Source organism: Podarcis erhardii (assembly GCF_964252035.2).
Source record: "Podarcis erhardii genome assembly, chromosome: 2".
In the NCBI taxonomy this organism is placed as follows: Eukaryota; Metazoa; Chordata; class Lepidosauria; order Squamata; family Lacertidae; genus Podarcis; species Podarcis erhardii.
This window is the reverse complement of record NC_138498.1, coordinates 37,712,018-37,856,196: the sequence shown is the minus strand read 5'-3', so window position 1 is coordinate 37,856,196 and position 144,179 is coordinate 37,712,018. Positions and strand designations below refer to the sequence as shown.

Below are 144,179 nucleotides of genomic sequence, written 5' to 3'. Positions count from 1 at the left end.
CATAGGCCTCTACAAGGAGCCGGCAGAAAAACTTGTATTAGTAGGAGTTTATTTAGGACTCCACAGATATTTCATGTTTGATTGGCATGGAACAATATTTCACCTTTTTAGGAACATGGGCTATTCCCTGACACTTAATAATCTTCTGAGTGAGTGGGTGGGAAGATGATGCAAATTAGCTGTAAAATTACTGCTTTTAGCAAGTTAACAAAAGAGCATGCATACACTCGTGAAGCTATAATTATTTGCAAAGTACACAGCAAAATTGAGATTTTTTTCCACATGACTTCAGGCTTTTACTTGTAGAATATTTGCCTGCAGAAGGGGATATTTAAGCATCAGAGAATAATCTGGCTCCACAAGGGGCAGAACCTTTGCTCAGCACCCTGCTGCAGTCTGTGATACTAAACCAGTGGGGGCGGGAAAGACATGCTTTTGTTTACTATCGTTCTTCCAGACAGGCACAGCGTAGCAGTAGAAGCCCCTGTTCTTACTTCTATATTAATTGCTCCACAGCACAGACACTGCACATTGATAAATGTAGGCCAGTTCAGATGTAATGCCAGTAGCTTAGCATTGAGGTGGATAACCCTTTATAAGTGAAGAGCTGCATTTATTGTGAGAAAAAGTGGCTGAAGACCATGTGAGGGCAATAGGCAGGGCCGAAGCCCAAAGTGTGCAGACACACCTCTGTTTTTCTCCCTCTCACCCCAACAAAAATCCATTCCTTCTCTTTTCACACATGGAAATCCCCAGCCATCTATTTACACACGTGCAGAAGCATGCACCATACTCATACATTCACTTTCTCTTCCACAGTTCTCTCACACACAGATTAAATTTGCAGTCCCCTTTTCCCACACTACCTTCTTTTCTTGTGGCTCCTGCTGTTCAGTTTCAAAAGTAAGTCTACACACACATACACACACACACACACACACACACACACACACACACACACCCCCTCTTACTGTTGTCTCATTCCCCTCACCAAGGACTCACTTTGTCCTTCTTGTCCAGGCATAGGCAAACTCGGCCCTCCAGATGTTTTGGGACTACAATTCCCATCATCCCTGACCACTGGTCCTGTTAGCTAGGGATGATGGGGAGTTGTGGTTCCAAAACATCTGGAGGGCCGAATCTGCCTATGCCTGTTCTTATCACTTACTTTCATTCCTTTCTCATTGATCTTCAGTGCCTCCCAACATAACCTGCTCCTTCCCTTCCTAATCATTCTCTTTGTCTAGCTGTGTTGAGGAGAATGAGATTGAGACAGGCAGGCATGCATGTGAGCTGAGGGTCTCGGAACATATATCCCACTGGCTAGAGCCTCTTATTTAAAGAAACTTGTAACTGCTACACTCTGTACTTGGGCCTCTGAGCTCATGTGTGGGGCTGATTGCCAACTTCATGGATTGCTGCAGTTCAGGTTTTTATATATATATATAGAAAAACCTCTAAGCAGTGAACATAATATGATAATTATCAATAAAACACAGATAAAATTAAAACAAATATACCCAAATAAATTATACATCTAGGTAGGCTTGTGGAAATAAATAAGTTTTCAGAAGACATCTGTATTATTATACAGTGAGGATGTCAGTAGGATGGGGGAAGCCATGAGGAAGGGGAGGAACCAATAGCCCCAGGAACCACGTACAGTGTTTATTTATTTACATAATTAATATACCACTTAACATTTTAAGGGAAATGTTATGCACTCTACCTTTTCTCCTCTTGCATACAAGAAAAGGTGATTGAAAACTTTCTCTTTTGATGTTAAATTAACCATTATGTTATGTTCAGACTCTAAGAACTCTGGTTAATTCAGACAAACCCAGGGTATAATTGTCATTTATGATACCAGCTTGCTCACTAACTAGCATTTGCACAGTGTTTTCTCGAGTATGACATAACAAGGGATTGTGATTAGCAGATGTTTCTGAACTGGCACTTGATGAATGTTGGAAGTATCCTGGCTCATGAATTTGTAACACTATATCACGGTTTAGCTTATGTCCACACTGGCCCACTGTGTTTATCCTGCATTAAACCCCAAAGACACTAGCTATACACAGAAAAAAACATTTTTTGGGGGAAGAGCAGAATACCCCTAGAATAGGTCAGTGGAACATGGCCTCCTAGATAGACTTAGACAGATGAGATTACTTCCCAAGCCTCCTCCACCTAAAGCTTCAGCTGTAAGGTTTTCTTCTTGATATTTTGGATTGTTTCACATATAATGTGTCCAATCTTCCAAACCATGGTTTGGATTATTGGGAATAAGCTTTGTGCAAGCCTCTTCCTCATTAGTATGGCATTTCTTCCTTCCCATCTTTTAGGCAAATTGTTGTTTGCCATTTCATCCAAATCGGCAAACTATGGTTTGTGGCTGACCTTGAAACAAGAACCAGGAACCAACTTTAAGTTGTGATTTCCAGTAATAGTTTGGAGAATATGCACAAACCAGCTTGACAGCACTTAGGTGATGACTTGCCTGGTTCAAAACTTAATTGACTCTGAGCATGCAAGGGAGGGAGGAGATAATCTTATTTCTTGAGGGATTAGAAGTGTTACATATGAACTCACCAATTTATGGGATGTTCTTGCTCCCAATTCTTTGAAGAATTTTTTAACTGGAAATTGGTTGGGTTGGGTGGGTCACAATTTGGTTTTTGTTTATGCTATGACAAAGCTGAAGAATTAGACACAAAATTCAGCCCACTTATTCAAGTCCTACTCATGCCAGTGAAACCTATATGCATATAAACTGGAATATGCTTGGGGCTGCAGTTGACAATACAGAATTCTTTGAAAATTCCGATTCGCTCGAAAACATGGCATTCAGACTAGGACACTGTCAACATAGCAGCCCCCTTGTCATCTTCCTCATCCCTCAAATTGGTAACTGATTTAAAAATAAATTGTTATACACCTGCATTCAATAGCAGATGTTTGTTTACATACTGATTACTATGCTAATGTTTAAAAATAGTTTAATGTCTGTCATGTACCAAACTGTAGATGACACAGAAGATTAATGGAACAAGTTTTCTCAACAGCTGATTTGCAATTTAGAACACTACCTAAAATTGGAATTGTTGATTATGTATATTACCAAAGTATCAGTGAAGAAAGCATTCTGAAACTCCTGTAATTTTTAACTTTCTTCATAAGTCTGTTTCCACTTTGGCTTATGGCAGTGTTCCAAAAATGCAATCAGGGTTTTCAGAAAAATTGAATGTCCTTTTGTCCTCCAACCCCTCCCCTTTTGTTTTATTTTGTAATTGAGAGAAAAGAGAGGAAATGAAGTGGGCATGGAAGTAATGATCAGACAGAAGTCTGCCTTGTGCGGGTGTTCTTGCCATTCCTCTTGAGGCAAGTGATCGGTTGCCCTGTAACATTCCTATTTTTAAAATGTTACAACAAGCATTCCTTTTTGTGCCTGCCATTTTTCATACTACAGAATACTGTTCAGTTATAGATTTACAAAATGCAAAGCGAAAAGTAAAGACAAACAGTATCTAAATTCTGTTTCTCTTTTTCTTCTCCCTTCCACCCCATACTTTTCATTATATATTCCTCATGCCTTTTTAAACAATATTTTGAACTTTTATTCATCCATGTTCCACTTATATTTCCATGGGAAACTGTTCTGTGCACTGTCTGTACCTGGACACTGCACACAGCTCACCCTTTCTTTTTTCAATCAGGATGGCGGCCTAGTGGAAGAGCCCACTACTTCACCATTTTTGCCTTCACCAAGCCTGAAGCTCCCCCTTTCAAACAGTGCACTCCCTAATCAGACCCTGGGTGGGATTGCCTCAGGGCTGGGCATGCAAAACTTGAATTCTTCTAGACAGGTAAGGTATCTTTTGAGTGACAGTTATTTGAATGTCGGCACGCTTGCGCTTGCTAGTCAGCAAGATATTTGTTTGGCTTTGCTTTTCATTTTAAGGCTCCTTTTTCTCAAAAGTAAAGTAGTGAATGAAAAGTCAAAAATCAGCTTGTCATCGAAGCGTATTTCAAATGACAGTTGTTACTGCACGCCAAGATTCCCACAGGTCCGTAGCTATAGAACTTGCCCTTACTTCCCTGCAGTTCCTCCTGTCTTTGTTGTTGGGTCCTTTTCTCCTCTGGTGCATCTCGCAGCGTCCCTGCACACTGGCACTCCTTCCCATCCTCACACAGGCCATACTTCTTGCCACTCATAGCTCTTGCCGCTCTTGCTTACTTCCTCTTCGCCTTCTCAGCTCATACACGTTGAAAGGTTTCCCTACACTGGGGCCTTTATATCACTCTTCTCCCCCACCCTCAAGCTTTCTTGGTTGCAGTATGTGCTTGTTAGGTGGAACAGGACCAGTATTCATTTTTAACTGTCCAATCCACACATTTGGTGCTGCTTCCAAGTCTAGATGATAGAGCACTTGACTAGAGAAACCAAATATTTGCCCTTTTGCCATTGCTTACACTGTAATGTCAACGCTGTGCTCTAAAACCTATGGACCAAATTATTTATACAGTGGTACCTCTGGTTACGAACTTAATTCATTCCGGAGGTCCGTTCTTAAGCTGAAACCATTCTTATCCTGAGGCGCGCTTTCACTAATGGGACCTCCCGCTGTGTGCGCACCTCCGGCACACAAATTCCCTTCACATCCTGGAGCAGAATTTGCAACCAGGAGCAGCTACTACTGGGTTAGCAGAGTTCGTAACCAGAAGCGTTTGTAACCAGAGGTATCACTGTATTTGAGCTGGCTAGGCATTGTTAAATGCCAGAATCCTTTTCCTACAGTGGCCAAGTCCACAAGCAAAACAGAAGTTCCTTAGCACTCTCCTACTTGTGCTCCTCTGTAACTGGTATTCAGAGGCATATTGGAGATTGGAGATAATGTACAGTATAGCTATTGATAGTCTTATGCTCCATGAATTTGTCTATTCACCCTCTAAGCTATCCAGGGTGGATAGCTTACTGTGTAAAGAAGTTTGTCTGTCTTGAATCTCCTACCATTCAGCTTCAATGGATTATCCCAGGTTCTAATACTGTGAGACTATCCAGTTTCATGACACCATACGTACCGTATTTTTCGCTCTATAAGACGCACCAGACTACAAGACGCACCTAGTTTTCGGAGGCGGAAAACAAGAAAAAAAATATTCTGAATCTCAGAAACCAGAACAGCAAGAGGGATCGCTGTGCAGTGAAAGCAGCAATCCCTCTTGCTGTTCTGGCATAGCTGCGCAGCCTGCATTCGCTCCATAAGACGCACACACATTTTCCCTTACTTTTTAGGAGGAGAAAAGTGAGTCTTATGGAGCAAAAAATACGGTAATTTGTTTCACATGCCCCAGTTGCCTTTTGCATGAGCTAAAAAGCCCCAAACATTGTAACTATGTGTCATAGTTGATAATCAGGAAACTACATGGTACAAGTGGTTTTTGTTTCTATTTTTAAAGCGAAGGTTATAAAAGGATAAGCTGGAATGTTGACCCAAACTTATCAGAATAATAGTAATTCATTTTTACTTTGGCCACTTTTGGACATCACACTTAACTATAGTTTAGCGTAATATGAAGATGCTGCCTCCCTTCTGCTCAGGCATGACCATTAGGAAGAGCAAACAATGGTCAAGCAGGATGCCCAAATGCATTCCAGTACCCAAATCTATATTTTTATGACATACATTCCACATGTGCAACGTATTTTTAATTTTTTTTTTACTGAAACTAGAGGGGAAAGCTTTATACTATATGTCCAAGGAAAAAAAGTCATTTCCTAGATAAAGGTAATTTACATACGTGTAGATTATGATTGACTCATTTTGAAAGCGAAATTTAAGCCTGCTTTAGACATGCAACTATCTTTAAGGGTGGCTATTTGTATCTGCATCCAGTTGCTTGCATTGCATTTGATAAGCAATTTCTGTAACAGATCCCCATGGTGTTGCAGCACTTTCAGTGGCATCATTGCCAGCCTTCTTCTAGAGGCATTTGCCATGGTTTGACTGAATTAGGTGCAGTTTTGTACGCACCATCATCTTTCCAAAGGAAGCTGCTTCCACAAAGTGAACATGATTGGCTGCGTGAGTAATTTAGGTCAACTGATGTATTTGTACCAAACTCTTACTGATGGTACATGCCTACTGATGTTTCAGTTTGCTATACTTCAAACCAGTGATGGCCATACTTGGCCCTCCAGCTGTTTTGGGACTACAACTCCCATCACCACTAGCTAGCAGGACTAGTGGTCAGGGATGATGGGAATTGTAGTCCCAAAACAGCTGGAGGGCCAGGTTTGGCCATCACTGCTTTAAACCCTTCACCTGCTGCTAATCTGCATGAGAGCTCCTTTGTTTGCTAATGTCTTGAGCTAGTCTACAGTGACTGTCACAAGCTATAAAATTGTGAAACCTAAATCTTCTAACCTTGTCATCCCACAGATACCGAGTGGCAATCTGGGTATGTTTGGCAATAGCGGAGCAGCACAAGCCAGGACCATGCAACAGCCGCAGCAACCGCCAGTGCAACCTCTTAACTCATCCCAGCCTAGTCTTCGTGCTCAAGTGCCTCAGTTTCTCTCCCCTCAGGTTAGATTGAGCTCTGTAGCATTAGTGATAGCCAGGGATGCAAACCCAGGTGTCATTAACCACTGGCAGTTGGAAAACAAGGGCCTAGCGGTTAGCACTTGGGTTGTCGGTGAGGTCAGGAGGCAGGTTTCTCCTCACCGGCTCCTCAGTTTTCCAAAAATGGTTGTATCCCTGGCGATGGCCATTTCTGTGCCATAACTAATGCATATTGAGTGGAACACTTAAATGGAAGAAATAATAATATATTCTTAAAGTTATCTGCACCTAGAGATGGCTGATAGTGCCAATTGGAATAATGCAAACATAAAATATTGACACAACCACACTTACACAACATACTTCTATGAAAGGCACCATGTGTAGAGAAATGCCACAGAGTTTTTAAGTTGCCATGCCAGTTTATTTGAATTACAAAAAATAGCATGTTGTGGGAAAGTTATTAGTGACTCAGGTTGTACCCTACTAAATCATTGCATGTGTGGAATGACTTTTGTGAACAGGGTGGAACTTCCTCTTCCTTTCCTGCCCCTGCACACACCCCAAATCTGCCTTGCGGGTTCCCTCAACCCTCTGGAGCAGTTCTGGGGGGAGAAGAGGGAGAGCAATTTGTGTGACACTTGCAGAAGTTGTTAGACACATACAATGAGTTGGTTGGATACAACTCTCAAGTATTTATATTTTATGTGTCAGATTTAGAAAGGATGAGCAGTTCTGGAATGAAGGTTTATTTTGCTGTGATATGTTGTGTTTGCTTTCAACTTCTACACATAACTTTCTATTAAACAAAAATCACAGCAAGTAACCTAAAAACCACTTTTTTTGGAATTGTCTTGTTTCAACTCTGCAAGGAGTTCAGACCTGTAACTAACACAGCTGTAGTAATGAATATTCACCTTTTACATTCTTTTTCTCCAGGTTCAAGCACAGCTTTTGCAGTTTGCAGCAAAAAACATTGGTCTCAATCCTGCACTATTAACCTCGCCAATTAATCCTCAGCATATGACGATGCTGAACCAGCTCTATCAGCTGCAGCTGGTGAGTTAAAAGCCACAGTGAGAAAGCTATAAATCCAGAAAGAAAATTTTGCATTTAAAGTCACATGAATGGGCATGTTCACTTCAGAAATGATGATTAGACTTGGTTCTGAAAATGAATTTATATACCTACTTGAATCTTAAAAGTTGCTTGATACTTCCAGTATGATAAAGACTAAATTCTTTGCTCATTACCATTGGATTGTTCTAAATTTAACTTTTGAAACACATGTATAGGACTGTAACCTCAAAAACAACCTCTGGTACCACTAGTATTACTCAGAATTCTACAATATTTCTGATAGATTCCTGTGTTGTTGTTTTTGCATTGTATGCTAATCTAATAAAATGGATGTTCTGCAATACTTCTTCACCAGTAGATGGAATGGAGCATTATTTCCATTCATTTGTGCAATCAGTCATGCCCTTAATATGCATGTATTTTATTGCAAACCTTTCAAAGTTATTGCAAACCAAATCTTTCTAGGACCCAGTCTTCCAGATACCAGTGTAGAATTCAGTGTACCCAATGGCAACAACTAATCTTAGGTTTTGAGAAAATTGCCCCATGTTATAAATATAGAACTTCTTTTTATTTCAGTTTTGTGAGCATACAGAAGTATGTACAGACATAACAACAGTGGTATAAATACCTTAAATAAGCTTAAGCGCTAGCCAGAGACCAGGTGTGAATGTATGGTTTGAACCATAGTACAGTGGTACCTCTGGTTGCGAACGGGATCCATTCCGGAGGCCCGTTTGCAACATGAAAAGTGTGCAACCCACAGTGGCGCGTCTGCGCACGTGCGGGTTGCAATTCGCCACTTCTGCGCATGCGCGTGACATCATTTTGCACTTCTGCACATGCACGAGCGGTGAAACCCGGAAGTAACCCTTTCCGGTACTTCCGGGTTGCTGCAGGATGTAACCTGAAAGAATGTAACTTGAAGCAGACATAATATGAGGTATGACTGTATAGAGGGTTTCAGATAGGCAACAGATGAATTCCACTGGTATCATCTCAATGTATGTGTGCTCCAGGGCTTAGTTTGACAAGCTAAAGGTTCTCTAATCTTTTTGGGCAAGTAGACACACTTGGAATTTTGAGAAAGTGCTAGGGATGTCAGTCACAAAATGGCTGCCAGGAGGACAGGCCCGAACACAAAATGGCTGCTGTGGAGATGTAGCATAATACCAAATAACTGCGGGAGTGGGGGCATGACGTACCTTGCTACCAAGGAAAAAGAGACAATACAGATTGGTGTGGCATGCCCCTCTCCCAGTAGCCACCCCATCAAAGGGGGGAAAGTACATACATCAGCCACCGCTACACTTGCTCACAGAGAGCAACTTGGCACTCAGTGAGATGTGGGCATGTTTAAGGGGGCATGCTCAGAGTAGGAGAGGTGGAGTCGTGCAGACAGAATTGAACAAGAAAGGCAAAAAGTCCGAGGGGTTTTTAAAGGGGATATTTATTAAGACCTTTCACAAGCACCTTGTGGGCAACCTCTGCACCACAGTGTTCCTGTTAACTTGAGTTCTAAACCAGGATTAAGAGAGCAGAATTAGCACGAACCCTGATTAAATGTTTTGTCTACCCCGGGCCTTGGTGATTAGTTCTCTCACATGCTACCAACACTCTGTTTGCATCTCCGTGTTTACATTTTCTTGAACAATCATTCAGTTGATGATGCCTTTTCCTCATCACGTTTTAAATAGCTTTAATTGGCCATGTATTGTTTGCACTCTTGGTCTGAGCTGACTTCTGTCTCTGGGTCTGTTACTTCCTGCAAGGACGTCTTTGGGAGCATGTATTTGTTTCATACGTTATTTAATGCAGTTGCAGTGAGACCATTGGGCTTCTTCACACTGTGACCGTAGACTTCTTTTTTCCCTCAACTTGCAGGCTTACCAACGTTTACAAATCCAGCAGCAGATGTTACAGGCTCAGCGTAATGTTTCCGGACCCATCAGACAACAGGAGCAGCAAGTAGGTGCAACTTGTTGACCCATTTCCAAATGTAAAGCCTCTAAAGAATCTAGCATGTTACAAGAAAAAGCTTATTTGTGAAGGAAATCTACTGTGCTGCATGCTTTTATGCAGACATAAATCACAAATGGGGCTGACAGACTTTAGTTTCTCTTACATGTCTGGGATGCATCTAATTATTAATCTATTGAATTCATTGTCTGCTGAGTGGTTCTAGATAAAGTGCCACAAACCTTTGTTCCATCTAGCATTTGCTTACTTTGTTTTCTTTTTTCCTTGCCACCAGGTTGCACGTACAATCAATAACATGCAGCAGCAGATCCAGCAGCACCAGCGCCAGCTGGCCCAGGCCCTGCTTATGAAGCAGCAGCCACCCCCTCCACATCTATCTTTGCACCCCCCTGCAGGCAAATCAGCCATGGATAACTTTTCACCCCATCCCCAGGCTCCTGGCCTATCTGACCTGCAGACCAAAGAGCAACAGTCTTCACCGAACACCTTTGCTCCTTACCCCCTTGGTATGTGCAGTTATTTAAGGACCTGTTCAGAAGGATGTAAATTACATAATTATGTATACATACAGTGATTTCACTTGCTTCAGTCTGGAATCTTTTCTCCTGCATACCTCTGCTTCTTAACTAATTTGGCAACTGTGTCCAAATTACTTACTATCTTTATTAATATACTACCCAAAAACAAAGTTCTCTGGCAGCTAATAATAATAATAATACCATTAAAACTGAACCATAACAACATCAAAAAATGGCACAGTGTTAAAAACTTCAGAAGCAGAGAATAAAATCAGTATAACAAAACTCAGGCAGCACTTATACTCTTTTTATCTTGTATAATATTAGAATCCAGGATCCCTGAATGAGTCTGAATGGTAGAAGGTTTAGGACTGGCAGAACAAAATAACTTAAGTCTTAAATTAACTTTCAGAAAATGTAGTGGTAGGTACCAGTTTAGGTGGTTGTAAGATACTTGGTGCTTGTAATATACTGTCCCTCCCAATTTACTTCTTGGGCCCTTGCTGCTTTAACCCATGTTTGCATTACTTGTAGACGTAAAAAGATTAGCTTGTGACTTCAGCTTAAAGTAAAGTGTGATTAAATGCCAAGAATCGGGGATTAAGTGTTTCTTAATAGCCTGCCTACTTCCTCTTAGCTGGACTGAACCCAAACATGAATGTAAACAGCATGGACATTCCTGGTGGTTTGTCAGTGAAGGACACTTCTCAGTCCCAATCTCGCCTTCCTCAGTGGACACATCCCAACTCAATGGATAATCTCTCCAGTGCTGCTTCTCCACTTGACCAGAATCCTAGCAAGCACGGTATGTGTCGTCATTCTAAATACATCAAGTCCAATTGCAAGATTCTACGTTTTGCTGATACAGTGGTACCTCGGGTTAAGTACTTAATTCGTTCTGGAGGTCCGTTCTTAACCTGAAACTGTTCTTAACCTGAAGCACCACTTTAGCTAATGGAGCCTCCTGCTTCCGCCGCACCGTCGGAGCACGATTTCTGTTCTCATCCTGAAGCAAAGTTCTTAACCCGAGGTACTATTTCTGGGTTACATATGCTTAAGCATATGTAACCCGAGGTACCACTGTATTCTCTCCCCCCACCCCAGGTTAGCAATGGGCATTGCAAAGTACTTAACAGAATATAAATTTATCAGTGGAACATTTGTATGTGCAAATATCTTATTCTTGTAATTCCCACCACACCCCCACACACATATTACTGCTCATACTGATTTCATTGCTCATATTATTGGTCATAATAAATGTTAATGGCCTAAAAAACAAGAAGGGAAAATCAGTTTGAAAAGTCCAGAACATCAAGCATCTCGACTTTTGAGTGGCTTAGGCTAGTCTTATATCCATTTACTGGGAAGTATGCCCCACTGAACTCCATCATATTTAATCTCCAAACAGGTAAGCATAGAATGCACAGTTAGAAAATTAAATTACACATGTGTTATATTTTTCTCATGAATCCTTAAATCTTAAACTTTACGAGATGTTAAGAGAAGTTGGCAGGGGCGGAGTTTCACTTAGGTGAGCAGTTTCGAAAAAACACACCCCAAAGAGAGTGCAAAATACCTACCAACTGTGTTTGGAATTCATCACATTAATGTAAATTGAATGCAGACTACAACTGTAGGCAGAGCAGAAGTGAAAATTCAGTATTGCCCTTAGTGTCATTATACATTTTAATCCAATACTGAGAGAAACCTATTTTAGCTCCCTGCTCTTGTTTCAAACTCCCATTTTTTAAACTCACAGCTAATACTGTTCTCTTTAAAAACATTTACATGTTGTGAGTATATTGGTAAGATTTTTAAGGATCTTAATGATCCATATAGCAAAGTGCTTTTGCTGACACTCAGCAAAATACCATGTTGTGTATCTTACATTTTTCATTAGAGTCCTTTTGTTTTAACTTTACTTGACAGTTTTATCAGTAGCAAATCAGTCCCATGCAGGTTTGTTCGAAACAGGTCCCACTGTGTGTTCAGTGATATTTACACCCAGTAGCAGCTTTAATCTCACGAATCTTTGATAGATAACTTTTGAACTGTGTTAGCTACCTTTCAGCCCCAGTTTAACCTGCTATCTTTCACTTAACTGGCCAGTGTTAAGATGTGTTGTGTGAGTGATACTTTGCTTTGCTAATTATAGTGACTACCAATAAGAGAAGGAGCCAAATGTTAACCATGCTCTTAATAATCTTGTGCTGTCATCCCACCTTCTTTATTCTAGGTGCTATCCCTGGAGGTCTGAGTATTGGTCCTCCAGGAAAGTCCTCCATTGATGACTCTTATGGCCGGTATGATCTGATTCAAAACAACGAGTCACCAGCTAGTCCTCCTGTAGCCGTTCCTCACAGCTGGTCACGTGCCAAATCTGATAATGATAAAATCTCCAATGGCTCCAGTATCAACTGGCCACCAGGTAACAAAAAAAATATGTATTCTAGCTTTTAGAGCTTGAAGGTATCTGAAATGTGATACAAACCCCTATACTGAGGCAATGCTTTCAGTATCCAAATGTTAACATACTAGTTCAGCTCATTCCAGCTGCAGTCTTCCGTAAGATGAAAGTATGAGGAACATTTTGCCACGCTATTGTTGGGCGAGGCATGCAGGCACATAAAATGTTTTATCCTGGTGTGAACTGGGATAAAACTTCCTACCTGCCTGATGCTAGCACTGAATTTGGACAACAAAATCCATCCATCCAAACCTCCCTTATAAAATGTTTTTCTTAAACTTTTTATCAAAATGCCCACTCCATCACCAGAGAGTTGTGTACCTGGTTTCATCTTCTGCGCAACGGTACCTTTTCCCATGCATGTGGATCTTGGTAAGAAATGTGATGTCATCTTATTTTCTCCCAAACAGAATTTCATCCTGGGGTACCATGGAAAGGTTTGCAGAACATTGACCCTGAGAATGATCCTGACGTTACACCTGGAAGTGTTCCAACAGGGCCAACTATTAACACCACCATACAAGATGTTAATCGCTATCTACTCAAGAGTGGAGGTAGAGTAATATCCATGTGTCATGTTGCCTTTATTGTTTCCCTTCCTTTCTATTCAACTTCTGTGTTTTTATAGTATACCCAAGTCTGAAAGCCATCTGTACTCATGACCAGAATTGACATAATTTGCAATTGTATTTGTTCCCTAAGCATTTAGTTTTTAAGCTATTTTTGGGTGGCTACAAGTTTAACCAGCAGAATAGCAGGGAACAGCCCTATGTAAACCTTCTCTGCTGGCTGCTTTCCCACCCAAAAAATCACTCCCTTCCAGCTGTTCTTTCAACTTGTGGGAAAGGCTGAGCCAAACAGGGGAATGACTAAGTCGCCCCTTCCTCTCTGCTTTCAAGTCACAACCTCCTAGTGCTGAACTTTATCTTATTTTTAAGACAAATAGGGAAAGATGCATATCACTAAATGTCATGTCTAGTTTTGGTCCTTACACTCATGCAACTCAAAACTGTACCTGAATATCTACTGTATTTCATAATAGCTGTTTCTGCTCGAACATCTGCCTTGAGTTTTGATTTATTTTGACTTTGACCTGTAAGGGTATCATTTGAAGACTTCATCATCATCTTTGAAATTTCAAGCCTGTGCAAGTTTTAGTTTAGTGGACAAGTCTTCCATGTTCATCAGAAGTTGCTATGTCACTCTTGAGCTTCAGTAAAGATTTCCTTTTTCCTGTACATTACAGCTGTGAAGTCATAACCCAGTTACAAGCAGCTGTCCTGTTAACAAGAAAGTGAATATCATAAATCTCATATGGGGTGTCATTTGTGATGAGAAAATGGGCTGACCCATCACTAAACCCAGAAGCAGGCAATATATATATAAATAAAAATAGAGGCCCTATATATTGAATGTTCTTTGTCACATCTTTATCTGAGCTTCCTCAAACACCAGGCTATTGACTGTACTAACTGGATTCTAAAGTAGCAGAAACAAGCGCTGCACCTGAAGATACCTAGCTTATATTGAAGTGACTTGCACTGCCCGGTGGAAGTCCAGTAGCAACAATACTAACTGGAGTATAGTTGTGTTGGTAATTTACATTTAACAGGCCTCCCAGTTATAGATCGAGCTGCTTCACTCCCTATCTTCAAGGATGACTATGAATCAGTTTTGTCCTTAGAAGTTCTGTACGTTTGGGTGTATTTTTCAGCTATGTTCTTGGATTTGTCAGCTGGAAAAAATAATTGTTTGTTTCTGTTACACCATCTATGTACATTTTACATAGAAGTTAGACACATAAGAATAAGAGATTATGGTCAGTAGTAGACATTTGCATGTATGTACAAAGCTCTCTGCCTTTTGTTTCCTACATGTACTGTAATACTGTTCTTCTCAACCCAGGCTGTAAATCATAAGGCTAGTGAACTTAGTGTATCTCCTTTTCCTGCCTGGTGGCATCCCTTTGGAATTTGGGGGAATTCAAAATAGCCATTATTTGTGGTCCTTTGCCTCATATTTGTGGGAGCCTTGAAAACCCATCAAAGATGGGGGGGGGGAGTTTGAAACTACATTTGCCTTGGCCCTTTTCTCCCTAGATTCCAAGATGGAACTAGTGCCAGATTTTTGCAGCTTATTCACCCACCCAGCTGCACTGAATGACCCTTTTGCATTCTGTGAGTGCAGCTAGACACGATCTATGATTAGCTCTCCAGCTCCTTTTTAACAGTTTAATGGCAACTGTGGAGTGTGCAGTGGAAATAACTGAGCTACCGAGGTGCTGGTGTGGGGTTTCTATCATTTCCTGGCAGAAAGGAAAGGGGGTTTCCTTTTCCTTCCACCATTTTCACAATTATAACTCATTTCCAAGTTTCTGTTTCTATCATCATGAATACATACAGGTACTATATGGCTGCAAATAGCAGCTTCAGTGGATGAGTGAGGGGCAATTTTCATTAGGTGTTAGTTCCTTGTTTTCCCCCAGTACCAGCATCCTAATTGGATTCATGACAGATAAACACACTGGACCCGCTCTTAAACTGTTAAAAAACAACAACACAACAACAACAACAACCCAGAAACATCTAATTTGATTCTGAGATTATTTCACTGCTGAGCATAACTTTGGTTGAGGGATCAAACTCCACAAGGCAGAGCGGAGAATGAGGGGGGAGAGATGGTAATGAGAGTGTAGACTTGTGGAGTGGGGGAGAGGAATCATAAGTTGTAGAGAAAAAAATGGAAATTTGGATACTAAGAGATCTGTACAGGGGGAAGAAGAGTACTATAGGAAGCACAGAAAAAAATAGGGGAGTGATGGCAGAAACACCTATGGATAGAGAAGCAGAAAAATACAGGATTCGAAGAAAGAATAAAGTATGCTGTTTCCCAGTGTAGAAAGAAAAGTGGTTAACAGAGAATGGGTTAAAGAAAATGCAGCATTAAAATTTTCAAGAAAAATGGGTTTCAGTTATTAACCATATGATGTAGTACTCTTGCATTAGTAAAAATATACAAGTAGCCTTCAGTTTGACTGAACTCCAAACTATGATTAGAAGTTGTACAGCCCTGTTCTAGTGCATACCTTAATGCAGAAACTATTCATCCCATAGGCAAAGCTGTTTTCATACTGTTAAGTAGAAATTGATGTTGTAAAATATTATGGAAACCAGAAAAACTTACGGAAAATATTTATTTTGTATAATTCTGTGAACATTTATACATGTGGACTCCTCAATAATGAAGTGGCCAGGTTCATGGTTCAGAAATCACATTCCAATCCTTCACCACCCCACCCCAAAAGAGTTATGATTCCCTTTTCTGTTTTATAGCTTCCTCTAACCACAGTTTGCCATCAAAATTAGGCAAATTAGTTCTAACCTCCAGACATCATTTGACCCATAGTTTAAAGTGGATTTACAAACTGAATTGTCTCCGACCAATCTTTTGAAAGGAAAAGTGTGGGTAATAGAAGGACAGTAGATTGTTCTGGATGGGGAAACCAAGGTGATGAAAAGAGCAGGATATATTTATACTGCACAGACTGTGAACAGTGAAGCCTTTTGTAGATGACAAGATTTTTCTAACATTTGAAGCATTCCCAAGACTCTCAGGGCTCAGCATCAGAATACACATATAGAATCATGGAAACTTGTTTTGTTTATGTGTTGCTTCTTGGTTATTATATTGCACAATGAAAAATTATCTGCATTTTTTTAATGCAAATTTAATTTTAGTATGGTTGACATAATTCCTGTGACTGCAACTAGCTGAGGCACCCTGATGCCTATTTATCAGCACATCTTCGTATGCATACTTACTACCATAATTTTATCTATCTTATACATGCTGCCTGGATGTTCAGGTTCTCTGTTAGTAATACAAAAATACCCCGTACATTCAATATTGAGTGTTGTTCTTTCAGCAGCTGGCATGAGCACAGCTGTGAATGCATTGCCAGAGATGTCTTCTTACAGTCATTAATGACTGTGCCTTCTGCTAGAGGTTGTGGACAAATCTTCATCCACAGCTGTTTCTGTATTACAGCTATTTGCCCTCAATGCAGATTGAATGTTCTGTCATGCCTTTTTGTCATGATCATTGACAGTTCCACTTTACCTGCATCAAATCTAGGTCACCGTTCTTAGATTCACACCTTTTCCAGTTCATTTTCTCTCATTGTATATGAGGATAGAGGGCATCATACCTGCAATCTTCACACCAAAATAGATTGTCTGTGTTTGGACATAATGTTAAACCACAGTAAAATGTTATGAGAATGTGCCTCAATTCCCCTTGGGCTTGGGCTCACCCTCTTCCCCCTGTGATGCAAGCACAAGGAGATCATTTGAAAACTAGACTGTGGTTAGACTTAACTATGGTTAGTTAAGGCCAACTTCATAAATTATGGTTCAAAGTTGGCTTATTGTCACTAACCATAGTTAAGATGCACTGGTTTGGACATGGTAATTCCTCCTCACAGCCATGTTGGAAGAGAAGTGGATAGAATGCAAGCCCACAGAAAGATTGGGCTTGTTCTCATATTGCTAAATTATGCTTTAGTTACTCTGAACCTACACAGTGTCTTCAGTGCAAGATCTCTCTTTTTAGGCTTTTACTCTTTCACTGGTATATTTTTACCACAGTGTCTGCATTGCTGCAACTTTGACTTACTTCAGCTGTAATGCCAAACCATGCTTTTTCATTAAATGAATGAGCCTCAGGCTGACTTATTATTTCCTTTCCTCAGATGTTTCAGTTCTTGCCCACACTTCCTGGTTCTTAGCAAACACAGAACTAGAAACCATCATTTGATCTTGGTTTCTAGTTCTGGTTTGGAGGCAAACCATGCTGAAATGGCAAACTATGCTTTGCTGAGAACTAGGAAGTATGGGAAGAAATCAGAATATATGAGGGAATGAATGAATGAATACACAAGCGTGTGAGGTTCATTCATGTGAGCTGAGCCATAGGGTTGTGTTCAGCTAAGTTTACTCATGGCAGACCCACTGAAATCAATGAACATGACTAAGTTAGGTCTAAGTTAAATGGGTCTACTCTGAGTAAAATTTCGGTGTATACCACTTATAATCTTCTTACATTTATTGCCTCAATGTCTGTAAGCATTCTGCTTCCAAGACTTTTAAAGTAATTTTAGTAATATTTTGCTTTCATAATTTTCCATAGATCCAACTCCCCTCCCCCTTATGTGCTAAGGCAGGATCACCATCATATATGGAGAACATATAATCAAGTTGATTTGCTGATTTCCTGGAAGCATGGGAGCCATTCAAGTATATATATGCTCATGGGAACTAAAGCACTGGTTTCATGCAACACTCACTGACTGCTCAACTGACTTCCTCATAGTCTGGGATGATGCAGTCCACATGAGTGTGGGATACTCAAAACATTATGTAGCATCATGCAGTTTCTTTGTGGGTTTTATACTGTTGGTTTTTCACTGGAGCATTGATCCTGGAGCAGAAGTTATCACACATCTTTGTGTTACAATTGGTTTTAGTATGTATAGTTATGTTGTTATGAAATACTTGTACAAGATAACGGCCAGCTTTTTTCGAGACTCAGAAAATAGCATCAACTTTCCATTTTCTGAATTTATATACATTGGACATTATCTTCTTGTACGGGTAGCAAATGTAGGCAAAAAGCTCAACTAGGCTCGGAAGAGATCTGCTTCCCCTCTGCCCCCCACCAAGCCTCACAGACATGCATGCAGGTGGTGTGATAGGATGTTAGACAGAAAGGAGCATCTCTGTACATCTCATGCATGCCAGTCCAGTCTGTCCTCTGCCCAATACAAGATACTTACACTATGACCACAAGTAACTTGCAAGGCATGAAGAGAAGGGGCTGGATATGTGAGGCATGCACAGATGTCCCATCACAGTGCCTGCATATTTTTCAGTGTTTGAGCAGGCAGAGAAATAAAAACCAGGGAGCCCTATTAGAGTCCTCTGAATGTGGGTGCTGCAGCCGCACAGCATATGGATCGGCCCTGTGTTATTACTGAAAATGCTGGGTGCAAGAGCAAGACATACTGCAGCAAACCAGTCACTGAAGAGTGATTCTCTTATTTAAAAAAACCATTAACATATGCATCTAGTCTTCACAACAATATAGCAAGGTACGTCAAGCAGAGGATATATTCACACAACACAATCTACCATAGACGAGTTCAACGTGGGATCCTTAAGCCTTTAAGATGAATGGCTGATGTTTGCTCCACCACATCTGAAAACTTGGATAGTCCCTTAATTTATTAGAATAGTTGTTGTCCACTTGTATAGTAATGCTAATGTTAGATTGGATTCGATTATTTGGGCTTTCCCCTTTGAGATTCTTCCTTCATATATGTTACCCATACCAACAAGATGCCATGTGTTTAAGTCATGTTTAGCCTTTCTGACTATATAAATAACTTCTAAAGTAATTTGTGTGCCTCTGTCTAAGAAGCATTACAACAGAATTTATAATTCCAGGTGGCTTCTAGCAACTTGACCACCCTATTGGTTTTCAACAGCCTGAATGTGGCAGTTGCACAGTGGCTGCAGAGCACTAGACCTGACACTCAGCTCCCAGGGCAGATCTGTGGAGGCATTTGGTCCTGCAGCTCTGGCCTTGGCCTGTGATGTGACTTATTTTGCTGAGGCTTGTGGGAACATCCCATGCCACAAAGCTGGAGGGGGTGGGATTGGCTGGCGACAGTTGCGGGGATTCTCGAAGGCAAGTGAGGCTGAGATGAGCACATCTGTTTGACCTGCCTTGCACAGAACGATGCTTTTAACTTTCTGACACATGGGTCACCACAACTGATATAGCTGCATTTTAATAAACATTTTTCACCTACGATTCATGTATCCTGGATACGGTGGCAATGATGGTCACCTTCTTGGAAATAACAGTTTAAGGAGAGTTAGAATGTATCCTTCTGCATGGGCACAACTACCCTTGTCACTGTGCCACCCTTTTTTGTACTTAGTTCTGCTGCATCGGATCATGCTTCCTATAACATTTCATTCCTAGACCTCAAAGGCAAGGCTGGGTTAGCATCTTACCTTGCATGGTTTCTGTTTGCACATGACGGTGTTAGAATTGCATATGCTACAGTAGACACCATTCTGCCCATCTTTCTTAGTTGCTTCTTTGCTGGTTCTGCAGGGTCATCCCCAACATCATCTCAGAATGCCACGCTGCCTTCATCGAGTGCCTGGCCACTTAGTGCCTCCGGCTACAGTAGCTCTTTCAGCAGCATTGCATCCGCACCTAGCATTGCAGGTACGACCAATGGTCTTTCTACTTAGAGTCCCTCTTTATCCACAAAGAGAGGAGGTTCTTGAAAGGCTTCTGCTCAATGTGGTAATGATGGTCCTATAGGTGTGCCGCATGTCTTTTGCATACTGTGCTCCTTCAGTCCAGTAACTGTCCTGAGAGTTTGGCAGTGATGAATATGTAATGGGGATGTTTGGCACTGAAAATACTTCAAAATGAGAAACATAAATTAGATAGAGTGCCAACGCCTTGGTGCATATTGGACTAAATTCTGTTCATGAAAACAGGAAAGCTTTTGACCGTCATTCAAACTAGCTTATACTGTTTCATCAACAGAAGTTGTGGAATAAAGAGCATAGCTTGTCTGATGTTGTGTTTCTCATTTCCTGGAAATAAGTTGATCAATACAACAAAAGTCTTTCACTTCTCCTTGTTCTCCCTTCCCTTCCCAACTTTGCCTACCCATCTCAGCAAATGTCTTGATGAAGCAGAAAGTGGGCAGTGTGGTCACTGTCAACATATATGTGGCTGAAATTCCATTGCATTATTTCTAACACATACCCAGCAATTTTCAAGATGCTGTCAGCAATCTTGCTTTGTTCAGCCACCCTGGGGCCAATAGGTGCAAGTGGACTCAATTGGGAAAACGGGGGTCAGCAACAAATTGTGTCCTTATTGCCCATCTCTAAATTCCCAAGTGGCCTTCTTGATCATGCCCTTTTCATATGATGCATCTTATTACAAAATGAACACCTGTGCTTGTATTGTAAAGGTAAGATTTGTTTCCAAACAATAAATAGCTTGCCTTATTCAGGGCCAGCCTAAACTTTTGCCAACTTGAAGCAAAAAGCCCTACTGTCTTGGTCCTGTGACTTCCTCTTTGACATGGGGAAGGGGTGAACAAAACAGGCCATAAAAGGTTTTTTGGCAATGCTTAGCCTGGTTTTCTTCCCAGTGCCATAGATAGGAAAAGGTGATGAGCTTGATCCCTTCATGTTGTAGGAGTTCATGGGAAGGCCCAGCTTCTCCTCTTCCTCCTCTCCTCTCTTTTCTCTTCATTTCAAAAGGAATAGGGTCGTTTCTGTGCACATGTTTTGTTCCTACCTGGAGACAGGGGCTAGGTCAGCAAAGTGGAGGGTAACTTGTGCCTTATCTCACATTGCCCATGAACCAGGAAGGAAGCAGCCAGTGCGGCTTTTAATCACTCTGGAAGAAATTGTGCCATGCACCCCCACATTGCATATCACACACTAGAAGGGGTGGGGCACAATGCTTTTACTGCGAGAACAGGTGCTTGCTGCTTGCTTTTTTCCTGAGAAGTGCTGAGGAGTTTGTATATGCAAACTTTCTCAAGTTACCCTTGCCACTGCCACCTAATTTTCTCCCAGAGACGTGGGGCTTCAACCTGCAGATACTGCCAGGCCTACCTTAACTAGAATCAAAATGCCAGCAATGTTGCAGTTATAAATTTATGCATTTTAATTGATTGGCCAAAATAAGACACTTAACATCTAGCAGATAGGTAATTTTTGAGAGCCATGATCAAAATGTTAATATGTTGACGTGATACTGTTTTATTTTGGTCTCCAGACTGAAGACTGTGAGGGTATTGGGTTTCCCACTGCTGAAAATGGAAAGGAATGCTGAACTCCTTTTCAGCCAGCAACTGGACAGCCCATGGATCTGATGTTTTTTTTTACTGTAGCCCACAACCTCAAAAATATTTTGAACATTTATTTTTCCTGCTTTTGAGTTACATGGTCTTCTTACAGTACTTTGGCCCCCTTGATGTAAACAATATGTAACCTACCACCAAAGCAGGATGCAGGCCTAGATAGTCCAAATGATAATTCTAGTAACTGTGAATTTCTTAATGGGCAGTTTAAGCTGAAATCTGTAAGTAATAGGGAAAGCTCAGCTGTTTTTCTTTACTAAGCCCACACTGCCTGAAGTCTTGAGAAACTGGTGTACAGCTGGAATCTTATACTCTATTTCAGATCTCCCCTTTCCACGGGCTTGCTTTGGGAACCATATGGGGCAAACAACACAGAATAGACACCAAAAACGGCTACATGAGCACAGGTCTGCATAAATGTAAATGATCTTGGTGGGTTGTGGAAACTTTTTCTACAGCTCACCAATGTCATTTACATTCATGCAGACCTGTGCTCAGGTAGCCATGCTTTTGGTTTCTTATATTTATGTACCCTTTAAGGCTTGTATCCAACCAAGTTCTTCTTTCAGCTCAAGGGCTTTTGTCTGTGCAGTAGAATATCTTCTTCTCATGTGCCGCTCTCCCCAAATCTGTTCTGGGGGTTCCCCCAACCCTCCTGAGCAGATGACAGGCATGGGGACAAGAGAGGGAGAGGAAATCCCATTGCACAGGCAGAAGTCCTGCATTAAAAGGACAGCCTCAGTGGATACAATCTTAAATCAGCTCTTTAGTTAAGCAGTAAAGTGTGTATTTTTAAAAGATTACCTGTTAACAATTCTTTAAAAGGAAATAAAACAAGTTTACTTGCCCTTAATTTTAATTTTTATGCACTGCTCCTTCATGTAGCTTTTCTCCTTCTACTATTCTTACTTATCATTTATCTACTTCAACCATTTATATACTGCTTAACAACATAAGTCTCTGGTGAATTGTGCACTGACCATGTGAGAACCAGTGACATAATGGTAAAACTGTTTTGAAAATGTTTTCTTTTTAAAAAAATGAAGATTCAACATTGAATATTACTTTTAAATCAGACTCATATGGTTTGTAAGACTATTTTTGCAGCATTTAACATTTCTATCCTTTGAGTTCATCTTGTTAAAAAAATTGTATCTAGAAGGAGAACCAACTTGACTGCAGGTGAATTCACACACATCACAGCTGTACAGTTTGCACACAACATAAGGACTAGGTCCTGGTTCTCCCCCCCCCCCCTTTTTTTTTTTTTAAGGAAGGCCACACAAGTTTGAGGTTCACATTGGGACAAGGCTGTGTGTTTAAGTTACACTCTCACAGCACAGGGCATACTCCGTGGTAAATGTGTTTAGTACTGCATGTGTGAATCAGCTTCCTCTCTTTATATACATGTGAAAATATTTTAAGGCTGGGAAGTTATCTTGCATTTTTCTTACTGACCTCTAAGTACATCATTTATATGATTGATGCTTAATAATCTGCATTTCTTTGCTTTTGTTGAACACATACCATTCATTTCTGGAAGTGATGATTAAAAGGAATCAGAAAGGGATGTGTGATTGCAGGAATAAATGTTGTGCCATGAGGGGTCCTTGTGGAAACATTTCAGATTAATATAGGAGTTAACAAGATGAGGAACTCCCTTGTCTCTTTCACTCCCTCCTCAGAAAGAAGGAGAGAAAGGTGCTTCTCTCATTTCTGGGATGGCAGTTGAGAGGTCAACTCTCTCCCCTCTGAGAGCCAAAGTAACAGCTGCCAAGGTACAAGAATGCCAATGATAGTGTAGATTCAGTAATACGCTATGACTAAAGGATGCAGAAGGAGCAAGATCTCCCTGTCTCTTGCATCCTTCACTCCCATCATCCTTTCCCCACAGATAACAGGAGAGGAAACAGTTAACATATTGTTAAGCAAGAAACAGCCTGATGTGGTCTCTTACTGCTTTCAGGCTATCTAGAAACAGTTGGAGAGCACCCAGGGTAATTGCTGGGCAAATAACTTAAGATGTCAGCAATTCTCTTCCTCCTGTGGATAGAGAAGGAGGAGGAGGAAGAGGAGAAGGCATGAAATATGGTGATGGGGCAATGGGGCTTGTCAGCAGATCACTTTTGGAACTAGCAGGGGACTTGATCCACCATAACCTCTAGCATACCCAGAAACCAACATGACAGTTCCTCCAGTTCAAGAAGACGAAAAAAAGACTAATGTTATGTGCTTAGTGATTTAAAACCTGTAAGTAACTTGTTTTATTCAGAAGTCAGATTATTTTCAGATCTAACAGTTTGGACTCTGGAAGCATTCGCTAATGGGACTTTTGTCCAAACCAGGAGGAACAAATCTGGGATCTTTAAAGGCTGCGGATTAATTATACAGATATATTAGCAAGAGAAGCTCTGCCAGTTATGATCAGTGTTTGCTATAGTGCTTATTATGCTGGCGTAAAGAGGAGAATAGAACCCTGGGGATCACTCAGTGTCCCTATACTACATTCTAACAAATACATGAATTGCATTTCTCTGTTGCAGGTAAACTGTCAGACATCAAATCAACGTGGTCCTCTGGCCCAATTTCTCACACACAAGCCTCTCTGTCCCATGAACTGTGGAAGGTGCCCAGAAACACTACTGCTCCTACAAGACCACCTCCAGGCTTAACAAACACCAAGCCATCGTCTACTTGGGGTGCCAGCCCACTGGGTTGGACCAGCTCTTACTCCTCTGGTACTCCTGACTCCTGTCTTTTTTCCTTTCCTTGTTTTTTTTTGGGGGGGGGGGCAACGCAACAACTTTTTTGTTCTTATCCGCTCTCTGTGTTCAGGTTTTTTAATGTAGCAAATCTGTAGGCCTCAAAGGGTGAGTGGAATGCACTCATTTGCTGGATTATTCCTGAGATGGAAAATTCGTGCAACCAGTCAGACGTGACAGTTCTCCCCAGAAAGTACTTTTCTCAGTAATTTCCTCTGTGGCAGGTGCATTTCTATGTGCTATTAGCAGTTGTGCTTTCAGTAATTCAGGATAAAAGCCATTGAAGACTTACTGGGGAATAAGCTCAGCTGAGGTTCCCCCAAGCCTGCAAACCCCTCTCTCTTCCGCATGAATGATAAGATCCACACTCAGAGAATGAGTTTGCTGTTGGTGTCCATGATTATATCATTTGGTATATAAGTTCATACCTATTTACCAAATCACTGCAAGTTACTGAAAGTGGTATTGATCCAGCTTTCTCTCTCCACTCCCCCATATTTTTGTGGAGAAAATAATGCACAATTGTACTGCATATGCTAAGCAGAATTTTGTAAAACGAGGCATGTTACCCCATAAGGCAAAAACAGGCTACAAGAGAGTCTTGTTGAAACCTCAGACTGTAATGTAAGCAAGGGCTATGCAGTTAAAAGCAAGAAGGACTTAGATTGTTTGTGCTGCAAATGGGACATAACTATCTTAAGCTTCTGGAATTCATGGAAAAGCAGAAATGAGATCAACATTTTGAAGAATGATTGCACCTATTTTGCCACTGTTTTCCTACTGGTTGTTCTGCACAGTCCTAATGGGAACTATGTTGATCTCCATGATAACTGATGCTAGTGCAAAATTGGTTGGAGGATCAGCACAAGTGGCACAGCTTGCTATAGCACAAAACAGCTATATTCAGAGATTTCAAAGATTCAGGCAAGCCATGACTGGGATGAGCAATCAGCTAGGAAGGAAGTTGAGTGGAAAGGTGACAGAAGTCCTAGATACTTGCTGAGTGGAGAGGGATCTTACGCTCAAGTCCTGCCTGCCAATTTCCACAGGCATCTGCTTGGGCACTGTGAGAACAGGATGCTGGACTAGATGGGCCCTTGGCCTGATCCAGCAGTCTTTTCTTATGATGGCTTTACTAGATTTGCTTTTTTAAAAAACTGCTAATGAAAATTCTTCAGCTGATACCATCACACCCAAATGTTCCTGCTAAGTGTGGGCCCTTAGTGCAGCACCAGGCAATTAAGCACCAGGCTGGAAAGCAATGGCAATTAATTGCAAAACTGTGCAAGTTAATTCTGAATGAAGGGAAGATGTGTAACTAAGGCATACATAGTTCCCCATAAGATGCAAAATCCATAAAAAGGTTTCTCCCTGTCCTGACTTTATGATCCATTTATTTGGCTACTTCTGTTTCACACACCATACACTGTTTCAGATGGATTTCTTCACGTGTCACAATATTTATTGTTTTACCAGTGAGTGTGGAAATGAAATGCTCCCATCAACCCTTTGAAAAACACACATTATTAGCTTTTTATGAGCTCCACCTGGTGGCCAAATAACAAGGATTCAGATTTCAGCTTCAGTGCAGTAACCCACCTGACTTTGGAAGTCATGTGCCTTTTTAAAATGCTGCCATTTAAATGTTGAAGCAGTGCAGGTTCAGCAATTAACACTGCCTTAGTATAGAGGAAATAATGAACTGGAAATCTAGAGTTGATTTGCTTGCTTTAGTGTACATCTAATGGGTGCTAGATGTCTGGATCACAGCTGGAAGATATGTTCTTAATCTGTTTCATTCATCCCGTGCCTTACATGGCATTCTGCTCTATGCAATTACCCTGTCACATCACCTATTCAAATATGATAAGCTGGACTCCTGGGGCCTTAACTTGGCATATCTGAAAATCAGGAGGTGTGGAAGCAGCAATATCCTTTTGAAATTGCCTTCTGAGCATTTGAAACTATTGTCTTTAAACACAATCTTTAAAATCATGATCTGGCCATTTTGTAAAACAAAACTTGACAGATAACAGTGCCAAAGGATAACAACAGAAAAGGCCACAGGTTGCTTATCATTCCATTAATCTCACCTCATAGCTACTGAATCATAGCATCACTGACTTTAGAGAGACATCTGTTTTGCAGTTTCCAGAGGGGTAACCTGCAGCAAAAAAACAGCAAAGATTCTTGTGGCACCTCAAAGGCTATTATTGCATTAGCTTTTATGGACTAGAGTCCGCATTATCTGATGCATGATGGTGGTATAGGTATTTACAGTACTGTCTCAGGGCCACTACCAAGAAAAAAAAGGTTGGTGGGCATTTGATAAGTCACCTTATTAGGAATCCCTATAGCAGTTGTATTCCTCATGTTTGTGTCCTGCATGTTGTATAGCCTTCATTTAGTAAGTTGGGTTGGGCTCTCCATAATCTTTCCTTTCTTTGTGGTATAGGCTCAGCGTGGAGTACTGACAGCTCAGGAAGAACAAGTAGCTGGCTGGTCCTCCGTAACCTCACACCCCAGGTAAGCAAAGTTCCCTGATTAATTCAGAACATAGCTATGGGCTATCTGAGAAAGGGAGATAAAATTTGGAATCCTGCTTCTAAATCCTCGTGCTATATAACTGTCAGTGTTTATGACACTGCATTAGCACAGCCATTGGTGCATCCTGTCCTAAGCACTCATTACGGGTGCTGTTCGTTGTAGGATTGGCTCATTTAACCCTTTGCAAACACACCTAGAACCAAATGCAAATCCTCATTCATGAGAGCCCACTGTGTTTTTATTTAGTGCTGCAAAGTTTGCTAAATTTGAAATAGAATCTCCTTACCCAGAAGTGAGCAAACTTCCAAGTTTGTGGGATCTGAGCCCAGATACTTGTTAAGATATTTCCGTTCCACCTTAAGAAGGGAGCAGGTTGTTGTGTCACAGCCTGCGTATTTCCTGTTCACAGGATGTTTCTGTTTGTGTATATAACTTTTGTTTCCTCTCTCCGTGCCTGGACATCGAAGCAGGCAGTCATGTCTTTTCTTTGTTCTGACCAACGCTGAATAAAGTTGTAAATAATGCTCTCCTGAGTGCATCTTTCACTGTGCGAACTCTGCTGAGAGAGCGTGCACAAGCTCTGGAATGTGGCAAGCTATATCTGAGGCTTGTGTCGCTAATTGACTGATATTGTATCTACGGGAGATCGATGGATCGTTCGGAATCGACGTGGAGGCATGATGGCCTTTGTCTCCCTGGCAGTATCCCAACAACACTTGTTTTCAATAGTAGCACACAGTGCTTTCTCACCAAAAGCCAATCCTAGTTTCTTCCCAAATTTTCGTCATTTCAGCAGCCCAATCTGAAAGGAAAGGTGGTTGCTATGGCTCAACCAAAGGGAGTCAGAATTCCTTAGTGATTACTGCAGATCACTCAGATCCTTTTGCCCACCCTATCCTAACCTATTCATTTCTTGGTTGAATCCTTGCAAAGTATACCACATGAAGTAGACATGAGCATTGAACACAAGCTGCCTTGAAAATACAGAGTTCTTCCTCCTGCTTTTGCAGGTTTCATTGTCAAATGTAAAATGGGGCCATCAGCTAATGCAGAAATGCGATCTTAAAAATAGTGGGACATCAAATGTTTCGATACCCAGAAATATACAGGGTTGCCTTTCAGTAGCATGGCTATTTGTATACATTACAGAAAGTGTACTATTTCCCCTGATGGCTTTAGGTGGTCTATGGAAGCAGTAAGAGCAACTATCTGACCTCCTAGTGGTGCAGCTATAAAACATTTGCAAAGTTAAACAAGGTCTGGTATGGTTTCTGATTGGATGGGGGACTGTGTGTTGAGATTCCCGTACTGCAGGGGATGATCTTTGGGATCCCTTCCAACTCTACAATTCTGTGACTCTGTATGAGAAACTCACACATCCACTTTTCCATGTAATTGCTGAAGAAAGTCACCAATCAGTCCCATATGGAAATGCATGGCCACCAGAAATGGGGTTCAGCTCAGCCACCTGCCCATGCAGGAGATACACAACTTTCCTCTTCAGTTGCAGGAGAAACTGTAGTCTTAGTATAGTGAGTCTGTATATATATATATATAGTGAGTCTGGAAAAAAATCTTAGCCATCTTTAGATGTGGAGGGGCCGTGTCACCCTCCCAACACCAGCATCACTGCTCCTTACCTGGACAGTGCAGAGTAGGACAGAGCTGTGCAGGTGTCTCAGTGGAGCCATTCCAATGTTCCCACTGGTGTGCCTGTGCAGCCCAGACCTGGCCACTGCCCCCCCCATCTTGGTAAGTGGCAGCAGTCCTGGTGTCAGAAGGACGGCACCACCGACCACTCTGGGAAATAATTCACTCTGGGAAATAATCTTAAACCAGTTCCCTGACTCAGAAGATGCATAGCATTAGCAACCAGATCAAATGCTTTACGTTAAGACAAGTCTGATTAAAGTCTTATTTCTCTTTGGGTTAATGGGGTAATTAAGCAATCCTACCAATTAAAGCTTTCAGACTTAATGAACATGACCTCAAAATACTTGGCACAGAGGCTTACAGAAACAGCTTGAGTGTAGCTATGCTGATATCGGGGAGCAGGCAGAAAGAGAAAGAAGTGGGTGTGAGTTCTCTTGTTGTACTGGATCTCCAGAGAGAATGTAAGTGAGTGCAGTTAAGTTTTGGAGAAAGGCTGGATAAAACCAATGTGATGCAGTTGTTCATGACGCCTCTAAATCAATCTCATTTGTGCTCCTTTTCCATTTAGATTGATGGCTCTACACTGCGTACTCTATGCTTGCAGCACGGTCCTCTTATTACATTCCATCTGAACCTGACTCAAGGGAATGCTGTGGTTCGATACAGTTCCAAGGAAGAAGCAGCGAAGGCCCAGAAATCTCTGCATATGTATGCAATCTATTCAGTATTTGCTGTGGTTCATATGTGACCTCTGTGTCTTAGTTTGGTGTGTCTGTAAGAGCAGAAGCAGAAGAACTGAATAATGAAAATTAAGCTGTGAGATTTACATGAGCAGGGCATTAAGTGAAAAGTCATGATACAGGATATGCCTATAAAAACTAGCAAATTCCAAAAGAGGTAGATTTGCTCCTACTTAGGACTCTCAATTCCATTCACCAGCAGTCCCAAAGCTTCTGCAGCTTTTATCCTGCATTGAATTAAAAACCAATAAAAATAAGTTTAACATTTTAATGTTTGCAGTAACCCACACTGCATTCCTAAATGTGGTTTGGTGAGGAGGAAACCTAGAGACATGGTAGATCAGTCTCAGCTTTGGATATGTAGTACTTTTGCAGCATTTCATTATGTAAGGCCAGAAGTAGTGATTAGAGTTAATTAAGAAGAAGAATGGTAGTCTCCACCCCTTGGCTTACTGTGTGGTGTGTTCATTGCTAGACATGCAGGAGGGTGTGAAGATAGGGATTGGAGAAATGATTTCTGAGGCCACAGAGGCATGCAATTGAAAGCAGTGCTCTTGCCCAGTACATTTCCTAAGGGAAAATATTTCCAGGTGAAATATTTGTTTCCCAAACCCAGCCTAATATCTTTCCCTCTCAGCTTTTGCATGGTACCTCTTGTCAACCACACTACCAAAGCGGCTCAGGAGGAGAAAAGTGGATGGACACACACTTGCATACATGTGGAATATAATTATGCAGATCTAGAATAAACCCATGATTTTGGTATTTGAACAAGCAACCACAAGCCTTAACCAAAGGCCATGGGTTGAAAAATAATAGCCACTTCTGTCTTTGAGGAGACAGCCAAAGAAGAATTGACTGTTATTTTTAATATACCCCCTGCTATCGAGCATCACCTTCCAGATGTTTTGGACCACAGTACCTGTCAGCCCCAGCCTGCATGGCTGCTCTGCCTAGGGCTTATACAAGTTGTCATCCAAAGCATCTGGAATTCTGGTCCAAAAAAATGGGTTGTGGAAAGGTTGTCTATAATCTGAAATATATATTCTGAACTCTACAGAAGTCTATATATTCAAAACAAAATAAAGTATGCAAAAGAAATGTGTGTGCACTTTGTACGCTACATGCATCCATAGATTCGCTTGGTGCAGTGAGCTTCAAGCCTTGCTTTTTCATACGTACATCTAGCATTCCGTCCACTGAGTGATGATTGCAGTATATAGATAATCATACATTAAAACAGAAATAATCATACATTAAAACAGAAATAATAAGGATTGATTTGTTAGATTTTCATAGCATTGGGTTTCATAACAGAACATGAAAATAGCCTGAGACAAATCCCCCTCTCTGAGCTCAGGTAAGAGTGTGGTTTACCTTTGAGCATCTCTGTGTCTTTCTCTGTTTTCAGGTGCGTTTTGGGGAACACTACCATCTTGGCCGAGTTCGCTGGAGAAGAGGAAGTGAACCGTTTCTTAGCACAAGGCCAGCCACTGCCCCCCACCTCCAGTTGGCAGTCCAACACTGGAACCACTCAGACCCGTTTGGGCTCCACAAGCAGCTCACACGGCATGGTGCGCAACGATGCAGGCCACTGGAATACCCCCTGCCTAGGTGGCAAAGGGAGCAGTGATCTGCTCTGGGGCGGGGTCCCTCAGTACTCAAGCAGCCTTTGGGGTCCACCCAGTACCGATGACGGCAGGGTTATCGGAAGCCCAACGCCTTTGAATACTCTGCTCCCAGGTGACCTTCTCAGCGGGGAGTCCATCTAGGACACCAGAGAAACAAAATGGAAGTAACAATCATCAGCACTAAAGGAAAATAATGGTAACCCTTTCCAGTCCAGGGCATCGCGAAGAATCCAGCTTTAATAGATCAGACTGGCAGCCCTTTTTTTTAGTACCTCTGTCCAATATCGACTATGAAACTCTGCCGAAGTCCTTGTGAACTGTTAGTGCAACAGTATGGGCTCCCTTTGGTCAGTGTCACGTGCTAATGATAGGTTTTATGTGGGTTTTTTTCCAATGGCTTTTTAATTTTGTTTTTATGTTTGTATGGTGTTTTTAAAGACGTATAAAAGCTGCTTAGACTAGTTCTATCATGAAGGGCACTTTTCAGAATTTGGGCTGGAAAGGGTTATTTTATCAACTGTGGGAGTCGGGGAGGGATGAAGGGGGGAGGGTTGTGAGAAAGCCTATTTAAAATGAGCCTGTGATAATTATGCACATTACCAGAGGCGGATCCAGTAATCAGTAGGGGATGGCATCCGACCAGCCCGTCAGCAGTCAGCAGCATAGGGGGGAACAAATCCTATGCCCCTCAGCTGTACGACTTGGATTGAGAGGTGGGGTGGAATATCCATGTCCACTCCTCCCACGGGTCTTGCCTATGCACATTACACTTGTTTCATTACTTTTTTGTGTCATTGTTTTTTTTTTAAAACTCCCCCCAAAAAATAGTAAAAAAGAAGACGAAGGTTTTTTTAAAAAAACATATCAAACATGCAACTATACTTGAATCCAGCAGGCCAATAACAAAATGTGAACACTTTCTATTATTACACTTCCAGGTCGGCACCAGAAATCAAAAGAACAGGCTCTAGGAATATTTTTGTTAAGTTCTTTCTTATACGTATGCATTGGGGAAAAAGATGGATAGATGTGTGAGCGTATGGACGTGTGTGCGCGCCAGTTGTACAACTGAACAAATTGTGTGACTTTTTTCCTTTCTTTCCCCTTCCCCACTTCTCAGTATATGCTTTTGATTTGCTATTTGGTCAAACGTTTAATTGTTATTAGCTTCTAACTTTGCACTGAGTGTCCACAGCCCTTCTTGTAGCTAATCCTACTTGTTTTTAAAAAAGAAAATTGAAAAAAAAAACTGATAGGAGGGGCTGGCGACAATTCACGTGTAAATGTTTACTCAAGGACTCTTACTGCATTTTAAAAAACTTACAGTGTGTATCTCTGGAGAATAATATGTATATCTACCTTTAGCAGCTTTTTATTGTGGACTAATGCAAGGAAATAAATACCGGAGTATTGCACCATTTTTTCCCCCATTCGGAATATAAAGTTTTAAAAAAGGAAAAAAAAAAACTCTTGTTGAACTGTGGCCATAAATACTTGTAAAGAGTGGATGGTTCCCTGCAAGCCGGAACGGAAACAAGCACTTGGACATAGGTTTTGACTGCTTTTGGAGGAGCCTACGGTTTCGGCTCCCACCTGTTTACAGACCTTTTTTTTTCCTCCTTCAAACTTTAAAATAAAAAAGGAATTGAAAAAAAAGAAAAAAAATAGACTTCCATCATAAAGAAACCTATTTTCAGAATGAAGATATGCTACTTCAGAGCTCTGGGATTGAACAGTGTTTGTTGTTGTTATTGTTGTTGTTGTTGTTTATCCTTTTCTTTGGCCATTGCTGTGTACTCCTTTGTTGTTTTTTCCTCCTCTTCGTCAAGAGTGGCGAAAAATATTGTGATCACTATCTTGCACATGGTGGAAGATGTCTCAGGAAAGCCGGGTTTCCCGAGGAGCAACTCCACACCATTTCATGTATTTTTTAAACCCAACTCCTAGCACTGAAGATATTATTAAAAAACAAAATGAAAAAAATAAAAATAAAAAGACAGTAAGAGAAGAAGAAAAATACCTAATCTAATGTGTAGCAGTTACATATTTACCAAATAATGGACTCAAAAGAAATAGATGTTTGAAGAGTGCTTTATATATTAAAAATTGCTTTATGTTTAAAAATGATCAATGTTTTTGATTGTTTTGAAAGGAAGAAAGACAATGGAATAACATACCCTTTGAGTATGTTTTTAAAAATTATATGAACATTGTGCTCCCTGCCTGCTTGGATCAGGAAACTTGTGCATTACATTTTTTGTTTTGTTAAAGATTAGCTTTTTAATGGTTTTGTCCAATTAAAAAGGGTCCTGCAAGATTGCAAATCAACAAAAGCTGGTTTTCTAGAGGATCATGAACTATGCACAGATTGGGTTCCAGACTTGTGTTTTCTCAAGTTTTCGTAGTGTATTTAGCTGAATACCCTTTTCTCAGAGTGCTTGCATCTCATTGTCATTACACGCACTCTACATATGTATTGTGTATATATATCTCTCTCCCTTAATACACACACAGACACACACACACATTATATTTATATATATATAATACATATGTGCCTATGTGCGGATTGAAATAGTCAATACAATTTTCCATGCTGAAGTTTAGTAATGAGTTGTAGAAAAAGAACTCCTGATCATTTAAAATTGGGGATGGGCATAAGAAAAAAAGCAAATACATCCTGTTGAACTTTTTTTTTTTTTTTTGCCTTCTTTCATTTTGAATTCAAGATGTCTGTAACTCTGAGATGAAAAGATAAAAAAAAAGTTTGTGGCTTTTAATGTTATTTCTCCTCATAGAATGTGATTGTTAAAAACATGCACCAGAAGTTGCTTTCAAGAGTACGAAGATTCTTTGAAACTTAATAAACTGCAGTTTTTCTTGGCTGTTAAGATGACCGTGTATTTTTCTTGTGTACAAAGATGACTGTTAATTCTAGCTTTGATCACAGGGGTTTTTGTTGTTGTTGTTGAGGGCATTTTTAAGGCTTTCCACATTCATACATGTGCAACCTGCAAATATCTGAAGTGATTAAAATTTCACCCTCCATATGTGTATACTTTAATTTACATGCTATATTCCAGTTACAAATTGTGGACTTGTGGCTTGCAATTGCCTACTCTTGCCATTTGTATCTGATAGCTGTCCTCTTAATCTTTCTGACATAATATAGGAATGCATTTTATATGAAACAGTTATTGTATTTTTGTTAAAATGCTACATGCCTGTTTTTGTCTTTTACAATACCGTGGAACAAATTCTAGAACTTTGCTGCAGTTGTGATGAAATAAGAGGCAGAATTCAGAGTACAGTGATACCTCGGTTTAAGAACAGTCCTGTTTACGAACGATTCAGTTTACGAACTCTGCAAAACCAGTAGTAGTGTCCCAGTTTGCAAACTTTACCTCAGTTTACGACTTCTGGAATGGATTAAGTTCGTAAACCAAGGTACCACTGTATACCCTCTGCAAACAAACCCAATTTTGTCGTGCTTCTGAGCCACCCTTCCGTTTGCCTCAGCATTATTGGACCTCTTGAGAACAAAGACATCCACATGTAGAATTGAAAAGTAGTGAGCAGAGAGACTATAATCACAGTCACAAGACAGCGTTTATGAGCATTCATTTATGGTAAACTAATACCACCTTTATTTTTCTTCTCTTAATATTACAATTCTTTTAAGAGCCTTATTCCCCTAATCCCTATTTTAATCATAATCAAATTTGCCTGCCTCTAATGGTTTCAAATAGTAACTTTCTGAAAGAGGGAATAGCCTTGATTGTGATGCACTGAGACCACAATCCTTTACATAGTTAAGTTCCACTGAATTTAGTGGGGATTACTTTTGAGTAGAAGGGATGCGGGTGGTGCTGTGGGTTAAACCACAGAGCCTAGGACTTGCCGATCAGAAGGACAGCGGTTCAAATCCCTGCGACGGAGTGAGCTCCTGTTGCTTGGTCCCTGCTCCTGCCAACCTAGCAGTTCGAAAGCACGTCAAAGTGCAAGTAGATAAATAGGCACCGCTCCGGCGGGAAGGTAAACGGCGTTTCCGTGCACTGCTCTGGTTCGCCAGAAGCGGCTTAGTCATGCTGGCCACATGACCCGAAAGTGGTACACCGGCTCCCTCGGCCAATAAAGCAAGATGAGCACCGCAACCCCAGAGTCAGTCACGACTGGACCTAATAATCAGGGGTCCCTTTACCTTTACCTTACTTTTGAGTAGACATGTACAAGATTGCATTTTAAGGCAGTTTACACTTTGAGAGGCATAGATCTATTTGGACAAGAGTGGGCTTTCTAATTACTGGGGGGGCAAATAATTATTAAGCAAGACTTTTCTTACAGCCTCTGCAAGTCAGCGAACAATGCATCACAGAGCAAGTAAGCGATAGCGTTTTGCACAAATGAATCTTCTATTGCAGCCACCCTTTAGTTCCTTGAAGGAAAGGTAGGATATAAGTGAATCAATAAATGTAGATAATATCTGACAATGGAAGAAAAAATGCATTGTTTTCAGAAAATCAGTACATTTATAGGCAGATGTTCCCACTCACCCTCATAGACCAGAGAAAAATGCAGATCTCCAGTGTTTCAAATGGAGTTTCAGGGCTTCTGCTGATGGGGTTTGTTAGGTGAATCCTGCCAAAAGTATATAAAGTATATGCATATTTAAATAAGTATATGTAATTTATGGGAATCTGTGTTTGCATGTAAATGCTGCTAAGATCGGAGCTTCAGAACCCTTTAAATGTGACTGATCTGCACAGAATCCTGTACAGGTATTTCACACATTCTGAACATCTCATTTAAGTGGGATCTGAAGGTGCTTTCCAGTGACTGCTAAAGGGCTAGAGTTTGGTGAGCTTTCCCCCCCAACATGCAGAAGTGGTCTGTGGTCTCTGATTATCTGTGGAGTCTAGTGCAGCAAGGAGAAACAGGAAGCAGTGCAGTCTTAGGTTTCACCACATGAGTGGAAGCTACAGAGCACTAAAGTATTTTTTTAAGTAGCTAATGTGTGGTTACTAGGTTTTATGAAGTGGGCTAATAGTAAGAGAAGTTGTTTACTGAAAAGAAAAACAACATGCCCCTTCAGAATTTCAACATCCATTAAATTAATGGTGAAAAAAATAAAAGAAAACTAAGGTAGAATGCTTATTGCAACACATAGTGGCCAATTCACCGCCACAGGATGGTGTGAATCGCTAGCATAAATTGGTGTCTAATGTATTTGAGAAGTATATGATGGTGCCTATTGCCTGACAGTCTAAAAGTGCCAGCAGTTAGAAATGGGCTTTTTCTTAGCTGGTGATAGATACTGCTTGCTATCAAACCCCACTTGTGAACTTCCCTCTATACTATTAAGGCAGTATTTGTCTCAAATAGGAATGATGAGCTGTGTTAGCATCATCCAGGATGGCTTCTAGTGTTCCTATGAAAAGTTGTCAACTTTAGGGGCAGTTTGGAAGTGTTTAATGTATCTGGAGTACACTTCCTGTCCCCCTCTGAAGGAGAGGTGTGCAAAAGCGCCCCCTTTTGGATCAGAGTGCCAGTAGGGTTTAACAAATTATGGCATCTAAGGTTTAACAAATTATCAAGGCATAAGGGCTTGTGGACTACAGTCAACCTTGGATGAATGAAGTGTTATCCTGAGTTGCAGGTATGTATATACATATGTTTGGGTGGAGGATTGTAAAAAGTGTGGTCAAGGGGAAATGAACTGAGGAAAAGTATAGACAGTGGTAATTAGGGATTTGTGAATTACCACTGTTAACTACACTAGTCCATGAAAGCTTGTTCCATAATAAATTGGTTAGTTTTTAAGGCACCACAAGTCTCTTTGTTGGTTTTTTTCTGCTAAAGGATAACACATCTAAATCTCTGGAAATCTTGAACTACTTGGGTACCAAGCCACCTGTAGAAGCAGGTCCACTTGCAGCCTTCTGGGGGCGGAGGGAAAGAGATGCGTCCCATATTCAGTGTTCCTTGGACTAGCCATCAAACAAGTTTCATAATGCTAATTCACTGCTAATTCACAGTGGGGTCCAAATGCCTTTTATATTAGAATCATAACAGTAAATTGGCCTCTTCCCACCACCCGAGCAAAGCCTGAAGAGGCAACAGAGTGTCCACACTATATAGCAGCTTGTCCCACATGTGGCTCAGCATAATCTTTTAGCTAAACTAGCTTCATGTTCCAGGTTTTGACTGTTAGGTGCAAAAACTTCCCATTGTCAGGCTTTCTAGCTCTGACTCTGTCTTTAGCTATGTGTGCAGCAAATTTCAACGTTCTGGGTGATCTGAAAAGACATTGCACTTCATATCCCATTTTTTGAAATCTGTTTTTAACAGATCCATTTTTTAAAAAATGTATTTTTGGTAGGAAAAAATATGTAAAACATTTCAGCCTGCAACATCATGATATACCCTAAGTAATCCCATAAATGAGGCCTGAATGTCTGTATTATTCTCACCCACATTTCACCATAAGGTCTTAGTACGGGTTGCAGCAATTTAAAAATACAGTACAATATTAAAAACATAACAAGCACGCACCGAAAATAACCTGGCTGCTTAGTTCACATTAATAAAGAATATGGTTCTTTTCCACAAACTTCCTAAACCTACACTTCCCCCAGCTTCCTTTTTCTCTGTCCATAGCCTTTTCTGCTACATACCCCTTAGCATCTCTACGACTTGTACCTATTTCCCATTTTTCAAACTTCTTCCAAAAGCTAGGTCCCATGCAAAGTTTTAATTCCAGCCAAAACCATCTTTCTTTCAGAGGGGGGGAGTCATCTAATGAGTCTCATCAGCAGAAGCCCTGAACAAAATTAGGGTTTTTTGGCGGGGGGGGGGGTCCTTGGGACAGTGTGAGAGGGGAGGGGGGATTGTTCCTTTTGAACAAGCTGAAACATGCTGATGAAATGGTTGCTGGTTGCCTTAGCACAGCACTTTAATTCCTTCCAGATAATCTACATTCAAACAGTCTAACAGCTAAGTTTACTGATGAATTAGAACACCCTTGAACATTCTGTATCATCACACCAGTTCAGCCAATCAGTGCCATAGGCTTCACTACTACAGACAGAGTGTAATGTTCTCAGATCGTGTTGTTTTTGTGTTTTATTAGCAGACTGAATGCTACAAGCAATTTCTTTCCAATCTCAAGATTATATACTACAATATATAAAATTTGGATATATAAAAGTGCTCAGAATGAGAACTGGGTAGGAAGAGACAAGCCACATTAATTCTGCCTTAGTTCCCCTCTTGTAAAAAGAAAAATATTAAAGACTATCTCAGAGACGGTGGAACAAACAAATGAGCTGAAGTTGCAAAGCACTCCGCATACTTAAAGAGATTGCAGGTATAAAAGTAATCATATCTGTACACCGTGGCTGAAGACTTAATCATGTTTTTTTAGCTAATTCTGTCCTTTAATTTACACATTTTTGTGGTCTTTTAACTGATTTATTATGTAAATGTACATCCATATAGATATGCTCGGTGCTATTTTTTTAGAAAAAGAAGTGCCAAACTCGCCACGAACACCTCCCTTGTTCTCTTATAATGGCAATGGTGCCTGCCTGAGAGCTGCTGGAACTGAGTTCTGGTGAGTTCCGGTTGAAAAAAGCCCTGCATGTGCTTACTGAAGCATGGCAGGGTTTGCCATGGTTGGGGACCTGCCAAAGCCTACTCCACAGAGGGTCCCCTACTGAGCACCAGAGCTGCCTGTCTCTGCTGCTGCTCCTCTTGTCATTCCCACCAGCTCAATCCCTCCAGCCCAGAGCAGGCCAAGTGAGCAGAAGGCCTGTTCGCACGAATGGCCTTTCTCTCTGGACCCAGAGGCAGAGAAAGTAGCTGGCTGCAGGAAGGAGGGGAACCTCTGATGCATCAAAGCCTACTGATTAAAGCAGGGGTGAGAAAATGCAAGTCTGGAAGTGAGTGCCTGTTTCCAGCTATGGCTGGTTCAATAGCTTTGGCTCCTTTTGGACAGAGATGACTTGGCTATGGTATTCCATGCTTAGGCAACTTCCAAAGTGAACTATTGCATTGTGCTTTATGGTGACTAGCAAACTTCAGCTGGTTCAAAACTGACCCCTGATGATGACTAGGAACTGGTCCAAAACACAGTGGCCAAATTACAGGGGGGGGGGTTCCTTTTATAATTCATATAACAGCTGCATTTGCTATCAGTTCATTTCTGGGCTCAGTTGAAAGAGTTCATGGTAGTGTTTAAAGCCATAAATGGCTTGCGCCCCAAATATCCAAAAGACCACCTCCTTCCCTACAGATGCATCCAGGTGTTGGGGGTGATGGTGGTCCAAGAGAGGGCATTCTTTGCAGCAGCTCCTATGTTCTGCAATTCCCTCCCCACAGAGGTGCGGCTGGCTTCTTCACTACACAGCTTGGTCTTTGGCATCCGAGATGTTTGTTTCCAGGATCCATCCTATTCTTGTGACGGTGATGCTGCACCTGACATGCAGCTAAACCAGGTGAGGGTAGCCATGGGTCCCAAACCCTCGTTGTTAGGGACTTCCCCTGCATGCAGAGACGGGCTCTGGCAGATTGAGTGGGCAAGATCAGTAGTGGGTCCAGTGTCAAGAAGGTGGTTTCTACACATGCTATAGAGGGAAATGAGGGGCAGATGCAGCTTGACAACATGGGAAAGTAGCCCATGCTATCTAGAAGAAGGAAAACTGATCCTAAACCTCTGCTCCCTTGCAAGATATCTTCGAGCAAACCCTTCACAAATCTGGGTGGAGTCCCTAAGATGGTTGGCTGGCACCTTATATGCCTCCTTCAAGCAACTCCTGCAGCCAAGCTGGTGCTAAACATACTGCTCTGCTTTCCTATGGACCACATAAACGAGGCTAAGAGGAGGGTTGTCATCTGGGCAACCCATATACACTGCCCAGGCTTGCACTGTGGGGAAGTCACTTTGGTGCTGCTTATGCAGTGGTTTGTGTTCACCCTCTGAGGCACACTCCATTATCTCTCGAGGCAGATGGTCATCAACAACTGTCAGAGATTTGCGCTAGCACAAGAGATGCTACTATCTATTATAAAACGATCACAAAAATCTGAATTGGTCTTCTAATGATATTGGGGAAACTAACAATTTCAGATAAAGCCAGCAGAGGGTGTAGTTGACTTGAGTTTTATGTCGTCTCCACTTTCTGACCTAATAAAGCATGTTTGTGTGTATGAGAGAGAGACTGACACGCCTTTTCTCTTGTTAATTTAGGAAGGAGAGGCAACCAAGGATCGCTCACAGTCATGGCTGAAATCAGTACTCAATATATTAAAAGAGGGAAATCAGGTTGTTTGTTTAATTGGTGTATTTCTACATTTCTCAGGCACTCTAGGGCAGTGTTTCCCAACCTTTGGTCTCTAGCTGTTTTTGGACTACATTTCCCACCATCCCTGACCACTGGTACTGCTAGCTAGGGATGATGGGAGTTGTAGTCCAAAAGCAGCTGGAGACCCAAGGTTGGGAAACACTGCTCTAGGGAGTAAAATCCTGAAGAAAATGGATTTAATTCACCACTGACATAAAGCTGCAGTTGTGGGAAGCAGGTGTTATGTGCCTTCTTCCTCTATAGTTAGGAGCCACACCAAACACCCTTCAGCATGGGTTGCGGAAAACAAAGCAAAACCATCCTCAAACCTGGGAGATTTTCCTCTCACCTGTCACTGTGTTGGGTTCAGACAAATCTCCTCACTGTCACATGTGGTAGAATATGGACACATTTGACTATGCTGCAGAATGCATTCCAGACGGATCAGACAGCACCCCCCCCCCCCATGTTGAATGTCAGGTGCTTGACGAATACCTTTCTATTTCAGCAGGAATTTTAAGTAAGTTGTACTATGCCTATTTGTTGAATGTGCATTTTCATTTGACCTTTTCTATTTAAACATTGTAGTATGGATCACTTTGTTGATGGTTGTGTAAACCACTTTGTGACCATCTATGGTGAAAAACAGTCTGTAAATATGGAAAGTAAATAAATGTGTTTGGGGATTACCAAAATACATAGATACTCAAGAACCTTGGGGTTTGTTTTTTAATAAAAAAATACCATTTACCTAGAGCTATTTAGATGGAGGGTAGGCAGGCAGTTTTTTGAAAACAGCAGCAGCAGCAGCTGCTAGAATGTTTGGCTAATAAAGTTTCAGGAAATTGTGTTGATAGAACTGTCTAGGTCACATTTATGCAGATTCAAATGCTCACCAACAGCACAGAAAATGCAAGGGAAGCGGTGTTACCGGATCAGACCAAGAGTCTTCCTTCCACCAGGATCCTTTGATTGTGGTTACTCTCAGATGCCTTCAAGAAATAATGATAGCACAGAGCTCTAACACAGGGATGGGAAACCAGTGGCCCTCCAGATGGACCACAACCCCCTTCGTCGCAGAACACTGACTTTGCTCTCTGGGGTTGAGGAGAGTTGGCATCCAACAATGTCTAGAGGGCCACAGTTTCCTCACTGCAGCTCAAAAAGAATAACCCCACCCTTGCCATTGCCTGCCTTGCACCTGAATGCTCAAGGGGAAACTTTAAATGAGGAAGAGCATTGTATTTCAGAGTTCCTGATATCCTTATTACTCCTAAGCTCAGTGTCTGTTTTTAGCCAGCTACAGAAAAGTTTGGCTTCAAAACATTATCAGATGCCAACAGATAGCCCCATATTGCATCTTAACTTAGGAGAGCTACATGTGTAGCGTTGCAGTCGGGCAAATTAGTGGCAGCTTCTTCTCAACCTTTGGGCTAAATTGCATGTAGTATATGACATAATCCCCAGCCGTCTCCTTCCCTCCACCTTTAAAGGTAAAGGTAAAGGTACCCCTGCCCTTACGGGCCAGTCTTGCCAGACTCTGGGGTTGTGCGCCCATCTCACTTAAGAGGCCAGGGGCCAGCGCTGTCCAGAGACACTTCCGGGTCACGTGGCCAGCGTGACAAAGCTGCATCTGGCGAACCAGAGCCGCACACGGAAACGCCGTTTACCTTCCCGCTGGTAAGCGGTCCCTATTTATCTACTTGCACCCAGAGGTGCTTTCGAACTGCTAGGTTGGCAGGCGCTGGGACCGAGCAGCGGGAGCGCACCCCGCCGCAGGGATTCGAACCGCCGACCTTTCGATCGGCAAGTCCTAGGTGCTGAGGCTTTAACCCACAGCGCCACCTGCGTCCCCTTCCCTCCACCTTTACTTGCATTAATTTTCAACATATCTGTAGTTTTATTTCACTACATGAACTGTCATTCCGCAGCGCATCATCCCTTTCTGCTGTAACACAACAAATGACATTTATTTGCTTCCCACCTTGGAAGCACTTGAGTGGCTGGGTGGATGCTATTAATTTATGCACCACCTTCAAGTTGCAGCCCTATGCACATCAGTCACAAGTACAGTCCACTGAAATCAATGGTACAATGTTCCCAGTAAATGAATCTAGGACTGGAGCAATAAGGATACCAGGAACTCTGAAATACACTCCAGTGACTGGAGTGCAATGTTTCTCTCAAAGCAGCTCTGTAAGAGAGATCATGAATATTCCCATTTTGTGAAAGCCCAGCTGAGAGGGACTGACCTGGCTAAGCTTATGAGTTTATGCCTCAGGAGGTGTTTGAGCCATGGTCTCCTAGGAACAAATCTGACAATATTGCCCCCAGACTACAGTGTCTGTCATAAAAACCACGAGAGCATAAAAATCTACAGAAACTCAGCAGGGTGGCTGTCCTACAAAGATATGAAGGCAAAGGCATAAAGCAGAACATTGGAGCAAGAGAGGCTATGTAATGACCGGGTGACAAGAACTTGAAGTGTGGCTTGTTTTCCAATCACAAGCCTCGCAGCAAAATAAAATAAACATCAACACTCTTGGGTGGTGTTTGAGTTTTCTTTTATTAGTTACAACCCTTGAAAAGTTGGAAATTAAAATCATACCTACTCAGGCACAGACTGACCCACTGGGTGACATGTACTTCTTTCCACAATGCAGAGGTGCTTCAGACAATGGTGAGCTCAGTTTAAACAAAGTCTGCACAAAAGCACATGCATGCAAATGGTCAATGCACACATTTGAAGCAAAACAAAAAACAAAACCCACTGTTTTGCGGGGAGGCAACACACACACTGGATGTTCAATAGGCACCAAAAATGTCTTTTCTTTCCCATCTTCAAGCATACCGTGTCTGTTCAGTCACTCAAAACACAAAGAAATCAATGCAAAAGGGAAAGATAAGTAGGTGTCCCAGGAATTAAATGTTTCCTAAGTTCTTGCCTTCTAAGTTCATGCTATGGACCTTGTCAACATCAGCCATGTTGCCTCAAAAACTGGTCTGTTCAGCCATTCATCTTTCACTCCTGGGGTATCCAGTTCCATGACTTAAGGGACATATCTTCCAATTTATACAATAACAGCTTGGATCCGCAGAACAGGCCAGAATTAGAGACATTACACTGTGCACAGCATCACGGGCTTCCCAATTCTTGGGTTGCAACTCAAAATCAAATGCACGAAATGGGCACAAACATTGGTGACTCTGGGGCACTAAAGCTGAAATTACTATGTCACGACGACAAGCCATCAAGGTTCACAAACAGCTCCTGAGCCCCAAAATGACAGAGTGCCACAGTGCTGTTGTGGCAGGTGCAACCTGATCTCTAAACTCAGGTCACCAAAGTTCTCAAAAACCCATGCAGCTATCATTCTCACATAGTTCAACAGACAGTACAACTATTGGCTTTGTTCATGGGGGGCCGCAGTGGAGGCTCCTTAGGGAAGGTCTCACGTCTCCTGCGGAGGGCAGGGCTCAGCCGGCTGGGCAGGTTGGCTTGATGAAGCAGCTCCCGGAAGACCTCCACCACGTTCTCGTTCTCCTTAGCAGATGCCTCCAGGAAACGGCTGTTCCAGTCAAGCTCCACCAAGGAGAGGGCATCCTCGGGCAATACCTGTCTAAGCCCACCGGCTTCTGCCTTATTGCCCACCACTACGATGGGAGGGAACTTGTCCTCTTTCAGCTCAAGGATCTCCTCATGCAAAGTCTTCACACACTCAAAGGACTCTGCATCATCCACAGCATAGATCAAAGCGAAGGCATCACTGTTCTGGATGGAGAGTTTGCGCATTGCTGGGAAGGAGTAGCTACCACTGGTGTCCAGAATCTCAACCTTGATGGTGGCTCCACTCACCTCAAACTCCTTGGTGTGCATCTCCTCTACTGTTCGCCGGTGCTTTGGCTCAAAAGTGTCCTGCAAGAAGCGCCGGATCAGGGCCGTCTTGCCGACCCCGGCTGCACCCAGAAACACTAGGCGCACTTGGCTCTTCTCCTTCACTGCCAAAGACATGGTTCTGTGCCTGTCTGTGTGGATGTGTTGGCTTGGGTGGAGGGGGAGACAAGTTGCTTTTAAGTCCTCAATGTGTGATGAAGCAATGTGTGCCTGGTCTTTATGTGACCCGGCTTCAGAGAGCAGCGTCTCCTTCCCCAGTAGCTCTGCAAGTTCGCCTCCACACTCTTTGCTCATCAACTTCTCCTGGCTGAATTGCTGCTGTGTGCACAGCATCCCAGCTCATCTTTCCATTTATTTACACTCCCTCCTGCCACACTGCACACACACACACACACAGTCTCGACTGTCTCCTCCAATCTCTGCTGTGGGGAATATGTGTGGAGGGAGGAGTGCAGGAAATGAAGGATGCTCTGGGCCAATCAGCTGAGCGCTGTCCTTGAAATCCATCCCCAGCACCTGGAGAGAGAGAAACTGCACTAGCACACATCGAACACAGCTCACTCCGCGGTTGGTTACTAGAGAGAGCTTGGCTGCCTCTCAGCTGCTTTGCATAATGCAAAGCATAACCACCTGCCCTTCTTGAAGACTGGCTCACATTAGAAGGCAAAACCGTCTTGCTCTCTGTAACTCCCAGAAGGTCCCCGGCTCTTTTTACTTCCCTCCGTTGGCAGATTGTACTGTAAGGCAGGGAGGGGGAGTTTAAATTAACAAACAAAATGTATTGGTTTTTCAAACCAAGCCACCAGAGTTATTTGGGCACCCAAGACTTACAATGAGGTGGGAAGAACTAAGGTAAGAATCAAATCTGCAGAGAGGGGGTGTTGATAAAGGTAAACTTTCATTTCAAAGTACAGACTTTTACGTTTTTTAAAAAACCAAACCAAATCCTGTCTAATATTTGTAACAAATTCATAGCTCGAATGTTACAGCAGGCTCTGTTTTTTGTATGCAAGATGCGCTTAATTTGTCGCCAGAATCACGTAATTGTATAGTATAACCATGAGGTATTTGGAGGTCTTCTGTCCTATCTTCCTAAATTATGGTGAGCAACCTGACTGCCCCCTCCCAGCCTTCCCACATCTGACCCCATAGAATTATTTCATGTTCCTCATTAATTTAGCATCACACACATCTCAAAACGGCACCACTACAGGCCAACAACAGTGAAGGGCTCTGGTTTTCAGGGGGTAGACAGGCCCTGACCCAAACAAATTTCCTGGAGTCAGTAAATGCACCATGAATAACCAAAAGCACCCTTCATTTTCATTGACTGTCCTTCCTGCAGGGACTCTAGGAAGCTGAATAAGGGATCCAAAGGCAGCCACTGTTAAACCAGTAAATTTCCACTCCAGCTTGCTGCCTTGCACCGTCAAAAATTTGGTCCATCTAGTTTGGTCTGGCAGGGGCTCTCCAGGGTTTTAGTGTGCTGCCAGGCAGCTGTTTATTGTGAGATCGGTGCTGCTCATGTACGCAATCCACATGATGTGATCAGCATCAAAATGTCACCTCTTATTCCACCCCCCCCAAATTTATTTCGGATTTACCCTTTCTGTATAAAACCCATTTAAAAAAAAAAAAAAAGCTGCTGCCAACAATTTATTAGTGATGTCCAAATATCCAATGTGTAGTATTAATCCCTTATGTGGAACTGGAAGCATGCTCAGACAGGGGTCTTTCCAGTCCTATCTGGAGATACCAGGGACTGTCTGTGTTGCAGCACCCTCCAAGCTTTCAGTGCATATGTCCTGCTTTTCAGTTCCATTTCCACCACTACCTGAGGGCTGCTTTAATCTTTCCCCTACAAATATGTACAATGATATAAAGAGTGGAGGATCCACATGTACCAGTACATGTGATGATCACACAAGTGTTTGTTTTGCCAGGGGTATACATGTGGTTACTAGTGGTAGCACTTTTCCAACAAATAACTTGCATTACCTTCCCACATCAGTGTATTACACACATGCCACACTCTTGTAGATAATATGTCATGTGTGGACTGGCACCAAGTGGGTGGAGAGAGAGAGGAAAAGTCATATATTTAGCATATCTCGACTCTCATTACTGGAAGTGATAACCATTTCAAACAAAGCATGAAAAGGTGCTGTCAGAATTATAATTCACACAGTCACTGTGCAAAAAATGTCCACGGGCTAAGCCTAAAGAAACCAACCCAGGAAGTCATCAAATTGTCTTGGTGGGAGAGCTGCCCAGATCTCACATTGTGTTTATGATGCTTCCAACATTCCTGCTTCTTTGGGAAAGAACATAAGAAGTCCCTCTTAGACCTCTGGCTGTGTACATACAAGCAAGAAGTTCCACAGCTGGAGACAGTGCTGCCAAATCCCACTTGTTCTGAAGATCTGTTCCACATTCCAGAACAATCAACTCTCTTAAAAACAGATGGGCAACCACATCATCACACATACACATTGGTCTTCTCCACCTGCTGTCTATTAAATTACCCTTTAAAAATTATATCAACTATCTTCAACATGTGGATGGACCTGAGTGCATTTTATTTTTTTAAATAGAACAGCTGCAATGCAAAAGCGCAGGTGCTCTTAAGAAGCAACAGAGAGCTGGGCCTGAAATTTCAACACGGGTGCCTACAATAACAACATTTAGAAAACATATCCCCGACATCTCCCTCCCGAAAGCAAAAACGGGGAGCACCGTTTTACCAGGGCAAGTACTGAAAAGTTGGGGTTCTTCCATGATAAACAGGGGAAGCAGGAGTGCCCACAGCTCCAAAACAAAACAACAACCATATAAGGCTTAAATCTGGGGACTCTACTGTATATAGTGTATGCTGTGTATCTTTAGAGGTCGTGTTTGCTTCTCTCACCTTCTCTGGTAGCTGTTTATACAACTCGGGTTTGTACAACTTGGGTCCGCAGCTCCTGAAACGCTCTTTCTCATAAGGAGAACCAGCAGCCGGCCCAGCCTCGGCAAGCAGGCAGAGTAAGGCGGGGAGGACGGAGCAGTTTCAAAGGGACACCGGGCAGACAGGAAGCGGCCATGTTTGCTGTGGGCCAGAAGGGAACTCACTTCCTGCCTCCTACTTGGAGGCTTCTTGGAGAAGGCTGCTTCCTTCCCCGCTGGCTCTGCCTGGCTTGGCCAAGTCCCTTAGCGGAGGGAGCTCCCTCCTTGGAGGAGCTCGTTGCACCTCGACAGATGAAGAGTGGTAAGAGAAGAGGGGAAGAAGAAGGGGGCCATTTTGTTTTCAGTTGGATTTGTGTCGCTTGGCTGTTGCGCATGGGGTGCCTATGAAATTGCGTGCACGGTAGTGGTTGAGGTAGAAGCAGAGCAGCTCACAGCTCATGCTGATGCCTGAAGAACCCTAATAGTAGAAACACTCTCCTGAGTTAAAAACATAGTTAGAAAGTGAGAGTGGTGGGGAGAGATTGAATACAACACACACACACTGCAGTTTTCTCCCACTCCTGGTCATTTCAAAATGGCGCAGGACCCCTAAATAGTTGTCACGTCGTGATACCAGTCATTCAGCTGCCAGTGGTTTCTATGCAATCCCCAAACGAACAAGGAGTCATTCAAACTTCTTTGAGAATCAGAAGTTTAAGGAGACGCAGAGATGGAGGCAGCGTAAGAGGCACAGAGAAGCAGCAAACAACAGATTTTGAAAAACGGGGAGCTTCAGGTGAGCGAGGTTTGGTTAAGGTGGGCCTGTTTTCCTTTGGGATCCTTTGCATATGTGATGTTGTGTTCTCAGTTTCTGCATCCCCCTTCCCATTTGTACGGCTGTAGTTTTGTTTACTGTTTTTTTTTGGATCAGGTTGTATCTGGCCTAGATTAGTTGAGCAATACACATTTATGGGAGTATTTGGTATAATCTTTGTACAGATAGAAGGGTAGTTGAAACTTCAGGAAAAGCGGATTCATAGCCCATGATGTTACGATAAAAGGCTATACATGTCATGTGGTTAAGAGATAAAGGAAAAGGTTTCAGCGTATTACAGGAACTGGTGACAGTCAATGAACATCAACTTATTCGGCCATCTCTAATATCTGAGCATCATTTCCTAGTAGATTAGCCATCATGCTCGTTTTTCCTTTTCTCCTAATATGTTGCTAAAATTCTTCAGACCAAACAGTTGGCTCACATTTATGACTGGGTGTGTGTGCATTTGCTTAATATTAGTCCATTTATCAAAATTCTTGCATAGGACATTTCTTGTCTACCTCCACCCCAAGTCATTATGGCAAAATAGGAGCTGTATTATATACTGAATATAGCCTTAGAGTGCCAGTAATGGAACAGTTGGGTTCCTCATTATTTATTTATTTAAGGCATTTATATACACATAAGCATTAGCATTTCTAGGTACAGTTGATGAAAATCAACCAGAATGCTGAATTAACTAACTAATACTGCACTGTTTTGGTTTAGTCCCACTGAATGTGGCTCTTTGTTCCATCTTTGTATGTGCACACATGTTGAAGTAAATGGAAGGCTGCATGAGGTGCTTTGCTTTGTTTCAAGAAAATTATGTGCTGTTCCTAATACAGAGAAAGCTGCATATATAATTTGCATGGGTGGTTTGGAAATTACTCTGTTATTCGGGCTAAGGAAGTAATTCAGTCAATGTAATCCTGATGACTCAAGCAAGAACACCAGCCTAGCATGGCACCATGGAAACATGAGGCAGCAAAAAAACAGTTGGTGGGTGGGTTGCATTGCAGGGATTTGGACCAGATGACCCTTGTGGTCCCTCCCAACTCTACAGTTCTATGATTCTGTGGGTGGAGGTGGTTTATTTTGCTTTATTGCTGTTTGGTGTGTGTGTGTTTCCAGGATGAAGGCTCAATAAACAGATTTGTTTGCAATGAGAATGGACAACATCAGCTATTTATCGAACATTAATTCCAAGCTGTTTGCAGGGATGTTAGATGACATTGCATCAAAAGTGTTATCCCACACTTCCCAGTGCATTTTTTCTTGTTACTTTTGGGGAAGCAGATTTGTAGCACAGCACCTCCCAGTCAGCTATCATTGTGCAACATGAGTTTTCTGTTTGTGACTGAATCCCACCCCAAAATGGTGCCAAACTGAAAGTGTTGTAGTTTTTGTATGTGGTTTGATGCCCCCTCCCCCTTTTTTTCCTGACCAGGGGAAAAGACTTATGAGTAGCAGCTTTGCAAACATGTTGGAAAATCCTCTACCCACCTAATTTTTAGAAACATTTTCCAGACGATCAGTATTTGGACTGGCTTTTAATAGTTTGAGCTATACAGCTATTGGATAATTCATACAAGTTGTTTAAGCATCTTAATGGTGTTTATTTGTGTGTTACAGTATGTTGATTGTTTTAGTATTATGCTAAACAGGGAGGCTAAAAATAAAAATCTGTTGTTTAAAATGAAGAAATAGTTCAGCTACTAAGACTGAGAATATGCAAGGATAATTTGTCAATAAACAATAAAAGAGAATGACTTCATAATTATCTTCAGAACTGGAATTCACTCCATGGTTGAAGCCAGAATTAGTTTTGTCCACTAAAAGTGAGAACTGAACAAATTTATAGTTCTATTTCAAATATTAAGTTGCTTGTGAGTCCTATTTTAGCCTATGGTTCCCCCTAGGTTTTCTTTAGAGGGAATAGTTCCTCTTAGCTGCCCGGCTGTTTTAGTTCAAGCAGAAACTCCTTAAGCAGCAACATATGGCTCCACATTAGAGTTGATCAACCTTTAGAGTGCATAAAGGCTGGGACACTGTTACCTTGTGCGGTCTCTTAAGGTGCATTAAATAATTTCACCCTGCCACTGACCTGTAGGTAGTGTTAACAAAATTCAAGCTTGCTGTGGAGGAATAAAAGAGATAGTAGCAGTCTGATCTAGAAACAATTTGACATTATCAGTTAGTTGCATTTTGATGAGATAAATTCAGCCTAAGTTGACCTACCCACATGATGAAGCAACCTTGTGACTTTTCTGTAAGCCTTAAGGTATCAGCCCCATTCTGTCTTCATAAAGCAACGACACTGTGATTTGTTCTCTGAACAGAAATAATGAAAACGCTTGCATGACCACTTCCCTTTCCAACAAAATGGTGGACAATGCCAGCAATTTCCATTTCACAATGATAGCCCTGAGGCTCCACTATTTATCAAGCAGCCGCACTCATCGACATCTACCATTCTGAGTTGGAATAAGTCCATTTTCTGTTTGCTGTGCACTTAAAACACTACTCTACAGACCTGCCTGTAAGCAGCACTTCCTATACTTAGACAGTACACTGGTAACAGACTATGAACCTGCCTGGCTGTAAATTAGGGACTCCCAAAGTAAACAAGCAGATAGCTTTGGCTGAAGATACCTCATTCTAGGAGTAAAAAAAAGTCAACAAAACAAAGATAACAACATATAATGTAATATTGATCAATAAAATATGCTTAGCCGGCCTCCAAGCGGCACTTCCCATCACCAGGCAGCAGTTTGCAGCGAGACTGATAACAGAGCATATGCCTGCCTGTTCACAAATTAGGGATTCTCCAGACCTACAGAGGTCTATGTTGGTGGTAGTACAGTACTCTAAAGGGTCATCCTTCATCCCTTGGGGCTGTGTTGTTCATTCAAATAAGGGAGATCTGGCCTCCCTTATCAGCCCATCTTCCAGAGACATATGGCCAGTCTCTCCTCGTAGTCCTACTTCCCCATAGTCCTTGTAGTCTCCTACTGTAACTGTAGCATTTGTCCTAGAGAGCAAGCGGAGAGGGCAGCAGCTGCAGAAACTTCCCCTCTTCATCCTTGGTTTTCATTGCCTATTAATGCAGCCAAATTGAGGGCTAATTCTCAAAGTTAAAAGCAACCTTGCCCAGCTGCGCCATAACACTAAGCGCCATTGACAGCCCCCTGTCGTAGCTGCCATGTCAGCTTTGTAGGCTCGGCCACTGGGTGCTGAGCAACTGGAGGGGGCTAGCAGACCTGTCAGGATGCCTCCTTTCTAGGACACAGTAATGCCTTGGTAATCGGCAGCATACTCCTATCAGCCCACAGGGCTATTGTCATCCTTATGACAGGGCAGCTGTATTAGAATGTAGGCTTCCAGCTCTGTATTTATTGTTTTCTTGCTGACTTTCAGAGGCAATAATGTTTCTGAATGCCAGTTGCTGGAAACTACAGGGTGGGGAGAGTGCTCTTGTGCTGGGTCCTGCTTGCGAGTTTCTCACAGGCTTCTGGTTGGCCGCTGTGAGAACAGAATGCTGGGCCAGATGTGTCACTGACCCGATCCATCAGGGCTCTACTTATCTTCCACCTGACTCTTGATTCTCTTGGTTCTTTGGGTTCAATCCATAAACCATAAGCCTCCTGTTTACCTCCAGGTTTTTATTCTCAGAGAGTTATGTGGAATGCCATGCTTTGGTGAAGGAGCTGCACATTGGTTTGCCATTTGTTCACAATAGCACACCAGCCAATGGAACTGGCTAACCACCCATTTCCTAACAAATAGCACATAATACTGTAATTTATAGCCTCAGTTTCTCACCTGAGCAACACATGTGTATATCATAGCTACAGACCTACTTTTCTAATGTGTTCTAGTTAGTGCTCCCCCCCCCCCCGAAAAATAGGTGCCGGTACCTGCCATGAGGTTGTTACAGTAAGTACCACACTTTTTAACAAAAAGAGGTGCTGGTACCTGAGTACCCCCTGGAAAAACCAACAACCACTGGTTCTAATGATGGTTTTGCATCACGTATATAAAAAAGACAGAACGTGATGCATGTTAAAAGTGGAATGAAGTCCTGGGAGAAGAGGCTACACTAGGCGATTTTCCTATTCTATAGCTTGGATTCAAAGGGCTAACAAGGAAGAGCCTGTCCACAGTATATGGCTAGATCTGAGGTCCCTGTTTTTCTGAGCACAGCCTTCTGTGCTGGGCAATTCCAACCCTTTTGGGTGTTTGAGGTGTGCTTTCAGTACAGCAAACCTTAGAATATGTGCAGGCTCACTTGCACACACCTAGGAGGCACTTTGGATCCTGGCCTGAGGTTCTAGTTTGTAAAGCACCATCAACAGTGGGTAATCCTTTGAAAAGGGGGATAAAGAACAGCCTTTGTGAAGAGGGATAAAGTTCTCTGGGAAAGCATCTATATGCCACTGCAAAGCGCCAGACGAAGGGCAATGGCAGTTGCTGTCCGGTTGATTTGGCTGTTTCCTTATGAGAGAAGAGAAGAACTGCAAAGAGCAGCTGTGAGCCTTGTTGTCTGTCACCACTGATTTTGCTTACATGTCTGTATGCATCCTCCTTCAGTTGCAGCCGCTGCTGGATGATACGCCTTTCATTGCCTTACACTTTCCTGAATATCTTCTTGAAACAGACTGGACTTGTCATTTGTAGGATCCTGCACAGGCCACACAACTGTATCTGAGTTAAGAAAGGCACTGTGAACTAATGATGCTCAGTGCAATATTACAAATGTCTGCTGTCATTTTGAGTGCCTGGTGAGGTAGAATTTGGCCACTGGTAGGTTCTCATCGCACGACCCTGGTCCTTGCTCTGAAATTAATTGAGCCTTTTTGAAAGCTCTGCCCAGGAATTCTACACAGTAAGCCTTCTCTCTTCCACCCATGGCTGGCGACGTTTTTATCCCAACCTTCTGCCAAATTGAAGTCCAGCATATATGGGTATCCCTCTGAATGCCAGGTGCTGGGAGGGGGAGGAATAATAAGAGCTGGGGACTGCCACCCATTATCTGTGTGTAGTTTTCCCAAAAGCATCTGGCTAGCCACTCTGGGAAATGGTCTCACTGTGCTAATGGACTTTAGTCTGATCCAGTTAGGCAAGCCTTAGATTCTTATGGGACACAGTCCTCCCAGCCAGGCAAATACATTTTGCTGCCTGAGGAAAATAACAAGGTGGCACCTCTGCTCATTCCACATACAGAAACTAACTGGAATGGCCCTTGCAACTTGACTTCAACACTGGTTTCACTGCACAGCAGAGTAGCTTAGAGCAGTGTTTCCCAACCTTTGGCCTCCAGCTGTTTTTGGACTACAACTCCCATCATCCCTAGCTAGCAAGACCCAGTGGTCAGGGATGGTGGGAATTGTAGTCCCTAAACAGCTGGAGACCAAAGGTTGGGAAACACTGGCTTAGAGGATGCAGGGTAGATTACATGGCACACACAGCTCTGTCCACTCAGCACCCTCAGCAACTGCAGCCTGAGTTGCCCCTCTCATTCTGTCTGATGATAGGGCCAGCTCTGCTGCAAGCATTAAATCTGTTTGGATATCCGCTGGATCACACTGGTGCTTTACTAACTAACTGATCCCAATCCACTGAGTGCATTTGCTTTCTGGCAAGTATGCTCAAAACTTCAACCTATGAAGGAAAAGTGTCAGAACTGTATGGTGCATAAAGCCCACAGTAGCCTTTGTACAGCTGACTAATTTTACCCATTTAATTTGTCCTGTGAATTTTCATCTCATGCTGCCCTCAAGCACAAGCTCTGTGTTCAGTGGTGGTTCTAATTTCTGATTAAAGAAAGTTACATATTTAGATGCCTGAATTGTAGTAACTCTTTTCCTTCTTTCATGACTGGAAGCCAGCAAGGGAGACGGGATGCAACCTGAGGCTGTCAAAGAGAAAACACACACTGGCAATGCAAACCTCTAGGCAAGGTTGGATAACTATTAATATCTTTTAGAACTTCAAAGAAGCACTTTATAAGTCTCTGTAAACTGTGAGGGTAGGCAGCATGTTAAAACATGGACCAATTTGTCCTCAACTTCCCTGGCCTAGAAGTGTGTTAGATAAAACAAGTAAGAGAATGAGTGTCAGGAAAAATTATAATAAAGATGGAGTCCCTCTGCTGGGTATAAGCAGACTGATTGTGACATGAAGCTGCTTCGAGGGTGTGTTGATGAGAAAGATCTTGTGAAACCTGAAGGAAGCTTTGATGTGCTTAAGATTTAGGGTTTCTTTCCATCCTTTATTGGAGAAAATCAAAGAAGATTAGAGCCATTAAATACTGTGTTGTATCAGATGATCAGCAGGTATAATTTCATGCTCACTGGTTTATTGTTTATTTTTTATTTGTATGGTTATTTTTAAGGTGTATAGGAAACTGTCTTACACTGAGTCATTGGTCCATCTACAGAGTTTCAGACCGGGAACACTCACAACCCTATCTGGAAATGCTGGAGATTGAACCAGGGACATTCCTGGAGTGCCTGGAGGTGGTTGGAGGATAGATGGGGGCTAAGAGATTGAGTTTGAAGCCTGACAAGACTGAAGTACTGTTTTGGGGGGACAGGGGGCAGGTGGGTGTCGGGGACTCCCTGCTCTTGAATGGAGTAACTGTGCCCCTGAAGGACCAGGTACGCAGCCTGGGAGTCATTTTGGACTCACAGCTGTCCATGAAGGCGCAGGTTAATTCTGTGTCCAGGGCAGCTGTCTACCAACTCCCATCTGGTACGCAGGCTGAGACCCTATCTGCCCGCGGACTGCCTTACCAGAGTGGTGCATGCTCTAGTTCACGGGTGTCAAACACAAGGCCCGCGGGCCGAATCTGGCCCGCCAGACCTCGTCATGTGGCCTGTGTAGCTGCCGCCGGCCACTGACCGCCAGCCTTCACCTTTTATTCTCGGTTTTTTTTTTTTTTTTTTTTGACAGAAGAAAAACGCCTCTTCAGCGCATGCGCGGCAGCCTACAAGCCAGAGAACGTCTGCCCTCTAGCGGCGCCGGCCGTTCTACACAGGAAACCTCCACTTTACATGCATTCAGGAAACCTCCACTTGTTTTTATATTGAGCACATGAGGGTGACCAAACTGCTGATGCGGACCCCGATGAATTTGAGTTTGACACCCCTGCTCTAGTTATTTCCCGCCATTCAGCCGGAAATACGTTCAGTTGAAGGTTCTGCAACCTTTGAGCCTGGGTTTTGTGCGTGAGGGGGTTGTGCAAGGAGTTGGCTTGAACAGAAGTCATGTGAGACAAAGAGATGACAGATCATTTGTGGACCTGGGGACTTTAAAGGGTTGGTTGTGGTATGGGAAGAACCTTAACAACTATTATCAACCCATTTTGGTTCTACACGCAAGTTGTGTTCCTGATGTTTCCATGATTCTGGAGTCCTGCTGTGTGTGTTTTGTGTCACATCCGCATCCTAACCAAGAGCTTGGTTGCATTACCGGTAGGCAAAAATTTCCATTATTTCTCCCAACCAGGCAGCCTTCTGTGAATCTCAGCATGGTTGACCTATCATTTTGCTAGCAACTGTTTTCATTTTTGTTAAGGAAGTGGCATCATGTCATGCTACGCACTCGCTCTCACTCTCTCTTTTTTGCAGAAACTTGTTCCTGGCTGTATAAGCCAGCCAGCTCCGTGAAGCAGAAATGACACATTGTGGCAGCTGACATCTCTAAGGAGAATTTAGCATGAAAACACAGCAAGCCTGCAGCTGGCTAGCATGCCACTAACAGGCCGCTCTGCCAATCGAAGGCAACCGAGGGATGGCCGGCTGGGGACAGGAGTGCCAAAGAGTTTGCTCTGGATCTGCATGGCAGACAGCAGGGCTTGGAGGCCTCAAATGGCCAGATGTGCTTCGAATTCTCTGGCCCACTTCTCGTGAGGCAACTTCGTGACACAGAAGGAAATGCTCCTTTTCCCCAGGGGGCTAGGTGTTAGGTGTGCTTCTGTTCCCAACAGCAGACAGGGGCAGGTGGGTGTTGTTCAGAATCGCCATGAGGCAAATAGTGAATACACTTGAGAGCACCGAGCCTGTAAGCAAAGGAGTCCATTGTAATCAATGGGTGTCAAGCTTCAGGGAAGTGGATTGGCAGGTGTTTGGTACAGCTTCAGCCTGCAGCAAAGAGAATGTGTAATAAATACAGCTGAAACCCATAAGGCTCTGTCATGTGTTTTCTGCATGGAAAACATAGGTAGTGAATATAATAAACATTCTCTCACATAGAAGTACCACGTTTGGAGACCAGTGTGGCCAGGATTGACATTTTACCGACTATATTTGTTGCATGGGTTTTTGCTTCTTGCATTGATTACTGTAATGCTTTCTGCATGGGGCTGCCCTTGGAAGTGACTCAGACGCTTCAGCGGATGCAAACTGTCTGCTTGCCTCCTATTGATGCTTTTAGGTCCAATTCTAGGCATTTTGTGCATACCTTGACATCCTTCATGGCCTTCAGGAGCTGCCTCTCCCTACTTCAGCCCTGTGAATTCAGCCTCTGTGTGGCTGCGCTTCGTGAAGGTTGGCTGCCAGGGGCAGAGCCTTAGCTGCAGCAGCCCCGAGGTTATAGAACAGCCTGAGGGCTGCCTTGCCTTCTAGGCAACATCTCCACATGCCAATGGTGGGTGGAGGCAGAAGCAAAAGTGGGTAGAGCACTTTCACTCACACTGTCCTTCACCCAGACAGGCAGGAACCATTATCAGCGTTCAGAGACACAATCTAGCCAGGAAAAACCCCTGAAGGAGAGGAAAATACAGGGTGTGCCTGGTGAGAGGGTAGCCAGACTCTTAACAAACTGCACCCTCTCACCAGGCACACCCTGCATTTCCCCCTCCGTCAGGGGCGGAATTTGGCACCCAAGCCTGTGGTTCCCCATCCCCATTGCAGAACACCTTATCTGTTGAGGTCAGAGGGTGTTTCTCTCTTCTCTGCCTTAGGCTGTGAAACGGTTCTGTTCTCTGACTACCCTTTGGGGAGCCTGGTTGCTGGTCTGTTTCGTGGGGCCTGATCGTTTTAGCTGGAGGCTGTTGTAGCTGAAATGGCTGATGGATTGTATTTTAAATTGGTTGGAATTGCATTTTAAAATGTGTGTTATTCTGCGCAGAAGAGGCAGAACAATGTTTCGGATAACTAGGCCTGCTAAGAGCTGGCTCCTGACAGCGTAGAGTCAAGAAGAGGCAGCATGAGGGTAAAGTGAGCAGTGCAGTCCTGTCATGCGCTCCTGCACATCTTCAGGGCCCCTCTCTGCCCCTTCAGACTTTCACTGTGGTATTACCAAGGACCCTCATGCAAATTTGTTAGGAAGGTGCAGCTTTTAGATTCTGGGCTTTGTGTTCTTTCGGTGAGTGGGGGACTCTTTAGATAGTAAAAAGTGTTGCCTCACTTAAGCTCAGAACCTCATAAGTCAATCTTGCTGCATTTGGGACTTTTTTGCAAATTCTGCTGAGTGGGCCCTGGACCCCTGATGGCACGCCTGAGCAGCCCATCCCAAGGATGACCCTATTCCACTCTCAAAATACACACAACCTCCCCACAAGTATGCTCAGTCATGAAAAATATTGCAATTTTTTAGGGGGTACAACTGGAGTAAAGCTTTTATTCCCTTCTTTCTGAAAAGAGCTGTCTTCTGTAGCAATTTCGGGAAGACGGGGCAGTGTGAAGAGGTAAGCAACCCATGGTGCTGCGTAGCCTGTGGTTTTGACGATGGACAAGCCTCCTGTAACTGGAAGGCTTCTGTCTTCTTCAAGCAGACTCTGACTGGATCATGTCTTCTGGGTCCCTAGACCACCTGGCTCCCAGGCGCTTCAGGGCTAACTTGCCCTTATTATGCATCCAGACCGCTAGCATTTCTCTCAGTTGTAAACACAAACACAGAGATGGATCTCTGTTTGTTTTTTAGCCTACCAGCAAAGTGCTGGTTATGCTTTAGCAGGCCCACACATTATTTATTGTCTAGGAAAATTGCAAAAGGAAACAATAGACCTTGACAACAGCTCATTATTTTCTAGCTTATTTACAGTCATACATAGAACCCCCTATAAAATTTTAGAGAGGCAGTAGACTTTGGAACAAGAGGAGCTGCATTTCTAGCTAGATTTGTAGCTGTTTTATAGAATCCCATCGCTAACTTGAAAGTCTGGGGTTTTTTGATATAGTTTCTGGCTTCAATTCCCCCCCCCCCCAATGATATATCAGCCAATTAATAGATCAGTCTATCACCGAAGCTGCTCAGAAACAGAGAAATCAAATGAAGGGAAACTTAACATTTTGTAAACAAAAGAAGCATTATGGTATTGCAGAGTACTATAAAATGTTGAGATAGATATTTAAAAGAATAATTTATACCTTTTTAAAAAAATGAAAGAATCCTACTGCATCAGACCACATTCAGCATCCAGTTTTCCATAGCGATCAACCAGATGATTAGCTTGATTATACGTGTGTGTTTTCTTCCCAAGTATTTCAGTACTTTGGGCTATGCCCATGAAATATGTAAAACTGAAGCAGAGCTTTTATTGGACCCCCCCCCCCTTCAACATATTTCTCCTAGCTATTTGGGTTTTTTATTGCATGGTATCCTTATAATAAAAAAAGAAAGCATTTGGCATCATTCTAATGTATTTCAGTTTGGTTACAAACCACTAAGTGATTTCAGACATCCCAAACTCTGTGCAAGATATTAGAGACTTCCCTTAACAAGATCTTGGTTTTATTGCATGCGCAGATAGATAGATATAGCATTTTTGTTGTTTTGGCATGAACCATTAGGGGGTTCCTTTTGAAGGCCATAATATGGCATATAAATTATTTTGGAAAAGTGAGGAGCAAAAGACAATTGGGTCAAGGCCAAGAGACTTGACTGCATACACACCACACTTTTAAAGCATCCTAGTCCCAGGCTAGTGGAAGTGGGCACTGTGCCCTTCCTTCCAGGTGTCATGGGACAGAAGGGCACCTGGGTCAGTACTGTGCAGGTGTGTAGCTTCTGACTGGCCACATGCACTTAGTGAAGTCGACTGTGTCAGTGGGCTGCTGCACCCGTGCTGAGCACGCCTTTGCCAGTCAGAAACTGTACAGTGTTGACTGAGATGCTTCCACGATGGCCACAAGCCATATGCAGATGAGAAGAAGGGGAAATTTTCATTCAGATATGCTGCTCAGGTGTCTTGTGAAGCCCCAGCCTACATCACTCTGGTGTAGAGACAATGTGCAGCCCCCGCCCTGCTCCAAACCTAAATCCCGACTTAGCTGTAGGTAAGATCCCAAAGCGCCAACTACTTGATCCCATTTCTCAGTGGCATTTGTTTGCTTTGACTAGCTGTTTATATCGGACTGGGAGAGAGGAAGAAGCCGCTGGATTGGGCAGTCCATCAGAGTCTCCAATCTAATCCGTTTAAGGAGCTGGCTATATATTCCTGTCCCATTTGGAAAATGAAAAAGGACACGCTGACACGACCTTGTGGTCGCCTGAAGCACGCTGCAGGCAGAAATGGAATTGTGCATCTCTTTGCCCTTCAAAGTTAGAGGGGGAGCGGGGAGATTTGCCACAGACTGTCTCTGTAGAGCTATGAGGAGAGACAGCCGGGAGGAAAAATGCTGAGATGGGGTAGGATAAGGCCATCAAGAAGCCACTGTAACCCAGTCAACAGCACTGGCCCTTGGGGAGGCATCTTGGGAAAGGGAGATAAATGCCACCCAATTTCTTGGATTTTAAGCATACGGTTTTTAATTCTTAATGAGACCAAGGACACCAGTATTTATAGGATCACAGAGTTGGATTCTTCTACTGCTGCTTCTTCCATGGCAGTCGGGGCCCTTTACAGGCAAGGCCAGATCAAGTCTATGACAATCTGCCGTAGAACAGAATCAGAAAGTTACTCCCGCCTCACTTCCCCAACACAATAGGAGGCTGAAAAGAATATCTAGAGATCTCACTCCATCTGATTTATTGAAGCCCCTTCCAGTTTCAAAGAAGAGTTTGCCGAAGACACGTTGGCACTGTGTCTTTGGTCTCTCCCCCCACCCCCCAGTAATAAACCAAGTAATGAAATAAGTAAAACATTTGCAGATATTTTTAAATTCCCATCATCTGCAACCGAGGAAGCTATTTCACTCTGTCTTACGATAGGGGAGGCGCTTCTGTTCCTCAGACAGTCAACATGTAGACAAGAACTGTATTAGTGAAAGGAATCTAATGGGTTATAATCTGACCAGCTGCCAGAAGCAGGCCTTTCCTATACCTTCAGCATCACTGCAACATTTATGGGCATTCTCGGCATCCCCCATGGGTCCCATGCATCCCCACCCCCCTATAAGTACACAGTTGATGTTTATTCTCATGTGTGGATATCAGTTAAATGCTGCACTTGTGTCCCACCACCAGTGGCAAACAGTGAGTGCCCAGCTCTCACTGGCACAGACCTGCAGGGGGTTGTATACACACATTTGCTCCCCAAATACCCCATTCAACATGTTCATGGGCAGGGTTCCCCCCGCCAGAACTCAGTTCCGGCACCTCTCCGGTGGGCACCATTGCCATTATAAAAGAACAAGGGAGGCATTCATGGTGAGTTCCAGCACCTCTTTTCCAAGAAAAATTGCACTGTAGGTAGGCATTTTGCTAGACAAAACCACCCCCATGGGTCCCATCCCTTAGTCCTACTCACAACATGTCTAAGAACCAGAAATCAACTAGGCTTTTCACCTTTTGCGTTGCCTAGGATGGTTGCTTCCCTCCCCCCCCCCCGCCCCCCAGCCATGCATGTTACGTTGTCTGAGAGGTGAGCCTGTCAATATATTTTTAAAATCTGAAAAAGAAGGGGAGGCGTAAAGGAACTGCTGTGAAAAGGGATGACTGAAGTGGCTGTTTCATGGAAGGCTAAGGAAGAGAAGTTAATTTCCCTTTCCCAGATGTACTCCCCCTCCCGAATCCAAAATATTAAATGGATGGTTCATTAGCTAGAATTATAATTGTGCTGATTGGGAGAAAATGGCAGGTCTAATCCCCCTCCCATAAAGAAGATAGCTAGTCCTTCAAGTTTAGTTCCATAAGAAAGGAAGAAAGAGCAGGGAAACCAATATGAAGTAATATGAATTGTGTATTTTGGGCACTCTCCCATCCTTTCCTGCTTAGGGGGAAGGCTAGCAGCTTCATTAGTATTTCAGTTTCCCTGGCAACAAGGGTACCAAGTCTCTCTTCTCCCCCCCCCCCCCAATTTTGCTGTGAGTCTGACCTCCTTTGCCAACGAAGGAACAAATCCTTCAAAGTGAAATGTCAGTCATTTCTCCCAGCTGTGACTCATTTAGCAATGTTGTGGGAGGAAAGAATTGGGCAGAGCTGCCAGGAGTTTGTGGCCTCATATTGATGTGGGCATATTTGCGAAGATGCGCGGGGCAGAGGTGGGTGGGGGGAGATCGGGAAAGCTGCTTCATTCTTTTGACATGCACAGAGAAATAATATTTTGGGAATTATAATATTTGCCCATGGCAGCCTATGGGATATATCCCGCCCTCTTCAAAAACAAGGGTGGTTTTGTGTGTGTGTGTGTGTGTGTGTGTGTGTGTGTTTTGCTGTTCTGTGATTCTTCTGTCATTTCTAGCAAAACCAAGAGAGAAGTGGGTACATTTTGATACTAGCATCCCAGTTGACAGACATTAGAAGAGAGAAAATCTGCATGGCCGTAGACTTGTTCAGTTTTAATATCTATATACCCCTGTAAAATCCTTCATCTCTCCCACTGCTTGAGTAATCAACTTTCTCTTAAAGTCCTCTCCATTATCTCACATCACACCAGCTTCAGAGTTCTGTTTCTCCAATTTCAAATTCCTGACTACCCTTGACCACAGGTGCTCCTTCCTTTGCTCTCCCTACCTTACTGCAAATTGTCTGCCCCTTTCTCCTACTTCCATCTCAGTGCCTTTTGGCTCTCCTGCTTCCTAAGCCTACGTCAATTTCCTTCATTGTGTTGAATAGGCTGCCTCTTTCAAGACCTCCCTGAAGTCCCATTTCTTTCAGGAACCACCCTGATGTCACTGTCATCACCTTACCTGTGCCTGATCTCACTCCCATCCCTGTCTACTCTTTTTGCAAAGGACAAGGAGCTTATGTGGAGAAGCATTCAGACATGTCATCTTCCCCCGACCTGCAGCCATAATACACGGTTTCTCCTGATCATGCAGTGTGGATCTTGCTCTGTGAATCAGCAGCCCTCGTTTGTAATCTTAATTGCAATAAGTGTTAAAACAAAAAAAGGCAGCAGGCTTGCAAGTAGACATAATTTAGAACTAATTTGTGTCTGCTAACAACCATGCCATAAAGTACCTCTGCATTTTTATAGGGCCTAAGGTGATGTTTGTCTTAATTGCCACACACAGAAGGAATTTTTAAACAATTGTTTGACTTAACTGGAAGAAAAAGACGAGAAAGCTGTGTGGGGTTCCGAACAAAGAATTTTAACTTGTTTATTTGACTTAATAAGCTCACTGATGTTGGGAGAAGGGACTGGCCAGGAGGGACTGTCATAAAGGATGCTTTGCTTATGGCCACTGGCTGGAGAAGATCTCTTCAGTTCTGAGCAATATTTCAGCCTGGCTGCTGAGTGCAAAAAGACCAGAAGCTTCCTTTTTTTGCTCTGCATTTATGTATTCAAGTCCAGACTCTTTTTTTCCTTTTGTGATAGTGAATTTATTTTTGTTTGCTAAATCGTTGGTTTTTATTCTGTGTGAATTTACTGGTGCATTCTGTAAATTGGTTTTTCTCCCACCACCCCCAACCCAGAGTTCTGTAATTTGATCATAAGTGGAGATTTGTTGTATGCCAATTTTGCCACAGCTCACTGTGTAAGGGCAATGACATATAAATAAACTCAACCCATCAGTCCTGGGAGGATATGTCTCTCAAAGGCGATGATTGGCCACGATAGCTAGATTTTATTTATTTTATTTTTATGGTGCATGTACGGTTTAATTGTTGAAATCTCCATGCAGTTTGCACTGGGCATAAATTAGGTCTCCATGACTAAAGGTAGTAGAACTTTGAAGTCCATATGTTGGGGATGAATAAGAAAGGTCGGCCACCATCGCTTTTGTTGCACTGCTTGTGAGCTTCTCAGAACCACCCATCTGGTTGCTGTTGGAAACAGAATGCTAGCTACCTCAGGTGGACCTTGACCTGTTCTAGGAATAATAATAATTTTATTTTTTATACCCCACCCATCTGCCTGGGTTTCTCCAGCCACTCACAGCAGTCAAGCTCTTATCAGATCAATATACTGATGGGGACATTGGTAATAAAGATCAGTGAAAGAACAACTGATTTGCATGCAAAAGGTCCCAATTCTCAGCATCACCAGATAGGCATAGGAAAGACGCTTGCTTGATAACACCAAGGACCAGTTGGTAAAGACCATGCTGAGCTAGACCGACCAACGTTCTGACTTACTATGTTCTGACATAGTAAAGCAGGGTACTGCATTCCTGTGCCACACACACCATACCCAAATCCTCTTCCAACATGTCAGTTCTGTTTCAGCAACCTGTGAATAATAGGAGTGAGGGTTTTCCCACCTTTACACTGTGAAGGCAGAGAATGTCTACACAGAACGAAATGGACATGTGTAGTGTCCATGGACTATGTAGCTGAGACAAACTTTCTTAGAGGGCATTTTTTCTGCGAGAATTTGATTCTTTTCCTTTTTCTCAACCCCCTCCACCCCAAGCCAAAGGTGCTGTAACGGCTAAATTTCTTTGCCACTTATTTCCATGTTGTTGCATTTTAGGATGAATGTTGTTACTACTATAACTGTAAAACCAATTTTAAAAATAGGTTATAAAAAAAGGGAAAAGGCTGACCATACTCCTCCCCCACCCCTGAAAATTTTCCGTCAGTTTTTGGGGTGGGTGAGTGGGCACAATTTCTCCTTCAGCGCTCCATCACAGCGAATGCAAACGGCGCTCAGACTGCCAGTCCAGTTGCTGTTGCTGCCTCTGCCACTATTCAAAATGCGGGTAATGGCAACAAAAAGAAAAGCCCTTAGGGGTAAAAGGAAAAAAGACACTGTGCTGCTACTGATAGTGAGGCCACCTTGGGAAGCGGGTGGAGAATTTCTCTTCTACCTGTAAAGATTTGGTGAAATGGTTCCTCCTTACTACCCAATTTCAGAAACTGAAGAGGCCATTAATGTACTGTTCACTACCGCCAGGGATAAGACTGGGATTATTATATAAGTGCTCAGGACAGGAGCAGCAAGTAAGTAGCAGCAGCAACAGCTAAGTGTCGATTGACAAGATACCTGTCAGTGGCTGCCTTTGACTACTATGTGATCTCAAGAGCTTTCGCAAGTCCCTTTGTCGAACCTGCACCTTTCTTGCCCCTTCTGCTCGCTGCCTCACATGAAATGAATGACATTATTAGTCTGCCGCCTTCTTTGGCAGGGACTTTACTTCATTTGCCTGAATCTCTAAACTCTTCCCCACGTCCCCCTTAATCTTCCAGAACTTAGAAAACAATGGGCTGTTTTCAAACTATCCGGTTAGCTTACCTGGCATCTTAATTAGACTCAGATACATGTTTCACAAGCCAGTTTGCAGCCTGTGACACCCTGTGCAGCTAAAGGGAGACAGTAGCTAAGTGTTTTTGATAAAACCAAAACTCTCTCTTCCCTGACCCTTGCCTCCCCCTCCCCCCCCCCCGGCCCCATCTCTTTCTCGCACCACCTCATCATAAGCCAACTAGGGTCAGTTTAATGGGCTCTGGGGTGAAACAGCAAAGGAAGGAGAGATCATGTGAGAGCAAGTGGCGGTGATAGGGTCATTGCTATGCACTTGCCAAGGGGCCCTGAGCTCTCTCTCTTTTCCTGGGCCTTGGAACTGATCCATATAGTGATTCATTGAACTTGGGAGCTCTCCACGGAAACAAGAGGCAAAATAAAAATAATAAATCCACCATCTATTGTGTTTACCCTCGCATTAAATGAAAAGATTTAAAAGACTCTCTAATGATGCAAGGCTTCATATGCTGAGCAGCTGCCTCGCTAATTTTTATCTATTGGCAAGCACATAAAAGCTTTTGTGTGTGGAGAGATGCAGCAAAAATGTTTTCATGGAAGTGAGGAGCTGGGGCAGTATTGAACCATCCCATTGTAAAATTTCTCTTGCTCCATTATGACTGAATTCAGAGGAATTTCCCATACGGATGAATCATGATGTCCCCAAATCTCTGCACCAAGTGGGTTCTCTGTATCTTTCGTACATTGGGTCTGCTTAGCACCTCACTTGATCACTTTATTAGAAAATAATTCCCAGAAATGGTGTTTAGCATTTAACTATTATATTGGCCACTGGACTATCATCATATGAAGACTGAGGTATAAATTCCCTAAATTAATAAACAATTGTTGTTGTTACTGCTGTTCTTACATAAAACACCAACAAGCCCTGTTTGCACAATATTTGTGTTTCCTGCCTGCAACACCCCACCAATTTGTGTATGTTTATTTTCCATGTGTATTGTGCAAACATGGTTGATTGCATGTTTTCACCAATACAATGCTGTGCTCCATCCACCACAACACCCCTCTCTGCCTCCTGGCTGTCTCTTACATTCTTGAGAGCTGAGAACAGACAAACAGTCAAATAATCCAGCTTCATAAGAGTTTTATGGCTGGTGAATGTGTATCATACAGTGTACAAATTGTACTCTCTGCCTGTAGGCCTGCAATTAGGAGTGTACACTGTACAATATTAATTACCGTGCCACGCTCTTATCCAAGCAGGCTTGGCTTAGCTGCTGGATGGGCACGAGCTATTAATTACAGCATGAATTGAGATTTTCAGTGCAAACCCAAAATGTGTGCATGCAGGGCCTGGTTCATTATTGCGGTTATTATTTATTATTATTTATTGTTGTTCTGGCTGACACCAGCGCTATCTTGGTTTCTCAAATGTGTTACCAGGGACGTGTGACATGCCCAGTGAGGCATAGAAGTAGATTGTGGGGACAGATGAGAAGGGGGGGGAAACGGGTGGGGTGGTGGTAAGACGAGTAACTCCTTGTGCACTGGAGACCTGAGGACACAGAGAAGCTAAGAAGAGGAGTCTGGGCTGTGAGATGGGTACAGAATTGGATTAAAAATGATCAGCTGCAGTTACTCATCCTGCTTGGATAAGTGATCCAAGTGAACCTCCCAGCACCCCAGGCATGCTAGGGATCTCTCTGAGCAGCCTTCATCATCCTGAGCTGGCTGGGGCAGATGGGAGGTTGAAGTCCAAAACACCTGGAAAGCACCAGGTCTAGCCAAGGACCACACTGAGCTGGTGTAGATCCTCTGCCTTTTGCTCAGCTGCCACAATGGTTGATTTCCATCAGGGTAAGCCAGTGCTTAATTCAGGGGGGCAGAAAGGTCAGGAGGAGGTCTTAGTGAAACCCAAAATGACTACACCTCCTTCCATTTTGGTCAAATCATGATATCCTCCTCGGCCATCTGAAACCAGTAGCTAAGACGGAGCAGGCCTCTTCAGCCCCACTATAATTCAAATGCTGCCATACACAGCCTTGAGGGAGCAGAGAAAGAATCCTTTGTAGGGCGACCAGGTCTCCTGCACCTTCAACATGTCATGCAGAAGAGGGCATTTTCACACATGCAGCTTTTCTCGGTCCTTAAGACACTATGTCATGATGAGAAGCTGCATTTTTCCAAAAGTCACTTCCACTCATGCCCAGTGTTTAAAGGGCATGAATGCCCAAGGGCGGGCGGGGGGGGGGTCTCTCTCGTGTTTTGCATCCACCTCCAGCCTTTGATGCCTGCAGTGCCTTGAGTTGCGAAAGGCGCCTCTTGTTCTGCTTGCAGCCTCTGATTACATATGCAAACCATCGTGTTGGTTTCTGTTTTGCCCTCCCATCCCAAGCTGTTCTTGTTTTGTAATATCAATTAGACAGGGGGCAATTAGCTGTAGTCTGAGTTAAACTGAAAGCTGCGCTCATAAGCAGCTATTGATAAATAGCTGTGTTGCTACGGCAGAGCAATTAACATCCAGGGCTGCTTTTGTCTAATTCAAGTTTTTATAGCTTATTATCAGATGATACAAATGCTGGCTCCCTGCTTCCAAGGCAGTAATGAGAGCTCTCCACCATGAGCCTTCATCTTTGATATTGGAGTTATTGGCTAAATACAGGCTCTTAATGCATCACCATAGCAACAGGAGAATGGAGCCAAGCACTTGCATAGAAATGGGGATTTGGGGGGGGGGCATTGTGTTCCCTGGTGTGACCACTTCTAGTGCTGTTATTCCTTTAAGGTCTGCTGACCTCTTTTGCCCTACCAAGATGGTCTCTCTTGCGGAGTTGAGATTTGCCTGGTGCATTGTGGACTGCTTCTCACAAACAGTGCACAAGTAATGATAAATCTGTGTCTGGAGTTTAGACTGTGGGTGCATAGTTGTGCTTGCCACCATATAAAATCAATCAATCCCTGCAGGGAGAGAATAAGCATGTCAGGGAGCTGTCTTCTCTCCAGCAGGCTAGTTTTCATGTGAACCTACACCTGCAGCAACTTTGTTTGCTATTTGTCAAAGAACTGGCCCTGCAGTGCCAAGGTGAACCTTGTCCTTGGTGACTCTGAGGTGAGTATTATATAGCACCATGACAACCAAAGACTGTCAGGCTAAGCAAGAAATGTCCTTATGTCTGCTGTCTGCAAAGCAAGGGGCTGTTACTGCAGGGAGGTGAGGTTGATGTCTGTAAAAGGCAGGCATAGGGAAACACCTTCACTGCTCTGTGGCAGTGATGTGAACACACTAGCAACGAACGGCGCAATCCTTTGCATGTTCAATGGAGCTTGCTGCCAAGTAATGTATACAGGATTGCAGCCGAAGATTTCAGTCCTTTAAAGCAGCCCCACATTGCAATTCTATGTGCTTACTGTATCCACTGGGAATTCCATTGAACTAGTATAACTCAATTCTAAGTTGCACTGAGTTTCATAAGACTGAGTAAGAATTAGGAAGTCCGCACTACTCAAATCTCAGTTGTTATGTGGCCTCAGTAGCCAGTAGGCAAGATTCAGCCCCCCTCCTTATGGGGATCATGTTGACCTGCCTTGCATGGCTGTTGTAAAGGATGCGGGTGGCACTGTGGTCTAAACCACTGAGCCTCTTGGGCTTGCCAATTAGAAGGTCGGCGTTTCATATCCCCGCAATGGGGTGAGCTCCCGCTGCTCAGCCCCAGCTCCTGCCAACCTAGCAGTTTGAAAGCATGCCAGTGCAAGTAGATAAATAGGTATCACTGTGGCAAGAAGGTAAACGGCATTTCCATGCGCTCTGGTTTACGTCATGGTGTCCAGTTGTGCCAGAAGCAGTTTAGTCATGCTGGCCACATGACCTGGAAAAATGTCTGTGGACAAATGCCAGCTCCCTCGGCCTGAAAGCGAGATGAGTGCCACAACCCCAGAGTCGCCTTTGACTGGACTTAACCGTCCAAGGGTCCTTTACCTTTACTATGCTGACCTGCCTTGCAGGGCTATTGTAAAGATTACTGAGTGTGAAACACTTTGAACACTCGGAAAGTGCTCTACAAAGATTGGTTTTGTTATTAAATGTTTTTAAAATGTGTTTTAAAATAAACACTACTGCAAAGAAAAGGTGTCTATTGACTCTGGATCAGCCCCTAAATTGCTAGAGCCCTTTTTTGTTTGTTTACATATGTACTTTCAAGGGATAGGGTTATGGATAAAGCAAATCATGGACCAAAACATCCATTCATTATTGTCCTGTATTCATTTTTATAAATTGCAAATCCTGAGCAATCCTGTCTGCTCTGATTTTTGTGGTTGGGGAGGCATGCATCTTTCCCAGCCTATGTACTTGCAGCTTTCTGTTTTTTCATTTCAGCATATGTAAAGGCTCCAAGCTCTCACTGTAAATCATCAGTTCAAATGCACATCTGCAAAACGGCTCCTGGTGTGATAGGTTTGGTATAGAACATGGAACACAGGAAAGGGATTGAGCAAGTAGCTGGGGGGAAAGGAAGCAATATAATTATGCAGTGGTTTGGGCTACACATGGATTTTTGGGGGCTTGTGTCCAGTATCCTTCACTGATGGTTTCAGGCCTGGGAAATATGTCCAACACCCCTGGCATCACATTTGCACTTTGATAACTATTGCAAGGAGCAGAAAGTATTTGAGCATTAGCGTATGATGAGATGAGAATCTAAGGACTGTGTGACAGTATACTTTTCTGTTCTTTCTCCAGTATCTGTGCTGCATCCCACAGTTTGAGAAATGTGGTGTATGATGTTTATTGACATTTATGTCACAGTGCGACCCAGGGTATAGGAGGGGAGCTGATGCTGGCTCTTATATAAGGATGCACGACACTGGGGAGAATAGATGGCTACTTTCTGTGATCCCTTTGATCATTCCAGCTAGTCTCTATTGCTTATAAATCCATGTTCCTTTTTATGCAGCGTTCTCCTGCTTTTCGAAGCAGCCTTTAATCTCATCATTTAAAGAACACATGCTTTCCATGCTGCCTATCCTAACCTGAAGGGCAGAGCATCTGTTCAAATAAAAAAACTTAGGGGTGAGTGCACAGCCACTTCGCCCCATCCACTCTGCCTGTTGCTTTGTGCAAACTCCACGCCTCTAAAGAAGGTCCTCTGTTCATTGCTTGAGGAGCAAGGCTTTTTTTGTATGTTGAGACCACATCACCTCTCTCAGTTCAAGGTACTTCAGTGTGAAAGGTTTATCCTTCCCACTTTCCTCTTAGAAAAAAAGGGAGATGTTGGGAGAGTGATGGAGTCGCAGGCTCCTGGTTTGGCTGCAGGAGAAGCAGATCATGGAATAATTATTTAGGAAAGGTTTGCAAATGGCCTGGTGAGGTGAAAGAGCTCAGAACCAATTTTGCACTTCGCTTTTTAAACTCCTGAAACTCTTGAGATTTGTTGACAAAAATATGCATGTGTTGCCATCATTTGTTGAATTAGTTGAAAATGGAGTCCTCAGAGTATGCACTGAAACCATAATCATGGAAGGATCAGGCCCTTCTTCCATGCTCATTTTGGGGAAACCCCAGCCCATTTTTCTGTGACCATTTCATGACTGACAGCAGCATAGATTGGATTTTGCTGTGTAGGACTGCATACACCATTGTACAGTTAAACCACACCACCACTACCCTGAATCCTGGGAATTGTAGTTTGTGAAGGGTGCTGGGAATTGCAGCTCTGTTAGGGTTGAACTGAAGTTCCCAGGATTCTTGGTTGGTTGGTGTCAGTGTATGGTGTGTATGCAGCCTGAGAATAAGTTTAAAAGAGAGAAACTGCCCCATTAACATTAACACGTTTTAAAAAATTAATTAGTAGTGTTTTTGAGCAGCATCCGCTTTTTTGACGTGTTACCTCAGAAAGAGTTCTTAGCAGACCATAATTATCCAGGCATGTCCCCATGGACAGCTCTCTGTCTCTGGGGCTTGGTGGGAATTCATGCTGTGCTTACAACATTTGAAATATTAACTAGCTTTTACATGCTTTGTAAAGACTAGTTTGTGTGACTGTTCTGTGGTGGTAATGTGTTTGAAAGGTCCAATGAGCATGCTTTCTCCCCTTCCTCCCCCACTTAGGGAATGATGAAAGAGAGGGAAGGATAGGTTTGCTCTCAAAATTAGGGTTTAAGTCTAAGAGGTCACTCCAGAAGTGCCATCAATGTGCATGTTGTTTGTCATCCAAATAACAGAATCAGGCCTGTCAGGGAGTGGCCTTACTGTGGTCCTGACAAAATCTGTCCCCTCTACTACTGTTTGCATGGGGAAGGAAAGTCTGCGTTGACACAAAATCACCCATCTCACCCCCAGTTCACAGCTATTAGCCCGAAATATTCCTAAACCAGGGGCAGCTGTGATCATTTACCATGATGGCTGAAGAGATTGTGAATAGAAATTAGTTCTTTTCCTGTTACCCAGCGGATGCCTTTGACCACCTCATATAAGTTCCCCAGCTGTATCTCCAAATAGAATAAAAAGCTTTTCAAAAAAAAAAAAAAAGTATTTAACTAGATTCCTGAAAGCTAACAACATTGAGCATCTTCAGAGTTTGCTGTGAAAAGAAATTATTAGAAACCAAGGACAACAACTGTGGGGGGTTTCATTGTGCAGCTACACTATCTACCTTTCAGAGCAGGGATCTCTAGCTGGCCTAGGCAGGAAGGGAGACCTCATTCAAAAAGACTGATTGGAACCAGGCAAGCTTCCAGAGCTTATGCTTTACTTCACTGGTTTCTGGTGATAACAAAACAAGGTTTGTTGTGCCATTGTGAAGACCATTGTGGGCAAGATATTTTGCTGCCTGAGGCAATTCCCCTCCCAATTCCACAAACAGAAACTGGCTGGACTGTTTCTATACTGATGAAGGGATAGCATCCTGCACTTTGAGGTGCAGAATACATGGGGGCTCAAGAGGAACAGTCCCTGAGCATCTGTTACCTGAGCCAGTTGGCTCCCTCTGCCTAATGGTTGGGCCAGCCCTGTCAAAGGATCTTTGGCCTTTGGGAAAAAGAGAGGGAATTTCTTCCATGATATTTTGTGTCAGGTCAATCACTTCACTGGTCAGTTTTTATTCCTGCTCTGTGTCCGAAGCAATACTAGGGGGCTATGTTTTGGCATGCAGATGTGTGTTTGTTGCTCACTGCTTTCGTTCAAGCGGCGTCTCTCTGCAGCATTGCACTCTCCAGAGAAGTCTTCTGAAATAATTAAATCAAACTGTTCAATTGTGGAAGCCTTTTAGAGTTAGATTGCTAGGCCCTATGGATTTATTAACAAAAATAATCTTCATATTTTCACATTTCACAGAACCTTTATGTGCTGTGGTCTCTGGGGAGGTTTGCTAATGTCTGTTCATCCTTTCATGGCACTAGTGTGTTGACAATGATGTTGTAGAAGGTATTACTAAAAAGGCTGCTTTTGACTTCTCTGTACTACAGGACTGGAAGAGAGGAATGAGAGGAGGGCAAGAGGGACTAGTGTAAGAACTAGACACATAAACACACACAGAAAGTTGATCACTGATGCTCAAATTACAAATTGCCTCTCAGGGCCAAACAGTTCAGAAGTGCTGCCTGGCACATGGTACCTTTATTTTATCATGTGAACCAGAGGAAGCAGAGAAAGGAAACTAGTTTCCCTAATCCTTTCCTTTTGTGACTGCTATCTTGTATAAATATTGTCCTTCTCTTGCTTTTCCTGGAAACCACAAAGGCCCTGAAACAGCGCCTCACGTGATGGCATATTACCGCACGCTTGAGCAGTCTTGGCTCTTAATCCTGCATAATGTACTTGAATGAGTGGGGTGAGCTAAGCGTCGCTGGCAGGGGCGTCCATCTCTGTCCCTACCTCATTGCCTCCCTCTCTGCCAGAGATGCCGCTGCGGACACAGACTGGCCCTCTGCTAGGCTGGCATGCTCTATTAATGAGTTTGAAGCAGAACTGCTTTTCCTTTGGTTGCATTTTGCACCCAGCAAATTCCAATTTCTGTTTCACATCTTTGCTGCAAAATGAATGTAGTCCTGTTTCCGTAAATTGATAATGCAACTCCTTACTGCTACCTGCTGAGTGTTTGTCCAAGCTGGCTTTGGATGGGCCATAATTTAGCCATGGGGAGAGCTGTTTTCATGCAACCAGGTGCAAAAAGGGCTGATTTCAGCCTTAGTGCTGGTCCTGTAAACAACTGTGCCATGTTTGGGAACACTTCATTGTACAGATGGTGGTTGTTGGACCTCTTACAGCGGCTGTCAAAATATCTGTGTCTGGGAACTGTTCCATAATGTCTCTACTTCTTTAGTTCCTACCCTTTTCCTGATAGTTTTCTTTCCTTCTGAGCAGCTTACTCTCAGTTGACAAAAAGCATCCCTTTACAGCAGGGTGAGGAAGCTCAGGCCTGGGGGCCAGTTGCAGCTCTCTAGGCTTCTTGATCTGGATCTCTGGACTTTTCCCCAACCTTTGTATCCCCCTTGAATACATTTGCTGGGCAGGAATGTGCCCTTGAATTCAGATAGTGCCTCTTGCTTGCTGGTATGGAGGATGCTTACATATTTAGCCTCATGTCCATACAATGACATAAAGTTTATCCCACTTTTGCCATGTCAGAGTATGCGCTTACCCCACAGGGATTGACCTCCAGTTCAGATAGAAGGCTTCTTCTGCAGACAGGCAGGTCTCTCGCTGGTCACGCAGAAGACCTTACCTCTTTTGAAATCATGTTTGCCCTGATGGCAAGGAGAACAATAACACCTTGTGGACACCTTTAGCTCTTAGAAAGGTTGGTCTTCTCTCACCTGCTATGAAATTGGGCTTAGCCTACTTCTGACCTCCCTATCAACTTCAATCTCCCTAGGACAAAAGGCTGTCCTATTACTATGGCTGGCTTTAGAGTAGATCAGGCATAGGCAAACACGGCCCTCCAGATGTTTTGGAACTACAATTCCCATCATCCCTGACCACTGGTCCCGTTAACTAGGGATCATGGGAGTTGTAGTCCGAAAACATCTGGCGGGCCGAGTTTGCCTATGTCTGCTTTAAAGCTCTGTGTCTGAATGCCCTTCTTTGTGCTGGAGCTTTCTCTACAAACCCCACTCTTTGGTGCTCAGTTGAAACAAACAATGATCCCCGGAAAACCTAAGTTGATGTTTGCTCTGATTGAGCTCTAAAGAGTGGATTTCCATGGGGAAAGCTCCAGGGCAAAACAAAACAAAACAAAAATATGCTTGGAGTTGGAGTTTTTAAGTGTGAACCTGTGCCTGGAAAGAGCACCTCACACCGTCCCTTTGTCTGGCACAGAAAAGAAGGGTAAGGGCTTAGCCACACTTACCTTTCCTCTGGTCTTTCCAGACATGGTTCATGCTTTAAAGCAGGCATAGGCAAACTCAGCCCTCCAGATGTTTTGGGACTACAATTCCCATCATCCCTGACCACTGGTCCTGTTAGCTAGGGATCATGGGAGTTGTAGTCCGAAAACATCTGGAGGGCTGAGTTTGCCTATGCCTGGAGTAGATGCTGCTGCATCCCTGGAGTCTGCCCATAAGAATAGCCTGCTGCATCATTTCAGTGGATCCATCTAGTTCAGCATCCTGTTCTTGCAGTGGCCAACCAGATGCCTGCGAGAAGCCTGCAGGCAGGACCTGAGCACCAGAGCACTCTGCCCACTTGCAGTTCCCAGCAACCGGAAGCAGAACATATACCCACCATGGCGTTCTGCAAGGGATGAATTTCTTCAACCATCACTGCGTTCTCGCCTTTAATGATCTTCCAGATAGGCTAGCAATGAAACTTTCCCCCTCTGCCCCTTTGACTTTTAGCCATGGAACAAACCCTCCTCCCAAGATAGGATGGCTGTAGTCAGCTTCAATCTAGCAATGTGCAGGTAGACTGGGAGCAGGTTTGATTTCAGCATTTAGCTAATGGTCCAAGCAGTCCAGATGGGTGGCAGGAGAAAGTGGAACAATACAGCATAATGAAGCTTCATGGCTTTGCCCCGCCTTTTTAAATACATTTCGTGTTTGCCAGGAGGGAGCCTAAGGCATAAGAGATCAAAGCTAAGACTTCCTTGCTCTAATACCTTGGGGAAGGAGCCGCTGAATTGAATTGACAGGCAAGGCACCATCCACTTTGTTAAAACATCAAGAACATTGCTAATGATCTACTTCTGTCCCAGCAGGTAAACTACAGTCCTGCCCGTTTTTATCACAGCGATTAGCCAGGTGTCTAGGTGCAATAAAAAGAAAAAGAACATTGATGCTTCATTGGATTGTCTAGGCCAACAAGTTCACTTCCTACAAAGGATGCTATTTCAGAATCAAAATCGTTCTTGCAGCACTCCAGTTTTCCAAATTAAAGCACGTGGGGCAACTTCAGTCCATGCTCATAATCTGAATTGCAGCAGCACTTGGGCTATGCTCCTACACCTGTTTACTGCACACACTCACATCATTCTCAACACTGGGATTTTAATCTGTGTTCACCTGACAGGTTATCCCAAATGCATATGTATCCTGCACTTTGTTATATGAAACTATGGTTTATGGTTTGATGTGTTTCTCAAACCATCTTCACACCGATCGAAGTCCTTAAGCCATTCCTAATTTGTCTCTAGCCAACTTGCTCTAAGGCGGCAATTTGAGCACACACTGAAATTATTGGCACAATGGCAGCAAGTGCCAGGGGCTCTTCCCTTTCTGTAGCTTCAGAAAGGCAGTTTTTACCCCTTTCAGCCCCATTAGTAGTACATTCACTGTTGTTATTATTGTGTCATGCACAAATAAAAAAATACATTTATAAATAGTGAAATGAGTACAGTGGTACCTCAGGTTAAGAACTTAATTCGTTCTGGAGGTCCGTTCTTAACCTGAAACTGTTCTTAACCTGAGGTACCATTTTAGCTAATGGGGCCTCCTGCTGCCACTGTGCAGCCACCATGCAATTTCTGTTCTCATCCTGAAGTAAAGTTCTTAACCTGAGGTACTATTTCTGGGTTAGCGGAGTCTGTAACCTGAAGCGTCTGTAACCTGAGGTACCACTGTACATCATGATAAATGAAATGGTGTGCAAATTCATTTTAAATTCAAGTAACTGAATTTGGATTAGGGCATTTTGATATTTAAGTTGGTGCAAATGAATACATTATACCTACTTGGGATTAAAATTAGATCCTAGTTCCTAAATAGGAGCTATGAGCAGCTAGTGCAACTCACTGCCACAGAAATATTCAGATTTCAGTTATTTGGAAGGTACCTAATAATTTCCAGAGTAACTTTTCTTCAATTGCATATTTCACTCATAACAGATCCTCAAGATAGGCAACACAGCTCGTGTGTCAGAAGCACAGTTGTGTGGACTGGCAAATCTTGCTATTGTGTTTAACTGCACTTGGACTTTGTGTGGGGTCCACTTGTTTTATTGATCTGTAACAGCCAGCCATGGCATAAGGGTACCATAATCTTTCTCCTCCTCACAGTAACTATAATATGAATCATATGGGCTACCATAGCAAATATTGTGATTCTTAGTGACGTCTACATTGAGTTTTAAATCTAGTGTGCAATTCTGGCACATATTCTGTTAGAAACATTCTGTCATTTACTTACAGACCAGGGCTATAGAGTGCATTATGCCTTTTGATTCAGCTAAATCAAGTACCACAAACTGGCAGGACCTCAGCTTCGATTAAATGCAGGTCTGTAGACATTATGCTGGGAAAGTTATCCTGATTTTATAAAGATTGCTAGCACCACCTAGTGGACATTTCTGACTCTCCGCCATTAACATGTAAATTTATACCCTGAATGGGGTAGGCTCATTCACTTCTTTGGAAGTGAATTTCCATTTTCAAAGTCTTGGGGATACTCTCTACTTCTTACTTCAGCATTTTGTGACTGAGCCTTGGGCTCATGATCTACACTCCATTTTCTTCCTTTAGCACCAACACAAGGAAAGAATTAGAAGCTTTCGCTCTGCTTTCAACTAACCGCAGTTACTGGTTTGGTCAGAACCTGGACAAAGTGTGGCCAGTCCATGATTTAGGAGCATAAGCTAACTTTAAACCACAATTTATTATATTGGCTCATTTCCCTACACCACAATTCAGTTTAACCACAGCTCCATGCTTGGACATAACTGATTAAAAACGGAAGTAAAAGCTCCCAACCTCTTCATGTGGCGACACACACAAGTCCAATGCTCACACATGTAATGGTACTCAATATTGCTTCCTGACTGGATCAAGATGTTTTAAATTAAGGACATGGGAGCAACATTACATGCTCGAACTTGACATGCAATGAATGACAATGATTTCTCTTTTTAAAATAATCTCCACTTTAAATTCAGAGAGTGTTTTTCACAGTTCCTTTGCATTTAGTGAGACACTTTTATGACAATGCTTCCTTGAGTTCTTTGGATATAGGTTTGTTTCATAACCTCGTGTTGCTTCAACAGTGTTGACAATGTGCCTGTCTGGGGAGAAGGATGTTTATACCCTTCAGACTGGGAAGAACACAGGTAGGGCTGTGTATACACCAGGAACATTTCAAAATTCAGCATGCTATACACATTATGCAAAGCAAGCAAATGTTTACCTATTTTGTATTATTTATTATATTTATTGTTGTGAGATGGTGTCTGTTGGGTAGGACTGGAAAGGAGCTATCCATGGCAATCCACAAAGTGAACCAGCACACAACATTTGTCAAGTAGGATTGAATGCAATTTCCTAGGGACAATGAAATAAGAACAGTGAGGTTTTTTGTTTTTAAAACCAGTGATAATTTGAAATGATGCTGAGCTCTATATTTGAGACTTACATTAGATGGTGTTTAAAACCTGTTAGCTTATCTAATCTCAGTTTCTCTCCTGCTTTCTCAATGCCAGCGTTAAAAACTTAATCTGAGGCCTATTGTGTTTTGCATTGCTTCTGGAAAAGGCTGAGGCCACGGTTTGTGAAACCTGTTCATTGTTGATAGTGTCATTAAGAGAATTTTCTACAGGAATATGCCTTTCTTGTTTGCATCAGACGACAGATGCAGAAAATACCTCTTCTACCCAATGCAGATTCATTGGGAATCCATAACCTCACAAGGCGCTTGTCTCTTTAGCCAATTTTCCTACAGAAAAGACAGTTTGGCCAGTAATGGTTAAAAGTGCCAGACTAAGAATTTGGAAGACCAGAATTCAGTTCCCCATTTATCCGGGAAACTCACTGGGCGACCTTGGACCAGTCACCATGTCTCAGCCTAACCTACCTCACAAGGTTGTTGTCATGAGGATAAAATGGGATGAGTGAGATCCATATGCACTACCTTGAGCAGCTTGTGGGGAAAGGTAGCACATAAATGTAATAAATATCTGGAAGTAACATCAGTCTACATGATCTTTTACAGACTAGAGGAGAGCTGGAGTCAAATGCTCACTTATCCGCAAAGCTAACTGGGTGACCTCGGACCACTCACTCTCCCACAGCCTGCTGAGAAAGAGAGGAAAGGAATGTATGTTGATCTCAGAACTGGGAAGGAAGGTAGGAAAAAATTATACAAAATTTATACAGCATTTGTGGGAAGCTAAGGTACCAGGGATGCAGGTGGCGCTGTGGGTTAAACCACAGAGCCTAGGGCTTGCCGATTAGAAGGTTGGCGGTTCAAATCCCCGTGACGGGGTGAGCTTCCATTGCTCAGTCCCTCCTCCTGCCAACCTAGCAGTTCGAAAGCACTTAGTGCAAGTAGATAAATAGGTACCGCTACGGCGGGAAGGTAAACAGCGTTTCCGTGTGCTGCTCTGGTTTTGCCAGAAACGACTTAGTCATGCTGGCCACATGACCCGGAAGCTCTACGCTGGCTCCCTTGGCCAATAAAGCGAGATGAGCGCCGCAACCCCAGAGTCGGCCACGACTGGACCTAATGGTCAGGGGTCCCTTTACCGTTACCTTTAAGGTACCAGCAGGTGGCAGTAAAGGTGAACTGATAAGGTATTATCATTAGCGCCTGCAAGTATGTATTGGTAATTTGACAGAGGTGAAAACAAAGAGAGGACAAGGCACCAAGTGTTGCTGTTTCAGCAGAATATACCAAGCATATTTGTACAGAAGCTATGTATCTCCTGGGAATCTGCTCCCATGAATACTCAAGAAATCTTTTCCCCAGCCTGACATCCTCATTGCACCAGCTGATCACCCTCATGTAGAATTGAATATATTCAGCTGTACAAGCGTGCAAGTTTCATGAGAGCAAAATACATGCAGTATTCCAAAAAATGAAAAAGTGGGTGTGCCTAAGGAGGGCATGTTCGGTTTAGGAGGGGCTGAGCCAGTGCAAACCAGGAAGAGGAAACGGCCTCTTGTGCATTGTAGAATTTTGTAAAGATACTTAGAGACCCTTTGCAATCGCCTAGGAAGCACCGGCACCCAAGGGTGCCTAGGTGACCCTTGTCCTTAACATAGGTTGACAGATACAGCATAATACACAGAAAGTTTGGTTCTGGGCCACATTTTTCCCTGTAACCAGGCTACCCACGTTAAGCAGCTATACCTATCCAAGGTCTGCTACTTTTACGTAGCTTCCGTCTTCAGACAAAACCTAAGCTAGTGAAAGCAGAAAGTGCAGATGGAAAGGCATAGCCATGAATTGAATGCAACTCATAGCTGCTGCACTCTTGAACCCTCTCAATTTTTGAATCTATCCCGTGGCTGATTAAACTGCACTCTCTACAGCAGTGATGTCCATTTGGTCGCCTGCATTGATCGTGGGACCCCTCTTGATGTCTTGCTGGATGTTCTTTAATTGCAATCAGCCGACGAGTTAGGAAATGAAAGTAGTGGTTACCGCTGTGTCGTTCTTTTAGGTTAGCGATTTCTCCTCCTCTTAAAAAAAAAAAATTATAATGGGAGCAGATTGCAGCCTCTTGTGAGTTGGACATGCCTGCTCTACAGCAAGGGCGGCAGAACTACAACTCCCATCAGCCCCAGCCGGCATGGCTAGCAATGGTGTTAGTTGTCTAACAGCCCAACAATATGTAGAGGATTGCTAAGTTCCCCACCCCTGCTCCCAGCACACACACACACACACACACACACACACACACACACGACCACCTCAAAATAATTTGCTGCCTGTGGCAAAGGGCATGGTGGCAATTCCTATGGACATTCCATATGTAGTAGCCAAGTGGGCTGGCAGGGGAATCTCCTTCAGTGCACTTGAGGAAAGCAAGCTAGTTCAAGGGCTGCAGGACTGGGTGTATGGCACCTCCCAACCAAAGAGAATTTCCAGGGTCTGTCCCTATTGCCCCCTAGCATATTCTGAAGTGCCTGAAGTGTTTGCCTCATTCTGCTTAATGGTAGAGGATAGCTAGCCTCTCTTGCTGTAATCACACAAACTATTTAAGGGGGTGGGCTTGTAATACATGAATAAAGAGAGCTTGAGTATGGAATACAGTAGTAGACCTGACAGCTGTATTTCCATAGTGAGGTGTTTTTAAAAAATATTGATTAGTGTTTGCGTGTGCGTGTATACACAAACACACACCCATCAGAGATTGATATTGGCCCAAAGTCATGAAGAATGCATTGGATCAGTGCAGCGGAATCCTCCGAAATCCTCCATTTGAAAGCGGCCTTAGAGAAGAGCCCTTTGAGGTCTGGAAGTACTGCCTGCCTTAAGCCCCAGAGAGGTAAAAGAAAAAAAGGGGCAGTCATATGTGGCGCTGAGAATTCAGTAGTTTGACTTTCCTCAGCTCAGCCCTGTTATACCACCTCTTCTTCAGCTGGGAAGAAATAATTCAGACTTGTTTTCCCAAACAGTTCACATTTATTATTGATACAAATAAAAAAAAATCTTTTAAAGACCGTTATCTTATTACCAAGATTGAGGTAATATGTTTACAAAACATTTACAGAAATTGATATGAAGTTCATGAATACAGATGAGGAGAGAGGGGGAAAGTTGTTAAGTTCAGTAAAGGTAGGACCAGCAGAATTATCAGTTCTGACAGGAAGGAAGGATCGCGTAGGTAGAACCACACACTATGGAGAAGAGGATAAGTTGGGTAGGTGATAGTTGCCATGGCACTCCATTTTTTTAAAATGCTGCTTTTTGTGATGTATGGACCCCCTCAAGTGTTTGTGCTTTGAGCTCTGAAAGATGCATTTGACTTCTAGGAAAAAGAAGTATCCCCATATGGGACACTTCTGAGCAAACTTAATAGATCTTCAGACAGGAGAAGTGGCTGCAACTACAAAGCCAGACATCTCTGAGCTGATGTGGACTGTTGAGTGAAGTGGTTTCTTTACAGCTGTCAGCAAAATCGCCATCTGAGAGAAAAAGAGAGAGAGAGAAAGAGGGGACCATCCCTTACAAGTGGGGAAAAAAGAGGACATGCCCTTTTGCACCAGGAACACTAACTGGCTGCACATGGCACTATGCTGCTTTGAGGCAGGAGCTATGTTCATGACTGCATATCAAGCATTAAAACCACTTCCGAAATCATGGGGGGGGGGGTGTCTTATTAGTTAAGCAGCTATCACAGAGAGCAAGAGAGCATGTGTGAGTTTGTGACCTAATGTATATTCTGCCACCCTTCCTACAATTTGACCAATACTTGAAGGGTCACCTTGACCTAATACTTCAAACACCACAAGTGTTAGTTGTCTAATTCTTCGGAAAACTGTTTTAGTCAGTGTTTTACAGCCTTTAAATGAACATAGGCATTTGGCACCCTGATCCTAAACCAATTTCCACAGAGCACAGCACCATCATATGTTCCTTCTCTGGCCTAGTTCTATTTATAAACAAGGGGCTTTTGTTTTAAATATATTTCAGATCTGGGGTGGGTTGAAGAGAATACAACTTCAGCGTTACCCGCTTTTCCAAGTAATTTGCAGCCTCTGAAATGTTTTAACTAGCTGGCTACTAAGGTCCGATGCAACACAGCAAACTTAAGACTGGCTGAATGTTTTGAGCTTTCCAAAAAATACATGCAAGGGTTCAAGCTGAAGTCTCTCAAATATGAAGGAAGTAGCAGGGAAAGGGTGATTAAAAGAGCACTTAGCATAGTAATTAAAGCCCTGGTTATAGGAAAATTGAAGCTGCAATAATTGTAGCCACAGCAGACTACACTTGTGTTCTGGACAGGATGCGGTGGCATCTTAGTGACATGTGAGATTTTCGTTGCAGTTGTAGGACAGATAAGAATCTGAGAAAAGAGCAGCCCACCCCCTTCCACTCATCAGCTCTTGGCAGAAGAGATGCCAGCATTTAGTGGGTTCAGGGTTAAAAGATGCAAGTTGGGGCAGATGGGGCTCCAGAAGTTTAGGATGTTGAAACAAGTCTGCTCTGTCCTCTTCAGTGCTAAGAGGTGTAACTTTATAGACCTGAAAAACCTTTCAATGCCCAAAGCTGGAATTATTAAGCCCTTAGCAGTGAGATTAAGTGAAATGTATGAATGTCAAAAGGGCTGCCTGAGAAGACCAGAAATCCTGCTTCCTCCCCGAAGGCAGCACTCACCTATGACAGAGCTAGAGAAAAAAGTAAGCAGTTCAGCCAGGCACCAGCTGGCACTTCATGAAATGTCAAGTATTCTAGCTACTGCCTTCCTCTAGACCTAAATGCTGGGCAGAAGCAGAGGAAGACTCTCACAGCAGCACGAAAGGAGGAAGTGTTTTTGCGCTTTGTGAGAACCTCACTGGCAGGAGCTTTAGGTTAGATTTCTAATGCACTATAGAATATCTTGAAAGGATGGTATTTTAAAAAATAAATTCTCAACCACACTGATTACGCCTTTCATTGCAAAACAGCCCTTGCATGTCCAGGTTAGAATTTGTGCAAGCATGTTTATGATTGGAGAAGAGGGGAAATACTATGGTTACCGCATTAAGACTGGATACGTTTTCAGCTCTAATTCAAAACAAAACCAGTATATTTAAATGCACACACAGCTACTTTACTATCTATAAAAAGGCCTTCCACATGTTTTTTGTTTTTGCAATTGTCACCGATGATTAAGCTGTATTGCAGCTGGCTGCTATAGACGAGGGTCCGGCCATCTCATCAACTGGATTTTGGCTGGCAGTGGCACTACCTGGAAATCATGGAGCTGGAGTGAGACTGGCCGGAAGAGGTTGTAGCAGCACTGAGCTGAGAAAATCCGCTGTGACTTGATTCAAGGCTGCTCATGGACCCTCTGCAAAAGAGACAGATAGTAAGGTATTATACAAACGTGTGTTTTTTAGTTTTGCTTTTTGCTTTTGTTAATTATCCTGGTTGGGTGGAAGTTCCCTCTCTCATGCATAGAATCACAGAAGTTGGAAGGGACCCTGCGGATCATCTAGTCCACCCCCCTGCAATGCAGTCTCTAGCTGTCCCATACAGGGATCAAACCTGCAACCTTGGCATTATCCTGTGCTTTCCAGAACAGTAGCTGTATTGGTTTGTTGCACTATTTTTTTTATATTAAAAACCTCCGTATACTCTCTGCCCACCAGCAGCATATGAGCTCCCACAAAAGGAATGTTGTCCTCAACAGAAATGATAATACTGTATTTTTCGTCCCATAGGACGCACCTAGTTTTTTGGGGGGGAAATAAAGGAAATTTCCCCCTTTATTTCCCCCCCCAAAAGCAGGTCGGGGAAACCAAACCAGGTTGAGGAACGGCGCTGCGCCTCCCTGCTGTCCCCCGAGCTTGTGGGGCTGGCCGATGTCTGCCTCAGGCAGCAGGCTGCTATCCGCAGCGTGGGGAGCCCTGCGGGGAACTCCTGCAGGGCTGCCCAGGCTGCGGGTGTGCTCCCGAAGCGCCGGGCGCTCTGCTTTCAGGGCGCCTGACGCTCCGGGAAGCAGGCTGCTATCCGCAGCCTAGACATCCCTGCCGGACCTCCTGCAGGGCTGCTTAGGCTGCGGATGTCTTCCTGAAGCCTGGAGAGAGAGAGGGGTCGGTGCGCACCGACCCCTCTCGCTCTCCAAGCTTCAGCGAAAGCCTGCATTCGCCCCATAGGACGCACCCAGATTTCCCCTTCATTTTTGGAGGGGGAAAAGTGCGCCCTATGGGGCGAAAAATACGGTAATTAAAAAGTTGCTCATCTCTTATTTGCATGGTAGGATGAAACCAGAGTGAATGAGAGTTCTTTTCTTCAATCTAAATTCCAATTTAACCCTTGATTCATTAGGAAACTATTTAAGAATTCTCAGTCCTTAATGCCCTTGGAAGAATTTCAATTCAAGATAATGTTCAGATATAGGGAGAGACTTCTTTCACTTCTGACCTTCTTGAATGAGAACCAGGTATTTGGTTTAAAAGCTCTCCTTAAATGCAGGTTGTATCCAAACCAAGAGATTTTAAATATGCCAATGGATTTGCACAATACGATACAGCCAGAGTGAGGCAGCTTTGTGCTCTTTGGGCCCAACTGCATCTGAAACTAGGGGCAAGCAACTTTTCAGGTTGTCTACTCTAGACACATTCTGCACGCAACCACCGTTAGTGGTATTCAAGTAGGCATTTCACATACGAGTTTGGCTTCATGAGAATCTGTTCCATCACAAAATATACTTGCAGTTTTTGGATCCTTTCAGCTTTATAGAGCCCTGAATAGTTCCCTGCGATTACAATCTCTTGTCATAGAATTGTAGTTCTAAAATTGACCCCAACAGTCATCTAGTCCACCCCTTTGAAATGCACATGGTTCTCCATTCCAATTTGAAACCATACTGGACCTTGCTTAGCTTTGCAAACATGCTAGCAGTTTTACTGCTGCATCTCTGATCTTGGTGGTCAGGTAACTCCATTCACAATAGCTTCGCCTCCCTCCCTCTTTCTTTTCCCTGGTTCCTGCCAACTTTACTTAACACTCATATTTGATGTGCAGTAAGTACTTTCACAACATTGCTGTTCTAAGCAATTCTGGCAAAGTGGCAGAACTGCAAGGACCCTTCTTCCATGTTTAAAAGGCCTTCACAGTATTGCCTTTCAACCAAGCAAATCATAAGAACTCTTTTTGATTTTCCTTTCAGGGGTCTTTCCATTGGGATTCCCCTGGCATGGTGCTTGCAAAGGCACAGCTAAGCATACCTGAAATCTTCTGACCCAATTACTTCTGTGTAGTACATCACTTTGCACTTATGAGATGAGACCTGTAGAGATGCCAAGACATCGTCCACACGAGGCAGGCTGGTTGTAGCACAAGCAGGCATACTGTGAAACTTCCACTGGAGAATGTAGAAACCAGGCCACCTTGTCACATGGGACCCCTGAAAGCAAAGCGGGGCGGGGGGGGGGGGAATCCCAATGAGCTTCGTTCACAACTCTGGTTTGCGACTCATAGTGAAGAAGCAACAGTATAAATCTTCTCTATAACTGTTTACTCCAACAACAATCCTGAAACAAACCCCATGCAGGTAGTCTGTAGGCAACTTGAACAGAAGGTTTAGCCTTTATAGCTGGAGTCAGTCAAGGCCCCACCTTCCCCAGATGGACCGTAGGAACCAGGTCTTCCAGGACTCACAGCTAGATAATCACCTCAGAATGTTGTATGTGGCCATTTTAGTGTTGTGGGAAACTGATGGGCTGCAAAGTGTTTCAGCCTTACAATTGTGGTGATACTCAGCTCCCCCAACCCCCACTGGCTGGATCTTCTTCTCAAATACTTGATTGATATAGCTGGGGATAGGAAGTGGCTGGCAATCCCAGGGCTTTCCTTTTAAAAACTGACCAGCACCATCCTACAATCCCTTACCATTCCACAGCAAACAGTAAGGCTACATACATTCAGTAAGGCCACTCATGACACAAGGCAACTTATTCATCACCAGTTACTGTTGGTTGTGATCAGATAGCCCACCCCAAGAGTGCTGTAGTCCAGCGATGGAAACCCTGTAGCCCTTGAGGCATTACGGACTATAGCTCCCATCATCACTTAGTTGCGCTAGCGGGGGTTGATGTTGCATTGGGAGTCAAAACATCTGCAGGGGCATAGAATTGGAAGGGCTCAAGAGGGACATCTAGTCCAACCTCCTGCATTGCCTAATGTGAGGCTCAAACCCACGACTCTGATATCATGAGTTTCATAACCCCTGCTGTAGTCTCTTGTTACCAATTCAAGTGACTTCTGTTTGGGGTAGAAACCAGTTGAAAGTAGCCTAACAACATGGATTTTGCCTAAAGGCTGGTTCTCACCTGCACGCTCTCCCCTTCTTTACAGCTAAGAGGAGACTCCACCATGCTGTAGTCCCGCCCCAGCTGCCAGGCTTTGTCTATCAGTTGCACATTATTGCCACCGGGAGAAGTAATGCTGTGGGCCCCCAGGGAGTCCTTTTTCGGAGGCTGTGGTGCTCTCTTGGAGTGATAGATGTTAAATACAATGTCACCTTTGCAAACATCAAAATCCCAGGTGATCACAGACGAAGCTTCCACAATCTGAATGAAGATCTAGAGAGTTGGAGGATAATTATATTAAAAGCTCGGTCAAAGCAAAAAGCCTTTCAATGAGAAGAGCCAATTTGGCTCTGCTGTCAAATTCCACACACTTCGAATGCTCTGGCGTAGAAACCCACTGTGTTTATATTTGCTACAAAACCTGCTATGAGGGATTCTGTAACCAGATGCAAGAGTTTAATTGCTTCTGCATCCAACTGCGTAACATTTACAAACAAACATTTTAAAAAGCAGTACAAAGTCAAATTACACAGTCAATTTTCATTTAGGCCCTACAATTAAATAAATAAAAAAAAAACATGTTATTTCAGAAGCCATAGAAAAGGGGGTTGGGGAAGAACAAATTCACCCTTGGCTTTATGACAGCAAGGAGATGTGGCAGCCCTTTCTGCCATTTTGAAAGCTCGCTGTTTGTCAATAGTTGGACGTTAAAGCAGCATGAGAGAGCATCTAACTGGATGCATCCGATGGCATGGGAAAAGTCATCTCTTTTTAAAAAACAGCCTTGAATACTACTAATGCAGAATAGTTGGAAGTCTAAATATAATATAGGCAATTGTCTGAACTTTTGTTACTTTTCATTAGATATTCTTATTAGATGCTAATTTTTGTGATTGTGGTTTTTTCGCAATGTTAAGGTTTCTTAATGATGATGTGTTTTCCATTGTAGTAACCTGCCCTGGGACCTTAAGGTGAAGATAATAATATAGGCCTTCCAGGGATCGAAAGGGAGAGTTTCTACATCTAGCATATCTCTGTCCTGCTACTTTAAGGAAATGCAGATTAGAAGACTGGCCCTTCAATAAATGCTGCTGGGGAAAAAATTGGTGGCTCAACTGCATCAATATTTTCCCAATTACTACATAATAAAAAGGTAGATTAAAAGTATGCTACAGGCACCAACTGAGAGTATTCAAAGTGCACCACATCTTGTTTTCTTAAAAAAAAAAAAAAAAAATTAGTAAGGGGGGGAAAGTCAAGGGTTGCCTTCACAGCAGGACTAGGAACAGTAGTTTGAGCTGTGCTCAAATTACAGGTGGGCCAGAAGGGCTTGATCCCCTTATCTTTTGAGGTAGCCCCCTTGCTACTACTTTTAGCAGACTTCAGGAAAGCAATGTTAGACTAAAAATGGGGGATGGAGTTGTGTGCCTCTCTACTTTTTCCCCTTATTTCAGCATTGTTCACCAACACAAGCTCATAAGAAAGGACTTAGAAGGAACTAAGAAGATGTTTCAGAAAGTCCACTCTTACCAATAACTGTCCATGTGAGGCCGGCTTGCATTACTAACAAAACAGCTGAACAAAGCTGAATAAGATTTGAGCTCCTCTGTTGCGAATAGAAAATGCTTAAGGTAGCATTTTTCTAACTGTGGAAGAGAAGAAGATTCCTCTACTCAGCTGAACAATTATTTTGAGAGTGGACTAGTTGAAATATCATCTGAAGCATCTCTAATTGCATAAAGTTGGCATGAAGCCCATGTCAAACCAATGAAGACCTGAGCTTATCTTTCATGGATAGACAATTGGATGCAAGAAAGAAAACAAGGAAACTCACCTCATGGGGAGCTCCTTTGAAGACACTTGCAGACTGATAAATTGTTTCTGTCCACAACTTTATATCTTCATTTTCCAGTTCTTCTGCTGTACGGTATAGAGATTTGGGAACCAGCCCACCTTCTGGAACTTCACACTTCAGAGATTTAATTAAGGTGGAGGGGAGAGAAAAATCAGAATTAGATCTCTACTCAAACAGATCACACCTCAAAAAGAATCTGTTCAGAAGTAAAGCTCTTAAAGGATGTGAGTTATCATTGAACAAAGCCACCAAAGAACACATGTGAATTGGTTTGTATAAACTGTGTGTGTGTGTGTGTGTGTGTGTGTGTGTGTGTGTGTGTGTCCCGCCCCTTACAATTTCATATTGGTTCAACAAGACCAAACTGCAAGTTTGTCTGTTTGGAAAATTTATTTAGTGGGTTAGACCCTCCACCCCATATTCTTATTCGATTCTCCTGGTGCTGTTGTTTTTACAGCCAAAATGGCAACAGCCACACAAAATGGTCATTAGCAAAGTTGGGTAACCCTGAGAACTGCAGGTGTATAAACAACCTTTCAGGGAACCAGTGATTCTAGATGCATTTGTTAATTAGAATTGCAGTGTGCTTCACTGATTGAGTTATCTGAATGTAGGGAATGGGAAGGGGGAATTACACACTTGACAGTGGGGCTTCCCTCATGCTTGATCTGGAAGGTGCAGTTAGTGCAGAATGCCACAGCAAGAGTGCTGCCAAATGCGAGGCCCGATGTCAGCATATAACATATGTGTATATGTTAACAGCATATAATATATGTGTATCTGAAGAAGTGTGCATGCACACGAAAGCTCATACCTAGAACTAACTCAGTTGGTCTTTAAGGTGCTACTGGAAGGAATTTTTTTATTTTGTTTTGACCATGGCAGACCAACACGGCTACCTATCTGTAACTGCAGCATATAACACAGCTCTGCTCAGAGATCTGCACTGGTTGCCCATTTGCTACCGGGCCAAGTTCAAGATGTTCCTATTCGTATATAAAGCCCGTAACAACCTGGGACCAGTTTGCCTACAAGATCGCCTAACCTACACATGGCCACTCGACCGCTTGGATCAGTGTAACTGCCACTACTTACAGGTTGCCACATAATATCCGTTCTGCATTTGTAAGAACTCAATTCCACTTGGAACTCCCTGCTTATTGAGATTAAGCAGGTGCCTTCCACTGTACTATTTTCGGCACCTGCTAAAAACATTCCTGTTTAGACAAGCCTACCCAGATGCGAGTGGCGCTGTGGTCTAAACCACAGAGCCTAGGGCTTGTGGATCAGAAGGTTGGTGGTTCGAATCCCCGTGACGGGGTGAGCTCCCATTGCTCAGTCCCTGCTCCTGCCAACCTAGCAGTTTGAAAGCACGTCAAGTGCAAGTAGATAAATAGGTACCGCTCTGGCTGGAAGGTAAATGGCGTTCCCGTGCGCTGCTCTTAGTCATACTGGCCACATGACCCGGAAGCTGTACACTGGCTCCCTCGGCCAGTAAAGTGAGATGAGCGCTGCAGCCTCAGAGTAGTCCACAACTGGACCTAGCGGTCAGGGGTCCCTTTACCTTTACCCAGATGTTGAGAAAGCTAAAGTAATTTTAATCTGTATTAGTATTTAAATGTTTGCATATTTTAACATAGGGTTGTACATTTTTTCTTTTTATCTGCTGTGCACCACTTCTGGGTGGTGGTGATTTTTACAATCAAGCAGTGTAGAAATTTTATGGAATAAAGAAAATAATCACTGAATGCAGTTCTGCTACAACAACTGTTTACTTACCATGCATTCTCCACCAAGAAAATCTGGAATGATTTCTTTGTCAATATAATCCAACAGCCCACCAGGTCCTTGATAGTCATTGCCAGCATAGATCAGGAATTTCTTTCTTGTGTTGTCATCAATGAATGGACTGACCTGCAAGTAAAATACTAAGTTAAAAAGGTAGCTCATTGGCTTTGAGGTGAAAGAGGCAGCTTCAGAGACACAGTGGGAAGTTCTGGGGTACCTAAATGAGCAGGGTGCAGCCACTCCTCTTTTTAGAGGGGGTAGATTACAGCCTCCAGTTGCTTCTCCCTGTGGCTCTGCCTGTCTGCAACTTTGTGAGCTGGCTCACTTGCCAAGAGGGCTGTTGACACCAAGTGAGTCAAATCCCCAGATCCTCAAATGGCTTCAAGAGGATACTTTTACTATTGGTGATACTCATAAAAGTGGCATGCTCAAGAGGTGAACTATTCCACCAGGCCACATTACTATTGTATGTAACTGGATTGTTTTTGGTTCCAGAAATGATGCTGCCTATAAAAAAATAATGTTGCAAGTGTTGACCATGGCTATTTTATAGTACAGGGCTGGGTCCCATTTTCCAAAGCACAGGTCCCAAGGGAGACAAAAGCAGATGAACGTACCAGTGTCCAGAGGACTGGAAACACCCTGGGAGCTCGCAGAATGAGGAGGCGCCCCAAGGTTTCCGGATAATTGGCTTCGACTACCTCGATGATCCTTAGCAAAGCCTTGACGCCAGGCCTCCATAAGTGACGCATGTTCAGGCCCTCCAGATCCACCAAACAGGTCCAACAACTGTTTGCCCCAAAGCAAAGACAATGAACTTACTAAATGTGTCTTTTTAAAACAAAACAAAAACCTCCCCACAGCTCCCCCAAAATCAGATTTGCTGAAGAGGTTTGTATCAACCACTAGAAAGCCGTTTTACTCTAGTCTCCCCTTGCCTTAGTTGTTGGGTGCATCATTGCACTGACGACATTCAAGGCTTCTAGGGCAGGCATGGCCAAACTTAGCCCTCCAGCTGTTTTTGGGACTACTGTTCCCATCATCACTGACCACTGGTCCTGTTAGCTAGGGATGATGGGAGTTGTGGTCCCCAAACAGCTGGAGGGCCAAGTTTGACCATGCCTGTTCAAGGGAGTCCCCAATGTCATAAAACTCCCTTTCATCTATACTCTGAGTGTGAGGAATGACAACCTGTCTTCACCCTGAATGAGGAGCAGGTGAAAATCTACTTCCAAGTGCCACATAAGGCCTGGAAAGCCGGTTTCCATGTTTTCCTAAACGTTTGGCTGAAACTCATGTGAGATGTGTCCTCCTAATTCATATGTGGGCCATGCACCTCACTTTGAAATCATGGCTTTGGGCATGATGCACTGCAGTGGCCAAACATGGCGTGCCATTGCATCTGTGGGCACGGGGACAGGTTGGAGCCCTCATACACAGGAATTTCACAAGTATATCCCCTTAGCTAACATATGAATCAATATTAGAGTGATTAGCATGGAGTCTCTCAACACTTCACATTCTACTACTCATTATAATTCATTTAACAGCTATTCTCTTTTACCTTATAGGTCTTCCAAACACTTTTGTATTTTCTTCACACCTCCTCAGTCCTTCTTCGTTAATAGAGAGAACCTAAACACACACACACACACACACACACACACACACACACACACAAATGAGAAACAAGGATACTGCAGAGATGCGGTAGCAGAATAGCCATGGCAAAAATCAGGACAAAGAGAACTGCTTCTATCACCTCTATTTTACCTTTGAAAGGAGATAATCATCCCGTTCCTGCTTTCCCAATTCACTGATTCTACAGACTTTTCTGATGTTCCCCTAACTTAATTTCTGCATTATGTTTCTGCTTTATGTTTGTCAGCAATAATAGAAAAAGCTACCCATCCTCATGTTTGGAAGTCTCAGAAACTGAACTGAGTCCCCCCACACCCAATGTGGTAGGAATGGGGGGGGGGAGAGAGAGACTGGAGTAAGTATACCATTAAGAAAGACTTTAGAATATGGAATTCCTCTGGATAATGGAAAGACTGGGCTAGGTGGGAGCAGCCAGAATTCTATATGCAGGGAAACTGGAGTTCTTTGTTATTTTCAGTCTAACAAAATGTGCTAGTTTGCTAATAATGTAACCCCCCTGGCCACTTCATTAGTCCATTCTTGAACAGATTACGTTATTGACAAAGAACAGGTATTTAATATTATGGCAAGCTGGATTGATTGCATTAATATTCCACATTTTCTCCAAGGAGCTCAAAGTGACATACGTAGTTCTCCCCTCCTCTTTTAATCAGACAAGCTAAAACTGCTGCATGATAAAAAGTTGCAAGAGCTGGCCCAGGGAAAAACTACAGACGAAACTCCATAACCTTTTTGTCTGGCTATACCACAGAATGTTATGGGATGAGGTAATATAGAGGACTGTTCTACTACACAGTGGGGAAATCGCCTTTTTGCAAATCCCCATGCACACACTAGAAACCTGGCCAACGGAAAACAAGCTGGCTTAGAAACTCCCCCCTAATGTGCTGCTTTCCCCCTTTTGCATACTGACATTTTTATTTTTAAAATGGGAACATTAAAAAAAAAAAAACCCCACCACCTACAACCGGAGGTAATGCAAGCCACTCTCTGACCTCAGGATTCCACCACCTCACCTTCCTGCATATGTAAACCACAAAGTAAGACAACTCCACCCAACCCACAAAGAACAAAACAAAACTTCTGATATTCTGGCAGAACAGTGTGAAAAATGAACACAGATTGACGAGGCCAGCCACAGTGTGCTCATCTTTCTAATGTGAAGCAGAGCTATAAAACAGGAACATTGTGTTCACTACCAAAACACATGGCATCAAAGGAACTTACATAGCGAAGCAATGCTTCTTCCCCGAGAGCTCGCACCAAGCCTTTGGTGTCCATCTGGCCAAGTCTCAGCACGTACAGTGGACGCCCATCTGAACAAAAAAGAACAGCGGCAACTGTGGTTTTGCAAGGGCAACTAGAATGATCAGTGTTTGCTTGGCAACTTTGGTTTCTATGAAAGCAACTGTCGCTCCTTGGCTGCAAAGGAAATCTGAACTTTGGCATAGCTTAACTCCACCACCTCATTAGGAACTCGTATTGTCAAGAATCCTGGGGTGAAGGAGAGGAAGAAACACACTTTGTATGTTCTCATTAACGTTGTAGGAAACAGGACAATGCTGGCAACTTGGCACAAAGCTATAAAAAAAATAGGCTGCAGGACCAATTTAATGTATTGGTCAATATTATCTGAATGATTGCAGTTTCAGGCAGAGCTGCCTTAGGAAAGCTTAACATTCCTACAGTCTGAGCTATTAATGGAATGCAGCTAGATGAAAACCTAAAACTATTCTTTAACCCAAAGTGTGTGGCTTTGAGGATTGAATAAAATCTTTTATAAGTTTGTGAGAAAACTGTAGAAGCTTTAGTACTTGAAAGCAGAATACTTGGCATACACACAAAAAAGACAAAAGTTGCTGTAAGCCCCTTTAAAAGTTTAGGTATTTCACTTAAAGCACAACTTGATGCAGTAAAGCATTATTATTTTTTCCCCACCATGAAGGCTAGTTTTTTTATTTAAAAAAATCAAGCTGAATTTCTCAGAATTCCAATATACATTATTGCCAGCTTTTATTCTTTGAAGCACAGCTTTCAGGGGCCGAGTAATTTTAACAGTGGCAATATTTTGTTTAAAACACTATCTTTAGCAGCAGAGATAACAGACACATGTCCTCGCTTGTTCCAACAAATGCACACTATGTATGTCTTTTGGATGACGTTTCTGAAAACTATGCTTTCATGTCTTCAATCCTGCCCGAATGATGTAGTGATTCAAAAGCATTTTGTTCCTACCTCTGCAGGAATGTTCAAGGGACATTTTAAAAATCTACAGAGAACCTTTCCTATGGCCCCTTTTGCTACACATACCAGCCAAAGTGAATAATGGGCTAACAACCTATGCTTACATAGGGCAGCAGGGCTACTCTACCTTTGTCATGGTGGTGCCAGCCTCCAGCATAGTAATCCTGAAGTACTTGAGGAGGGTTCCAAGTCTCCAGAATGTAGTCCACCTGGTGCTGCTTGCGCCACGTTAGGGACTGGCACATGATCTCTCTGGCTTTGTCAATGTTGAAATCTCTCGCACGCAGGAATCGTAAGATATGCTCATCTTTTGGGATCTGCAAACATCAGTGAAAGGGGGCTGAAAGTTACATATCAGCTGATTCCAAAGTTATCTAAACAGTGGAGGTGAATTTCATTTGCTACTGAGCAATATCCATTTTACACCCTCAGAGCAGAAAACTGGGGCAGCTGCCTTAATTGATTAGATTTAAATCTACTCTGCATAAATAACTTGTTCTAGTATTTACATTACTGTTTACACCCAGCTTTTGAGGCAAATTGCCAACCCAAGGTGGCTTATGGTATCTTTGATAAAACAATAGTGTTAGGTATTGCATGCTCTTTAGAAGGTTCACATGAGTCAAAGGAAGTTTCTCTTAGATGAGGCCGTCCCCATCCCTTTCACTCACGGAGAACCAGGAAGACACCAGCAGTAGAGAACTAAAGAAGAAAAATAGCTATTGCCCACGAATACAGGTTATAGCAGAGCTTTCCAAACTTTTCATGTTGGTAACACACTTTTTAGACATGCATCATTTCGTGACACAGCAATTCAGTTTTACTAGCAAACCAGAGGTTAAAGTAATCCCTTTCCCTGGGAGGAGCACGAGGAGTGTTCATGCGACACACCTACACACTGCAGCCGACACACTAATGGATCACGGCACACAGTTTGGATTACAGTATCTCCACTTAGGTCTTTACATCATGGTTGCAGGGATACAAGCATCAAGAGAACAGCAAAGAAAACTACTGAAGCCCTCTCTACATGAAATTTGGATGAGAAAAGATGGAGAAAGCAGGAAATAGTAAAACGGGGTGGTTGTATGTTTTCTGCTATAGTATAGCTGTTAGACTTTTAGCAATTAACAGGAGGCAATCAGTAAAAGAAAGAGGCTCGTATATACACACACACACACACACACACACACACACGCATACAAACACAAAAATAGAATTAAAAATCTGAATGAGATTCCCAATAGCACTTGTCAGTTTACCCCCTTTTGTGGACAATGATCACAGCACAGCACACTTTGCCATTCACAGCATTGCTGTTCATGTGCCCCAAGAGGAAAAAAAGCAAGCTGGGAAGTTTTTGAACACTTTGTAAGAAAGTTGTTTGTTATTCCTTTGCTCTAGCTGTGTTAAACTATAACTGACTTACAATGTCATCCTGAAAAACATTACTTTATGCCACCTCCAAGCAGACCAGAGTGAAAACCTGTGTTAAAGAGATGAACAGCTAGAGCGGGGTGTGAGAAAATAGCAAATCAAAGCTGTGAGGAGATTTTTGTTCAAAAAAATCAGATGGAAATGTCATCAATTCTTTAGTTTAATCCACAGAAAAATGGGTACAATCAGGCAAGACATTTAAGAGACGAGAAGGGAAATGGCAAACACTCAAGGGTTTTGCAGTGAACTGGATAACAGAGTTAAGCCGGGATACATCTGCACTGAAGATCAAGCAACTAAGTAAATATTGGGAAAGTAATTAAGGAGATTTTGCTTATATGGCAGATAGCATAAAAATAAGCAGGTTTGAAAGAAAGAGCACTAGTACTTACAAATCCGGGAAAAAATACAGCCCAGATTTTGAAAATATAATCAACTTTTGGCCTCTACATCAGAAAATTACTTAAGAGTGGTGAGAGGTAATGCTTGAAGCATCCTTTTATTTTACTGCTAATGGAGCCAAATTAAATCAGACATTCTAGATCCTAACATGACATAATCATGATGAAAAAGTGATTTAAACTGAGCTTCTGCCCTGTAGCTCCGAAGATAGTATTAGGCTAGAGAAAATGACCATGTCTAAATCTTGGATGGAAACTGGAAGTTGTAGAAGTGAACAAGCTGACTTACGATAGAAGGAAAGTGCAAGGAAAAAACTTAAGGAAACGCAAAAAGCACAGGCCGGTGTGAATAAACCACCACATTGGGGAGCAGAGGGGCACAGAAACTTTGCAAGCTGGTGAGGCGGGGGATGGGGGATGCTACATTGATTTTGAAAACAAATGATGGAAAGTTAGAATGAACCACAATCCATTTTAAGTAGCATATCCACACCAAGAGATCATGGCACAATGTGGCTTCTAATGTGAAGCTGGAAGCTTTGGATTCAAGTTGAGTTTAGCTAGGTACTTATTATGTGAGAAGCTCCCTTCAAACTTAGGGTAGCTTTGTGTGCTATACAGCAACAAATACGTATTTACCACTAGTGGGGTACATTCCTTGAGCAGTCACAGCTATTCACAATTCACTGGATCACGTTGTGCCCATCTCTTTCTTATGCAAAGTTTTCTCCCTAAACTTCAAACTTAGAACTGAAGCTAACTTTTATTTTAAATAGCTTACTCTTGAAGTACTTGCTGTGGATGGCGGGGAGAACAAAACAGGAAATTGGAATTTGGCTGTTGCAGTATTGCAGGAAAGATGTATTTGCATGTCCAACTGGCCTTTAGCTTTTATGCTAGTCATATAATCTCAGTGCAACATTCCATGAATTACGGACCACCTGCCCAAGTGTGCAGTCTTGCATGCTTTCAAACTATCTATGCTGTGAGAAAGGCATGGCAGTGGTTAACGGAGGAATGTCGTTAACAGGAGCCTCCTTGCAAGGAACTAAATCAATCTCCAAGCAGGACACAGTAAAACTGGTTTATTTGTTGACATTTCACTTTTATGCTTCTACAATACATAACCTTTAGCATATATGAAAGGATATCTAGGCTACCAAGCCAAAGCTTTGTTTTCTTTAAGTATAAAAGCATCTGGTCTCTGCACTCTGGGAAGTAGATTTAAAGATTAGACTTTACAGCACACAGAAAAACTAAAAGGTATCAGGTTCAAACTAGTTCAAGGCCATCTTATGTAAAAATGTCCATTCCCTTGGATGGATTATTGACATGCTGCCAGACCATCGTGCATGCTGTGCACTTTTCTGATGAACGGGAAGTCAAGCAGGCAGACAGATACTTACTTTGCCTTTGTGCGTTTCCTGGAGCCACTGCCGAAGCCTGATGAGGCAGCTTTCCTGAAGTGGTGTCAAATCTCCCAAATACCTCTTGATGTAGTCTGCATCCAGCTTGTCTGAAACCATTATTTACACAAATGCTATTAGAATCAATGATTGCTGGATCAATTAACAAATGGCTTTCACTATACATTCTTCAAGTTGAAGCTCTGGCTTGCCCCTTTGCAGAGCAAGCTGCAATTTTTAATACATAGTTTGAAAAGAATGAAATGCTACTAGCTGAGCTGTTTTTCTTCCACCAGCTCCAGCTAGGCATCACCCTAGTCAATACTGGGTGCCTTTCCCCCACTCAAAGTTTCTGTTAATAAAATGCAACCTAGATTTTTTTATCTGAAAACATATCAGTGTACAGTTGTTTGTGCTATTTATGCTGTGCAGCTAAAATCATGAAGTTTGGCTACAGAAATTGAAGACGTTCAGCATAGAAATAGAGATTCCCCAACTCCTTGCTTAAACTATAGCTGTTATATTAATGGAGACGCACAAAATAACCCCAAAAGGCAGACAGGGCAAGCAAATAACGCACCATCGGGTGTTCCAGCTGTGGGCTCTGATGCATTGTTGCAATTGTTGATTTCCTTAGGGCTGAGTCCCTCCTTGGTGGTAGTTTCAGGTATGTTGATTGGAGGGGACAGTGGCCGCCTTACATGAGATGCACCACGTTCAAACGTAAATTTAGCCGGGGGATTCCAACGAGGAATATAATTAATTCCCTCCTCTTCTAGCTGATTCAAGTAGTACTCGATTATTTCTTTGCCCTTTGAAAGCAAGGCAATTCTTTAGTCAATGCACTTCTCTTTGGGCATACGTTTTCAGAGGAAATTGCACTATTAGTTCTTCCTTATGTAAAACAAGGTGTACTCTAAGAAAGTGAGAGCCCCACTGCATGCTTGTACATTTCAGCACCACACACACACACCCCATAGCATGAACTAGTTTAGAAAAGAATGAACCTATTTCCATGGTACTCAAAAGATACACCAACTCAAAGTCACAAGGAGACCTAGGGCAATGCATTTGCCCACTGACTGCTTTTCAGCCAAGCATGGATACGGTTGGTCTGGGAAGCATGGAGCTCCCACTTTTGACAAAGGCAATTGAGCATCTCCTCTACAGACGGCACAATAAGCTAGGCAACCTCCTATTTTTGACAAGTTGTTTTATTCTTGTAGGGAAACTTCTAAAGTCGCATGCTGTTTGGCACAGTATGATTTAAAGTACTGCCTATCCAAGCCATGCTTGCAGTTGGGCAACTGCCTCTAGGGAGATTTTAAAAAAAGCAGTATCTTTATTTACTTTGTTATAACAAAGAGTTTAAGCACCTATGACGCATTCCAGGAACCGCATAATCAATTGTCAAATCACAAAGTCAGTGCACACGCAGGCTCCTCTATTTGCAACAAGAGCAGATTAATCAATATTGTCTAAATAAGAATGCGCCATTCATAGAGGACAAGAGCAGCCACCAATAAAGCCGAACCTGGCCGGACAAATCCCAAATGGGCTCAAAATCACTCCAGCTGCAATATCGAGAGCCAGCAGGCCAAGGAGTTGCAAACTTGAAAGCTCACCTTTTTAATATTGCTGGTGTATTGTTTCATGGCAATCTTTTCTACTGTGCTTTCAAATCCAAAGAAAGATTTAATATCAAGGCTTGCAGACTGCTCAAAACATGTCCAGTCTTCATTGTCTGGATGCACCTGGGGTGTTGAGAAACAAAAGGTTGGCACATAGTGTGAGAAATCTGATCAAGTATCACAAGAAATTCTGAAGTACAGCATACAATGTTCTTTTTTAGTGCAACCAACTGGCATGCTCACCAATGCACAACACAACTAAGCTTTAGTTTAAAGCTGCACCACTATGCAATGTAAACCACAGTGGCTTAAGACTGCAAATGTACTTTGGTCAAGGACTTAGGTTTTAAAATAGTAATCGACCTAAGTGGGTTCTGTAAAGCTCATGTTTATGAGTTTTCAGTTCTCTTGGTTTTTAGTCCCATTTCAAGATCCAAAAAGGCAAGACACATGTGTAATCCCTGCATTTCAGCAGAACTATTCCAAGTATTCACATTCAAGTTATTGCTGCAACTCTTTGCTAGTTTCTCAACATGGCTTCCACCATCACAGAAGTCAACTTTTCTCAATTCCTGTCACAAATCACACAAGTCATCCTGAAAACTGCCACAGAGAAAGGAATTGCTGTGTATTGTCTTAACTCAAGGCATAAGGAATTTAACAGCCTGTTCCTGTGCAGAGGTAGGCATTCCTACATTCACTGGAGTTTATTAATTAGGTTAATATAACTCTGCATATGGCAAGGCTGAAAGCAGAGATCTGGCACATTTAACTTGGGCAGGTAACTCCTGTACTTTGCTAAATTAATTCTACTTGGAAAATTATGACTAATTATGGTGGATGCCTTCAAAGTAATTCTAGAGGAATATTAAATGTTTGGAATTAGCAGCCAGAATTAAAATTGGGTTTTAGTATTCAAAATGCCACACACTACTCCTATTTCTTCTTAGCAGCTAAGAGTTTTTATGGCTGCTGCGATGTTGTCACCTCTGAAGAGAAGCAGCAGCCTAAAACCCCCTTATCATTGAAGAAATTGAATTGCTAGCTCTAGATTTTTCAGCTCTTTAAAAGAAAAAGAAGAAGAAAAAGCAGACAGTGAACATAGGCTTGATTTATATGCCTATTTCCCCTGGTATTTAGATTTTCCTGTTGGCAAGAATGTGGAAACTTATGCATGCAACAGATTTCTTTACCTTGCATTGACTGTCTGCTTTTCCTAAAAAAATAAATCATGGCTGTCTGCAAGTTTAAAAGACACTGGGACAAGAACTTGTCGGCTCACCTGCATCATATCCTATGCCCTGGCACTACATACTATCAAGTAGGAGTCTGAACACCTGCTAGCACCCGTGCAGACTTAAATCAGAATGAAAATGAAGTGTTCTGAACACATGCCAGTCCTAACATATTCAATATGTTTGTACTGTCTGAGCACAGAATGTTAAATATGACTAGATCTGATATTTCAGTGTTGTGGGATTCTGTCCAAAACAAGAAAATTCCCAAAAGCCGTTACAAATTACCCAGCTCAAAAATGCCAGCAAAATATGTGCAGCATTAAACTTTCTTATTGAAGGAAAAGCCAAAGTGCAAACCTCCACTGAAGGCCCCCAAAGGCTTAAACCACACCAACCTGCCTTGACTCACCGTGTAACAGCAGTGTTCATTAATGACGACCCTATTTGAGAAAGTCTCATTGTGGGCCTCTATGTGCAAAGTGCGGTCTCTTCTGTTCAGTGAGTTCTTCTGGATGAAGTAAACATAATCAACCCCTGCAATCTGAGAGGAGGGAAGAGGCAAAGTTAAACTGGAGTAGCAGCAGCCTTGCAGACAGCTATTCAGGCTAACCATTGTTATTCAGCTACCTTTTTCAGGAGCCGTGGTGCATCTACGTCCAGTTTACAGCGCCTTTCAATTATGTGGATAGCCTTGTCCTCGCTCTTGAATTCGTTCACAGTATCACTGCCTACAAACATGGGAATGAGGGGGCATGTAGGAAACCTTTTTTCGTAAGCCTGTGAAAGAAAGGAAGAACAAATGTCAAAGCTCCGTTACAAGGCTGATCACGACCCGTTGCATTTTCTTCAAGTTGTTAAAATAATTAAAGGATGATGATTTGTGCATTTCAAGTATCTACCAACAACAGTATGTGGCACTAGCAGGCTCGGAGTCTAATTTTCACTCCTTGTGAAAGCTCTCCAGGCGACTCTCGAAAGTACTTCCCCAGAGGCTAGTAAAGACTTTCAAGGTCTGTTCCTTGCAATAATAGCTCTCCCCAAGCACAATAGCTACATTCATGTAATGACTGCAATGTGCCATTACCAGACTATACTTGTGCCTAAGAACTTAATGCCTTTTATTAAGTTACTCACACAGCAATGTCCTCAGTTCAGCTAAACAAAGAACATGGTCACAGCATCCATAAACCTTTGAATCGCCCCCAAAATGGTACTGCATTTCAAGAAAAACCCAGAAAACTCCAAAAGACAAACTCCACGGGTTGGAATCCCTTCAAATCCCTGAACACAGACTGACAAACTGTTTTGCATTCCCTATTCTCAGGGCCTCACTTGATGCAGAGAGAACAGTTGTGTTGTGTACATGTATCCAATATTATTCTCCCATAATGCCCAATTACGGAATCAGGGCTTTTTTTCGGTTCCATTTTACTTTATTTCACAGTGGACTGTTTCATGGAGATGTCATAAGAAGAGATAGGGATTCTATGGGTTGGAAGAACAAACATGCAGCTGAAAACAACAGGGAAGGTGGCTGAATTGTTAAACTGATACCCTTTCCATCTCTCATGGCAACAAATTTACTCAAGAGAAACATGCACTCACCCTAAAGGAATAGATCTGAGAGAGGAATAAGGAAGTAGAAGCATTACTACCATTGCCTATAAGGGACGTAGAGTCTTAAAATGGCAGACTGGCTAGAATGGCCAGACTAGGGACCCAGCTCCAACAGCAGTGGCATGCAGGCATGATGTCCAGGGCACAGATTGATTTAGGCCTAGTTCTGACTTAGTTGGTTAAACAGTGTCCAGTTTGTACTGCTTCAGACTGCAAGTGGATGCTCCTCTGTACAAACACACACACAACTCCTGCACCTCTCTCTTCATATGCAAAGCTATAAGTCCGTGAGAAAGGTTGAAAGCCTAGCACACAGAGCCCACCCAGCTAAGATACTAGTATTCAGCTGGGAGGAGTATTCAATCGTGAGAAGCCTACCAGCCATCTGAAGTGGCACAGCCCAGACACAGGTTTACCACAACAGCAACAAACTGAAGGTCACACTCAAATGAATTCTTAAATGCAGAAGTGAAATCCTAGCTCTTGTCCACTTCTGCAAGTAAAGAATCTCTGCTGCACTGAACCACATCAGTCTCTTGATCTCTCTCAAGCACATGCCAATTTCTTCATTTTTCTTCAAAACTGGGTGGGTTTATTTACAGGCGTAGGAAACCTCCAGCCTGCGGGCCTTATTAGGCCCACCAGGCCTCCCCTTTTGGCCCAAGAGACCATTTCTGACAGGACACACCCAGCTGCTCTATACTTCATGTTGTATGATGTCAAAAACAGAGCAGGTAAAAACCTGACTTGGCTCAAAGGGGCCTATGAAGTGCTTTTCAAAGTGCTGTGTGAAATAACACTTTGAAGGGGGCTTTTGAAGACACAACAATCAACTATGGTCAATAGCTTGTGGTTTGTCTTGAGCTTAGACAAAATGTTAAACCAAACCAAGATTTAGCACAGCAGCAAAGTGGTTGCCATCTTCTCTCCTGGAACCTGTGCAGTTGCTTCTTCATGCTAGGCTGTGCTATACAGCTATAGTGCAAGTGCTGGCTGGCTGGTGCTGATGGAAATTGTAGTCCAAAACACCTGGAGGACACCAAGTTGGTGAAAGCTGGCCTAAACTAATTCAATGTCACCACAAAGCACTCAGCATTCAGGAAAGTTTTTTCGTGCAAATGAGGAAACGGTCTGATCATCAAATATCAATATTTACACTCTTATCTACTGAACACAGGAATTTCGTTTTCACCTGATATTAGCCATGAGCATAAAATCAACACCCTGCCCACTAGGACTGAGAAACGGTTATTTTCTAAAATTTGCCCAAGTTATGTAGCTTAATGGAATTAAATAACTTCGTAGAATTAAGTAACTCTATGAAGTTACTTATTATTAAAACCCTGCTAACTCAGTCCAAGGTGTCAGTTACCGAAAATGCTCAGCTTTTCTACTCCCAAATTTAACAGAGAAATGGGGGGGGGGGGAGGGAGAGAGAGAATAATGGTATTCCAAGACCAAGCATAACTCTGGGCCAACTTATATAGTCAGCAGAAACAGGTGGGAATGCTTTCCTTGAGCTGTACCAGTGAAGGAGGGCAGCTGAATGTTGGAATGCTCTGCAGTGCACACATCACACACACAAACACACATGCTGGGGGAGGGAGGGAGTGAAGCACATGCCATAGAAAAACAGCATGTGCAGAAAGTTCATTTGGTGGAGAACATTCAAATATGAAGTACACCCAAAGCCGTCATAAACTTGCAGCCTTGACACAATGCAGTCCACAAAAAGCATTCTGCTAACTGGACAGCCTCTATTTCTATCTGCATGTTCCATGGCAAAATAATGCAAAACTGGAGGTGTGAACTTGGTCTGAACTGATTTAATCTGGCAGTTCATCAAGACTGCCAACATACGGAGTCATCTGGTTCAATGGATATTGTGAGTCTGACTATGAGATTTGAGTTCAAATCCTTACTCTGTCATAAATTCACTCAGGAGGCTTTTGACAAATCACTGTTTCCCAAAATACAGATGAGTTGTTGAAAGTCTAATGCTGCTTCCATATCAAATCCACTTCCACGGCAATGATCTGCCTCAAGATTCTGCAGTATGACTATGTTGTCTTCAGCCATCTATATACAGTGGTACCTCGGGTTAAGTACTTAATTCGTTCCGGAGGCCCATACTTAACCTGAAACTGTTCTTAACCTGAAGCACCACTTTAGCTAATGGGGCCTCCTGCTGCCGCTGCGCCGCCGCTGCACAATTTCTGTTCTCATCCTGAAGCAAAGTTCTTAACCCGAGGTAATATTTCTGGGTTAGCAGAGTCTGTAACCTGAAGCGTATGTAACCTGAAGCGTATGTAACCCGAGGTACCACTGTAACTGTCTCAACTTATATAACGCTCTCCAAATGCTTGATGAATCCACCCCAATGCCTTAACAAAATCCTGCATTCACATTGTGATATACCAAATGTCATGATGGCCCTGCTACACATACCATAAAAAATAGCATATTAACAGTATTTTTCTTGCATTCAAAACACCAAGGAGGTTGTTTGTGCACCCATTTAAGTCACCTTAATTTTGGCAGGAGCAATGAGTTTCCAAATCTCGCCCAAAATAGGTAAGCTCAGACAATCAAGCACCATGATTTGGAAACAAATTCTGCTTCTGAACAGGATTACAAGAGAAATAAGCTCCCCGGCAGAATCTACTTACATAATGTATTTTGCATTATTTCCACGTAGAGCCTAACTGCTGCTCTTGCTTGCACTCAACATTCCTGTGAATCAGTATCTGAAGGAAGCTTATTAAATTCATTTAAATGTTGCTTTTTCTGTGCCCTTACCATTCACTCTTAAAACCCTAGGTTCTAGGATTATAGTGCTGATCACATTTTGCTTAGTGCCCCAAATGTAGCTGAAAAGCAGAATCAAATGCTATTATAGTTTGTATTTAAAGAGAAAATAGCATATTTTTTCAAAGCTGGCTTTGAACCTCTGAAGGTGCAAAGCACATGAATACCCCATCATACTTATTATGTGACTCAAAAGGAAGCAGATGGATTATTAAAAGAACAAAACTAGAGCACTACAACAAGACTGGGCAGGTAAACTAAATACATTGTAGAGCATGAGGAACTTAGGAGACCAAATGCTTTCTCTTACTCTCAGCTTAAAAGAATTGTGCATGAAGAGTAAGCACAATGTGTACGAATGACTGTAATTATAATTGTGCAAAGAATTCATTCTAGTTCAGAAGACCGGAGAAAGTGAGCCTAAGCTTGGATATGAAAATGGTAACATATTTTTAGCTTTCACAGTTCAAAAATATATATTGAAATATGTGGTGTGCATTGTAGCTGTCTTGCCACAACCTGATGCCTCAACACAAACTTCGTAGTTTCAGGTAACTATTAATATTTTATTAGCCTGTAATTGCTCCGTGTTAGTAAGTAGACATTTTGTTCAACACCAAGGATGACATCTAGATCTGGAAACATTGGCCTAATCAGTATTACTAGTTTCTACTTTGCTCTTTGGCTACGCAATTTTAAGTGTGGCTAGTGCATTATTTTGGTTGATGGTGGTGTTCTAAATGCAGCTATGCTTAGAACTCTTCAGTGACTCTTCTGATTACAACAGACATTCTCTATTTCTTTCAAGACATTCAGCAGCTAGACTTCCCTCATATGATCTGTGCACAGTCAACGGCTGCACCATTTCATTTTCCCAGAGCGACTGGTATTCTGGGAAATGGCAGAGCCCATCACCAGCTGAGACAGTGGAGAAGAGCTTCCGACATCACCCTCCCCTAGCTTAAAATCTCAGCTCAACCCATGACAATACAGAGGGTTGCTTAGCAACTATAAGATTTGAAATAAATTTTGGTTGAAAGGGTAGCTTAGCTATTTTTATATGCTGATCTGAACTTGCACAGCTTCAGGTCTCATTTGGGTGAACTTTAGAAGGCTTTCTAGTAACAATGTATCAGTGAAGCCCAGCATTAAAAGGTTGCCTGTCACCTTACTGGGTTATGCTAAATCCATCACAAAATTCTAAGCGGCTGGAATGTTTTAATTAACTCCTTTCCTTGTTCTTAAGACGTCAAGTAATCATTGAAGCCTGAGCCTTTGTGGGGTGAGCAAAACTTTCTAACTCAGAATGCACGGCTCAGTGGCTGGAACATTGGTTAAGGGTCTCAGATACTGAAGCTTTGCAATTTTGTGCAAACCACCCCCACCCCTTAGATACAATTTTCCACATGCTGAGTAGGTCACATAGCAGAGCTGACTTTGGCAGCCAACCTGGAGTTCAATGAAATGGCAGTTTGAAGAAACTGCACTCACAATGAACCTGAATTTGTTCCAAGGGCATAGATCTATGCATACGAATACCACCACCTCATTCTACACACCATGTCCATTCCCCAAATAAATATTTAAGACCAAAAACGTCTTCTGGTCTCCCAGGTTCAATTAGCAGGACCTAACTCAGAGAATACTGCCACGATTCCAGACACAGCTGCTACAGTGTGGTCTACACCAGTTAAATCTCGATTAGCTCACTGCAGTAATGGAATTTCAGGAGAATCCTGCGCAACAAGGTACAGACCACCAGCATGGCAGCTGTGATCTTTTGTTCTCCAGTTATGCAATTGTTCTGCAATTATGTTTATTTCTTCCACTGCTACAGGCTACTCACAAAACTGGAATAGCAAGCTTCTCCTTCACTCAGCAACAAAACCCTGAACTGTCTGTCAATAGCAAAGACTGTGATAAAGTGCAAATGGCAGGGGAGTTTGCGGTGTCCTCTTACTGAAAATGATGGCACATTAGGCAGGCTTATAAGGGGAATGGAGGGGTGGCGTGCTATGTTAACAGGTTTCCTTATGCTGATGCTATGCCTTTCACAAATGCTACAAGACAGGAAAGTCAGGCATTTCCCCTATAAGGCAAACAGATGTCTGCAAGGAAGTCACAAGGCAATGGGGCTCCATATAAATATAACCAAAACCCACATATAAGGATATAACACTAGCTGCATTCACTTGCTTGGCAGCATACACATAAAACCACCACCAGTGATAATCAAATAATGAAGACTTCCTCCAGAGGTACTAACAGCAGAATATAAACACTGGAATACAGGTGGACATATGGATCAGTGTTAGAAACTCAGATATGTATGCTAGGCGCCAAATCACTCCTTAAACTGAGGTTACAGTCGCCAAAACACAATGCCTAGTTGCCATTTTTGGGCCTGATGGTCATATTTTTCAAATGAGGAACTTACTGTGATTGATAATCAGATAAACATCTGACTAGTTCAGATGACAACCTTGAGCTAGGTTAAGAGCTTTGAGAATTTAAACAAGAAAAGTCACTTGATCCAGGGATAGTCCACTCTTTCTTAATGGTGACTGCTCTTCCTCAGGCTGCACAAAAAAAGCAATTTGGTTCCCAAAATTCATTCTGACTGCAGAAAAAAAAATATAACTGGTAGAATTCTACAGTATGGAGAATTAGTGTGTGAAAACAGTCCAGATCCAATGATCCCCAGATGGTGGAGATGTCAAGTGCCATCCTGGCACCCAGGCATCTTCACTTGATCGAAACTGGTTGAAAGCCTGGTGCAAAATGTGCCTGGCTAATTTCGAACACTTCTATGGTGTTTTCACCTTATGTAGGGTGGTAGTCAGCTAAATTTTACTCAGAGTAGACCTAATGAAATTAATGGGCCTAACTTAGTCATAGCCACTGATTTCAATGGATTTGCTCAGAGTAAAGCTTAGCAGAATATCGCCCATAATTTGTGATTCAGTACAGAAGTCATACCATTAACCACAGCAGTAGCCAAGGCAGTACAGGAGTCAAAATGTGATATATACACTCCAACTATCATTGGAAAACAGTTGTGAACACTAGGCTTTGTAGGGGTAGGCTACCTAAACTCACAAGTAAAATGCAAAAATGCAGTGCCAGGAGTCAGTCTCCTTACAAAAATGTAAATTATGGTTGAGATTCAACTAACAAGCCCTGCCAGCCAAAGCTTGCATAAGGACTTCCACTAGTGCAACAAGGCTTCTCTCCACATGGCGGGTGGGAGAATCCCTGGAACAGTGTGCAGGGGAATGAGAGGACTGATTGTTCCATCAGACAAGCAGAAATGCTTGTGCTGATACAGAGATCTGCTGAGCATTGCACTATATTTAATTCCACTCTCAAAGTCTCAACATCAAAGAAGAACAGTGGAGAGTCTCTTTTGGAAAATGCTTTCCTGCTATGCCCCAACATCCTTTATAAACCCTCCTTTGACATTGCCTCTTCCTCCTTCCCCAGCTTTGGGAGTCCAACCAAACCACCCCAGGAAGTACTGACAAACAGGTTTACAATCAGCCACTCATATTAAAGACAAATTGTGACAACAGGAGCATCTGCAGTTTACAGACCATGAACTACCACCACAAAAGCACACAGGAAGAACTGCAAAGTTGATGACTAAATTCTGACAAGTTGCAGAACAGAAAGTGTATACACAAAAACAAAGGGTATTTTTCAGTACACATATTTAGAAAACACCCTCAAGAGGGAGGAAGACCTACTGGCGGAACAACTTAGGTTCTTGGAACTAAACCCAAGGCTGATGTCACTCACATTTTCCAGCAAGTGGAGAAACACAATAAGTTTTGGAAAAGTAAGCAATTCTGTCAGGAAACTCACTGCTTGCTCTCCTATTGTGGCCCGAGCATATCTAAATTCCATGACATTTGTTCCCACAGTGTTGTGGGAGACAAGAGGCTACAAATACAATAAATGTGCCCTTTTTGATCACACAGGGTGTATGTATCACAGTATTATCGAAGCAAAAGCATAACATCAATGCCTGCTGCTGTATTAAACCACAACACATGTTCAGAAAGGCCACTACGTTAGGGTACCTTGAGAGCAATGATAGGTGGGACAAGTACAGTGGTATCTCGAGTTACAGACACTTCAGGCTACAGGCGCTTCAGGTTCCAGACTCCACTAACCCAGAAATAGTACCTGGGTTAAGAACTTTGCTTCAGGATAAGAACAGAAATCGTGCAGCAGAGGCATGGCAGCAGCAGGAGGCGCCATTAGCTAAAGTGGTACCTCAGGTTAAGAACAGTTTCAGGTTAAGAACGTACCTCCAGAACGAATTAAGTTCTTAACCCGAGGTACCACTGTAATTCGAGTTCTGTCCCGCATCCTTCTGCTGCTTTCCAGAAGGTCAAAATTGAGACTGAGGAGGAAGCTGACAGCCACGGCCACTTACTGTAAAACAATGCTTTAAATCTGCCATTTAAATAAGTCAAATGAGGAAGAATGCCCTGAAATAAGAATAAGGAGGAGTGTAACAGATACAAAATCCAAACAGACTCTAATTCTTCAAGTCACAGGATTCCAAGGCTAATTTCTAGAGACAAGGCTTTTAAAAAGTTGGCTGATTTCTATACTGCTTCCATTTTACTTTGCTGTGCCAGGAGCCATACGTGCATAAAACTTAGCATGCTTAATAGTCTTAAAAACAAAACAAAACTACACACAATATTTAATTTGAGAAGTCACTTTTCTCATTTTAACAGCCAACTGTAATCTTCAGGTAACTAGCGATGTGGTTCTCTGCATGTCAGCCTAACATTACACTAAAACTGCAATTCCACACCCACTTACATAGGAGTAAGCCACAATGAACTCAGTGGGACTTACTTCTGAGCAGCCTGTATAGGATTCTGCTGCAAATAAAGGCTGCACTCAGGAAAGCACATATGCAGCTTTAAAAGAGATGTAAATAAGGTCTCCGCTTTGCAAAGAACTTCTGTCTCACAGCTAGTCTCCTCTTCTCCAAACCCTCAACAATCCTGCCAAGATCAAGTGCAGCCACAAGCCTAAGCATACTAAACTCAAGAAAAGTCTCATTATTTTTCATTATGACAATCTTATAAAAGCCAAAACTACTATTAGCCAGCATTACAGAGGCAACAGACCAACAGAACTGAACTCCAAACCAATATTTATGGTGTCTGCCAGTCAAAGACATTTGCTGATGTTTTAGCAACTCTTGATAATAAAAGCTTGCATCCATCTTCAGCATCAATAAAACTGATTAAAATCTATGTAGACCAATCCTGCTCTACTGGTTTCTGGCTAGGCCACACTTCTCCCCTACCAGAGATAAGAATCAATATAGTTAGCATTGTGAACCATGAAGTAAAGAAACTTTTTAAAGGTTTCCTAATTACATGCAACACTTTCCCTTTCTGAAATCTAATTCCAGTGAAAAGGCTTTTGCTTGAAGGAAGAGAACAGCGCAAAGGAATTACCACCACGTTCTCTTTCAGTTTCCTTCTCAAAAAACATTCCTACTCCACCCTCATTGTTATCAAGCCCTGACCAACTTTGGCTGCAACTCCTCATCAGGACAAAGATGACGTTGTTTAGTTTGTTCACTTAATCTAGAACTGTGTTACTATACACATATTTGCAGGACTGAGCTCAGGGAGTCTAGTTTTTAAAGTAAATCACTTAGTTGCATTACAGGGGCATTTTATAAAGCACCCCTTCAGCCAAATTCTCAAGTTTTTAAGTGTATCTTTTTGAAATGTATCTGCTGTTCAGAGCTCAGTAGGTTATATATTCCAAGCTTGAACAAATCCATTAAACTGTTTGCACTGCTCATGCATGAAACCAATTTAAGCCAGCATTAAAAAGCTTGTCCTTGCTAGGTTTTGAAGATATTTGTAAACTTGGTTTTGTCTTCCTTTTCAACATTTTCACTGCATATATGGGGGCTTCTAGGTATGATGCACAAATTATGTTTTACACAGCTAGAGCAGAACTCTACATACTTATTATTGCATACTTATTGCAAAGATGTTTGCAATATATGGCTAGTGGGCCATGAACAAACAAAGGCTTCAAAGTGAAGCCCAAAGCTTATATTTGAAACTGCTGAGAACTCTCATGTCTCCATCCTTCATAGACAAACCTCTGCCTTAAAACAGGAAGCAGAAGTACCAAAAATACACATTATTTTGCTTTGGTGCCTAGTGATTTCTAACATCACTTTATTTTTTGAAGGTGGTGAGTAAAGACTTCTTTACTCACCAATAACAAGTCTCACCCTAGCAAGTGTTCACATTGTTTGCTGCCAGTCCATTCCCATGAGGAATTTAGGAGGTGGGGGAAGGAAGGTTGGCCATTGTGTTAAGGAGATACCATTACCAAGCTAAGATTTCTCAAGGACTTCTGAACAAGGAAGAGGATACTTAGTAGAATTTCCTAGATCTAGGATACGGTTTCCTGAACCGAACCTTGTTTAAGCCCTTGTATAAAATGAGAAATAATAGCTCCTTCAGCATGTCCACAACCATGTACTGTACTTTTATCTGCAAACTTGCTAAAAGCATCAGCAGAACTTGACTGAACACATCTCTCTCATGTGCTCATCAGCACAATTTCTGACCTTAAGATGCATGCTCAGGGTTGAGACATATTGCCAACAAAACTGAAGTTCTATTAGCATGGTTGGGTTTTGTTCTGCTTTTATAAATCTTGCTGGCTTCTCCTATGCAAGCAACTTCCTACGAACACAAAAAATGGCTTCAGCTCTCTTTCTCACTTAACCAAAACCTAACTTCTTTTTCACCCATATTCCCATGAGTTATCACGCTATGCTCCGTTAGGATGTTTAGAAAATAAAATATAATGGTGGTAAGATCTCTCTCCCCCCCCCCCCAGGTCTCAACATTGCTTCAGACAAGGTGTGCATAGACAAGTCACAGGAATGCCATTACAGCTGAAGAGACTTTAAGGAGGAAAATCAGATTAAATACATGCATTAATATCATCACTTAATACTGTCTTAATGTAGGCGTTCTTCTTCCTGCTCCTATACTTGTGCTGACGTCTCTCCGAGTCATAGGTATAAACAGTGCCAACTTGAACTGATCCTCTTTACTAGTGTTTCAAATATATCTTGGCCCTATAGTCAAAAGAAGTTGTTTTGCACAGCATGTCCTGGTGATCTGCTTAAAAGGCCACTGCCAACACCTTCAGGCTTGCTGTGCCTCCTACAACAAGTCTGTCGGAGTTCCTGCTAGGCTTCAGAGCAAGAGGTTTTTTAAAAGTTACAAATACGTATTTCACTCCTCCCTAAAGACATTGCTTATCTCAAGACTACACTAAGAAAATATATGTGCAACATCGCAATCCCTAAACCATATGCTTCAGTGGCTTCAATTCAGACATCACATCAAACCATGGTATACCTAAGCAAAGTCTGAGAGCAAACCATAGTCTGATATATTTTTAAAATACCATGGCTTTAGAGCTGCCTGACTGCTTTTGTTTTTCATCTAATCTAATCTCTAGATGCAACAGGCTCTGGAGACAGAGCAACAACCATAACTGTTGTTTATCAACTCACATATCATGCTAAAACTATAGCTAAGTTTCATTAATCATGGTTTGGTGTGGTGATAGAAATGATCCCATGAACTGCCTAATCTAGATGAACAGACAGCAAGAAACACAGAACATACTGTTCTAATTTCCCTCAGGTATTTGTTCCAGATCACCCGCTGAAACTTTTCAACCATCATATCCTGGAGCAAATGTGAAAGGCCTGCATAAATTATTTGTAACTGGAAATTGCCTTACATAGCACCCACTTCAGAGCAAAGATACCCCATGGCACTCAGTTTTTATTAACCAATGTTACCCACCCAAGCAGTTAAGTAATTTATTAACATATTATAAACTGATACTTACAGCCATAATTAACTCAAAGGGCTTCTTATACACCCTCACGGGAGATTGGTATTTCTGCACCATGGTTGCACAGAGTTAGTACTATACAGATCTGGGAAAAGAGAACAAAAATAGTAGGAAATAAATGCATTTATTGACACTAATTTAAACAGTAACCATGGAGACTTTTTGCATGTTCCTTTTCATCACCAAAATTCCACATCCTGATGACATATGCAAGAAGATTTTGAGGACTGAGGACTCAAGGTCAATAATTTCTACTGGTGGTGCTACTATCAGAATACATTCACGGTTGACCACATGTTTAAAAAGGCAATAGCCAAGGTCATTACCATCATGGAATCTGAATAACTATACTAAGTCATAAATTAGTATCATTTACATGGGCTAAAAATATGTGTGTTTGGGGTACTTAATCTACTATTTTAAGAAACACATTTCAGGCTCAATTAATAATTTCACATTCAGAGGATGGCAGAACATCAGCAGAACACCCTGCACAGTTACTGATACAGACCAGGAACAGGCATTACATCAGCAACCACAGGAAGTACAAAGCAATATTTGTACATGTCTTTTCACTTCAGCCATGGCATTTCAAGGTTGTGGTCCTCATGGTTTTACATAAGCTTGAATACACTAATAAATGCATTTGAAATAATCAGTAGTCAAAAGGCAACTAGGAATGCAATCCTACACCCACATATTTCCAGTCACGTCTGCAAGACTCCCTGTATTATACTTGCACGTGCCAGTTCCTTCACATAATGGCACCTGGACCTTGGGAGGTACCAATTCTGTATCTTTACTTAACTCCAAGAAGCTGAAAGTCAGAAAAGGATTTGTTCATCTCATCTCAATGGTGTAGGTTATGTTACTTGACAAGTGGCAAATAAAACTTTATAACAGGTTTCTATGCTATGTGCTACTTAAGCATATATTCAAGTAAGTTTCTCTGGAAAGGAAATTAGGGGGGGTACCTTCCAAAAATCCAGTATGTTCTCATACTAAAACTAGCAGATCTCTATAATGTAAACAATATATCCTCAGACTCAACTACTTTAACTGGAAAATGTAGCAGGCAACTTCTTTTTAAAAATGGGACAAGGTATATTGAATATAATGGGAAAAACTAGGTATAAGATTTTATTCTTACTTTCTCTATTGATTTTTCCCATTAAAGTGGCTCTGAACAACATCTGTTTTTAGCAAAAAGAGGTCATAGAAAGTATGGAAATTATTCAGTATACCTAGAATAAGATTTTTGAATTAATATCTAAGAGTGACACGTTGCCAAACTGTAAATAAAAAACTGACTATTTTGAAATCTGAATGCAACATGGGCTAATTATTAAAATTTAGCTCAGTCTTTCCCCAAGACTCAGGGCTGGTCCCAATCATTTTAATACACAGGAAATATTTTAAAGTAACAAAAAGAACAAATAATGAATATTTCATTCTTATAAACACAATAAAGATTGTAAGTAGTAAAATAAATATCTTCCAGGCATACATTTTGTATATCTTTAGTTAATTTACTTCTGCACAAGCACACAGAAGCTGATGAAAAACGCAATGCTCTACAGATACTGTAATTAATTGCCACTAGGGCACTTAGTAGGAACGCTCTTAAGGAATTAATGGGACTGAATACTACTGGCTGGTGTGTATTGCTTAACAATCAAGACTTCTTATGCACACACACACAAGAATGTACACAAATATTGTGTACACAGGCAACATAAATGGGTGTTAGGAGGCCATTCTATTTATCATTTATTATTTGTCCCGCACCCATCTGACTGGGTTGTTCCAGCCAGTTTGGGTGGCTAGGACCAGTTTCTACAGCTACAGAAAAAAGTCTACAAATGGCTGCTTCTCCAAATTAGCTTCAGAATGCCAATGGAAGTTAACAGTCTCTTCCAAGATTCCAACAATAATTCTGTAAGCAGCTAAAGGGAAGAATGTTGGAGGAAGATCAACTTTCTGCAACACAGTGATCGGCTTGTCAGCAAGCCACCAAACCATTATTCTTAGGAAGCTAGAAAGACAAGAACTATGTGAAAAGAAAAGTTTGGTCACAGGATTTTTGACACATCTAAGCAGAAAAACCCAATCCAAATAATGATAAAGTACAGGCTTGAAACAGTTTTCTTTCCTCTTTCTCACCACACCTGCCGTCTGCAAAGCAGTCGAAAGCAGAAACAGAAAAACTCACCAAGTGTGACTAAGTTTAGGATCTATTTATTATCAATTCATCTACCACAGACTCATAGAATTAAGTGACTTTAGTAAATTTAATAATCTCCTGTGCACTGTAGCCCCTTTCCAGCAACTGAAGTTGAAAGGCAAGTTTTAATGAGACAAATAACTTTCCCTAAACTTAAAAAAGAGGGGAAAGGGCTTAAGAACCACAGAAGAGAATCGGTGAGGAGGGAGGAAACTTCCCAAAGATTTGGCCACTATCCATCTGAACTATTTGGAGGTAGGGCAGTTTTAGGAGCCAGCTAGGGAACAACTGCCTAACTTCAGAATAGGCAAGCAGAAGAATAGCATAGGGAACAGAAAGCCACAGTGGGGGAGTATGGTGGAGGCTGGATGAGAAAGAAAGAAGTATTCTGGGGCAAAGCAAAGGGCACTCAAGTAAACAAAGCCTGAGTCTGGGGTTAATAAACTGAGAAGAAAATTAAAAGAGAGGAGGGAACAGCTGAGAGCTGCCAAGGGACAAAGGGGAGAGCCAAGGCTTTTAAGGACAAGCATGGGGAGAGATCAATGGGAAAGAAGCCAGAGAAAGACAGCAATGGCACATGCAGGAAAGCTGGAGGAGGGAATGTGAATGTGAATACGGGGAAGAGGTAGAATCTGGGTACCAGAAAGTGGTGGGTGGAAGGGAAGAGGCAGGCAAATAGAGGAAATGATTGCGGAGGTAAGAGGTACGATGCACTGAGAATGCTGAAAGTCAGGTAGAAGTGGAAAGCCAGGAACAGGGATAATAATAAATAATAATAATAATAATAATAATAATAATAATAATAATATCCCGCCCATCTGGCTGGGTTGCACCAGCCATTTTGGGGCAGAGAGATTGGGGGGGGGGTGAGATATTCCTCAAAAGAGGCATAAACCAGAGGAAGAGAGGGAAGTCGGGGTGACCGAGAAGAACTTAAAAAAAAAAAAAAAGGAGCTGAGAAGAGGGGCGACCCCGAGAGGGAAGGCGAGCCAGGTGTGGGGCGACTGCGGGGGGGGGGGGAGAGGATGAGACATGGCCAGAGGTGAAGAAGAAGAGAGAAAAGGAGGCGCAGGGGGGGAGCATATTCGTGGACGGGGGGGGGCAGCCGGGGGAGAGGAGCACTGAGGGTGGGAGTCAAAGGGAACTGGGGGGGGGGGGGAGAAGGAGCTTAAAAGGGGAACCGGGGGTCGGCTAGTGGGGGTGAAGGGGGCCTCCTCAGGGAGGGAGGGAGGGAGGGGGCGGGGTGGGGGGAGCAGCCCGAGGAAGGCGCCGCTGTGTGGGGCAGCGGCGAGGGTAGCAGCCGAGCGGATGAAGGGGACCGGAGGGAGGGAGAAGCCGAGCGGGGACCCACCTTCTTCTTCTTCTATCGCCCAGGCCGGCTGGTCTCTTGTCTCATGTCGGCTCCCTGCTCGGCTCCCTCCTTCGGGTGTTGCTGCCCCCGCCGGTTCCGGAGGGGGGAAGAGGAGGAGGAGGGAGGGGGGAACAGAGAGCGGAGACGGCCCGGCTCGTTGTTAGCCAGTGACGGAGCAGAGGAGGGGCCCGGCTGCCTTCCAACCCGTGCGCCTGCGCACTGTGAGGAGGCGAGGGGACGCTCCACCCCGCCCCTGCACCTCCGTCTGCGCATGCCCCAAAGAGGCGGCTTCAGGCGGCCGCTCGCGCAGGTTGTGTGGAACGCTCAGAGCGAAGGCGCGCAGCTGTTTTTGCGCAGCAAGTGGGGTCGTTTCTACCGTGTTGCTGTGGCAGCTGATTGCTATAGAGAACGCCGCTGAATGGGCGCAGTCGATCGAGCATGGCTTTCGTCCACCAGTAGAACACACGGAACATGGTGCAAAAATCGCACTTTTATCTGAATACCGTGCATCCTCCGAACCACAACTGGGATTGTTTCGGTTATAATATCCCCCCCCCTTTTTTGTGCTGTCTCTGTACTCCGATCTGTTGGTATTGTTATTTTTTTCTCCGCTCCTTCTGTATATACGATTCTTTCATAACTGAAAATCAGTAAAACTCAAATTAAAGCATAGGTACAGGTAAAGATACCCCTGACCATTAGGTCCAGAGAGAACGCCACTACGCTTTCTGGAGCCGGCTTACTCATAAGGCAGGCTGAAGTAGCTGCCGCCAATGTCAAAACACTCTTCCCAACTGGTGGAGGCAGGGGCAACACATAAAGAACATAAAACATCGTAATTATGTGTGACACAACATCACACAAAAAACCTCTTGTGTTCATTTGTACTGCATATACAACATACCAATGTGTTACTTTTAATTCATTTTAATGTGACAAACAGTACTGTACAATAATATGCCTTGCATAGTGTTATGGGTGGGGGACTGAGCTGGATGATCTCTTTTGGTACCTTTCAGTTTGGGGGTTCTGTTAGCGTTAAACAGGTTGGACAAGTTTCTCTTGGCAGGTGTTATTTGTTACAGAAACTGAAGACGGGTTGCTCTTAATTACTCTCCGTATCAGTGGCCAGCAAAGATTTCTATGATCTGCCTCACCCCTGCCGCGCATGTGTGTGTAAGTAATAGACCTGGAAAACTGAGTGGTTGCAGTGAATTTTGGGTGCCTACACTCGACCTGCATATTTTCAAATACCAATATTACAAAAGACCATTAAGCCTCCTTTGACCTTATTCCAAAGGAAATAAAATCTAGGTAGGTGCTACACCCATGAAACTCCTCGCCACTTGGGGAATTGTGGTAAACAATATTATAATTCCATAATAAATTAGCACAAGCTGGATTTTGTTTGTTTTTAATGCCAGGATTCAGCCCTAGAGCATGTCGGTTTTAAAGAAATTAAAAGTGCCTCTGAGAACAGATAATCTTTGCCTCACCATTGAAAATCTGAGCTGATGGAAGTGAACTTCCATGTAAATTTTAGCACCTGTACCTGTGGTGTTTTTGCTTTAGTCTGCTCCAGTCCAGTGCTCTTCATCCCAAAGCCAAAACATCTGAGCCTGCCAGTCTAGTGCAAGCAAACACTGGTCTTATAAAACTGCAAGTTTCAGAATCTCATTGCATCATCCTTGGAACAGACGAGAGTCTGCTGTTTTGAGAAAGACTTGTGGGAGTTAATCATGCCCAAAACACAGCTCTTCAGGAGGCTGGTTTCTTTCTAGTGTCACAGGGCAGGAAGAGTTTTGCTTGTCTTAACACCCTATAGCAGGCCAATTTGCATAGGCATGTCGATGTAATGCTACCCAACTATTCACTGGGTCAGATACGTGGGAAGGAATGTCTCAGAGGCACGTTCTGCAGGAAGCATTCTTATATTTGGGTATTTTACTTCTGTGCACTTGACTGGGGATTCTGGGACATGTTCTGGTGTTTGCAGTCTAAGCCTGGTGAACTTAGCTGTCAACTCATGAGAGTGAACCCTAGAACACTCCCAATGCACCAACTGGTTCTGCGTTTTGGAAGAGAAGCTTGAACCTGGTGACCAAGCTCTCTTTCAAGTTGCCCACCGTGTTACTGAGCTTCTAATTAAGCAACTTCTGTTAAGCTTCTGCTCAAGTCCAGAGTTCCTAGGAATGCAGCTTGAAAGCCCAATGCCGTATTTTAAGAATCGGCCTCTGTGCGGTTACTCAAGAAAACAACTGTAAACAGTTCTCATGCTTTTATGGGTGGAGAGGGGAAATCAGTATTTATATTATTGTTGGGTCATTTTTTGTTAGCCTCAAAGAAGAAGTGAGTTTTGTTTTGTTTTAGTTAAATATTAGCCAATGTGTTTGTCTGTAACCAGAAAAGGGTGAGTGTAAACAGTGCAGACTTTGAAATCAAGCCATAATATTTTTCCATACACAAACTTTTACTGTTTATTAATGGCCGTTGAGACAGAATCTGGTATGAGCTATTTAGGTTGTGACTCTCACATGGTTCCTTCTCACACTGCCAGAATTGGGGATTTGGTTTGTTGTTCTGTGCAGGAATTTCCTTATTTATTTTTCCTTTCCCCCAACAGAGGTTCTCAAGCTACTGTTAACAAACTCTTCCTCCAGAGTAATGAATATTTGACTTGTTTCAATATATACATATGCTCCAGGATTACTCTTAAGAAAAGTGATTTACTACATTGTAGTCTATTAATTTATCAAAAAAAACAAAACAAAAACCCAATTCCTGTGCCTTTAATAGCAACTTAAAACCATAAGAACCACCCCGCTGAATCAGACCAGTCCAGCAGTCTCTTCCCACAGTGGCCAGCCTATGGGATGCCCACAAGGAGGGCATGAGCCCAACAGTCCACTTGTGCTCCTCAGCACACAGCCACTGCTATTGGAGGTAAGGCACATTCTTCATAGTGGCTGTTATAAGTTTGGGGTGGAAGAGCTGGCTGTAGGCGAGATCCTTCTAACCCCTGGATTAGAAGCCAGGCTACCTTCTTGTGTTGAAGAGACAGCCTAGGAGATTGGCCGTTAAGGGAAACAAAGGAAAGGGGCTCTGTGAGAGATGGCAAATGGATGGGGCCCCTTCCTCCAGCACATGGTTTGAAATGCAAAAGACCAGAGTAGAAAGTGTGTGATGCAAGCCAGAAGTTGTGAGAGCAATGTTTTATTTCTGTTTGAATCCAAGGCTTCCTGTGGGAAAACAATACCATTTTGGGGTGTAAATGCTGTGAACCCCTCCATTGTAGGTTCAGGTTGTATATATGTGTAAATAAACCATATATCATAAAGATACCACAGTCTCTGCTGTGCCTCATTCCAAAAGGAAATACCCTGGGTGACCAACTGGAACCTCGCCCCACTCGGAGACTGGGGTGGCGTGCAACAGTGGCCTTGCCCTCTGAATTTATCCGAGCTCCTTTTAAAGCCAGCCATGTTACCTGCAAAAACCAGCAGATGAAACCTTTCATGATATTGGCATAAGCATCATTATCTGCTAACGTCTGCAGATCAAGCTGTTGAAGGCAAATGAGCAGGGGCCTGTTTAAAAAGTTGGCTACATTATCAGAGAGCAATGTGGAACGGTAGAAATTTTCCAAGAGTAAATTACTCTGTCTCTGATTGTTCAATAAATACTTTAATCTAGAACTGGTGTTTAATAAGCCACAGTATATATATGCAGTCCCAAACTCCCCTACTCATTGTATCCTTTTTATGACATCACTTTAACTAGTTTTTCAAATTACTTTATCTTTCCTTATCTAAGATGTTGTAATGAAATGAACTCAATTCTGTATGAAGGATAATACAAAAGGTTCTCAGCATTATACTGTAATGTATAATGTGGTTTTTTTTTTTTTGGCATTTTGGTTTTCTTTATTCAGGTCAGGGGTTTATAGTTCTTTGTCTGCCCTGATTAAATTATTCCTGGGCCACATGTGGCATATTTAAAAGATCAGCTTGTGAATGGAGAGAGAGATTTTAAAAGAGAAGACAACTCTATAGACAGCATTTTAACAAAGCGTTAACATTTGTGTGTGCGTGAAGTGTACACAAAGTAGTTTACCATTCATCACTATCATAAATATCCCTCCCCTGATTGTAAAGAAAAACATTTTGATTTAAATTTAATATGTTACAATAAAACCTTTCCCGGCTCCCTCAAGAGTACAGAGCGTTTTGTGAAAACCCATATTAAGCAACTCTTCTTTGCTTGCAACACAGAATTAGCAACACAGATTCTCATTATGTAGTCATTTCCTGAAAGTAGGACACAAGCTTCTGAAAATGGGCACTTTTCCAAATCAGCAATTTCTGGATTGGCATCAGATAACCTCAGCACATTACATCATCTTGCTGTTGCGTATAAACCTATCCGGCCAACACAAGGTACCTGTGGCTTCTCATGGGATGGTTGCTTGGACAGATTCCCTCCCTCCCTCCCTCCCTCCTTCCAGTTAAAAATTGGCTTTAGCTTCCTCTTTGCTGCAAATACCTGGAAGTGAGAGGAGAAACAGTTTGCCTTAGGGTAGGGATGGGGAATGTCAGTCTGAGGGGCCAAATGCATCCCTTTAGGCTGGTCAAGTTTTGGTTGGAACTTTCACCAGGTGCTCCACTGCCACTGCTCAAATCCTCATGTGTTTTTGCTTAGCTGGATATGTCCTTGTACTCTGATAATGATTCTTTCCTGCACAGATGGAAGTGTAAGAGTGTGTGTGTGTGTGTGTGTGTGTGTGTGTGTTTAGAAGGTAGCCTACTGCTTAAAAATAAAAATGACATTTGTTGCTCCTCACACTTGTCTCTTGGGAAAAAGTCCACGGACATTTCACCCTCAGATGGTGGTCCAGAAAGCAACATGGACTTCTCAGGCTAAAAACAGTTCTGGGGCAGGCGGGGGCTTCATCTGTGCCAGATTTGATTCACTTATTGTCTCCCTCCCCTCACTAGCCTCTTTAGACGTTTCAGTAGGAAAGGTGCTCTAATCTTTGAAATTCTGTTTTTCTATTCATTCAATGCTGTTATATCTTTCTTTCTTTTACATGTGGCAACCAGAACTGTGCACAGGATTCCATATGTGGTTATGCTATGGATAAAATGGCGCTACGATACCCGCCGTTTATATTTTCAGTCTGTTTATAACACTAAACTTGCATTTTCTTTTCCCTCAGCTTCTTGTACTATTTCTGCCTGGTCTTCATTCATCCGTTCCCATTAAAATTATCATGGACAGATCAAATAAGTTCAAGTGCCAGCATTCTGCCTTCCCATCTTCCAAAGTCAATGTACTATTGCCCAAAGTTTATGCAAAACCAGAAGTGGCATGCATCTAAGCCCCAAGCCTGACTCATAGAGATTATGAAACAGGGTGAGCATGTGGCCACAACAGCCTTGGCAAGCCAAACCCCTATTTCCATCCTGCAAAGCTAACAAGCAATTCATGCCACGGTTTCCAAACAGATACAGAATTAAGTGCCATCATTCACCCGGTTTTAGGATTAATGAAGCTGCAAAGCATCTTGCTGACATCAAAGGAAATGGCACATACACACAAATGGAGGAAGTTCTGATATAATTTAAATGAAATGTCAGTTCTATAAATGTAAGCCAAACTGGAATTTTGCCCAAATTTGAGATTTGGTCAGAATAACAACTATACATGATGAATAACAGCAACAACCAGGGGAAAGACACAACATCTTACAAGGACAGGAATAAACACCACGGACAGAATAACTGCCACACCCAGGAAGAACAAGGATATAGTCTGAGTTCCTCACTTGTAATTTTATAAATCATTTAATGTGTCAACACGAATAGAGGTTATTAATATTGCAGTTGTTGTATAAGTGGTTATTATTATGACCAGAATGTAATTGAAATTAGTAAGTTTTTGCAACACAGAAATAAAGAAAATCATCAAATCATCAAATCCAGCACACAGGGGCCCACTTTAGCTAAATTATATAATTCGGTATTTGAACAATTGGCATTAATAACTGTATTATAAATTGGTATTGTTATAATGAGGCTATTATTGGACTGTAATTGAAAACTAACAAAAATATTATTAAAAAATCAAAACTATAAAAAACACACCCCTCGATGTTACATTCAGTGTTGTTGTTTTTTTACAATGGAACTTTTGGAATCAAAGTTTTTGAGAGATATTAAGTATTACTAATTTTAAGTCTTATATCTCAAGTTGCAGAAGCTTTACCACCCCACCCCCCAAAAAATCACCTGGGTGGAATGGGAGGACTGTGGTGCATAGCAGAATGAATGGTTTGAAATAACATTGCTGCATAAAAATGAATGAATTTAGAATGACAGCTCCAGACAAAACAGCTTGCATGGAAGCACCCACCATTTGGTTCTTTCATCACCAACAGCAAACATCTCTCTAATTGTCACATGTTGGCAGATGACAAGAGCTAGGAGAACAAAGGTGGGGGACACAGAATAAGATCAAGATTTCAAGATTTCTCTGAAGTTATATACAGGAGGGGGGGGGAATACTTTCCTGTCTTGAATTCTTTCAGGGATTAACAATACAAACATTCCACGTTTCTTTACTCAGATCAGTGGTCTGGGTTCAGTAATTTTCTATGAAATGCACAATAGAGCGCTCTCTCTCTCTCACACACACCTTTTACTGGTTGATAATGAAAACTTATGGGATATAAAAAAATGTGTTCTGCAAACTGCAATTGGAGGGGCCTTCTGAGAAGAGACAGAGGCTGAGTGAATTATCGGAAGGATGTGAGACCCTGTGCCACACCCTAACAAAAGTTTGACTGAATGCTTGCAACTGTGGATGAGGCCCAGTAGTGTGTGTGGCCCCCAGAAGGTACATCAACATCACTTAGCTTAAAGTAAGTCATCAGAGGCTGTAGGAAAATACCTGACTTTTTTGTGAGTCACCTTTTGTGGTTGTTCCAGTTGAATACAAATCTGATCTTGTGAGCAACTCACGCAAGGTTTTCCTAGCCTCAGGCTTCTCAGAAACTGGGAGAGGAAGTTGGGGATGGGAAGCCCCTCTATTTCATGTGTGACCAAAAGAGAGAAAGAACCACCTGAACTAAATCCTAACTCATTGAGTCTGAAACAGAACGGGATATGGTCATGGGGGGAGCCGTAAAATTTCCACTTAAAAACTTCCTGCCCAACTCCTTCTAATAAACCATTAGCAGCTCAGCCATAAAAAGAGGAAAGAGTCACACAGAGAAAAGCTGAAGGATATAACATTTATAAATTATGTGCATGAAACAAATGTGCATGTTATGCTAATTTTTGCATTGTTTAGTTTGCGTCTTTTAATTGTGGGGAGAACAAAGGCACTTCACCTGAGCGCTGGAAAGCATACTTCCCCAAGCACCACAGACCACATATTGACTTTTGAGGGCTCCTCAGGAATGCCTCACACTTCTCAAACTGTGATGACATAGAAAAAAACAGCTGAGATGGTCAAGAAACTAATGATATCACACCCAATACCACAATCTATAGGTTGTCTGTGCTTCCGTGGAATACATATCTATTACTGTACATTTCTAGCAGGCTCAAAGCAAAAGCGGCCATCAGGGTGGGCGGAAGGATATTAAAGTTTTTATGTTTCTTTTTAAACAAAATCTTTACCTTCCAGTATGTTCATTATCTTTGTATCCAGATTTCTGAGGGCAGGCAAATTCAAGGTGGCTTACAAGAAGCATGTTCACCAGTATAATTTGCTGCTCCTGAGACTTCTTTTGTGCCAGGGAGCAAAATAATCACATTCCCTTTCAGAAACTGCTCAAAAAAATAAGCCAACAATTGGCAGGCAGTTAATGGAAAGGTGGCTGCTGTATATTTTGCTCCTTACCTCAGTGCTGAAGATTTCTCTGGTTTACAAGCCCAGATGGAAAGTTACCAGCTAAAAGCAACATACACATTAGTGGCTTAAAACACCATGAGGTAATTTCCCCTCTGCTGCATTTCAAGGGATATTTTTACCTTGCTGTCCAGACCAGAGAGGGGGTGGGGATGTCTTTACCTGATGCACGTTACCCAATTTGTTTCTTTGCACACTCAGACACCCAAACTCCAACAAAGCTGTCATCTGCGCACACAGCAAAGGATATATGAAAAGTACACACCTCAGCTCAACTGCAGCTGACTTTTTCAAATCAGATGGAGACTGCTTTAAGAGGAAACGCATCAAATGGGTAATTCTCAAGAAACTATAGGCTACAAATGGATTGCGGCTAATGTCATGTATACTCAGCTTGAAACACAAGTGGCGAGAAGGCGATGAAGCCGGAGTAAGTGGTAATGTGGATGCAGCCATAGATACAAAAACATCACTGGTGTCAAAAGTGCAGTTGCTGGAAGTTCAGAGATGCTTGGTAAGAAAAAAGAAAATTAAGAATGATTGTTTCCTGGAAAGGATGCATGCTGGAGAAATATGGTAGATAATTGCAACTACTACGCACACGTAAGCCTGAGTTCTAAAATTAGAGTTTCCAATTCATGAAAGAGATCCTAGAATCACCGAAGGTGATCTTAGCACAAATATTAACTCAGGTTGCTGCAACTGGAGAGCAATATCAAACAACGAAGGAATACAGAGAGTAGAACTTCATCAATCACAACCCTGAATACAAAATAAGAGAATATTGTACACTAAATATTTCAATGCAACATATACTAGAACTCAGAATAATAGGAGCTTAAAGAATATACATATATATATATATATACAGTCTCAGATAAATCTTGAAGAGGTATAAACAATTTTACACATCACTATTCAATGTCACCAGGTTCAAGGGTTCAATGCAGTGCATTGATTCTCTTGTGTTAAATCTTGTAGTTGAGAAACTGTGTATGAGGAGGACTCCGACAATCAGAAGGCAAATGGAAATGTTAAGAATTATTGGGAAGTAGCCAATGCCCTTGAATCAGGTCTCGCCTGTTGCTGTTTTATCTCCAGGGGTACATTCCAGTTATGCCACATGTTCCTATTGCAGAGCCTAGCTGAGTGAGAAGTGGAAAGTGTTTGCCATAGATGGCAATGACTAGGGCCAGTGCTTATTATACGAAGCAAAGCAGCTTCACCCCCATGTACAGTACTCAGGGTAAGGTGCCTGTATGGTGCTTCTGCATTTAGTCTTTATTTTGAATTGGTTAGCAACATTTGCTCATTTTAAAAAATGCATTGGGGTGCAGGGAGGAGGAGATGAATGACACTGGAAGAAGCTTTGCTAACTTCACACTTTTTAAATTCTGCTGACACCGGCACTCTTTGAAGCAGCAAATGGCCTTGGTCAGATTTTTGGCAAGCAAACAAATCCACTTTCTAACGAAATCTACAGCAAGTGGAATTTAGGTCACTGCACAGCTGTGTTCAGTTTATTCCCAGCAGCTCTTTAAATATTTAAGAAATGGCCGTCCAATTATGTCACTGATAAAACAAAAACATTTTTTTAAAAACAGGCAGTGCGCTCATTCAAATATTTCCAGGACTAGCGTTTCCCCTTTCGTCTACAATTCTATGGTTCTATGTTTTCTAATGTTGGGATACAAAAAAGAATTCCTGGTTTCTCATCATAGTACCTTGTTATGTCAACCTGGCTGTGACAGTAAACGAGAGATGTCACGTCCAAAGGATTCCACCACCACTTCTTGTGTTGTCTGTTTTAAACAAAGTTGCTATACTGCTTTGCCAAGTTATTCAGATGAGTTTACAACATTAAGAGTAAAATAATAAAAGCAATAGAACTAGTTTCCATATTTCTTAGGCAAGGCTGTGGTACCCACAACAGATCAGAAACAGGGGCAGAGCCAGGATTTATGTTAAGGCTTTATATTAAGAGGGGCAGAACCTCAGTCAGTTAAGAACTTTTATTGATTTTTATTGATTTAGGGGGGCAGCTGTCCTCCCCCCCTTGGCTACACCCATGATCAGAAACTTCATGGAGGAACTATATTAACATGCTAAAGATGTATTTAGACCAGCTGATCTATTTCCAGGGCAAGGAGAGGCGAAGTTATTCCTTTATCACTTCTTGACTTAAGACTTTTGTTTGTGCTGTTTTTGTGTTTCACACACTACGTGCAGGAGCCTGGAGCCAGGGTGGGACTCTATCCCATGCATCACAATGGGCTAATTTATTTGAGCACATACAAAACAGAGCATTGCTCTGTTTTTAAAGAACACAGGAAGGCAAGATTGCATGTTTAGACATATTCTTCAGTGTTAAGGCGATTGGTGCATTGTTACCACTGCATTTTGGAACATCAGGAGTGCAGAAAGCTGCCTTACTAAGTCACACTATCAGTCTATCTAAATAGTATGGTCTATGACAGGGGTGCAGCACTACAAGTCCTGGGGCAGAATGTGGCCTTCTAAGCCTATCTTTCTCCTCCCCATGCAATGTTGCTGACCACCCAGTGCTATGCCTTCCTTTAACTGCTTCTGCCTGGCTGGAAGATGCCACTGAAGTATGATAGTGCCCATTGCTTGCCTATATGTAGAGGTGCATGTGTAGAAACCTGTGACTTTTGCATGGGCTGAAATGTAGCCTACTGTACAAATGAGTCACATCTGTTGTTCCACCCACTTTTGCCTCTGGCCCCGCCCACCAGCAGCATGCATCCCCAGAAGGTTGTCTACACGGCAATGTGGTCTTCTTCAAGCTGAAAAAGGTTTCCCGCCCCTGGTCTACAATGACCAGGGTTTCAGGCATTGCCAGTCCTAGTGGAGATGGTAGAGAATGATCCTGGGACCTTCTGCATGCAGAGTAGATGCCATACCACCACTGAGCTGCAGGAGGGATGACCAAATTTTAGGGGTTTTCCCCCATTTCTTGTTTTTCCAGTCTTAAATCCAGTTCTTCACATTTCCAGATCCGTTTGCAATTTTTAGGAAATAAAGTCCCCATGAAAATCCACCAACACTTTAGAAAAACTGTCTGCGGACAAACGCTGGCTCCCTCAGCTTGTAAAGCAAGATGCGTGGTGCAACCCGAGTTATCTGTGGCTGGACTTAACCGCCAGGGGTCCTTTACCTTTAACTCTTTTTTTTAGCTCCCTCCTATGCAAAAACTCCTATGTGAGTTTGCACAAGTAACCTAGATGATAACCAGTGCTATTTTTCTAGAATTAGAGGTGCCCTTACCGTGAACGCCTCTATTGTTCTGTTATACTGGTAATGGCACCACTTGAGTGGTGCTGGAACTGAGTTCCTGCTAAAAAAAAAAAAAAAAGCCGTAACGATAACTATATGGAAACCTAAGAGCCATGATGCTCCTGCACTCAAGAAAAATTCTCTCTCTCTTAATATCTATAAAGCGTACCTGACTGTGAGACTTGGGATCATTCTTGAACACTCCCAAAACAATATGCTGACCTTCTTGGCAGTTTGTAGAAAGGACAAACCGCTGCTCTTGCTAAAAATAGAGTGCATTGAAGCACCTGACGTCAGGCAATTAACTACAAGATGGTTTATGGATGAGAAGTCTCCTGGGGGACCACTAAATCCAAAACAGTCAGCAAACCCTGGAATTAAAAGCCTTGTGTGTTTACCAAGTGGAAAAGGACCAAGAATTGATCTCAGAGGAAATTCTTAAGTGTTCCTGCAGTTTCCCTGACTGCAAGCTGCAGGGTTGTTGGGTTTTTGTTTGTTTTTTTGGTGTTTTGCTGTTGTTGCTCGCTAGGGAATGATTTGGAAGGTGTATAAATAGAGGTAAATAAAAGTAGGCATGGTGTGGAGAACGTGGATACAGGAGCACTAGAACACATGGACGTTCAGTGAAGCTGAATGCTGGAAGGTTCAGGGTGGGGAAAAGTACTTCTGAGCACAGCACACACTTAAAACTGTGGGATTCATTTCCACAAGTTGTAGTGATGGCCACCAACCTGGATGGCTTTAAAAAGAGTTTTTGGCAAATTCCTGGAGGATAAGGCTATCAAAGGCTACCAGTTATGATGGCTATGTTGCTCCTTCACTGCTGGAGGCAGTAGGCCTCTGAATAACAGTGACTGGAACTCACAAGAGCTCTTGTGCTCTCTTGAGGGTTTCCCATGGGCATCCGGTTGGCTACTGTGAGAAATGGATGCTGGACTAAATGGGCTACTGCCCTGACCCAGCAGGCTTCTTCATACATGCTGGAGGAAGAGAGGAGTTTTCAGGCTGGTGCAGAATGTCACTCAATGGTTAAGGTCGCCCCTGCTAAACAAGTGAACTGTGACAGCAGCATCAGCCTTTGCTCCCCTTGTGCTCTTCCTCTGGGTGGCTACATGGATTGGGACTCAAAAGGAAAAGGCACGCTTTATCGTGATAGGGTAACAGAACTGGGAGCAAGACGAGAATTTTCAGCTGAAACAACATGAGGGGGGGAAGGGTTAAGTGCAGCCCTTATGTGCCAGACTGCACACTTTAGGGATGGAAAAAGTAACATGGTTACTGAAGTGCAATGGCTCTTATAACCCAGTCCTAGATATGTTTGTTTAGTCTACTTAATTTTAAGTAAACTTATTTCAGGTAAGCGTGGTTACAGCCCAAAATGCTAGAACCAAAGTGCAAGTAGAAGCAGGAACCGCTAACGAGAGGTTGTTGTTGTGTTTTTAAAAACGGAAAATAATTAGTGTGTTCCTCAAACAGAATGGACATTTCCTCTTTGACGTTCAGTCGACACATGGCATTACTCCAAGCAGATAAGATCATTCCTCTAGAGGCCCATGTAGAGTAAGTGACCATTAAAAAACACTCTTACCCATTCAGGAAAAACAACAACCCACCTTTACACTGGAAACTTGAACAAATGTGCTTTGCCTTAGCAATGTATCAACACTGTTCAGAGCTGTATTATTATTATTTTTAAAGACATCACTAAGAGTGGGGCTGTTTACTGTTAAAGCGGGTGGCAAGTTTACTGAGCACCACTGATTGGTTGAGATGGGGGAAAAAAGAGACAATCAAGATATATGTATCCACAGCACTTTGGGTAAATATTATGGTGGCAGTAACCACCACAGTGAAGCTGTGTCCAGTTCTCCAAACTACATTAGTAACGCCAGAAACAGTCTAATCAGAAGTCACATCACATGCTCCACAGAATTGTTTGCACACAGTTTCCACAGAATTTCATCCGGTAAAGAATGAACCTTTGTACAAGAGATTCCTGTTGTTTAATACGGAAGATATTGGATTGTTTGTGTATAATGTCTACACTATGATTCCTGGCTGTTTTTACAAGAAGTTTTAAAAGGTGTGGGGGTTTTTTTAAAGTAACATTTATATGTATTAATTTCATATGGTGGTCTCAAGTTTTGACAGCTGTTTTGCAATTTATAATAATAATTTTACCAAGAGAAAGGAAAATAAAATAAAACACAGGTTGTAGTCATGATTTAGTAGTTACTTTACATAGCTAATTTGTGCTGGTCTACAGCTTCTGTTTTGGAGCATTTCTAAAAGCCCTGCTTTCTGAATACAGAATGAAGCTGAGGGAACACCCACAGTATGTAGCTCACAGAAGCTTATGCAAAAATAAAATTGTTAGCCTTTTAAGTTTCCTGTTGTCTATCCTATGTAATTGTTTTTTATCTCAAAATTTTGCTTGGTGGGGCATGCTCCCTGGTTATTTTGTTTATTGCCAGCAGCCTCACACCTCAGGAATTCTAAGAAGCAAACAAACAATGAAAAATCAGTACACTTTTGAAATCAGTGGTTAAAATCAGTGCTGTTTTGAAAGCTTGAGCCCACCATCTTGTTTCAAAACTGCATCAAATTGTATCCAAGCATAGATGAAAACCTAGGACTATCATGCAAAAATTGTTAACAATACCTTATGAAGTGTCCAAACACCTTCCACCTAGCTTTCCAGAATATATGCTAAATGATCATTTCAAATTTCCTCCCCACAGTGAGCTTAGGGAGACTCACAATAATAAAATTACAGAAAAACAATTTAACACACTATGGGCATGTACCTACACATTACCATGCTACTGGTGTTTGATGCTGAGCGCACATCATGTTTGCCAGAGTCTATCCTGTAGTTTCTTGAAACTCATTTTCCTGCAAACCAGCTTCCATTCCAAATGCAAACACAGGACTGTTGTAGTGCCCAAACCAATCTGCAGTATGGACACGTAAACAGTGGACTTGGTTCAATGGATTACAGGTTTGTCAAGTTACTCAGGCTCAGCCACTATATGGGAATAATTCTGTACTACACGGAAAATGGAAATTTTAAGTTGTTTGTAAGCCCACCCCTACCCTTCATCCACACAAAAACCTAAGTGCAAAAGAGCATGAGCATTGTACACTGGGGGTTCACTCAGTCCTGGGAACCAAATGTGTCCCACTAAGCTTCTGTCCAGCCCTTGAGACTCTCCCTAGGCTTTTTGGAAGACACAAGATTTACCCACCCGGGAAGAATGGCAGATGAAGTTGATGGACTATATGGAATTGGCGGAAATGACTGGCAGAATCCGAGACCAGGGAGAAGAGTTGGTGGAAGAAGATTGGAAAAATTTTAAAGATTATTTACAGAAATATTGTAAAATTAATGAGCTATAGAAAAATGGTGGAATGAAGTTATATGGCTTTGGCAGAAATGTTATAAGGAACTAGGTACAGATAGATTGTTAATGTATTAAAGGGAAAAATAAGGTTAGAATATGTTAAGATTAATTACAGGACAGAAAACAGAGGAAGATGGAAAGGAATTGCTGAAACAGTTAATTGAAGTGGAATACAAAAAGGGAGGCGTGAGGAAGTCAATGAAACAAGTGAATGAAAGTTAAGACTGAAAATATTGGAAGTGTTTTTAATTGTTTTTGTTTTGTTTTGTTAATTCAATGTTTCATGTAGTGTTTTTGTCTTTGTTTCTGTATTTTATTATATTGTCATGTTTAATTCTTTTTCTTTCTTTTTGTAATCTTTAAACTCTTAATAAATATTATTTTTTAAAAAAGAGAGAGACTCTCCCTAGGCTTTGACCTTGCCAGTCCTGTTTTGTCGCAGCCTGGAGTGTGTCACTGAAGGGTGATAATGCCTCCTGCATGTCTGGAGAAATGTGGATTTGCACCTGCAAATAAAAACCTTTGGCTTTTCCATGGATGGAATGTAACCTGCTATAGAACACCTACGGGATAACAGGGAAGATTGTTGTACTGTGCAACCTGTTGCTCCACATGTCAACAACCTGAGGCTCTCTAAAAGGTGACCTTGATGTCCGAAAAAAGCTCCCTACCCACTGATGCACATGTTTGGAGCAGGGAAGCAGAAGAAAAAGGCTGCTGCTATGTTGTGGCTGCAATAGAGGCCCAGATTTTCCTATGAATACCACTATATCCCTATTCAGATTAATACCTCCGCATAGGTAGATGACATTATCACCTGCACATATTGCATTCCCCTGCATTGCCTCACATCCTTACCAGACCAAAGAAGGAGATGGGGCTCGGTGAGACATTTTCCGCAACATTGTCATAGACCAGATTGGTCTTATGAATTACAAGGTTGAGCACTAGAGGTGCAGAATGAATCAACTGAACTAATCTTCTTCAACGTGGCACCAACCTGATGTTGTTGGTCTCCAGCTCCCATCAGTCTGAGCCAGCATGGCCAATGGGCGGCAATGATGGGAGTTGTAGTCTAGCAACATCTGAAGGATAGCAGTTTGGGGAAGGCTAGATGAGAAACTGAGCCCTCTTAGGGTTCTTTGTAGTAATGCCTATGTATGACAAACTAGAGAGAAAGAATGCTAAAGTAAAAGGAGCCCAACAGTCAGGTTGCTCTTACACTTGTAAAGCAAAATGGCTGGCCGTTAAGCATTGTCGTTCCATCAAAAAGGAAAGTTACAGTTCTCCAAGACACATATAACCTTTAACTCACCTTTTCCTTTTGCAACACATTTTGGCAGAGTGAAGCAGTCAATCTACTTTTAAAAAACAAGAAGGTTGAGCATTGAAATTACCTGTTCACATGAACTGAGCCCAGACGTTTTCAGCTGAAGGCTATATAATGGATGCATTCTTTGCCTAAAGCTGCTATTTAACTTTACAGCAACAGGTCATAAAAACGGTTAAATAACAGGTATTGGCAGATGTGCCCCCCGGCAGTCTATTGCATTGGAACAAAATCTTACACAACAAAGACAATTTGCCTTTCTTTAAAGCAAAACAACAACCATCCTTTGACACTGCGTATACTCAGATGAGCCTGGCTGGGTCCCAAGAGCAGCTACTGGGGCCCTGCTCACAGATCCATTGCTAAGGTCAATCAGATTGCAAGGCTGGTTCAGTGGTGGCCCTGTCGTTGAACTCAACTCACACAGGGCGTCTGTTTTGTCCGCCTATTTAGCCATTTTAAACCAGGACCTTCCAATGTGCTCTTAATTAATTGACATCAGCTTGGATTTTTCAGCTGCCGCTGATACTATTTCATCTTTCTTTCTGTGGTTGGCTGGTTTGGCTTTGAACCATTTCATGCTGCCATTTTAGTTTTTAAAACCACACATTTAAAAGTTGTTTTGTCCTATTTCTGTAAACCACCTTGAGAAGGCTTTTCTGCCCTGGAAAGGCAGCCGGGGGGGGGGGATCAAAATAAATATAAGGTCCATTGTCTCATTTCCGCTTCTCTGAATGAGTGAAAAGACCCTAATTTCCCTTCTCTTACTCAGCAGTCACTACTTGGCTTACTAACATAGCACAGCTAAAAAAACCTAGTGAGAACACTGTAAGTAGGTCAACTGCAGCCAACAAGGTGCCATCTAGACACTGTTGGATGCAAGCTCCTATCAGCCCCTGCCAGCATGACCAATAGTCTGGGATAATAGACCAATAGTCTGCCTTTTGCCAACCAAAGAGCCACTTTCTTGTAGTGTTATGGGAGCCACCGTTCTTTTGTATGGCATCTGCTGCTTCTCCTTACTACTGAGTTAGATGGGCACACAGGAATCAATTAGGCAAGGCTAATAAGGTTCTTCCCCATGTCCACATAGTCTTTGGTTAGGCAGAAGCCATATAGCTGCTCCAGTTATACTCCCACTTGAAATGTGAATCACCTTTTAAGTTACAAGAATGAAGGGAGGCAGGCAAGGCTCACTTAAGACCTCAAAAGAAAGTTTGTACATGGCCCTAAGGAACAGGATCCTTGGCGCAAATGTGTTCAACACACCCAACATTTGTTTTATCAACAGGGAAAAAAATGTGATTAGCTCAGGCGAGCTACACCCACTCCCAACCGTTTATGCCAGAATGACCATTACAAAATATGGAAAGATTATGTAACAGGAGCCCTTCCCAATTCCAGCTGTTTAGCTTAATTAAGAAAGCTTAAGGACTCGCTTACCATTAGCCAATACTCTTCTTTCTAGAGACACCAGATATTTTCTCCTGCTGACACATCATGGCATTTACAGATCAGGATAAAGGTTACACAAGTATGAAGTGCAACGTACTAGGCTATGTTGACAGCTCAAGCTGATGACCCATTGCAGAAGTCTGTGAACAGGATTGCCAAATGCAGGGACTTATTAACTGAGCTTAGAACACAAGAATTTATTCAGAACTATTTATGTTTATAGACCTCTCCATTGTAGAAAACATGAAAATATATAATTGTGCCAAAGCCCAAATGACTTTTTCTGCAGCTTCCCATGACCTGGCCCCCCTCCTTTAATTGCCTTGCTTCTCCACAATCCCTTCCCCTGCCAAAGGTCATTCAAAGGAATTTGCTTTTGTAACGCTCTAGCAGCCTTACCCCCACTTTTGCAGTTTTGTGCTTGTTTAAGTGTGGCTACAAATTTTAGGGTGGGGGCCACAGCTGACGAGCTATTAATAGAATATCTATAATGCAAAGTGCAAGTATATTAAGTGAGAAGATGCACTTGAGCCATTCTCTTCCTAGCAAATAAAACTATTGGCAGAATACAATAATGCCCACTTATACCACAAAGAACTCATAACCCACCTACTTTCAGCAGCCAGAAGCATCATAGCCAGACACTGGAGAGACCTGTCAGGAGTAAGCATGGACCAATGGTACCAAATAGTATGAGAAACTAGAAAAATTAACGAATAAACTGAAACTGACACAGGGACAAATAGAAGACACCTTCACCCCAGTATGGCTCCCCTTTATCACATACACAGCCCAACAAGACAACGACAAAAATCCACCAACAGCATACAAATCCATATGGCAAACCTGATCCAAAACACCCGCCCACCCCATTCACACATAAAAACAAAGACCACCACAGCCAACCACAAATAACCACATCCTAAGCCAACCCCAACTTCTCTCACCACCAAAGGAACACCAAGCGAACAGCAAAGAACCTGCACAAGCAACGCTGACACCAAACCCTACGTATAGTAAGTAGAATAGAAACATCTTCCCCCCTTTTCTTCCTAATGTCTCAACAAACGAAACTGATTTGTAAAAATGTTACATGGGGGGGAGGGGGAACATGAGAGACATTGCACACTTTTGTAAATCAACAAAATCTTTAATTAAAAAAAAGAAAACTATTGGCAGAATGTGCATCTTTAGGCTATGTATGCACACAAGACTCTTGTTTTTAATGTACACTGCCCGGGGATCCTTTGATAAAGGGTGGTATATAAATTGAATAAATAAGAATAGTTTCATATTCTGAAACCATTGCCACATACTCATGAACGTCACATATATGCTACAGAGCATGATGGCTCTGTAAAAGAAGACTGTAAACTCATTGTCTGAAGTTTGGGGCTTTCTGCAATCCTGAAGAACTTTGCCTTTATAAGGTGCGCTTCTAGATCTCTCAATTGTGGAGAAAGCGTTAAAATAATGCAGCACCACAAGAACTAAAGGGGTGTGTGGATACAAGTTGATATAACAAAACAGCATTTTATTACCCTTATGCACACCTTGCCCCTCTGTCTCCTTCTCCCCCATTCCCACTCTCATAACTTTAGATCTCAAGCAGAAGTTTGAATTAAACAGCAATGTATGTGCTCATATATGCACAATGCAGAGAATTTGTGCAAAGTGCATTGCTGGAAGTTTCTAAAGAGATGCTCTTCCAGGCTTTCTAAAGTAGGCTGCTAAAAGCTCAGTACTGTAATAATTAAAAAAACCCAACCACCATAGAACATCTTGCACCCTTGTGTACCGTATTTTTCGCTCCATTGGACGCACTTTTTCCCTCCTAAAAAGGAAGGGAAAATGTCTGTGCGTCTTATGGAACGAATGTGTGGTCCCTGGAGCCAAATCGCTGTTGCCCTCCGCTGCTCGGGTGCTCTTTGGCGATGGGGGGAGGGGTCACGGTGCTCTGCCGGCAGCCTCCGCTTTCCCCTGAAGCCCCGGCAACGTTCGTAGGCAGCGGGAAGGCTGTGCGCTCCTGGGCTGCTCTTTGGGGGTGGGGGGAGGAGCCACGCGGCTCTGCCGGCAGTCTCTGCTTTCCCCTGAAGCTCCGACAAGGTTTGCAAGCAGAGGGAAGGCTGTGTGTTCCTGGGATGCTCGTGGGGATTAGCAAATTGCTGTCTTTCAGTGCCTCCTAATTCAACTGCAAAGGATTGCCTAACTGGATTCTGAGCTCCATTTGAAGTTTAAAAATATTAAGTTTGGGGATTTCTTCAAGTAGCAGTTTTGCAGAAATAGTCATAAATACATGCAAAGCATCTCCACAAACCAGTAATAGTGAGCTCAGCTAAAACTGAGCAGGCATCTGGCTCAGGAACAGTTTAAACTGCACAACTATAACCAGACATCCTGTGTGTTTGTGTGTGGACCATGTTCCTAGCAGCTAATCTTTATTGCTGAAAAGAGGCACTGATATTCCAATCCAAATCTATAATTCATTATACAAATTCTTACAAGTACAGTCCACCTATACCAAACCAAAAACATTGTGTTCTCTTGTTATTGAATGGAAGCTATTTATCTGCCCTCTTTTCCTCCTCTGTTCTTCACCCCATTTTGAATCTTCCTTTCAAAACAACCATGCCTGTTTTGAGAAAACTTCAGAGATTTAGGAACTGGAGCGCAATCATTTGATCTCTTTGCTGTTCCTCCATACTCCAAGCACTTCTCATTTGCACAGCCCTGGTTTCTCTCCCTGTCTATTAATATTCTTGATTACTAACAGTAAAATGCTCAAATTTTAGTTTTTGTGACTGCTGCCAATACTGACTTCCCAGTGATAATGAAAACAGCTACATTATAATGGAATGTCTGTCCTTTTTCCATTCTCTTCGCTTTAAAGCAGCAAAGTGGACAGGAGCCACACACTTTGCTGTTTTAAATAGTTTAGTACAACATTTGAGTCAGATATTTTTTTCCTTGTTTTCCTGATCTAAAAACTTGGTGCGTCTTTTGGTCAGGTGCGTCATATGGAGCGAAAAATACGGTAATCTATTATGACAACAATTCCTGGAATGTAATTGCAGCCTTTTGTTTGCACCAGAAGAGACACCAGGGAGACATAAGCCGTCATTTTGTATCATTCTTCGCCCTCTAGTGGTAGAAAGGGATGCAACAGCCAGAATAATTTGAGAATGCAGATAGATGCCACATCACAAAGTGGATATAGGCAGGGATAATGAAGATAGGAGCTTTTCTCTTCAGCAACATGTAGACAAAAATAAATATTTTCAGAAGTGTGCCTTCTGCAGGACATTAACACTCAAGCTACAGTTAGGAGAGAACATCTGATTTTAATGAACCGACTTTACACAAACCAGAATGACACATGAGAACAAAACGGAATTTTGACAACTCTTTCCTCTGCAGAACCTGAGCACTGCTCTTCCAACTGCACTTACCTGGAATGTAAAAGTTATAATGGTCATTATGGCAAGGAAAAGTCAAGTCAAAAGTTTCACACATAAAATCAGAAGCTAGTGTTTCCCCATAATCTCCAATAGAAGAGATCCACTTATTTCCGAATTAAAACAGGAGATTCTCTTTATTTGCCAGTGTTTTATTTGTGAGTAACAGTAGGAGTTACTCACAATCCCCTGCATTTCTGAATATGTCCCTCCCAGATCCATGCTTGCCTAATGGCTGGAAGTTTACAACCCCAAAACACTGATTCATCACATGTAAGTAATGAATTAAGGGGAGATAGCAAATAGCCCAAGATCACTCAGTGAGCTTCATGGTTTGGTGAGGATTTAAGAGTTGCGTTCAACTAAGTTTTACTCGTTGAAATGAACACAAGCAGGTTAGTCTACTCTGAGTAAAATGTAGTTGAATACCACCCTGAACCTGAAGTTCCCCAGCCTGGTATGAGACTTAAGTGCAGAGAATGAGATGCCTGAGTACAGCTTTTAAAGTTCAAAGACACTCTTGGGACAGATCCTAAGTGTTGCAACTTTGTGAGAATGATGTCGGCCACCTTTACAGAGGAGTTCCAAAACTGCACACAAGGGCTCCCTGTGCCAAGGTGGCCTGATAGTTTAGCACTCCGTGAACAAAGGTAACCAAAACTAATACGCTACCTGTGGAATAACAGAGTGCAAAGCTCAAGCTGCTCCATGCCTCCAGGAGATGAAGGCCCAGTTCAGCAGCACAAAAGAACACAATTTTCTCCCCTTGAGGGCAGAAAGCAATTTGAAAAGCATGCCAATAGTTGCAGTTCTCATGTTCAGGCTTGGAATATTTGTATTGGCAGGTTTTTATTCCTCCATCAGTTGGTCCAGTCCAATGAGCACCCCAGATAGTCAGGCATTGAAGCTTTCCCTATCTCTGTTTTCAGGCCTCCAGACGCCTTACCTGGTGAACTTCTGCCCACCAAGCAGTTGCAGCATTTCCCCATTGTGAGAATTAATCAGCAACCTTAAATGAGGCGATAATTCCAACACCTATTTTGTATACTCAAAATGTATTTGCTGCTGGCTGATTTACTCTTTAAGTTACACCAAGTTTATTTTGAAATGTAAGTAAGAAGACATTCCAAGTCATGTTTCAAAATGACAGGGACAGTGGCTTCTGCTAAGTATGGAATATTAGGACAAATTATGAAAGCAGGCATATTTCAAGCACGGAGCTTCCACTGATGAGAGGCACAATGGCTTGCTAATTAATAAAAACAAGAACACACAGAGGGACCAATAAGGCATGTGACAATGCACAAATGAGATCTGGTGTCCCTAGTGAATATTTTTCCCTCTCCAAGGCCTACTGTACAATAGAAATATACAATTTGTATCTCTAGCATATGGCCTAATACGCAACAGGTCCCCCTGCATGCCTCTTAGTTAGATCTCAAATAAGTCATACTTACCTATGAGAATCCTTTTTCTGTACTGTTTTTGGTCCATCAGTACCTACAAGATATATTTGATAGTCGTCACTGTTATGGTGTCATTTTTAATATGATCAAAGTTCATTGTATAAGATGATGTTTCTAAACTTTTAAACAAAATGTTTAATAGATCAGCTACAGGCATATTAGAACTCTGCTTCACTATTTAGCATGACGATCCTTGGAATTTAAAAGGGCTCACCCTGGTATCAAGAATTGTCAGGAAACAGACTTCATATCACAGAATGGTTGCTTGCATCTTTCAGACACACCATATCTAGCAATGGTGGCCCTATAACAATTTAAACAGCTACAGAATTTAAACAGTGTGACAAATCAATGGCACACACCCAGGATCAAGTAGAATGTGGAAGTTAGAGACTAAGTTAGATACCACAAGCAGTATGTCTATGTCCTTTAATTTAATTTATTGGTGTCCCTGCGCCACACTGGTTTAGCGCAGTGCGTGGGGACTCGCCGAGCAGGCGGCTCAGTTCAGGGGTGGTTCGTGGGCCAGTTAAAAGGCCACCGTGGGCTGCTTCCGGCCCATGGGCTTTAGGTTGCCGAACCCTGGTCTACAGATCATAGATAACCAAGCTGATGCCCTGCAGATGTTGTTGGACTCCCAACTCCCATCAGTGCCAACCAGCATGGCCAAAGGCCAGGAATGATGTGAGCTGAAGATCAGAACAGCATCTGGAGAACACCATGTTGTCTATCCCTGGGCTATATGATAAAGTGGGTAGAGGGGAAAGGGAAAGTAAGAAAAAGTTTGCTGATCGTGAAGCCATGGAATCTACATTACAATTTTTAGATGGAATATGGGAGGAGGTAGCAGACATTCAAATGATGTTATGTCAGGCACTATGCAAGTTTCAGGTTGAACCAAAGGCTGCCGAGATGAATGAACACATAATGGCTGCCTGTCTCCTCCCTCCCTCAATTTTTGGGAATATAAAATGCAGCAGCAGTTACTCAGTTTTGCCTCTGCCCTTAATTAGACACTTGACAGAACAGAATGCAGTCTGGGTTTTCTCTGCATGTCGCAACAAATCTGTATGCAGTATCATACATGACCATCAAGCTGCTGCTAGAATGCTCACACCTGTTACTGCACAGGGCAGACCCCCAAAAGGAGGCTGCCAGGTTTTCATCTAGGGCAAGGTCAGGCTAGCTGGTACAAGGCAGGACCACAGCAGGCCCAGCTACGCAGCAACCATTTCCCAGCCCATGGGCTTTATACCAAGCAGCAAATACTCATTTTGGTGGTTTTTTTTAAACAAACCTCCTTCTTATCACAACAAATGTCTTACCTCAAGGGGGGGGGAAACGCAGTACTTCCAAAATGGTAGTCAACTTGTCCAAATGCAAATAGCTTTTATCTTGGGGATGGTTCCACTAATACATATAAAGAAAGTTGCAGTATGAGCAAAGCATGAACATTGGCAAAAATATTTACCTTTTAGGAATTAAAGCACCAATAATAAAAAGCAAAGTATACAGATTGTTTCCTTTCCATTATCAAGGGTGAAGGGCCCACTCACTCAGTATTCTAAAACAGGCTTCCTCAATCTCGGCCCTCCAGATGTTTTTGGCCTACAACTCCCATGATCCCCAGCTAGCAGGACCAGTGGTCAGAGATGGTGGGAATTGTAGTCTCAAAACATCTGAAGGGCCAAGGTTGAGGAAGCCTGTTCTAAAGTATATTTGGGTCCACCTGAGTGACAGGATTCGTCTGAGAGGAAGTACTTTATGTAATCTGAATCCATTAAAAGTAGCTTGGTCCTTCCCATAATAGGTTATCATTTCTCCAATGAATGTCCAATATTGAATATTATAATTTAAGAATTACTTGCATACATAATTCCCACTGTCTTGTTTTCTCAACTGGATTTTTATCCTCTAAGTATCTTCTGGAAAGTTCAAAACCTCTTACTTCCCCTAAAATTTGGCTTCTGCCAAAAGACCAAAGACAGAAAGGTGGAGCAAGTGGTATGACCCAATTCCCAGCCACACCACCCAACTCCCTTTACTTTCCAAGTACTCAATTTCTACAATCTCCCTGTCATCTGGAGCCATGGGACTTCCCACCTACTCTGCTGCATTTTCTCAAGTCCCCTTCTTAAAACTTTTATTCCAGAGAGGCATCACTGACTTCATGTTGTTTTTCCTTTTTAGCTCCCTCAATGGCGCTCTTTCAGGTAGGTCATCACTACACCCAAAATCAAATAAAGCAGACAGACCCATACATAAATACACGTTCCAATAAAGATTTCACCTTCACCATCCCAGGCAGTAATGCTTCTGAGTCCCAGCTGCTGGAAACCATAGGAGTGCTCCTGTACTCAGGTCTTGTTTGCAGGTTTCCCACAGGCATCTTGCTGGCTGCTGCCAGAACAGGATGTTGGACCAGATGGGCCATTGGGCCCAATCTTTTTACATTCTTACCCACAAGAGCAGAAGATCTACATGCTGCCACAAACCACCTTACTCCATGGCCCACTAATCAATCTACGAAAGGCAAGGCAGTTTTACTGAAAGTCCAAATGGGCACCCCAGGGAAGTAAACTCTCGCATACTGTAGGAGTAATGCAATGAAGAAAAGACTATTTTGGCGGCGGGGGGGGGGAGGCGATAATATTAATTTACTGCATTTATACCCCTTTTCTCCAACAAGGAATTCGAAGTGGCATGCATGGCTCTCCCCCTTCTCACCCAATCCCCACGACAACCCTGCGAGGTAGTTTAGGCTGGGCTGAGAGAGGTAGCGTCCGGCCCCGCTAGGGCCACCCCAGGTGAGCATAATGGCCGAGTGCGGAATTCGAACCCAGGTCCTGGTCCGGCACACCCTGACTATTTAGTAAGGCTAAGCTCTTGCTAGCAGCCCCGTCCACGTCCTATGGAGAAGCGCGTGGAGAGAAAGGGGGAGGCCGCACACCCCGCCCCTCCCCCCTCGCGCTGCCTCGAGAGCCCCGCCGCCCGCGCAAGGGAAACCTTCCACCAGACCCTCCTGCAGCCGAAAGCGCACGCGCGCACACAACTCACGCGGAACCGGAACTCAGGCCAAGGCTCGAGGGCGGAAGCGATCCGCAGGAAGCAAGGGGCTCCCGTTCTAGGACTCACTCCAACTCTGTGACCCTCGCTTCCCCGGCTCCGAGGTTCACGCCTAAAGCTGTAGAGCGCCCTCTCGGGGTCGGAATGGAATCCTACCGTCGTGAGTTCCAAGGCCGGCCTCTGAACAAGGCTGTATCAAAGGCGCTTACCTCTCAAGACAGAAATGGCTAAAAAATATAAATTGCAGCTGCCCTTCGTGCAGCTCAGGGCACTCCGATGTAAGCCCTAAATTCTTGTGGGGGCTTATATTCCCAGATACATTGTGTACAGGATTGCACCCCAAAGGCCAATTTTCGGCATTCCCTTTTGCAAGAGCAGGTGACCACGGACCAAGTTACCTGGCAGAAATAAGGGAAACCTCTGTTTCAGGAAGTTTTTGATTCAGGACTTCCAGGCAACTGTCAAAGACAGTTAAAAGACGGGACTAGATTACCCAGCCTGATGGGCGGGGTATTAATAATAATAATAATAATAATAATAATAATAATAATAATAATTGTGCAACATCTGTGAAATCCATTGTGCGACTATGTGCCTTTCATTGTGCAACAACATTCTGCCAGTGTAACAAATAGGTCACTAAGTGGACTTAGTGCTACATTGGGTACAACCCGCTGAGTTCAGTGGGGCTTCATCCCAGGTTAAATGGTTACAGGATTTCAGCCTTAAAAGATGGTGTGTGTCTGCAGGCATTTTTTAGTCACATGGTCAAATGGCTTTTCAGAATACAGTGGTACCTGGGGTTAAGAACTTACTGTAATTCGTTCTGGAGGTCTGTTTTTAACCTGAAACTGTTCTTAACCTGAAGCACCACTTTAGCTAATGGGGCCTCCTGCTGCTGCTGTGCCGCTGCTGCACAATTTCTGTTCTCGTCCTGAAGCAAAATTCTTAACCCGAGGTAATATTTCTGGTTACAGATAGGTAGCCGTGTTGGTCTGCCATAGTCAAAACAAAACAAATTCCTTCCAGTAGCACCTTAAAGACCAACTAAGTCAGTTCTTGGTATGAGCTTTCGTGTGCATGCACACTTCTTCAGATACACTGAAACAGAAGTTTCCAGACCCTTCTATATAGTGAGAAGGTGGGGAGGGGTATTACTCAGAAGGGTGGTGGGAATGGGTGATTGGCAGATAGCTGTAGAGTCGTCAACAGGCTCATCACAGCTATCTGCCAATCACCCATTCCCACCACCCTTCTGAGTAATACCCCTCCCCACCTTCTCACTATATAGAAGGGTCTGGAAACTTCTGTTTCAGTGTATCTGAAGAAGTGTGCATGCACACGAAAGCTCATACCAAGAACTGACTTAGTTGGTCTTTAAGGTGCTACTGGAAGGAATTTGTTTTGTTTTTAATATTTCTGGGTTAGTGGAGTCTGTAACCTGAAGCGTATGTAACCCGAGGTGCCACTGTACAGAGATAATGCCGCTCTCAATGGTGCCAGTGTGATTTTAATGTGAAAGGACAGCTGCTACAACCCTCAGTATCCTTACCTGGAAGTAAGTTCTGCTGAACTCAAGGAGGGCACACCTCTGAATAAAGGTATTTAGGATTGGGCTGCAAACTGACAATCTGTTCATGAGCAAAGGAATTTGATCAGCTTTGACATAACTGGGTTTGGGTTGATTAATTTGGGTTCGATTCCAGCTCTAGGAGAGGCACAGCAGTTGCCCTTAGCTCTGGGGTGGGGGGAAGCTGACAAGTAGTTTGTGGATAGTGCCATGTTAGCCCTGTAGCCCAATTTAAATGTAAGTAGGTCAGCATTAGGGACTTGTAGATAACAGCTCCAGTAAATGCTAGTTTTTGTGTGGTACGAAGAAACCTGGCTATCTCTGCGTCGTCAGAAATGAAAATAAAAATAAATCCAGCTGATTTCAACGATGTCTTTAAATAGTTGTTATTTTTTAAGGGAGTGCTTTAGAAAATTTGCATATGTTTGATTACAACTGATTCAAACGCATTTGTATTTCACATCCCCTTCCAGAAAAAAAAAAAAATCAAATTTGTTGAAATCAACCCCTTGGTGCTAACAGCATTTAATTCCTCTTAGCTCCTCTGACTCCCTCCAGATGTGATGCTTTCTCTTGATGCCAACATTTCTTCCATGAATATTACTGAGTGCGGACCTCTTGCTTACCTCCTCTCCAAGGTCTAGGCCAACAACAACTAATCAGGTTCCAACATTCCCTAAGGGCTAATAAGACTTGGTATTTCCTGAAAATAGCTCTGAACCTCAGGAATGGGATGTGTAAACATTGGTTGAGGCTTTGAGATTTCTTTGCACCGATTGCTAGATCGATATTCTACTGATTGCAAATTTTGAGAAGGGGGACATTGTTCTAAGATATCATTAAACCAAGCCTTATACAGTGGTACCTCGGGTTACATACGCTTCAGGTTACAGACTCCACTAACCCATAAATAGTACCTCGAGTTAAGAAATTTGCTTCAGGATGAGAACAGAAATCGAGCAGCGGCGGCAGCGGGAGGCCCCATTAGCTAAAGTGGTACCTCAGGTTAAGAACAGTTTCAGGTTAAGAACAGACCTCCAGAACGAATTAAGTTCTTAACCTGAGGTACCACTGTATTAACGTTATTTGGTAACATCATGGAATTTGACTTAAATAATTTCTCTGTTTAGCATTTATACAGATCATCAGCTCTGCCAACATGACTGCTCTTTTTTGCTTTGCCTGATCTTTGCCTTTCAAAGATCCTAAGGCTGCAATTCTAAACTTGCTTATTGGATACAAAGCATATTGAGCTCAATGGGATGGACTTCTGAGCATACATGCATAGGATTGCAGACTTATAATGCAATCCTATGTACTGATCTCTTTGGGGCTCGTTACTGAGTATACAGGCAAAGGATGGGGCTGCATAAGACTCAAATGCTTCTGGAGGCATATATGGCTTGATTCAGTCTGAGATATTAGACCTCATAACCCCTATCTGTGCCTCCATTGCATGATGTAGTGATTCCCCAGAGCCCATGTCTGTGTGTATCTGTCAGATATAGTCGACCACAAATCCTTGAACTCTCAGCACAACCATATCCTCCAGCTTCTTGGCAAGCCTGTCTGATTTCAGCAAGTCATCCTTTTTTATTTTTAAACTAAGCTCTGCCCAGCACGACTGCCTGCCTAGCAGTGGAGACAACAAGCTGGGATAGCCATTCTGAACTGTGTGGACATTGTTGCCCTGGAAGGAAATTGTTCCCTAAGACTAGGTGATGCCGCTTTTCATTGAAGATGTGTGGGCAGGCAGGGGTAGAATTATGTGGCACACCACACCAAGGGGCATTGTGCCACACTGGGGTCCCCGCAATAATTAATAGATGCATTTATACTCATAAAATTTAAGGCAGCTTACAAATCAGCATTTCCAATTTTAAAAACCATTCATGTGAAAAGAGGGCAATAAAATAAGTTATGCAATATAAAGCAGCAGCCCTTTCAAAAGGTGCAGTGCTATCAGTGAAATATGCAGAGCCACAGTCACCATGTGCTTCACCTAGAATGCATGGATGTGCA

At 42.6% G+C, this 144,179-nt stretch overlaps 2 protein-coding genes, 2 long non-coding RNA genes and 1 pseudogene across 15 annotated transcripts in view; 2 read left to right on the top strand and 3 right to left on the bottom strand.

Annotated features, from left to right (window-relative positions):
* The window catches only part of TNRC6C (trinucleotide repeat containing adaptor 6C), a 425,196-nt gene extending 391,390 nt beyond the window's left edge, over positions 1–33,806 (top strand). For 6 of the 8 annotated variants that reach the window (XM_081850636.1, XM_081850635.1, XM_081850641.1 and 3 more), the window contains 13 exons: positions 3,717–3,866; positions 6,444–6,590; positions 7,506–7,625; positions 9,531–9,614; positions 9,901–10,132; positions 10,782–10,949; positions 12,384–12,575; positions 13,025–13,168; positions 19,797–19,913; positions 24,126–24,320; positions 26,800–26,870; positions 29,113–29,252; positions 30,696–33,806. In XM_081850636.1, the coding sequence (XP_081706762.1) occupies positions 3,717–3,866; positions 6,444–6,590; positions 7,506–7,625; positions 9,531–9,614; positions 9,901–10,132; positions 10,782–10,949; positions 12,384–12,575; positions 13,025–13,168; positions 19,797–19,913; positions 24,126–24,320; positions 26,800–26,870; positions 29,113–29,252; positions 30,696–31,056 (2,121 nt within the window). In that variant the 3' untranslated portion in view covers positions 31,057–33,806. The remainder of the gene's footprint in view (positions 1–3,716; positions 3,867–6,443; positions 6,591–7,505; positions 7,626–9,530; positions 9,615–9,900; positions 10,133–10,781; positions 10,950–12,383; positions 12,576–13,024; positions 13,169–19,796; positions 19,914–24,125; positions 24,321–26,799; positions 26,871–29,112; positions 29,253–30,695) is intronic. The other 2 variants (XM_081850638.1, XM_081850637.1) reach the window with 2 other exon arrangements.
* Positions 13,178–24,119, bottom strand: LOC309335741. Its single transcript, XR_014153694.1, has 3 exons — positions 21,718–24,119; positions 15,700–15,744; positions 13,178–13,894 (listed from the first exon to the last, which is right to left on the bottom strand). It is a non-coding gene; the product is annotated as an uncharacterized lncRNA (long non-coding RNA).
* Positions 33,807–34,335: 529 nt separating the features above from the next.
* LOC309335672 (ras-related protein Rap-1b pseudogene) lies at positions 34,336–47,148 on the bottom strand (annotated as a pseudogene). Of its 2 annotated transcripts, none has more exons than XR_014161646.1 (2): positions 47,060–47,092; positions 34,336–35,553 (listed from the first exon to the last, which is right to left on the bottom strand). The product of XR_014161646.1 is annotated as a ras-related protein Rap-1b pseudogene (transcript). The 2 variants fall into 2 exon arrangements; XR_014161645.1 differs by lacking the exon at positions 34,336–35,553 and adding an exon at positions 42,804–44,667 and having other exon boundaries at positions 47,060–47,148.
* A 33,087-nt stretch (positions 47,149–80,235) lies between these two features.
* On the bottom strand, positions 80,236–138,993 carry SEC14L1 (SEC14 like lipid binding 1). Of its 3 annotated transcripts, XM_081850760.1 has the most exons (18): positions 138,847–138,993; positions 137,513–137,555; positions 111,620–111,710; positions 99,884–100,033; positions 99,666–99,797; positions 98,013–98,141; positions 96,968–97,199; positions 96,388–96,497; positions 93,271–93,460; positions 92,127–92,215; positions 90,802–90,872; positions 89,855–90,026; positions 89,229–89,363; positions 87,429–87,563; positions 85,616–85,867; positions 84,512–84,690; positions 82,528–82,629; positions 80,236–80,761 (listed from the first exon to the last, which is right to left on the bottom strand). In XM_081850760.1, exons 3-18 carry the CDS (start codon positions 111,680–111,682, stop codon positions 80,746–80,748), a joined length of 2,157 nt encoding a protein of 718 aa, XP_081706886.1. In that variant the 5' UTR covers positions 111,683–111,710; positions 137,513–137,555; positions 138,847–138,993; the 3' UTR covers positions 80,236–80,745. The 3 variants fall into 3 exon arrangements, with proteins under 3 accessions (XP_081706886.1, XP_081706885.1, XP_081706887.1); XM_081850759.1 differs by lacking the exons at positions 137,513–137,555; positions 138,847–138,993 and adding an exon at positions 115,201–115,432; XM_081850761.1 differs by lacking the exons at positions 80,236–80,761; positions 137,513–137,555; positions 138,847–138,993 and adding an exon at positions 115,201–115,431 and having other exon boundaries at positions 82,368–82,629.
* On the top strand, positions 82,518–90,889 carry LOC309335723. The gene is made up of 3 exons (XR_014153663.1): positions 82,518–82,652; positions 87,507–87,673; positions 90,809–90,889. It is a non-coding gene; the product is annotated as an uncharacterized lncRNA (long non-coding RNA).
* Positions 138,994–144,179: the final 5,186 nt, after the last annotated feature.

Coding starts and splice junctions, on each gene's coding strand:
- SEC14L1 (XM_081850760.1), bottom strand. CDS start 111,682: ATGGTGCAGAAATACCAATCTCCCGTGAGGGTGTATAAGAAGCCCTTT. Junction 100,034..111,619: donor CCTTTGAGTTAATTATGGCT/GTAAGTATCAGT, acceptor TTTCTTTCACAG/GCTTACGAAAAAAGGTTTCC. Junction 98,142..99,665: donor ATGAACACTGCTGTTACACG/GTGAGTCAAGGC, acceptor TCAACACCCCAG/GTGCATCCAGACAATGAAGA.